The 144,179-nt window shown below is 37.6% G+C and overlaps 3 protein-coding genes across 7 annotated transcripts in view; 1 reads left to right on the forward strand and 2 right to left on the reverse strand.

Moving 5' to 3' along the window:
• Window positions 1–31,681: 31,681 nt before the first annotated feature.
• Window positions 31,682–59,276, forward strand: Pfdn1 (prefoldin subunit 1). Of its 2 annotated transcripts, none has more exons than XM_083131835.1 (4): window positions 31,682–31,758; window positions 42,734–42,856; window positions 52,209–52,337; window positions 58,891–59,276. In XM_083131835.1, exons 1-4 carry the CDS (start codon window positions 31,723–31,725, stop codon window positions 58,993–58,995), a joined length of 393 nt encoding a protein of 130 aa, XP_082987961.1. In that variant the 5' UTR covers window positions 31,682–31,722; the 3' UTR covers window positions 58,996–59,276. The 2 variants fall into 2 exon arrangements, with proteins under 2 accessions (XP_082987961.1, XP_082987959.1); XM_083131833.1 differs by lacking the exon at window positions 31,682–31,758 and adding an exon at window positions 31,966–32,005.
• Window positions 59,277–62,882: 3,606 nt separating this feature from the next.
• Window positions 62,883–107,948, reverse strand: LOC145994810 (uncharacterized). 3 transcript variants are annotated; one of them, XM_083131122.1, is made up of 10 exons: window positions 107,668–107,947; window positions 105,843–106,052; window positions 100,259–100,460; window positions 94,392–97,742; window positions 92,526–92,617; window positions 87,184–87,254; window positions 77,566–77,642; window positions 75,840–75,938; window positions 71,771–72,007; window positions 62,883–63,545 (listed from the first exon to the last, which is right to left on the reverse strand). In XM_083131122.1, the coding sequence occupies exons 1-10, from the start codon at window positions 107,680–107,682 to the stop codon at window positions 63,418–63,420; spliced, it is 4,482 nt and encodes a 1,493-aa protein (XP_082987248.1). In that variant the 5' UTR covers window positions 107,683–107,947; the 3' UTR covers window positions 62,883–63,417. The 3 variants fall into 3 exon arrangements, with proteins under 3 accessions (XP_082987248.1, XP_082987249.1, XP_082987247.1); XM_083131123.1 differs by having other exon boundaries at window positions 63,418–63,545; window positions 71,760–72,007; window positions 107,668–107,946; XM_083131121.1 differs by lacking the exon at window positions 62,883–63,545 and having other exon boundaries at window positions 67,188–72,007; window positions 107,668–107,948.
• Window positions 107,949–112,730: 4,782 nt separating this feature from the next.
• The window catches only part of tok (tolloid-like protein 1 tolkin), a 173,163-nt gene continuing 141,714 nt past the window's right edge, over window positions 112,731–144,179 (reverse strand). For both annotated transcript variants that reach the window (XM_083131125.1, XM_083131124.1), the window contains exons 5-17: window positions 144,006–144,112; window positions 141,919–142,042; window positions 141,155–141,379; window positions 139,524–139,646; window positions 134,699–134,844; window positions 129,748–129,943; window positions 128,723–128,845; window positions 124,386–124,546; window positions 123,808–123,994; window positions 121,681–121,934; window positions 120,758–120,971; window positions 117,447–117,697; window positions 112,731–114,285 (exon numbers count right to left, since the gene is read on the reverse strand). In XM_083131125.1, the coding sequence (XP_082987251.1) occupies window positions 114,136–114,285; window positions 117,447–117,697; window positions 120,758–120,971; window positions 121,681–121,934; window positions 123,808–123,994; window positions 124,386–124,546; window positions 128,723–128,845; window positions 129,748–129,943; window positions 134,699–134,844; window positions 139,524–139,646; window positions 141,155–141,379; window positions 141,919–142,042; window positions 144,006–144,112 (2,261 nt within the window). In that variant the 3' untranslated portion in view covers window positions 112,731–114,135. The remainder of the gene's footprint in view (window positions 114,286–117,446; window positions 117,698–120,757; window positions 120,972–121,680; window positions 121,935–123,807; window positions 123,995–124,385; window positions 124,547–128,722; window positions 128,846–129,747; window positions 129,944–134,698; window positions 134,845–139,523; window positions 139,647–141,154; window positions 141,380–141,918; window positions 142,043–144,005; window positions 144,113–144,179) is intronic.

Here is a 144,179-nt window from a genome sequence, read left to right on the forward strand (position 1 = left end):
AAAATCTGCTATCCATCTATATGTATTACCCACAACCATAAATTGTTCCTTGCACCAATCATTCCATTGATTCGTGAGTTTGTTTTTCACTCATGGTAATAAATCTGTATAAAACTCTGCTCACATTAATATTATTTGCTTTAACGTAATAAATTTACAAGCAAATTGAACATGTTCAATTACTAGAATATTGAATATAGACTGATGGCATAATTTAGGATAGGATGTAGATAAAGCTTGTATCTGCGTCTTTCTAACGAGAAAATGGGGTTTGCAACAAAACACCAAGCAGCAAGTAGTGCGTAACGTCGGTCTGAACGCTTCCATATACCGTGCGTTCATTTCGATCTTCAGCCGAGAGATCGGGAGAAGCGTGGCGGGCAGCGCTGACGGAGATGCCGACATTTGCGGCCTCTAATGCCCGCTTATTTTATGGACATATGCAGACATTTATATAAATATTGCAAAACGAGCACTAACCTGTGTTATAAGAGTACGGTTTTAATTTTAGTAGCTTAGTGGCTGTATGTGACGATGATTTTGACATACCCATCTCCTGTGAAACACGGCGTAGAGGTTTGTTTGTAGAACGTTCTAACGCTGCACCAATTTCATCGAGTTTTGCTTCGGTTAGAATCCGTCGTTTTTGCTTAGGTGTTTTAAAATTTAACGATCCAGTTTCTCGTAATTTAAGGACAAGATGTCTAACCGTATCTCTATGTGGAAGTGAAACGCCTGGGAATTTCTGTACAAATTGGCTACACACGTCTCGACACGAGTCTGTTTTCACGTAAGTGTCATACATAAGAATTCTTTGTTCTAACGTGAACCTTGCGACTGGCATTCCAATCGTCTCGCTGACACAACACACACACACACTGCAATAACCCAAAAAAGTAACGGCAAGTAACCAAGAATATCACTCTTACGCACAGTACGAAATTAACACGCTATGGTTTACATCTGCTCCCACTATATTCACAGCTCTTGTCTTCATCTAGTCGCCAAGGAACAAAAAACTCGAGCTCGGAGATTTCGCATTGCAAGGGAGCTCACGAAAACCATTGACTTTTAACGGTTTCGTCTGCAGCGTTATCTTGATACTGATACAGTGTTGCACATTCGAAACCTCCAAACGATCCCTATCGACACAAAACTCTTTCAAGGATATAAAGCAGGACGTTACTGGTCAAAACTATGATTAAAATGTTTTATTATCTGTGGCTCTTAACATCGTTTCTAAAGCGTATTTATTTGTGTATATAAGAGCATAACTTTGACGAATTACAGAATAACTTTTGCGTGTTATAACACAGGTTAGTGCTCGTTTTTTGCAATATTTATATAAATGTCTGCATATGTCCATAAAAATAAGCGGGCATTACAGGCCGCAAATGTCGGCATCTCCGTCAGCGCCGCCCGCCACGCTTCTCCCGATCTCTCGGCTGAAGATCGAAATGAACGCACGGTATTAACATTCAATGTTGGAAGTACTGTAAATAGGGAGTAAACACGGAATTTCACAGATAATAGGCCTATACCAAGACTCATCATCCCTTGCCTTCTTTCTTTCGTTCTGGATGCGCAAGGCGAGGATGGCCTACAACATCCAGCAAATCCTTCAAAGATCAGGGACCAAAGAAAAATACAAAAAAGCGTGAAGGGACGGAGAGAGAAAAGAAGTTGTTTCCCGGAAATGGAATTCCAGAGATCCCGGAAACAGGTATTCCCAACACCACCTCCGATCTCAAGCTGCTGCAAAGCATCCACCACTTTGTATGATGCTTTCAGTCCTTTCTTGTTCTCCAAGATGAAAAACAAGTAAGCCAAAGCCTCGCAGATCTCTGTTGTCTGGATCCAATTTCTGTCCTTTCCTGTTTTGTTCTTTCTGTCTGTTTTTCGAAGGAACGAGCGCGTATTAAAGCCGTCCTTTCACGGATTCAAGGATAGCGAGAATTTTGTTCTGCATGGATCGCTCTATCAAAATGTCCACGAGTTGATCGCCACCATTCAAAGAAACGAGACTTTCTTTTGTATATTTTATCCTGAAGTTTCCAATGTGTCCTCTACTACAATACTTGAGTACATGCATGTACATTGTACAGTCCGTCACAAAAAAATAGCACCATTGCCTTTCGGCTCCGCTGTGATCTTTCGGAAACTGGACGATATAGAAAACAATTTCTTTTGTTCCGAGGAGTGAACCGTACAAGAGCAAGGGTGGAGCCATAGTCGCATACAGGGTGGATAAAAATCATGATTTTTATTAAATCACGCTAAACATTCAATATTTAAGAGTGGTGCTATATTTTTGTGACGGACTGTATATATAGGTGTGAGATTGGGGAAGAAGTGAATGTGCAATGGAGACAGCTGCAGCATAGTAATGAAAAAATATTACAAATTTGCAACAAATAAATCTGTGTGTTGCATGAATATTAAGTCTTCAACTCTGAATGTAATTCATAATTCACTTATCTATCTTTCTTTTCGTTTAAACTAAAATATACTTGTGCTTTTGACTATACACCTCAACAAAGAAAAGTAGTGGTGATGTCACATCCCTTGGAATTAAGAAAGTATTAGCACCTCATATCTTCTATAAACTAAGGAATGATGAATCGCATTCCCAGGCATGAAAATTAATGCATTTTTTTATAAGGCAGCATCAGTTTGTAGAAGAGACACAAACATACTTTCCGGTGACCTTTCATTTTTTCTAAACAATCTGTAGATAAAATGCCACTCACATCCATCCACTCTCAGACTCATAACACGCACACACCTCTTCGCGTCGCAGGTAATTTGCATAGAAATGGATTCGCTCGCCCACCCCGCCAGGAACAGACAAATGAGCATCATCCTTCAGAGATTCTCGCCGCGATACATTCGTAAAGGCCTCCTGGGGAACGTTTCATTATAGTATTTCGCAAGGTAGGTTACGCTACGGGCCACAATATAGAGATAGGTATATGAATTATGATTCAAATGTTGTCTGCGTATCGGATGGTACATTTCCACGTAAAGTGGTACAATGAATGTTGTAAAACTTGACTTCTTCCATTTTTAGTAACAACAGTAGCATTAACAGGAGCGTCGGATTTGTTCACTCATCTGAAACAAACATCACCAGCATGAGTGTTCTCAGTTTTCCTCTCCGTCGTTCGATGTAGAGTACCAGCCTTGAGACACCTACCCAAGAGAGATCTGCTGGAAATCGTACACATTAATATCCCTAGAATCTTGTAGGCACTCTATCCCCGAAATCTGTGGAGCAGGTCGCGCATAGCTGCAGAGAATAGGGAGGAAATCGAGTGGGCAGAGCGAAGCAGTACACGCTGCTGCTATGGCTTCTAACAGCGGTCGCTTTCTGCCCTCTCCGCAATCCCGTTCCCTCTCACGTGTTTATTGGTGGAACCGTCTCGCGTCACTACTTGCACGGAGACGTGTTTTCTTCGCTTGCTCCAGACATACCAGGGACGGAGTATAGTATATACGATCATGTGGCTAGAAGTCAAGAAGAGAACTTCCCAAAGGTGATCAGATTAATCTCATGAAAGGGCACCAACAAACGAACATCTTTATCAAGATCGCATGTCGACGCTTTTAACACGCCAATTCCTGGTCAATGTTTGCTTTATGTCCATTTTGTGCTCAGATAGGCTAATCGGGACTGAACCTACTATTTAAAGTGGGATACGAACCACGGTGCAATGTGTGTACCATGCGGCGCCACTGTTACCACACTGGATTTGTAGTAGAACCACAGGTCTGTCGTAGGTTCGATTCCCACCATCGGCAAAAAGAAGTGTATTCACCTCTATACGAGTGAACATGTAGTATTATAGGTTAAAAGCACTAGACGCTGGATAATGTCCAATTAACATGGCATGTTACTGGTCCTACAGTTGAAAGTGACATCTGAATCACTATTCAATGTGATTGTTACCACTAAAAGTAGTTTATAAGTTGTACAATAGCCAAACGTTTCAAATAGTCGATTTTCTGATATATTGAAAAATAAGTGTGGTGCAGTGGAGGTGATTAAGTAGGTTAGGTTAGGTTATGTCACTTTTGTCCCCGTATTATGCTACATCTTATCTACCAAGCGAAAATATACTGTCCTTACCCCGAGTTTTGGAACCCAATCACCGCCAGTATGTGTGGGTGTAAAATATGTATGGGTGCCATTTGATTGGTTCCTTCCTCCCATTATGAACTTGGAGCGACGAATCAGAGAAGTTCATTTTTTACCACGTGCTCGCGGTGTTGTGATTGGTGGCCGGAATGAGATGGATTCAGACTATAAAGGAGTGGAAATTTGTTTACTTTCGGGTTTGCTGAAGTCTGTCGCTTTTTAAAACCACACTGTACAGTCACCGACAATAAAAATGCAACACATAGATCCTGAAATACTACGTAGCTACCGTGCTAGACGTTATACTATGTATTGCCTAACTCTACGGTGATAAGTGGATTTTAATAGCAAATGGAAAGCAGGTATCTCAGGATCTGTCACATTTCTATTGCTGGTGAGTGTACACATCGGTTGTAATTTCAAGTACAATGTAGCGAGATTCTAATGCATGCCCTTTAACAAGTGTGGAAATGCGCAGTAAAGGAAATTCTCTAGGTTTTTATCTGCTTTCAACGGTATAATTCGCATACGGATGTGTGGACAAATTTCGTAGCAAACACAAGGCGAAAAAAAAATGGTATTCCCCAAGCATGAAAACTCCCTTTGCAATGCTCGAAATTAAATAGCTCTCAAGAGATCCGAAGAGCTCTCTTCCTAAACAATACTCTTCTCCAACTCTTTCGCTCCCTTGGGCCTTTCCTCTGCGGCCTGAACGCGGCTAACTTACTTTGTTCCGCTTCCCGAAAGGGATGACCTTCTGTATTTTAATGTTTTCGCAATATTTCCTTTCCGCGACGCTAGATGTCTCCAGAGTGGACCATCCATCATGTGCCACGTCATCTGTTTTCTCCGTATCGGGCGTTGAAAAGTTCTCCCCAGAGAAGGTCACGTCCCGTGCAGACGTTGGGTAATTTACGCACACATGCGGAATTCTACGAAGGGGAGGTTAAAAGAGCAGTTCGTATTTCGTAAAAGTCTACGGAAGGGGCTATGAAAGGTGTAAATCAAGTGTTTTGTGTTTGGTAAACATTCGGGAATCCCATTTTCGTGATTCATTTGTCACGATTGCAACTTAGCGGTGAAGACTAGTAAAAAAAAACAGATGTCTACATTTCAAAGCTAGTACTTCCGGTAATAATTTTTATTCTACTTCTGCGTTAACCGTAGAAAAAGGATCCAATAGCCGGATTTGTCAATATCTAATCAAAGCATATAAATATATTCACCGTAAGGAGGCTACAAGGTGCTCTCACCCTCCGCCCGTGCTTCAGGTGGCTGCAGAGAAGTTCATTGACAAAATATTTATAGTGTGATTTCAACATGTTGGAGCCGGAAGAGAAGTTCTGTGGATATCCTAGAGATGGTTTTTGCAACCTAAAATATATCGGAGACCGCTGAATTTAAAAGACGTGTACATTCCAAATAGTTCCTGATGATAAATACTCACATGAAGCTTTTCGAGGAGGATTCTATTCAATTTGACTCCATCTCATTCTGAGCAAGCTCAGAAATTGGTGAGAATAAGGTAAGGATGCCACGTTTTCTTTTTAAAATAAGCGAGTAACGAAGGGAGTGATTGATTGTTTATATATACGAGGAAGTGTCAAATGAAAAACCTTAATTTGTTATTTATCTAGTAGATTTCTGTGTGTAAAGTTGCACAAGTTTACTGCATTTTAGCATAGAGCCATTGCTGATCAATATATATTTCAAAGTCTGAGTTAGTGCCTGTATATCTCAAGAAGAAGAATATTTGGAATCTATATGCAGTCACTTATGGGCCATCGCGAAGGTCTTTTCACCTATCTGCCTGAGAACAGTGTCGAACTTCCTCCTCTATTTGTAAACTTGCTGGCATGGTAAGCATGCATAGAGACATTGAATTCTCATTTGCCGTAGAATGTCTATTCGTTTTAGACTTCCAGAGGGCAAGAAACCACTACTCTTCGCTGGTGCACGTGTATGTAGAAGGTGCCATCTTCAAAATGACAAAAATGGTGTTGTGAAGCTCACTTGATCAGTGTTGCAGCCTTGAGGTCGTTTTGTAAGTAACAGTGGATACCTCACGTAAGTTTGAGCTGTTAACAGTCTGCCTGTCCATTTTGCCGGACTTTTAAGGTTTTTATTTGACTCTCCCTCGTAAATGTATGTAATATCAATAAAGGAATAATGCTCTGCGTTGAACAATGAGACTCACTGAAGCACAGAGACTCCTCTCAGGTGCGGGGATAGTTTTAGTCACGAGCAATATTTAACCCACTCCTTTGGTATACTGGAATAAAGTTAGCCTTAAGTTCCCTTTATGCCCAGATAGGCTAATAAAAACTGGGCGTACAGTTTAAAGTGAAATCCGAACCTCTGTGTTCCTCTACTGGGTATCGAACCCGGCACCCCTTTCTCGTTGCCACTATGCCATCAGGGAAACTCCTTGCCGTAAAGTCGTATTTGGGGAAATGTGGAGATAATGGCCTCACAGATTACGTGATAGGATACCCTGCCTTCAGAGTGACAAATTAAGATCCGCTCCCACCCCGGAAATCGAACCTGGCCCTCCCTCATGGAAGTCAGACACCTTACCAACTGGACAACCGTGGCTCTAATGATAAAATATGCTGTGGATAAAGAATTAATAAGTAAATAGGAATGTATTCACCAGAATCACATCTTTCGTGTTATTTTGCAAGGGGAGGGGGGCGGAATATTTAAGTCTCAAAAAAATATTAGTAATGCATAGATGCGCAAGAACGCGAAAGTTGGGAGCCCTCATTGTTGATTCGATTTTCTTTTTTTAAATACCCCGCATGTGTCATTGTCTCAGGTCCCACACTCGTATAGATCCCGGTCTGTTTTTATTTCTAATCGCACTAAGAACAATAAATGGGCATTAGAAGCTTCTGTCGTCCAAGAACTATTTTAGCGTGATCTCCCCAAGTAGTCTGAGATACTCCGATTGTCTCTGCCACCGATACGCAAGGAATCCCTCTCTCCGGGAAGTTCCAGAAAATCCCGACGCTAATAGTGGGGAGGGCCCCGATTTATGGACAGGAGCTTTAAGCGAAAGGGAGTCGTTCTGGGATCCCAAACTTGGGTTTCAAAACCCCTTCCTGTCTATTTTGTGGCCTGAGTGCTTCCGCTGGGAGGGTCTGTGATACCTTGATCGGTACTTTTTTTGTTTACAAAAGTTGGCCGCGGAGTTGGGCAGCAGAAGGGACTTGTTCCCGCGGCGGAAGCTTTGCGCTTCCTATGGTTTACTGTCGGTCTTCTTGAGTAGCGTAATAAAGGAATGCTGTGGGACTGGTGTTTCAAATAATTTGAGTTTAAATATAGAATTTAAGACAACGATATTTTTAGACCGTCACCCATCATTGAATCTGCTGACTTTAACAACATGATAATTATTTGTGTTTCGGTTCTTTACAATGCCTTTCTGCTTCTTGAGATTACTCTCAATTATGAAGATGAATGGTGATTAGAAGATATTGGTGAAGATACAACAATGCGAAACATCACTCGAATCACGACTATTCTACATCCGCTGCAAGAGAAGAACAAAGTTAATGTAAGCACAATCACGTGACTTCACATAAATAACACGTTCTCTGTATATTAGATCTGGTGATAATTTTGCTCATGAATATATTGGTCGAAGCTGTACAGCATATAAGGTTCCACAGCTAGAATGTAACATCCGCCTTCAGTGGTATGACTTTATCACATGAATTGTATCCTTACGCGCGAAGCTGCCTTCGAACAATCAATAGGATTTCTCTAAAACCACGTGTGTTTGTTTACATTAACTTTATTCTTACAACAGATAGAGAATATGTAGAGAAATTTGGGAGTAGAACACGCAATATATTCCGCCAACGAGGATGCAATGCTTTCAACAATGATAACAATGACAATTACATAAAACTAGAGGGACTTCCACGATGCCGCAGTGGTAACGTCGTCGCCTTTTATTCAAAGGGTCTCAGCTTCGACACCTGGTGGAGGCACACTTTAAACTGTAGGTCCAGTCCAAATTAGCCTTTCTGTGCATAAAGTGGACTTAAAAGACAAACTCAAACTACAGCTCTTCCTACATTGGAATATACCTCCAAATTGCGGTGTGTGTCAGGAAACTTTGTGTACCTTTTCAAAAACCTCGTGTGTAATGAAGAGTGCCCGGATGCGAGTCAACCGAAGCTTTGGAAACCAGATCCAGTAACTTACCTACCAAGCCACAATGCAATATGGTGCCGGTCGCTGCAGGCAAATTGGTTAATAAACGGAGAGGAAAGCTTCCCTTCGTCGTCGTACCCACGTCAAATTCTGCTAGTTTATACCTAAAGGGCTTTCTTCATCATCCCATTACCCTACATCCTTGCTTTCTGCCTGAAAGTCCTCGAGGAAATACCGTTCCGTCCACACCACACGCATTCCCTAGTAAAGGTTGAATAGTTACTTTATAATTACTACAAGACGCTGTATTTCAATTGTTCTTCACGAACTCTATTAACAGATGTACCATGCCTCACTTTCCTCCGCTCTAGCCTTACATCTTACGGTATTCACATTAACAGTACTTGTCATTGTAGACCTCTCTCTCTCTCTGTTACTTTTTCGCTTTTAAACTCATCCTCTCCTCTCTCTATCATTCTATTCTTCCTATCTCTCTTTATCTCTGTACATATTTTTTCTTCCCTCTCCTTCTATCTCTACCAACTCGCTTTAATTCTGTTTCTCCCTATTAATTTATTTCCATCTCTCCCTATGTGCTTCCTTCCTACCCTCTTCTCTTCTTTCTCTCCTTTAGTCTTTTAATTTTTGCTTTTTCACTCTTCCTCTCTTCTCGCGCTTTTCTCTCTCTATCTATCTATCTCACTTCAATTCGCGACCTTACTTTTTCTCACTTTCTTTTCTCCCCTAACATTCGCCATCTGTTCACCTATAATTGTATTCCATCTTTTTCTCCCTCTCTTGCTCCATTTACTTTTTTCGCCTTATTTATTTACTTTTCTTTCTCTCTATCTCCCTTTCGCCCTCTCTCCCTCACTACTTTATTTCTTCTCTCTTCTGTTCTTTCTCTCTTCTCTTGTTTTTACATTCTCGCTTTTTCAATCATCTTTCCTCTTTTTCTATCTCGTTTCAGTACTCACTATTTCTTTTTCTTCTCTTTTTATTCTCTCCTATTTTTCTCCATCTGTCTGCCTTTTTATTCCATCTTTTACTTCCTCTCTTGCTCTATTTAAGAAGTTTCTCCCTATTCAATTACTTCGTTTCCTCTCTCTCATCTCACGCTTTCTCCGTATCCCTTTACTCCTCTTTATCTTTATCATACTTTCGTTACATCTCTTCCTCTCTCTCTCTCTCTCTCTCTCTCTCTCTCTCTCTCTCTCTCTCTCTCTCTCTCTCTCTCTTTTCTTTCTCCTTGCGCCTTCCCTTTCCCTCTGTGAGAATACGTCTGCTTCTCTCTCCCTCAAATAAAACCAGTTCTAATTCTCGGTGTATCAAAATTCTATATGACGTTTCTATAGAGATTAGATAAATGGGAAAGAGAATGAACGATTATGACTGAAACTCGCTTCGTGGAAAAAATAAATAAGCCACTCAAACTGGCCCCGGATGTCTGCCTGCGACTTCCCGCGTGAATGGAGTCGTGAAATGGAATCACTGCGCGTGACAGCCGTGGAATAAGCTCTCGCGAATCAAATGAAGCACATAATTCCCCGCCGTCAGAGGTTCCAAAGGAACTGCTTCTTGGATCGCCCAACCGGAGCGTGAAGGAGTTGGCGGATTTAGACCATCTTCAAAGTCCACGCGCGGTATCTGGGTTTTAGAGGGTTGAAACTGAATAAGAATGATAATGATAATTCTACTTTAGACGGGGGGAAATTCTATATTTTACCATCTCGTCTCGAGATTCAAAGCATTCTGCTTTGAAAAAGACTGTGCCACTGTTGGGTGATCAGGTTTTCTTGCTTGCAAATTTCAATGTATTTATTTCATTTCGAAAGGGATTATATCCTTTTGTACGGTTCCCGGTAAACTCTGAGGGGAAAGTATGCATGCTGTTTCGAAATGGAGGACACAAGCCATTCGCAGTAAATAATACACATTACCAGAACATGTTAGCAAATAATGTAAAACTTACACATTTTCAGTACAAAAAGTAATAATCTTTAAAATAATTTCGTGAGCAGAAAATTCCCAAACTTATAATTAGTACAAAACAATATACTTCTTAATACCAGTGCTCGAAGGGGAAGGAACGGAGGGATACTTTTCCCTCAGTTAAGAAACTTTCTTCAAGGCATCCCCACAGCCAAGATAATTTGCGTAAGCATCCCCCCTCCACCTGCTTCATTGTCTCCATGTTAAAGCATCCCCCCCACCTATCGCAAAACTCGACCAAGCACCCTTCTGATAGCAATTTGCACTTGGAGCACTGCTTGCAACGTGTTTCAATCGTACTTCTTAAGGGAGACATTTTTTTCTTCAAAATTTCAATGTTTGGTCAAAATATACTTGTGAAACTCTGAACAATGAAACTCATTGAAAATATACTGAACCTTTTACAGACTATAAGAACTGTATTTCTCCCATTAGTCCATTGTGCTGACATTAATGAAAATATTCTCTCAACATTTGAACCATAACCTGGAATGGCAAACAAATATTCAGAAATTTTCAAAACTTCTGACGGCACTCTCAGTATTTATAGCTATTAAAGAAACCGCACACTTAGTAGAGCTTAGTGTGTTGCCTTCATCTTTTTATGGGCTTCTGGTTTTCGTTTTTACCTTCCATTATTTTAGAGTATCTACTGATTACTCAGATTAGACTATGGATGCGTCAAGAAACAGGAAACGGATCTGGAAGGCAACCGGAAGTAACAGGTTTCGATTATCAGCATCTAAAATCGATATATCAATATCGATATGGTTCCCTATTAGTTTTGTGGAGCAGAGGGTTATTTATGCTAAAAGCAGGTCTGGTCACCTTATTCAGATCCCAATTTAAACTGCAGGCTCAATCCCAATTAGGCTATCTGGGCATAAAGTAAATTTAAACAAACTGTCGAAAGAGATCGAGTCTCGGACACTAAGTCTCGATTTTACATAGTATTGTCTCGTTCTGTCTCGAAGGATCTGCTCTCGTCCTCGTCTCGATTTTTAAAAAGTTGTCCCAGTACCATCTCTGTGTTCTGGTATTCCAGAAACCTATTTCAGCCACAACCGGCCTACTTTCCTCCGCATTAAAATAACGATCCACTCTAAATGGACTCGAGCCATGAAGTTCGTGTGTTCTTTGGTCTCAAAGGCAACGTTTTTTCTTCTTAATTCTGGAAAAGCCATGATGAAACATTACGCCTACAAACAAACAAAAATAAATAAACGCAACTTGTAAATGGTAAGTTAAAATAAACACAACTCATACGTGATCTGTTCGTATATGTATTTAACTTAGACCTTAGCAACTCGCTTGTGGAAGACAGTGAACTTCCCACCTGCATACTACACGAACGCGACAGATGAAGCCTCCTGCCTCGCTCACTCCCTCCTTACAACGCTGCACACGAGAGAGCTCTTCAACAATTACATGAAGTTTGCCAGGCCTGATTTCACTTGTTATATCATTCTCTCACGTACTTTTTTCCTCGGTGACAATGTTCTTCGCCAAGGTGTAACCGGATACAGGCACAAACACATGCGATATTCAATGAAATCTTACCGGATTTGTTTTACCTCGGAACAGCGAGTAGGAGGTAATTGTCGAAAACTCACACGTGGACAGGCAAAATACCAGTCAAGTCACAAGAAACAACAGTTAGTTTTATAGAATAATGATGTATTAATGTACTAAACACATATATAAATAACAGCCAACTTACACAGAAGATCGCACATTCCAGATAACTATTTATCATGAAAGTCCGCGACACTAAAAACTTGAGACAACCGTTTCTGATCTGTCTTCCATTGGAACTCTCTAGTGTTGCCAGATCCTAATCCAAGTTATTTTCTCTCGTTACAACTACGATATTACTAAAACAAAAAGTAGTATAACCTATCTGGTTATAATGGCTAATCGAGACGCGTCAAAAGTTTTGAAACTTTTAAAGCAGTGGCCCACCACGACCTCATGGAGCTAAAGATCCTCATAATTATTGTAAAACAAGCTGTATGAGACATATGTCTGAAACTGCGAATGGGAGATTTATTTATTTATTTATTTATTTTATTAACAGAAAATAACAACAAAAATAATAGTATAAAATATGAAAAATAATAACATGAACTAAACTTACATTTGGTTAAGGGACTTGCATACTTCTAGTCAACAGTCTTCTAAAATGTGCCAGATTATCAAATATGTCTATTTGGCTTGTCAGATTATTATATTGGTTGGGCAGGAGGCACAATCTCAGCTTCTGAGAAGCAAAAATTTGAGTGTTTCTTGTTGAGCGGGGCGGTACTCGAAAGGAAATTTCCTGAAGAAGGCGGTCACTTCTGATGGTATCATTCAGTATTTTATGCAGGAATATGTGGTCGGCCAGTCTATGTCTCTTGTGAGAAATTTCGATATTTAAGATCTTCAGAAGATCGGGCTTTTGCAAGTGTTTGGTGGATGGAATTCGGTGACGAACAATGGCCAGGAAGAAATTTAGGACGGAATTAAGTCTATCTAAATTTGAAGGGCATGCCATAGACCATATCGGAGAGCAGTATTCAATTTTTGTTGAAACAAAACATTTGTAAAAAGTGCGGAGAGCAGTCAGGTTGTTTATTTCGGTGAAACGATAGAGTAGACCCAGCATACCCTTAGTGACTGCAGAGATGTGGTCAGAAAAGAAGGGTTTCTCGTCAAATATAACGCCCATGTCCTTCTGTGCGGCAACTCTTTGAACACAATTATTTTTTTATGAAATATTGAGTATTTAATGTGTTTTTCTTTCAGGAGAAGGTCATCATGGTATATTTTTGAGGGTTCAGTTTTAAGTTCCATAATTCACACCACTTTATTTGAGACTCCAAATTATTTTGCAGAAGTGCCATGCCACTGAAATTTGAGATTTTACTATATATTTTGCAACCGTCAGCGAACAAGAGAAGGTTTTTACATGAGTTGGAAAGATATTCTGGAAGGTCATCAAGGTACAGGATGAAGAGAAGAGGTCCAAGAACACTGCCTTGGGGTACACCAGAAGATACAGCTTGATAGGAAGAGGAGATTCCAGAAAGAACAACTTTTTGTTGTCTATTTTGGAGGTAGTGTTTGATCAGAGAGTGAAATTTTCCATGAATGTTGAATCGATGAGATAATTTAGCAGGTAATTGTGGTTTATTGAGTCAAAAGCTTTCGAAATATCTAGATATATTACATCCAGTTGGGAGTTTCCAGATATGGAGTGGATAGCGGCAAATAGTAAAATGCTCAAGTTAGTTAAGCAGGAGCTGCATGGTAAGAAGCCGTGCTGTGCTGTATTTACGTATGTATGGAGAGGTAAATTTGTAGAGTCGGTCCTTTATTATCTTTTCGCATGCGATGGAAAGCGGTGAAAGAAGGAAAATTGGTCTCCACGTTAGCCTTTTTCCATGAATCTGGGAATGTACCCTCATTGAAACATCTGTTTAATAAAATAGAGAAGGGGAGAGTGAGAGAAGCTGAATTTTTAAGGAAACGAGAAGGAATTTCATCAGGACCATTTGCACGATTATCAGGCATTGAAGATAGGATATATTGCACTTCTTCTGGAGACGTGTAGAGAGATGTTAGAGAGTGACAGCAAACTGTAACATTAATTTTGTAATAAAAATGCAACGCATACGTTATATACAGACGTGCCCAAGGGTTGTTGGTGGGAGTCAACGGGGGGAACTGAAGTACAATACCACCTAAATTATTCGATCCAAATTGTCCGCCTTCCCCTCCCCCTTCCCTTAAAATAATTTGGCAGAGACAAGAAATGCTGTTGAAACAATCTCAACTTAGCTAACACTAAAAGTTTCTTTTGTCTCTATCGAAAAGAAATCAAACCACGGAAACACATTGGTACTAGTTAGTGCACTAGATCTGTGCCTTCGGAACGCTTCTATAAACTGTTTAAAATTAGTGCAAAACGATGGAATAAGATATAATTAATTTTTTAAAGTCAAACGTCAAGCTGATGTCACTTTGAGTACGGGGGTACGTATTTCTAAAGCAGTAACCAATCAGAAGTTAATATAAATCTTCATCAGATCAGAAGGGTATACAATTTGCCTTCAATTTCAAATGTATCAAATGAACATTTCAAAATCCGAATACATCCACTATAGCTAAATCAGTGGCGGCGATTAGGTTCCAAAACTAGGGGGCAAGATGGCAAAACTGTGCCCCCCAAAAATCATATCATTCGCGCCCTCAAACCATATCATAATCCCCTCAAAGTATTTAATTACGACAGCATGTATAACACTATACTTGATCTGCCCCATCTCCCTAAACAGGGGTGCCCATCACTCAACACCGCCCCTAAAATCGTTCATCGTAATCCCCCCAAAATACGTAGTTTGGATGAATACGTAATAATTGATGCCTATTTGAATGAAATGCCATGTTAAACTGTCCATATTTTTTTATTTGTTCGATTTTCGAAAAACAAAGCTAGCACATTGATTGGTTAAATGTACGCGTAGTATATTAAATTAAGTAAATATGTATATAAATATGCTTGTGAGTGGGTTTATAAAACTCACAATTTGAGTATTTAACACAAATTGTTACACAACTTAAGATAAAGATAGAAAATTCAACCTTGGCAAACCAAATAACATGCTCCAGCCCATAGGCGTGCGCAGACCCTCTGATTAGGGGGGGACAAAAGCCTTGATGAAAGGTCAGTCGGGAAAGAAAAACCTCATTTTTTCTCACTCTTTTAGTTTCATTGCATCGATGGGTGTATGTACATACATTATATATATATGATCTAATGCAGCAACATAGAGGCACCATAACGAATAAATCAATTGTCTCTGAAATGTACTGCGCTCCTTTTCTTTCCTTTCCTTTGCCACCAGAGGCGTGGCGTGCATGTAGCCGCTGTTACCGCAGGTAACACCAAAAATATAAAGAATTGAAGAACCCGTCTTAAAATATTATTACGTACATAAACTGGTAATATTGTCGTAAAGTAAACATTGCAGACTGACATTTTTTCTGACACCGGCAAAAGCGAAGAGGAGGACTGATCCGGTACCCTCCACAGGCAACATGAGGAAAGGGCCCTGAGCCCACCCAAGGAAGACTTTCCGTCGCAGCAAAGACTGTTTCGGCGGGAGGAGGAGGCGGGTTAATGACATGACTGTTTAGCCGCCGCAGTTGCCGGTGATCCTTACCGGAAACAGATCAGTGTTGCCATATTCAATTGACAGAAAAGAGCTAAGTCGCCTAATCGGGTCTATCTTACTCTGAAGGTGTCCAGTCACACTGGGGAACGATGGCACAGTGGTAGCGTCGCCGCCTTATAATCAAGGGATTCCGGGTTCGATACCCGGTGGTTCGGATCCAACTTTAAACTGTCCCGATTAGCATTACTGTTCATGAACTGGACTTAAATCGCCAAATCAAAATTTAAAAAAATCAAATCACACTGGGGCAAAAGCAAACTACCAAGTGATATTTTGTATTTACACTAAATATCAGCGATTATGAAAGTCCTCTTTGTCCTTCTTCGACATCATGGGCGAGAAGGAGAGGAGAGGGATGGGTATGGATGGTCAAGGGGTCCGCTGTCCTTCTAAAAATGTCAACCTAAAATTCTATATTTCACATATATAATATTATCTCGGTTACAGGAATTTGTGATAATTGTTGATAATACTGATTTAGATTGACATACGTTGTCCCAGGAATGCAATAATTTCGGATTGAAGCAATGTTTTTGAGGTGGTAGAACTGTTTTTGGGTGAAAACAATACTTACAAGCATAATTTCCCGATTGTTATCTTAGCACGCTCTGAAGTGTCAGGTGTCGCAGGTTCGAATCCTCAGCAAGAAATGGTTATTTCAATGTTCGTTGTTATTATTTTACTTACATAATTATAAAAATTAATAATTACATACACAAAGAAATAATAATTTTATTTCAATAATTCACCATGCATCCTCATCGTCACGATTATCCTATGAAGCGAAAGCCTTAAAGGTAGAAAAGGACGTAAAATATACGAAATAGTAGTGGTGTCAGAAATGAGATTTCAGTGGATTTAGCGAAACATGGGAGTGGGAGTAGTTAGGAAACAGATGAAGACTACATCTACTCTACATACGTCTTATTTGAAACGAAAAGTTTCGCGATTTGGGCAAATCTGGTTTCAAAAGAACTAAGATGGCAACATTAGTAGAACTGGACTTCTTGCAGGTTCCGAAGGAAATACTGGGGAAGGGCCGATGCTGAGAGGGGAGGGGGCAAGGAGGATGCTTCACGTGTTACAAAAGTAAACAACGGTTTGTGGGAGGGACTGTGCAGTGGGAGTTTTGTGAGTGGTGTCTTTCGTCTTTATGTTGTTTTCGGGCATTGTCAATTAATTAATGAAGCTTGCTCCGAGTTCCGAGGTGGCGGTTTCATCCTATCTTGACAGTGTGTGTAATCGTGCGATAGAAGATATTTTGAAGCAATCTTTCGGTTCGTTATTTTGCAGAAAAAAATCGAAATTGTGGCGAAAGGGAGGCCAAAGCCTATTTTGAACGATTTAAAAACAAAGTTGTCTGCTAAATATGACCGACATGAAGACACAGTATGGCACCTACACCTTCGTACATCATCGTGTGTCGTGCTTGTGTTTTGTCGATGCAGTGTTTCCAACCTTCGTAACCCAATAAATACTCATGAAGTGATTTTTTTTTTAACCCTAGAACACTACCGTACGTAAAATTTACGTATGCTTCGCGCTCAATTCCCTCCCCTACCTCCCACATCGCACACACCTACCCCTCCGCCTATGGTATTCCTCGGGCATTCTGTCAGGCGCATGGCAGCACTGTGGTAAGGATGGCAGAAGCAGTGAACGTCTTTAGTTTGTGCGTTATGTGGGACTCTGTACGTCAAAAATACGTAGCGATAGTAACAGAAGAAAAATCTTGCACGTAATTTTGACATGCATGTAGTAAAAACGCCATTTGTATTCACGTAAGATTTGCGTGAATTTTTCTAAAATATCTCATTTTTCTATAATATGAGCAACATTGCAGCGATCAATGGATACATTATTCACACTCACAACTTCTACAACAATCAGGGCAACTCAGAAAAGAGACTATTCTCACGAATTCAGTTCATGCTTCACCTCCATGAGAACTTGACCAAGATCTGGCAGTAGCCAAAATCCGAATACATCCACTATAGCTAAATCAGTGGCGGCGATTGGGTTCCAAAACTAGGAGGCAAGATGGCAAAACTGTGCCCCCCCCCCTAAATCATATCATTCGCGCCCTCAAACCATATCATAATCCCCTCAAAGTATTTAATTACGACAGCATGTACCGAAAGTAACTTATAACACTATACTTGATCTGCCCCTCCTCCCTAAACAGGGGTGCCCATCACTCAACACCGCCCCTAAAATCGTTCATCGTAATCCCTCAAAATAGTTTGGATGAATACGTAATAATTGATGTCTATTTGAATGAAATACCATGTTAAACTGTCCATATTTTTTTTATTTGTTCGATTTTCGAAAAACAAAGCTAGCACATTGATTGGTTAAATGTACGCGTAGTACGTATATTAAATTAAGTAAATATGTATATAAATATGCTTGTGAGTGGGTTTATAAAACTCACAATTTGAGTATTTAACACAAATTGTTACACAACTTAAGATAAAGATAAAAAATTCAACCTTGGCAAACCAAATAACATGCTCCAGCCCATAGGCGTGCGCAGACCCTCTGATTAGGGGGGACAAAAGCCTTGATGAAAGGTCAGTCGGGAAAGAAAAACCTCATTTTTTCTCACTCTTTTAGTTTCATTGGATCGATGGGTGTATGTACATACATTATATATATATATGATCTAATGCAGCAACATAGAGGCACCATAACGAATAAATCAATTGTCTCTGAAATGTACTGCGCTCCTTTCCTTTCCCTCCAGCCAATTGTGTTCATGCATTTAAGACAAAACTGTTTAGCAGCAAGACTATGAAGTACTTGATAGTTATAATTTCTCTGTCTGATAATTTTCAATGTATTACAAAAAACAACAAAATTGCGAGCGAAACGAGCAAGAATATTTTTAGATCCATTTCTTTGCAGGCTTTCAAGAATATTATTTTAATGGGGTGTCAATACTTTCTTAGGATCCCAAGATAATTAGTATTTTCCAGCTTCTCTTTTGGCTCGTTCGGGGTCGAAAACGTGTGGACACCATATTGCTAAATTTAGTATCCAAAATGTAATGTTCGAACTCTCTCTCCACTACAGAAATCCCTTGACAATCTAAGATTTAACACTTTATCAAGAGCTTCCCATCACAGATAACGTGTTCCTATCCTACTTTGCAACGCCCCCTCGTGTTCGCTCCTCACACACACACACAACGTTGCAACGTTGCAGTTTCTCAGAATAGTACTTGACTGCAACGTACCGGGTTCGACGTTGTGACGGGGAACATTATTCAGTTTTACCCATGATGTTAGCTCTTTTCTAGCCGGAGATATGATGTTCTTATACACTCAGGGTTCGGGTATATATAATGAAAGTTAGCGTTGACGTAACTAGTTTATTACACTCGGGTGAAATTAGATATCCGCACAAAACAAAGTCACAATATCTCCTGATAAGATTTCACTGCACTTTTGTCGCTCTTGAAGTCCAGGTTCGAATCTCCTCTGCAGATGTCTTGGAGAGGGAGGACAAGGACCATTCAATTTTTCTCCAGTGGGGAATAAAGGACCTTATTTTTCTTGTATGGCATTGGGTCGCCTCTGTGCTGACTTGGGGACAATAGGGCATTAATTAAACGACTCAAGGAACATTTAAATCTGCTATCCTAGTAAAGAGTAATATCAACAAAGCAACGGAAATTTACTGTAAGCTTACAAAGGATAATGCTTAGTTAAACTTTATTTACTTTAATTAATTTCTTGAATAATGCTAAGCTGAAGGCAGTAATAAAACACTGCTCGTTTTTCCCTTAATGAAAAATTAACTAACGATGAACATCACCCTTCGTATTTTCTACCTGGTAGGCCAAGAAATATTGCTATCGCTCGTATAATCTACCACAGTAGGCCAAAAGATGACGTCATTTCTGCATCGACTGTTGTGAAATGTATAATCTACTAGTAGGCCAAAGAATACGGATACCCTTCGTATAATCTACTAGTAGGCCGTCTCCCAACAGTAAATATGTCCACGAGCTAAACCGTAACCCAATACAATGCGTATAATCTACCTGTAGGCCGCACAAGGAGTACGTTTCTGTTCTACAGGCAGGCCACACTGTAGGAGGTTGAGCTTGAAACAATGCGTATATTCTACCCGGTAGGCCGAGAAATATTGCTACCTCTCGTATAATCTACCAGAGTAGGCCACACTGTAAGAAGCCCTCTTGTATCCCTAAGCACCCGTGTGCTTGCAATGCTGGGCTATTTGCGGGAGCAGAGCTCGACCATGAGTCGTCGAAGAGTCAACACAGAACTCCACTGACGGGGCAGTGTCGCTGCTTATATACAATTCCGAGCGCAGCGCCAGCGCCTCTAGTGGATTCTCGTGAACTACGAGAGCGCTGCTTAACATGAGGTGCCATCTATACAGTTTAATAATGAACTATTATAACAATAACGCTCCCTAGTGAGATATGGTAGAACTACGTTCTCTACCAAGCATAGCAGTGAATTCCTATGCAGAAGCGATAACACAATAGATAAGATTATACAATGCTATTCAACAATGACAATAAAAAGAACAAATGCGTAACTTGTGGCGATCTCGCAGGATCGTTGCAATTGCCCCTCTCTTGGGGAAAAATTTTGAGAGTTCGACTAAATTTTAAATTTACAAGAGAATCTTGAAAAAATTTTCAAAACAATATTTCACCATAGTACACTAAATATTACACTTACTTTTCTTTTATATATTCACCAATACACTTAAGAGTCCTTTAGGTATAGATATTAGAATATGTTAGCAAATTTCCTTTAAAACAATATTAAAAGTCCACTAAATAATATCATCTTTATATAAGTTCACAGTCCTGTAAATAAGGAAAGTCCACTAAATAATACAAATCCACTAGTGTAAGTGTACTAGTCCTTATATACTTCGTATCAGCCCATTGTTACATCAGTACTATTAGGAAAGTTGCGAATATTCTGTTTCATTCTTTCTTTCTTTTAAACAAACATCCGAGAATCCCAGTGTAGCTTTAGTTTCCATTCTCATTTCTGAAAAGCTCTAGAAGCCTTTTCAAGAAGCAGCAAAAATGGCTAGATATATGCACTGCTTAGTTAAAATAGGCACTCCTATAAATGCGTTCAGCTATTATTAAGACAATATTATTCCAGCTTTCTGAGACATGTTTCTCATTACAGTTGGACTTGGGTTGAGGGCATGGGCGCAATAACTAAAAATAAGCACAATAAAGTTCCCTGCGAGTCTTCTCTCTTCCGTGGGAGTCTTCCTTCTCGACCACTATTTAGCTATGACTCTGGAAACTACTTTTAATCTGGGCCTCTTTCTAGCTCCATTCCTTCCATTATTTAATAACTTCAAGTAGGCACCCTTAATACATGCTTCAATTCAACCTTTCATATATCATTTATCTTCTTCTTCTTCAACTGTATATGTCTACATTTCTTCATTTTACTGGAGTCATACCTCCTTTCATTATGCTGAACAGCTGGTGTTCTTCCCACTTTTTAGTATATATGAAGTGCTTCATTTATTTAATTATTTAGCTCCACAATTGTATGAGTCCTCCAGACACAATCAGGACTACCATCACTAGACTGGAATGAGAAAATTTACTTTGTTTGTTTGTCTTTTAAGTACTTCTTTTTTTTTCTCGGCCCTTGTAGACTTCACAAGAAAGCATAGCATCTCTACATATCCTAATAACCGAAGAATGCCAGTCTTGTCTCTTCCATCTGCTTCGGTGGAATAGATGCTTCACCCCCTTCCTCTGTAAAGCCTTCTTCTTCTTCTTCTTCTTCTTCTTCTTCTTTTTCTCCTTCTTCAAGAGATGGCTAGAGTAGAAGAGCCTCTTTATCCTCCTTTTCTTCTTTCGCTTCCAATATTCTTCTTTACAAGGAAACATCTCGGGTAGGCGGAAAGTCACACTTGGCTGTAAGGGCATTACAGGGTGCATTTCTGGCTGCATCTCTGTTACAGGCTGAATCTCTGGCTGCATTTTCGTTACAGGCTGCGTTTCTGGCTGCATTTCTGTCACAGTCTGCATTTCTGGTTGCATTTTCGTCTCTCCATCGAGAGGCAACGACTCGAGAGTATCATGGAGTGGTTCTGAAGCAACAACTATGCTGGAAATTAACGTTTCCTGTTCTGGAGGAGACAGAAGAGAACATTCCTTATTTAACTCTTCTACTTCTTCAACTCTGGATTCCCCCATTAAATCATTAGTCAACTTTGCTAATTCTTCCTTCTCCTGTTTTTTCTCTTCTTCATATTGCAGCAATAGATCACTGTATTCTTTGTTGTAGCTCTCCAGCTTCTGTAGACTTTCTTCATATTCCCTTGTTTTACTTTCTACACTTTCCCTTCTCCGAAGGATAACTTTATCGCTGTACTCTTTTTCAATTGCTTCTCTAACATCTGTTTCTGCACGGAGGATGTTTCTTTCAATAATTTTTATTATATCTTCTCTACTTTCTATTCGCCTTTTAACAGAATCTAACATGTACTCATGATGGACTTCTCCGAGTCGAATTCTTGATTTCAGACAGGCTATTTCATCCTTCAATTTTCTTTTCTTTCTTCTTTCTTCTTCCGCTTTCTTTTCATCTTCCTCTTTCTTGAGTCTATCTTCCCTATCTTTCATCAACCATTCCAATAACCCATGGTCTGATGGAGGATTGGTCAGCGGACTTGGTTCTTGTATTGCGGTCTCCGCTACTTGAGTCTGCGGAGCAGATTCACACGTCTGGCATTTAACTACAGCAGGGGAGGTAGCCACATCCTTTACATCACAGCTCCAGTCAATTTGGCGCTGGCACTGGCAACACTGGAAATGTGCTGCCTCTTCTCCCAGTTCTTCACAGCAACCATATCCAGACTCTGAATCCATGGTCTTCCTCCCTCTACTTCTCAGGTTCATACTAGTAAATTCTTGATCCATGTTTAATACAGTCCACTCTTTCACTTTCACTGGACAGTCCTTTTAATGCACGGTTCGGTTGGCTTCACTTAATTGCACAGTTCTGTCGGGCCATAAACAGTAAGTTTCACCAATAACTGATCGGGCACAGACTCACTCTTCGGGCCATCAAGCTACTCGGGCAATGACACTAAGTTTCACCATTCTGTGAACATCAGGTACGGACACCAAGTTCCACATGTTCTAAGTCTTTCGTACACAACGAGCACCAACAATCTTCGGGCCATAAACACTAAGTTTCACTGTTCGGTGTTCATCGGACACAGGCACAGTCTGTTCCAACAAGCTTCTCGGGCAATGACACTAACTTTCACCGTTCTGTGTAATATCAGGTACGCACACCAAGCTTCTCGGGCAATGACACTAACTTTCACCGTTCTGTGTACATCAGGTACGCACACCAAGCTTCTCGGGCAATGACACTAACTTTCACCGTTCTGTGTACATCAGGTACGCACACCAAGCTTCTCGAGCCCCACGTGATGGTCACCAAATAACTGCAATGGTGCACACAGTACTTTCACAATCTGGCGTCCTCTTTGCTTTGCACAATCGGGCCCCACGTTATGGTCGCCAAATAACTGCAACGACCCCTCGTGTTCGCTCCTCACACACACACACAACGTTGCAACGTTGCAGTTTCTCAGAATAGTACTTGACTGCAACGTACCGGGTTCGACGTTGTGACGGGGAACATTATTCAGTTTTACCCATGATGTTAGCTCTTTTCTAGCCGGAGATATGATGTTCTTATACACTCAGGGTTCGGGTATATATAATGAAAGTTAGCGTTGACGTAACTAGTTTATTACACTCGGGTGAAATTAGATATCCGCACAAAACAAAGTCACAATATCTCCTGATAAGATTTCACTGCACTTTTGTCGCTCTTGAAGTCCAGGTTCGAATCTCCTCTGCAGATGTCTTGGAGAGGGAGGACAAGGACCATTCAATTTTTCTCCAGTGGGGAATAAAGGACCTTATTTTTCTTGTATGGCATTGGGTCGCCTCTGTGCTGACTTGGGGACAATAGGGCATTAATTAAACGACTCAAGGAACATTTAAATCTGCTATCCTAGTAAAGAGTAATATCAACAAAGCAACGGAAATTTACTGTAAGCTTACAAAGGATAATGCTTAGTTAAACTTTATTTACTTTAATTAATTTCTTGAATAATGCTAAGCTGAAGGCAGTAATAAAACACTGCTCGTTTTTCCCTTAATGAAAAATTAACTAACGATGAACATCACCCTTCGTATTTTCTACCTGGTAGGCCAAGAAATATTGCTATCGCTCGTATAATCTACCACAGTAGGCCAAAAGATGACGTCATTTCTGCATCGACTGTTGTGAAATGTATAATCTACTAGTAGGCCAAAGAATACGGATACCCTTCGTATAATCTACTAGTAGGCCGTCTCCCAACAGTAAATATGTCCACGAGCTAAACCGTAACCCAATACAATGCGTATAATCTACCTGTAGGCCGCACAAGGAGTACGTTTCTGTTCTACAGGCAGGCCACACTGTAGGAGGTTGAGCTTGAAACAATGCGTATATTCTACCCGGTAGGCCGAGAAATATTGCTACCTCTCGTATAATCTACCAGAGTAGGCCACACTGTAAGAAGCCCTCTTGTATCCCTAAGCACCCGTGTGCTTGCAATGCTGGGCTATTTGCGGGAGCAGAGCTCGACCATGAGTCGTCGAAGAGTCAACACAGAACTCCACTGACGGGGCAGTGTCGCTGCTTATATACAATTCCGAGCGCAGCGCCAGCGCCTCTAGTGGATTCTCGTGAACTACGAGAGCGCTGCTTAACATGAGGTGCCATCTATACAGTTTAATAATGAACTATTATAACAATAACGCTCCCTAGTGAGATATGGTAGAACTACGTTCTCTACCAAGCATAGCAGTGAATTCCTATGCAGAAGCGATAACACAATAGATAAGATTATACAATGCTATTCAACAATGACAATAAAAAGAACAAATGCGTAACTTGTGGCGATCTCGCAGGATCGTTGCAATTGCCCCTCTCTTGGGGAAAAATTTTGAGAGTTCGACTAAATTTTAAATTTACAAGAGAATCTTGAAAAAATTTTCAAAACAATATTTCACCATAGTACACTAAATATTACACTTACTTTTCTTTTATATATTCACCAATACACTTAAGAGTCCTTTAGGTATAGATATTAGAATATGTTAGCAAATTTCCTTTAAAACAATATTAAAAGTCCACTAAATAATATCATCTTTATATAAGTTCACAGTCCTGTAAATAAGGAAAGTCCACTAAATAATACAAATCCACTAGTGTAAGTGTACTAGTCCTTATATACTTCGTATCAGCCCATTGTTACATCAGTACTATTAGGAAAGTTGCGAATATTCTGTTTCATTCTTTCTTTCTTTTAAACAAACATCCGAGAATCCCAGTGTAGCTTTAGTTTCCATTCTCATTTCTGAAAAGCTCTAGAAGCCTTTTCAAGAAGCAGCAAAAATGGCTAGATATATGCACTGCTTAGTTAAAATAGGCACTCCTATAAATGCGTTCAGCTATTATTAAGACAATATTATTCCAGCTTTCTGAGACATGTTTCTCATTACAGTTGGACTTGGGTTGAGGGCATGGGCGCAATAACTAAAAATAAGCACAATAAAGTTCCCTGCGAGTCTTCTCTCTTCCGTGGGAGTCTTCCTTCTCGACCACTATTTAGCTATGACTCTGGAAACTACTTTTAATCTGGGCCTCTTTCTAGCTCCATTCCTTCCATTATTTAATAACTTCAAGTAGGCACCCTTAATACATGCTTCAATTCAACCTTTCATATATCATTTATCTTCTTCTTCTTCAACTGTATATGTCTACATTTCTTCATTTTACTGGAGTCATACCTCCTTTCATTATGCTGAACAGCTGGTGTTCTTCCCACTTTTTAGTATATATGAAGTGCTTCATTTATTTAATTATTTAGCTCCACAATTGTATGAGTCCTCCAGACACAATCAGGACTACCATCACTAGACTGGAATGAGAAAATTTACTTTGTTTGTTTGTCTTTTAAGTACTTCTTTTTTTTTCTCGGCCCTTGTAGACTTCACAAGAAAGCATAGCATCTCTACATATCCTAATAACCGAAGAATGCCAGTCTTGTCTCTTCCATCTGCTTCGGTGGAATAGATGCTTCACCCCCTTCCTCTGTAAAGCCTTCTTCTTCTTCTTCTTCTTCTTCTTCTTCTTTTTCTCCTTCTTCAAGAGATGGCTAGAGTAGAAGAGCCTCTTTATCCTCCTTTTCTTCTTTCGCTTCCAATATTCTTCTTTACAAGGAAACATCTCGGGTAGGCGGAAAGTCACACTTGGCTGTAAGGGCATTACAGGGTGCATTTCTGGCTGCATCTCTGTTACAGGCTGAATCTCTGGCTGCATTTTCGTTACAGGCTGCGTTTCTGGCTGCATTTCTGTCACAGTCTGCATTTCTGGTTGCATTTTCGTCTCTCCATCGAGAGGCAACGACTCGAGAGTATCATGGAGTGGTTCTGAAGCAACAACTATGCTGGAAATTAACGTTTCCTGTTCTGGAGGAGACAGAAGAGAACATTCCTTATTTAACTCTTCTACTTCTTCAACTCTGGATTCCCCCATTAAATCATTAGTCAACTTTGCTAATTCTTCCTTCTCCTGTTTTTTCTCTTCTTCATATTGCAGCAATAGATCACTGTATTCTTTGTTGTAGCTCTCCAGCTTCTGTAGACTTTCTTCATATTCCCTTGTTTTACTTTCTACACTTTCCCTTCTCCGAAGGATAACTTTATCGCTGTACTCTTTTTCAATTGCTTCTCTAACATCTGTTTCTGCACGGAGGATGTTTCTTTCAATAATTTTTATTATATCTTCTCTACTTTCTATTCGCCTTTTAACAGAATCTAACATGTACTCATGATGGACTTCTCCGAGTCGAATTCTTGATTTCAGACAGGCTATTTCATCCTTCAATTTTCTTTTCTTTCTTCTTTCTTCTTCCGCTTTCTTTTCATCTTCCTCTTTCTTGAGTCTATCTTCCCTATCTTTCATCAACCATTCCAATAACCCATGGTCTGATGGAGGATTGGTCAGCGGACTTGGTTCTTGTATTGCGGTCTCCGCTACTTGAGTCTGCGGAGCAGATTCACACGTCTGGCATTTAACTACAGCAGGGGAGGTAGCCACATCCTTTACATCACAGCTCCAGTCAATTTGGCGCTGGCACTGGCAACACTGGAAATGTGCTGCCTCTTCTCCCAGTTCTTCACAGCAACCATATCCAGACTCTGAATCCATGGTCTTCCTCCCTCTACTTCTCAGGTTCATACTAGTAAATTCTTGATCCATGTTTAATACAGTCCACTCTTTCACTTTCACTGGACAGTCCTTTTAATGCACGGTTCGGTTGGCTTCACTTAATTGCACAGTTCTGTCGGGCCATAAACAGTAAGTTTCACCAATAACTGATCGGGCACAGACTCACTCTTCGGGCCATCAAGCTACTCGGGCAATGACACTAAGTTTCACCATTCTGTGAACATCAGGTACGGACACCAAGTTCCACATGTTCTAAGTCTTTCGTACACAACGAGCACCAACAATCTTCGGGCCATAAACACTAAGTTTCACTGTTCGGTGTTCATCGGACACAGGCACAGTCTGTTCCAACAAGCTTCTCGGGCAATGACACTAACTTTCACCGTTCTGTGTAATATCAGGTACGCACACCAAGCTTCTCGGGCAATGACACTAACTTTCACCGTTCTGTGTACATCAGGTACGCACACCAAGCTTCTCGGGCAATGACACTAACTTTCACCGTTCTGTGTACATCAGGTACGCACACCAAGCTTCTCGAGCCCCACGTGATGGTCACCAAATAACTGCAATGGTGCACACAGTACTTTCACAATCTGGCGTCCTCTTTGCTTTGCACAATCGGGCCCCACGTTATGGTCGCCAAATAACTGCAACGACCCCTCGTGTTCGCTCCTCACACACACACACAACGTTGCAACGTTGCAGTTTCTCAGAATAGTACTTGACTGCAACGTACCGGGTTCGACGTTGTGACGGGGAACATTATTCAGTTTTACCCATGATGTTAGCTCTTTTCTAGCCGGAGATATGATGTTCTTATACACTCAGGGTTCGGGTATATATAATGAAAGTTAGCGTTGACGTAACTAGTTTATTACACTCGGGTGAAATTAGATATCCGCACAAAACAAAGTCACAATATCTCCTGATAAGATTTCACTGCACTTTTGTCGCTCTTGAAGTCCAGGTTCGAATCTCCTCTGCAGATGTCTTGGAGAGGGAGGACAAGGACCATTCAATTTTTCTCCAGTGGGGAATAAAGGACCTTATTTTTCTTGTATGGCATTGGGTCGCCTCTGTGCTGACTTGGGGACAATAGGGCATTAATTAAACGACTCAAGGAACATTTAAATCTGCTATCCTAGTAAAGAGTAATATCAACAAAGCAACGGAAATTTACTGTAAGCTTACAAAGGATAATGCTTAGTTAAACTTTATTTACTTTAATTAATTTCTTGAATAATGCTAAGCTGAAGGCAGTAATAAAACACTGCTCGTTTTTCCCTTAATGAAAAATTAACTAACGATGAACATCACCCTTCGTATTTTCTACCTGGTAGGCCAAGAAATATTGCTATCGCTCGTATAATCTACCACAGTAGGCCAAAAGATGACGTCATTTCTGCATCGACTGTTGTGAAATGTATAATCTACTAGTAGGCCAAAGAATACGGATACCCTTCGTATAATCTACTAGTAGGCCGTCTCCCAACAGTAAATATGTCCACGAGCTAAACCGTAACCCAATACAATGCGTATAATCTACCTGTAGGCCGCACAAGGAGTACGTTTCTGTTCTACAGGCAGGCCACACTGTAGGAGGTTGAGCTTGAAACAATGCGTATATTCTACCCGGTAGGCCGAGAAATATTGCTACCTCTCGTATAATCTACCAGAGTAGGCCACACTGTATCCCTAAGCACCCGTGTGCTTGCAATGCTGGGCTATTTGCGGGAGCAGAGCTCGACCATGAGTCGTCGAAGAGTCAACACAGAACTCCACTGACGGGGCAGTGTCGCTGCTTATATACAATTCCGAGCGCAGCGCCAGCGCCTCTAGTGGATTCTCGTGAACTACGAGAGCGCTGCTTAACATGAGGTGCCATCTATACAGTTTAATAATGAACTATTATAACAATAACGCTCCCTAGTGAGATATGGTAGAACTACGTTCTCTACCAAGCATAGCAGTGAATTCCTATGCAGAAGCGATAACACAATAGATAAGATTATACAATGCTATTCAACAATGACAATAAAAAGAACAAATGCGTAACTTGTGGCGATCTCGCAGGATCGTTGCAACTTCCTATCGCCCCCTTTAAATGTAGTACTCATTCCTACCACCAAAATTTACGTGCCAATTTTAGACTCACTGTTGATATTGAAGATATTGATATTGATTTTAAAATTTTGGGTGCGTCAGCACTAAGGCTATTTTGCACCCGTCACACTATACGGGGTCCAGCCCCTTACCGTTTCACATAACAACTCTAACGTTGCTTAATTAAAATCATAAAATATTAAAACGTTCTGACTTTCGTTAAAAGCCGAGGCTGCAAAGAACACTCAGCACAAATAAGGACAAAACACAGGACAACACAAACAAAATTATACTGGCCATGGGGCCAGTTACCAGAGCCTCGTTAGTCTTCAGTCCAGGGTGCACTAACGTGGAAGTGAGGTTGACATTTGGGTGTACTACGTGGAAGGTCACCCCTTACACCCCTTGATATTGAAGAGTGTGGATATTGCCTCCTCCAAAAAATTAATTCTCAGTCTCCACACCAGAATTTCTGCAACAAGCTAAGACAATAGTAATACACAAGAATTTGATACCCCCTTCAATTTAATGCTTAATCCCCCTCTAACTAAAATACCCGCCATTATCTAAGACCAGAGTTGGATTCTGCAACCTCCCCCGTTTAATTCAGAATCCCCCCAGAACCCACGTGTCAATTAAGGCCTAATATGTAAGAGTTGGATATTTTTCCCCTCCCCCCCTTTTGATAATACCCTTAAACACTTTCTTTTCTTCATCTTATGGATTAAATATGGTGTATTTAACCTTTTGAAATCAAAGCCCAATTTTGCCATGTAGCTCCTCCGGTACCGGGCCATTTTTTAGCAAAATGCAGAGTTTCATTTAGATGACTGTAGATGGGAGGCTAATTGCCCTAGACGGATGAATCAAGTACCGTTATACGCAGAATGAACCATTGATTCGGGCTATATACAATTTTTGCACATTGAGTGTATATATGCATGGGGGAGGAACCGGAAAATTCCAAAATTTCTGAAGGAAAATGTCCCTCTCCCTCCGCCCTTGGACAACAAAGTACAGGACATTGTCAAAATACACATGGAAATGATCGCTGGCATGTCTGGAACAAGAAAGTAATTCCACTATTATGGTATGAACAATACAATACGACTTGTACCGCCAAAACGATATGTCTGTATGCCACTGAGCCATTCAGGAAAATGCGCAGTTACTTTGAAACTACTGTACGTCCGAAGCTAATTACCCTAGACGGACGAATCAAGTACCGTTATACACGGAATAAACCATAAAATCGGACTATATAAAATTTATGCACATTGAGTGTATATATGGATCCGGGGGGAGGAGAGGAACCGGAAAATTCCAAAATTTCTGAGAAAAATGTACCTTCCCCCTCCGCCCCCTCCCCCTTCCTTCACCCCTTACTTCCCCCACCCCCTTTTGCCGAACTTGGAAGCACTTTGCAACCTTCTGCTACCTGCTACCGACCAGCACACTTTTCCCATATCAACGTTCAGCTGCATTATTTTAGTGGAACAAAAATTCCGGCCTTTGTTGGTCGCAATGCTTTTCTTTTCAGAGGAATTCGCCACGAAGAAAGCCGCCATTTTCCCGCCTTTTTATGGAAGAACAAGACGTGAAAGAGTCCTTACGGTGCAATATATGTGTTAACAATAAATTTAGGGATGGGACCGATTAATCGGTACTCTATCGGTATCGGCCGTTATAGGCATATCAGTGTCGGTTTATCGGTAAAATTACCGATTATTTTATCGGTCCGATATATCAATCAATATCTTAGTGCAAAATTCTGCCATTTTGTTGTAATTTTTATGGATATTCTACGTGCCCTACTTTCTAATTGACTAAATATTCAACTTCTTTTGCACTGCAGTCACCTCGAAACACACATTTGTTAAGGAGATCAATGAACATTTCAAGTTCTTCAAATACCATATCTAATTTTAATCGAATCGGTAGAATATCGGTATCGGTATCGGTACTTTATCGATATCGGCCAAAATTTCATATCGGCCCATCACTAAATAATATAAAAGAAGAAAATCGCAAATTCCAGCGAAAAATAGCTACATTATGACGTAAAAACTACGAACATGACAACATATCTTTTTATAGATATGTGGTACCCCAGGGGTTACGGGAATACAAGAAGTTAAGGTAGGGCTTCCCCCATGGCGCACTGGTGGCGTCATTGCCTTGTAATCGAGGGGTCCCGGGTTCGATACCCGGTGGAGGCACAAGTGGTTCGGATCCCACTTTAAATTGTAGTTCCAGTCCCGATTAGCCTTACTGTGCATAAAGTGGACTTAAAACAGCAACTCAAACAAAGAGGTTAAGGTGTAAATTTTTTACATATATTTTAGAAAAATATATAAATGTTGAATTTTATATTATTTGAAGGGAAAAATCTCTATGCGCCATAATCCCTCCCTGTGGGCACCCCTGGGTCCAGCCTCGATTAGACCATCTGTGCACAAAAGTGGACTTGAAACTCAAACTCGAAACATAACAAATTTTCAACGTACTTCTGTTATATCTAAAGTCTAAAGGTTGGCCCCTCCTCCAGAATTATTTTAAACCAGTAGTTCGTGCAAGAAAAATGCATCTATCAGAATGACAATTAATAATAATTATTATTATTATTACTAATATAATAATATTATTTGGTGCCCTGTGTGCCTTTAAAAAAAGCATTCCATACTAGTTCCCGAGAATGCCGCGTGCAGCTAGAGGGGCAGCACCACATGACGAAATTGACAAAAACGAATCGGAAAAGTAGGAGAGCATTATGGCGAAGCAACCAGTGGATTTAGAACTGAAAAAGGTAATTTGTAAATTTATTATGCACTATCTGATTGTTATTTGAAAAACTTTCTTGAATGTCGTAACCAACTTACTAATGTAGATAATATTATTTATTCTTTTATTTCTGATATCACAATGTCAGATTATCAGACACTCGTCTGTGATAGATTAGATGTTTTCGATTAGATTAGATTTATGTAGTATTCTTTCCACCTTTGTAGACGAGCATGGATATGCCACAGAATTTCACTTTTACATATGCACAGGTACAAAATTAACCTGGCCTCCGCGATAGTGTAGTGGTTTCACCCTCCCCTTATGATCAAGGAGTCCTGAATTCGATTCCCGGTTGATGATTGCACAGTGGTTCGGTCTTCTCTCTTATAGTGTAGTTTAGTTTATTTGCGTCGAAGGACTACCGTGTGTACAAATGATAGTGCATGGTAATATAGGACATGTCAATACATTACAATACAATATTAATAGATCTTACACATACAAATATTAAAGTACATTACCAAAAATTGTAAAAATTGGGCATTATTCGGGTCTTGTATCAAAATCACAAACAAAAGGGTAAAAATTTACTATTCCACAAACACATGTAACTTCTTCGTTTCGTCACTTTTAACATTCGTCCTTACCTATCTGCTTCGCGGAACATTCTTGAAGGTGTATTCACGTTTTTTTGATTGAAGTAATTTATTTTTTTCACATTACGAGTACTTCTTTATTTGCGTTGTTTCTCTTCCATAAGACACAGTATGGCACCTACACCTTCATACATCATTGAGTGTCGTGCTTGTGTTTTGTCGATGCAGTGTTTCCAACCTTCGTAACCCAATAAATACTCATGAAGTGATTTTTTTTTAACCCTAGAACACTACCGTACATAAAATTTACGTATGCTTCGCGCTCAATTCCCTCCCCTACCTCCCACATCGCACACACCTACCCCTCCGCCTATGGTATTCCTCGGGCATTCTGTCAGGCGCATGGCAGCACTGTGGTAAGGATGGCAGAAGCAGTGAATGTCTTTAGTTTGTGCGTTATGTGGGACTCTGTACGTCAAAAATATGTAGCGATAGTAACAGAAGAAAAATCTTGCACGTAATTTTGACATGCATGTAGTAAAAACGCCATTTGTATTCACGTAAGATTTGCGTGAATTTTTCTAAAATATCTCATTTTTCTATAATATGAGCAACATTGCAGCGATCAATGGATACATTATTCACACTCACAACTTCTACAACAATCAGGGCAACTCAGAAAAGAGACTATTCTCACAAATTCAGTTCATGCTTCACCTCCATGAGAACTTGACAAAGATCTGGCAGTAGCAAAGGCTAATAAATCCGGGACAGTCACAGGAGTTAAGAGAGTCAATTTTGAAGGTACTGGGGAAGGAAGGGACACGTGCAGTAGCAGCCACGTCACAAGTGAACAGAAAGTATTGCAGTTTCTGCAACTACAAGAAAAGGAGATGACAACTACGTACTGCTCCTGTGGGAAGTCAATTTGTGGAATACTACCGTACGTAAAATTTACGTATGCTTTGCACTCAAATCCCTCCCCTACCTCCCACCTCGCACCCACTTATTCCTCTGCCCAGCAGTGCCTCAAGTTGTCTGTCGGATATAAGGCAGCACTGTGGTAAGGAGGGTGCAAGCGCTGATTGTCGTGATTTGGTTTGTTATGTTTTGCATTGTACGTCAATTTTACGTAGCTGTGTAAAACGAGAAATATCTTTCACATAATTTTGACATTTGTAAATTCGATTTGGATACTTAGATTTTGAAAACGAAAGTTTAGAAGCCTGCATTATTTTCTTGTAAGACATTAAAATTACATTTGTTCCTTATTTACAGCATTATGAATATTATTATTGTTTGCTTCTCATTGTTCGAACTTTTCGCCTTCATTCTTAATGTACGAACGGGCTTGTCAAGCATGACCTTCTCTTAAAATATTCTAAGTTTAATAAAACCATGTTTATACATTTTAAAATGAAGAATACAATTCCAGTATAAGGAAAATAAACAAAATAATGTTCACAATGAATAGAAATTTGTTTTCATGATGTAGAGGTTGTTTTAAAGATAGATTCCTTCATGTACGTAAAATTTACGTAGCAGTAGTTACACTGTAATATTGGAACACGGTAGTGTTCTAGGGTTAAGCTGCTTCGCATTATTTCACGAACAAAATTTTAACTATGCTTGCCTAACCTAACCTAACCTTGCCAGAAATGGTTCTTGGGGCTATGCGTGAATGGTTTTTCTGGATATCCGTCAATGGTTTGTGGGGCTACCATTTTTCAAGTACCCAATTACAAAATCCACTGGATCTTCCACACCTGGTACGAATTTCACCATGCATCCACGACACGTCATCTTTTCGGAAAACAGTGGCGTGGTTGGAAACTCTGCAATCGACAAAACACAAGCACGACACACGATAATCTACGAAGGTGTACGTGCCAAAGGCTATTGTGCATCGGAGAATTAATTTTCAACAAAAATAATGAATTTCCACTATGATACATTCCCACATGACAGAAAACACCTTCCAGATGTTAGACAATTTACTTCTACATTAATTCACACTAATTAATTCACACTAGTCTATGGTACTTAGTTGCTTGTCAATGAAAAATGCATTGTCCATGGGAAGTGTGTATGATTGCATAGGTAATTTGTAGGTTGTTTTTTCATCATAAATAACTTTTTCAAAATCCAACGTAAATCGAAATCGAATCATGTAAAAATTGAATTAGTAGCATGATGAAATTGCAATAAAACAAAAGGAACTTGTGCCTTTTCTACAATCCAAATAGAAACCAAATAAGCCTCAATCTAATATCTGAGAATACACAACTAGAGCTTCAAAAAAATGCAAAATTTCTGGGTATTCTACTGAATGAACGTCTTAGCAATATACAGAATACACAAACATGCTAGTTTTATAGGGCCGTTAACTATTGACATGTTAGAGGCGTTTTGCTTTGATTCCTTGCTATTCTCTTACCTTGACACAACAAATGCAACATTTTGATTGTTTGTGACATGGCTAATGAACAGAAGACTGTGCCTAAGCACGAAATGAAGTCCCAGCAACAATAAATAAAGCAACATCTAAAATATAAATATATGTTTATGAAATGAATGTTAGTTGGATATTTACATCCACATGCTGATAATGTTATGTGTTAACAGTTACATTGTAATTGTGTAAGTTTGATTTAAATGCATGCCGATTGTGATACAACCGCCATGTAAACAAAACTACGGTTCTAGGCTAAGGTAGTGCATTTGAAGCTTGCAAAGGTACTGGTAAGTTATATTAAAATGAACTTGTGATCTCTTACAATGTCTGCTTTACATTATGTTTGGTTATTCATTTTGTGATGAGATGGCAGCCATTTAGAAAATGTACCGTGTACATGGATGGGCTTATTACTGATCCCCCCCCCCCCAAATTTTATCGTGCTCTTCCAGTTTGTCCTGAATACGATTTAATTTAGGATACATAATTTTTTTAACGTTATATTAAGTAACATATTTTATTGTACAGTACTTAAGTAAAGCCACAGAGTAAATAGTATGTGGTATAACTATGACTAAATAATTAGGTTAGCAGGTTTTCTTTATTTATTCTATTGAATGCACACTTGAGTAGGTTAGGCAGGTCAGATTTGTTGCTTTTAGCATTTATTTCCAGGTTGCTACTGCTGTTGCTAGCTGCTCTTGGTTGCGCACACTGTTATTCAGAATATAGCGTATCGTACCCAAGGTATTGGGTAGGATGTATAAATTCTTAGCATAGTAGGAAACAGAGATAGGAATGCTGAATAAGTAATCAGGCAAAGGTCGGGTGATTGACTTGGAAGTCGTATGTGGCATGAGTGTTGGAATTGTCAGGAGGTGTGATCAGTTGGCGAGAATACGAGAGAGAGTAAGGACTACGGATTGTGAGAGAGGAGCAAAGTGGGGAACGACTATTGGACGATGGTGTGTGACAAGAGACAAGTGATAGCTGCAGAGGACAAGCTAGGAACAATCTCCATATATTTGTAAGGCAAGTAATATCCTTTCTTTAACCAATCCATATCGGTTCAGTCATGGAGAGTATAAAACCCATATCCAATCTAAGCTAATTTCTATCGCCATTCCTGTAAAAGGTAACCTCTTGCATTTATCACATTTAGGCCAAGCGAGTGATAACCATCTGAGAGATGAATGAGGAATAGCTACATCACCCAATTAAATCTAGAGGTTCTTGGTTCGATCCCAAACGCAGCATGGGAGTTGCGTTACGTGGTGGAGTCTGCTTAGGGCTTCTCATCCATTTTTTTGCAAATGTGATGAGAAAACACTGCAGTACGTGAAATACTGCGATTTTCATCTATTTCATCCAGAAATATGATGAAAATAATAGAGCCTTCTAGCTTTTCAAATTACGTACGTGCGATATGGCGCCGGAATTTTCACTTGTTAGCGCTTCACGTTGTGTTAATTATCAATTGTTACCAAAGATCAAGAAAAGAAAGCAAAAGGTAGGCCTAGCAATATGCTACGCGGTAAGGCGCAAATAAATAAGAGTAGAGTTTTAACTAGGTTATTCGGCGATTGGCTTGTGAAAAGATGAGAATTAACATTAGGATGTTGCATAAAGGTTGGTTAAATATTTTAAAGATGTGTTCGGTACTGTCGTCACTCTGTTACGCGATTGTTGAACCTAAATTATCAAATTTCCGGGAGAGTAAACAATTGAATTGCTGATAATGTCCTGTCAAAGCCACGGGGGGATGAGAAATGAAAACAAGCAACTTAGTGCTAATTTTAAGCTAATGAAGCATTTTTCCTGCGCATAGGCTAATCATAGAATCATGGCGCAATCTAGATTTATCCACCCCGACATTCTCGAAACTATCCAGTTTCAAGGTAACATTCACGAGGATGTATTAAAATTCATCGACAAATTTGAAAGTTTAGCTATTCTTAATGAGTGGAATGACTTAAAGAAAAGGCAAATGCTACCGGCATTTTTGAGTGATTCAGCATTGGAATGGTTCAATACTTGGAGTCGAACTCAGGAAGCACCAAATCGTTTAACATGGATCTCCTTCATTCTATTCTAATTAATTCCTACTGAAGTCAAGTAGTAGTGAGACCTGACATTCAACGCTGATAATACATACATCGATTTGAAGCAATATTTACATACAACTCAATACTTCACATTCACAATTCGACGATATGCAGTTCTCAACTGTACGTTTTTCATCAATGACAATATTTGTACCTACAAAGTTAATGCATCAAAGTGAAAAACATTTTTCACGGCCACAAGGAACTAATATATACATATATACGTGGTTTGGTTCAAGAAGAAACTTCATTGCTATACGCAAAGACTATTAAGTGATGATAACAAGAGTAAAATTATGGTATTTTACTTGAACTCTTAGTGAGAATCAGAATCACTCAAGCATTAATTTTATGGACAAATGTTAGTGCTGTGATTTTGTCTATCGAACACTATTATATTCTTATTTTCAAATACATAAATTCATGTACATATATTATTATTCAAGGACAGTTATTAATACAGTGTATATATTTTGATTAACTTCAAATTTTCTAATTAAATATTTATTGTGATAGTTGACATATATTATAAATAAAAACGACAGCGATATTTAAATGATACAATAAAGTAAGAGACGGTGAAATTTACATCGATAATGACATATGTGTGCAAGTGTAACTCGGATGAGTATCACAAACGTTGCTGATTTTCTAAATATTAACTTCCAAATACACAACAGTGTTGTACAGTGTCAGTGCTTGCAGGATCGATTACACTACTTCGCTAGTGTGTCATTGAGACATATATTTTGACAAGATCCATTCTTGTGGAACAATGCTTTTATAATTTTCTCACGTGGTGTCAGAGTGTTGCATGCTTATGCACGGACTTCGCTACGTCATCATGTAGTATTGGAACTCATATGTGTAGCGTAAGCCTCTCAATGAATACGCGCACGAGCAGATTGTCAAGTTAGCATAACAAACTCACATGTCAGTGTTTACCTTTCATATGCTGACAAGTTTTGTTTATTTATTTTGTTTGTTTATTGGTTATTTTTCTCCATTCCTTTTTTTTCTCTTTTTAAAGAACTATATTAATCAAATTACATATTTTTGGTTATGGTATGTTAATCCAATAATTTTGGGACTATATTTTATAATAATAAAAAAAATCTCTCCATAGAAAGGATCGATATGGAATACAACTTTAAATCTTTCATCTTTAGGTGAAAATCAAAGGATTTTCTTTAGGGGGTAGAGGAGCGTATCGTACCCAAGGTATTGGGTAGGATGTATAAATTCTTAGCATAGTAGGAAACAGAGATAGGAATGCTGAATAAGTAATCAGGCAAAGGTCGGGTGATTGACTTGGAAGTCGTATGTGGCATGAGTGTTGGAATTGTCAGGAGGTGTGATCAGTTGGCGAGAATACGAGAGAGAGTAAGGACTACGGATTGTGAGAGAGGAGCAAAGTGGGGAACGACTATTGGACGATGGTGTGTGACAAGAGACAAGTGATAGCTGCAGAGGACAAGCTAGGAACAATCTCCATATATTTGTAAGGCAAGTAATATCCTTTCTTTAACCAATCCATATCGGTTCAGTCATGGAGAGTATAAAACCCATATCCAATCTAAGCTAATTTCTATCGCCATTCCTGTAAAAGGTAACCTCTTGCATTTATCACATTTAGGCCAAGCGAGTGATAACCATCTGAGAGATGAATGAGGAATAGCTACATCACCCAATTAAATCTAGAGGTTCTTGGTTCGATCCCAAACGCAGCATGGGAGTTGCGTTACGATAGAATGATGAAAGTTTGTGTCGAGCATTCTCTTCACTGCAAAATGAATATTTTTTTCCATTATGTTAATTGAGTAGGTGGATAGTGATTTGAAAAGTTCGTTGTAAAAATTCCCTACTACTTTGAAAGATTGCATGCTAGGCTATATTGTCTAATGTCACAGATATCTTTTACATTAAATGAGAGTACAAGACGTGCATTATCTATTTCCAGATCAGTTGCATCATTTTATTTAAATCAATATTTAGTTTTCTGACATGCTTTCAGTTAAAAAAAACAACTTATAATTGGAATGGATGTCATGAGCAGACATAAACACAATCAAACTACGACTTTCTCCAGTTTCTATGATGCACTGGAAAATGGCATGGACCACGACCCCGAATATTTTGGTGAATAAGTTTACCTGCATAAATATGTAAAAGAAGGTTGTAAAAAAAGTCATGCAATATTTTGTGTTTTTAGTGGATCGAAAGTGGAAGCCTAACATGCTCTCTTTTATTTTAGAAAATCAAGCTACCTGTTCATGTAATATGAGCAAAAGGTTTTGTCCTGACAGGTAACATTAATAAAATTTGAATAACATGTGATCACGATGCCATTATTGACAAAACTTTAAAAAGTACATTGAGTAGATTTATCATTTAACTTACATTATGATTTGCATGAAATTTAAGTTGAAAATGAATAGGAAAAAACATTTTTGCTATAGAAATAAATCAAAGTTGTGCACATTTTGCAAATGCAAATTATGTGTTCAAATCGGTTTGGTATAACCTTTCAACACAACAGCTGGCATACGAAATTCCGCCATTTAATTTCCGACACAACATAACACGTTATTAAGTATTTTAATGAAGCCAAGGAGTGCCTTTAGATTTAATAATGACATTAGAGATCTGTTAGCCTTAACGAAAGTTGGAGAAATTGCTTGATGTGCTAATGCTGCATTAAGTTGATTTAATGCTTCCTTAAAATTTAATGAACATTGGCCGAACTGGCCATAAGTCTAACATCTCTAACCAAATAAAATAGGTCATATCTAAGAGAAAACCCAGTCAAGAAATATTTATACATACCTTGAAAACTTAATTTTCCATCATGTTGAAGGATGAAAAGTGTCAAGTGGCATACGAATGACATATCGGGTATCCACAATTTATCTTTACAACTTCAAATCTAAATAACTAAATAATGGAACAAGGTATTTCAGTTCTGTTGCCTTCATTTAAAAGACAAACTCTCAAAGATTTTTTTACCACCGTGCATCTCTATCTTTTTGCCCGTAGGATATCAATGTGATCTCGTTACTTCCAGTATTAAGTAAAGTCTACATGAGCATACTGTACTGGAAAATTAAAAAATGGACTGACATATTCGACAAAATAACGCCATTACACCTTAAGCATGGAAGAACATTTTTGAGAGCTGGAAGTTACTCTGGGCAAGCACTCCTCAGTGTACCACTTCACGGTGACGATACTCTATTTCCTGCGATGTCCGCTTTAGTACCTCCTCAGTAACTGTTGCGATGGCTGCAGTAAACTTGCGGAGGACTTGAATATTGGCAACTGGCGTTAGGTACATAATATCCTTAACATAACCCCATAAAAAGAAATCCAAAATCCACTAGTCGCCGCTGTTTCAAGGGTACCACAACAAATTTTGACAAAATTAATCAACACCACCCACTGTCTGCTAACTTATGAATAATTATTCTTATTAGGATGACACATTCAGTGTCACACCTTCAAACCATCAGGAAATTTCGTTTGCTCTGTTCCTTCCCCTTTTCTTCGCCAGCAGTTTCAAAAAGTATAAATGTCTGTACACATGCAACAAAAAATCACTTCAAAGTCTATCGTTAAACTTGCAATTCCTTTTCTGTGCCATAATGAACTAAGCTGCTATGTCGAAAGTTTGTTTGAAACCTACAGACTGAACAGATAGGCACTCAAACACTGGCCGTTTACAATAAGCAGCTTACTTTACAGTGGAAGAGAATCTGAACTGAAATTCAGTTCTGCAAGATGATGGAAATAAAAGTATCATTATTACTAATTGTTGTCACCAAGTGCATGGAGCAACACCAGCACTTTCTTGTAACTCGATAACTCTTGTATTATCAAGAGGGAATGGTTCAACAGTTAGATTGTTTTGTAAAATGAGCATTTTAAAATCACATTCACACATTTAAATAGAGAAATAATATTCATGGAAGTATTACCTTAATCATTTCTTCTGGAGCATTTGGGTATCCCGAAGAAACTACTCAGGACACTGGAACAAATGGTGGCCCTATCTAGTTCGCTGCACTTTTTGACACTCAGTGTAGTGCAGGTGTACTCCGGTGTCAGGCTGGTGCCAGGAAATGACGTTCAACCAAGTAGAAGAATAGTGGTGTTCAAGTTCAGAAGATTCAACAAATGCCTGTCTTTAGTTGTTAGCATGCACCGTTTAACCAAATAAAGGGGCTGATACCATTCGGGACTGTCCCAGACAATCCTCGATGTACAGCAACCACAACTTAGACACCCATGACTCTCCATAACTTTACTAATGTTATTTCATTGTTGCCAACTCCATATGATAATACACTATTTGAAATGATTTATTATGCATTGTGTTTGGTCATGACTTAGGAAAGAATGCCAATTGTAGCTATTGAAAAGGAAGTTGCATGTAGTTAGGTCATGTTCATAGTTAACATTTTGTACTTATATCAGGAGTTTTAGTGGTTTACAAATGGCAATACTGGTTTGACGAGTGAACAGTGTAGACAATGTCTTATAGTACAAATCACATGGTACTTGTTTGTGCTTTGTGTGTGCTGTCCTGAAGTGTGCAATATTGCTTCTTAATTTGTGATGAAAAGGAAATTATCTGAGAATACAGAAATTTGATTTTTTCAGTCAGAGCCTGTAGTATACAAATTTTGAATTTCAGAAAGCATACCCTGCACATAGTGTGAGTTTAATATGTCACTAGATATATTTTAGGTACCCTTGAACCTCTGCACCCTCTCGAGAAAGTGAAATATTTTGTAAGGTTTATGAAGAATGTTGTTTATAATAGTTTTCAGTTTTTTAGCTCACAGAAATGTGTTATGTTACCGTAGCGTATTACCTTACCATGAAGCAGAACAGCTCGAAGGCTTTGCACAAGTGAATATAGCAACCAACACAACATTCCACAACAGCAGCTATAATTTTACATCATTAGATTTGGAGTTGATTGCAATTTCCAACGTGTTCTGTTGCTATTTTAGTGTGCATGCAAATGTTTTTTCCTAATAAAAAGTATTGAGATGTCACATTTTTACTTATGCAGGCCATGCTTTGGAATCAAATAACTCCATTATTTTAGTTTTCCGCATGCTGGAACCAATTATGTATTCTGTAGAACCTCAAAATCTGTCGATGTGATTATTCATTTTGATACTAGTAACATTTGCTCATGTTTTTCTTAACTTAGTGTGTGTGTAGTCAATGCGATTTTGATGAATGAAATCAGTGAAAGTTGCCTGAGACAGGAGAGCCTCCCAGATGGTGCAGTGGTAGCGTCATCGCCTTTCAATCAAGGGGTCCCGAATTCGATACCCAGTGGAGGCACATAGTGGTTCGGATCCCACTTTAACTGTAGGTCCAGTCCCGATTAGCCTTACTGTGCATAAAGTGGACTTAAAACACCAACTCAATCAATGCCTGGGCCAGAAGGATTTTAATTTACATGGTCCATACTTGGGATCAAAAATCTTAGTAATTTATGGTTTCTAAACTAAAATAAATTGTATGTTATATGAAACATCAAAATATGTGTATTAAAAAATATTCTTAACAGGGTACAGTTGGTCAACATCATCGAATTCCACTTGTATTTAAATATGTCAACAGCTGCTTAATGCAAATGCACAGACAACTGAATGTGTAGTCATTTACATTTAGTTTTGTCTGAACAGTTTCATTGCTAAGAATATTGGCCATGTGAGCTTTTTCCACAGAATATTCAGCTTCAGTCTGTCCTCTCTCAACCTGAAGGTTGTAGTTCATATGTAAAAAGAAATGCATTTTTTATAATACATATTTTGTTTTCAGGCATTTACCGAGCTTCAGCTAAAAATGCTGGAGACTACCCAGAAACTGAAAATTGCAGATGCTCAGATAGATGGATTGAAGAGGAATATCCAGTATGCACAACTAACAGAAAAGGAAATTGCAGTATGTATAACTGTTTTGAAATTCTAACTTTTCAAGATGGATATTAGTTTAATGGTGTTTGTCGATTAGTTGTTTGTTTTTTAATTTATTAAAATCATTTAAAAATGTAATAATTTTTATTTATAATTGATGACAAATTATATTTGATGAAACCAAACCTTTTTGTTATTGGTTTTTCATATTTTCAGCTGGCTAGCAAAGATTGCTTTTTCTCTATACATTAATTCCTCTCAAACATATGCTTTAATTTTCTAATATCTTTGCATGATTATAAAAACCTATAACTTTTAAAATAATAGGTTTTTTACAACGAAATATTGTTTGTTACATAGAGGAAACTGTAAAACTAATGTTTGAAGTGATTTGGTTCATGGCCATTTCTTCTGCTGGGCACCATTCACATCCAAACACTCTTGCAATTTTCATTTGAATCCAAGAAGTGCATTCTGATGGTGCTCGTCCAGAATGTTGGGAATCACATCACATATCTTGAACTTCAGGTCCTCAAGATCTGTCAGTTTCTGTGCATACACCTGTGTCATGACATGTCCCCAGCCAGAAATCGCAAGGCGTAAGGTCTGGTGACCTTGCAGGCTAAGATATGGGTCCTTTGCAGCCAATCCACCTCTTCCCAAATTGACCATCAAGAAACTCACGAACTTCAAGGGCAAAGTGTGTGTGTGTGTAGGGGGCGCCATCTTGCTGGAACTAAAAAAAAGTAAAGTAACGTGCTCCCCTGTGCATAGCACCATGCCATGAAGGTTTATAGAGGGTGTGGGGGTAACGCCCCACACTTTCTTGATCCGGTCATGAGTGGGGGTGATGTGATCAGATCATGCCCCTGACCACCTTTACCCCCCAGGGTTTCCGCCAGGTACCCATGTTTATTCGACGCTGGGTGGGCGCCGGGGTCGCTTCCATCGTTAGAAAAGTTCCCAGATTTGAACCGGCCGGGGATCGAACCCGGGACCTTTATCATGGTAGTCAGATGCGTTACCGACTGAGCCACCGTGGCCGATTGCTGGAACTGCAGCTCATTAATGATGTCCAACCTCTGAAGTTCTAGGACAAGCCATGTCTGTAACACTTTCAGGTGCTGTTCACTGCGTCGTCCTCGAAGAATGTACCAATGGAGTGATCCATGGAAACTGCACCACACATTGACCTTGATGCCATCCCACTTATGTGTCTCAAACTCATGTGGATTCTCAACCCTCCAAATTCTGCAATTTTGTCTTCACTTTTTTCCGAAACATTAAATGTAGCCTCATTAGAGAAAAGAATGAAGACTGAAGGGTTAACATTAATTCATAAAATTCCTTCCTCGTTTCACAATACTCTTCCATCAGATCATCTGGCTTTGACTTTTTGCGTAAGATACTGTGTAACATAGACCTCGCCACTCCCAGTTCCAAGGATCTTCATTTAAGAGATTTCTTTGGACTCCGTTGCATGCTCTCCTGCACTGAATCCAAAACGTTGTTACTCGTTCTTCCTCCCACTACGTTGCAAATCTGCTATGCTTCCCGTAGCCTTAAACTGTTCGTACCATCTCTGAATTCTTCTATCTCCTGGAGGTGTTCTTTCAAACGTTGTTTTGAACCTTCTCTGCACTAAAACACAAGATTTTAAATCAGCAAACTGTAACACGCACTGAGCTTTTTCCTACATCGATGCCATCTTGGAATCACATGATCACACATCATTCAGCAGTGGGGGTAGAACAAAATTTTAAATATTCCTATGTAAAAAAAAAACATTGTAATAAACCTATTACTTTTTTAACCTTTAGTATACGACTGGTTGAAATTTCTACCCCCACATGCGACCCCCTTGAGGATGAATGGTCAATATTTCGACCAGAAGCGCGTGGCAGGAATTAATGCACCATTTCTTGAAAACTATACATGATATTTCAGTTCTGTCTTTTTTATCTTTAGTATGCATAAGAAGATATGACATACTCGAATTACAAAATAATATATCCATTGTTAGTACTATTAACAAGCAAAGATTGAAAAAGTCCTTTGTTTGCCTTCGTTACCATTATATTATTGTAGAATAGAGTTTTAAAAGTTGATATTTTACATCTAAACTACTGCATATTTTTGAAAAAATTAAATTCTACAAGCAAGAATGAGTAAAAAGCAACATTTTAAGCAATGTCCGACAAATAAGAAATCAGGGGGCACGTGGTGGCAAAGACCCATTGTCAAAATTTGCCCCGACCATGTGTTATCACACTGCAGCAATACACTGTGTTTCAGTTCTCTTTTTTGTTCATTAGTATACATTTACAGGTATTATATATTGGAATTACAAAACAATACGGCCATAGTTACTATTATTAACAAGCGCCCTTTGAAAAAGCCATTTGTTTCCCTTTTGTTACTATGGGATAAATAGAAGATAAAAGGATGTTACTCCTCAACCACTACATCTTTTTGAACAATGTAACTTTTCTAAGGGTCATTCCACGCGAAATCACCCACAGTAGGTTGCTTCATAGTCATGGATTTCTTTCATTTTTTTAATACTGATAGATACTTGGTCTAATATGACAAATATATAATATTAGATTTGTCCAACAAATATTATGAAAGTTACAAATTTTTGAAGATTTTCAGAAATTGGTTTAATGAAGGAACGCACCTTGTTACACAAAACATGTCATATCTCAGAAACTATGTGGAGTATGTTGATGATTTAGGAATGAATGGAGAGGAGAAGGACTGTCCTAACAGAAAATAACTATACGAGGGGTGACTGAAAAGTTCTCGGCCTACCCATGATGCATTTATCGTAGCTGAATGTTACTTTAGCTAATCATAATATATGCCTTTGCAAAGCCCCATACCAAATTTCATAGTACTATCTTCTTTTGTTTTTCATATTTTGATGTTTGAAGTGAAGATGGTGAGCATTTTCTGAAAAATGGATAAAGTGAGCATTCGTGCGGTTATACAATACCTCCTGAAAAAAGGCATGAGTGGACAGGACATTATGGAAACATTGGGGGAGGATGCCCCATCGTATTCTACTGTGAAAAAGTGGGTGGCGGAATTCAAGAGGGGGAGCACCTCTGTCCAAGATGCACCTCGCAGTGGAAGGCTGCCAACGGCCTGTACTGAAGAAAACATCACAGCAATACAGTATCTTGTTATGGCAGAACGTTACAGAGTGTCAGAACGTTACATCGCAGAGAAAGTGGGGATGTCCCAGGAACGCGTTGGACACATACTAACAGTTGTGCTGGACATGCACAAGGTGTCATGTCGATGGGTCCCGAAAATGTTGAGTGCTGAGAAGAAACGTCAGGGACACTTCTTGTCTGCAGCAAACTTGACCCTCCTTCAGGCTGATCCTAAGACATTTCTCCAACATTTTGTAACCATGGACGAAGCATGGGTCCACCACTTTCAGCCAGAGTCCAAAGTGCATTCAAAACAGTGGAAACACCCCCCTCCCCCACCCCCAAAAAGTTCAAGTCAGTGAAATCAGCTCGCAAGGTGATGGTCTCTGTTTTTTGGGATGCGAGGGGTGTCATCCTGGCTGAGTATCTAAAAAAAGGTGAAACGGTGAACGGTGCATATTATGCTGCTCAACTGAAACGTTTGAGGGAGGCCATCAAGGTGAAACGTCGTGGAATGTTGAAGAAGGGCGTCCTTTTCCTCCAAGACAATGCACCCGCGCACACGTCCACCATTGCAATGTCCGCCATCGAGTCCTGCAGCTTCGAACTGCTTCGACACCCTACCTATTTGCCAGAACTGGCTCCCTCAGACTTTCATCTGTTCCCTAAACTCAAGAAACATCTCGGTGGAATCCATTTTCCATCAGATGATGACATCATGGCTGCGGTGGAGGACTTTTTTGCAGTGCAGGATGAAACGTTCTAGAAGGAAGGTATCATGGGCCTACAGCACCGGTGGTAAAAGTGTGTGGCGCTGAAAGGGGACTGTGTTGAAAAATAGTCATGAACGATTGAGCCCCTGGCAACCCTTCATGGGTAAGCCGAGAACTTTTCAGTCACCCCTCGTATTACCACTCTTACCTACTCAGAAAGTAGAAAAATCTTTAACTAAACTAAAATGTTGTGATGAAAAAAAATTCCACTTTATTTGATAGGGCGTCTCAGGTTTTACAACAATGAAAATTGATACACAGCATAATCAATACATGTCAAACATAATATTAAAAAATCAGAAAGGTAATATTTTTCACAGTAAAATTGTCACAGGTTTCAATATAGGGTGTATGAACCAATTTTCCACTGGCATACAGCTATATTTTTGACAAATGGTCCTAAAACACTCACTAATATGAGTACACATAATATTGTTAGACATGTTGAATAAGTGGGAGAAACATTACTGTGATGTTCATCCACTTTTAGTTCATAGAAATCGTACTAAGACGAGAATTTATGTCCAGAATGCATATGGGTCAGTCCATACCGAAGGTTCCAGCACTGTTTGCTTGACCACTTTTAAAATTTTCAATATTTTTGTTGTTTTAACATGCATGCAGGGGTAGTTCAAAGCATTGTCTTTCTAAAACTTGACTTTGTTTAAAAATGTTAGCTTTTTTTTTTTTACTTCGGGTATTTTTGGCCTTCCAGACAGTTGCGATAATTATGATAGCTCAGCTAAGAAAAATTATAGAAAGCTGTGGTAAACAACATTGTTTTCAGTACATTTCAAGCATTATTTTGTGTTCTGTGTGGTTTTGCACCATCTCTAATGGAAATGGCTGTAATTTAACACCTTTATATTATATTCAATTTTGAACAAAAGTCAAAGTTTAGGATTTTTTTTAGTAGGGAAGTATAGGGAAGTAATATAAAAGCTATATTTTTTTTAGATACAACATATGCATCCAAAGTTGTGGCAGAAAATATTTGAGTTCTGCTACTTGTTTCTTCTTCTCGTTAAAGCTCTTTGAAAATGCTCGATTTTCATTTTATTTTTTTAATCCAGTCCCTATATCTCTGATGGAACTAAAAAAAATATATTTGCAGCGTAAGTGTACTCTGAGAAGTACCTGTAAAGAAAAATCGAAATGGATATACCATGAATAAAGAAAAAAGGTAACTTAAGTCATTGGTTACAAATAAATATTTGCCTTTAATGAACTACAATGAAAATTATTGTACATATTTATTAATTACATCATGCAAATGGCATAATAAGTCCATTAGTAGCTATTATGAAGGAAGAGATGTGTAAACAGAGGTTTGTCTGAGGAGGTTGACTTGTATGCATACTACCATTAGTGCTTCATTTCCTTCCTCTTTTGCTAGCATCCTTTCTCTCTTATAATTTTTTTCCTTACATTAGAAAAGTCAAATTTAAAAATATATTGAATTAGTTTGTTTTTTTTTTCAATGATTTTCTTATAAAATGATTCCATGAAGTGTTAAAACAAGCAATTTGTACAATTGGAGAGAGAATCCCTTTCTTTCACAACTAAAAACATCACACAGATGTAGGTGTGTTGCATATTTTCCAAGCTGCATGGCATCAACATTTTGAATGATGATGCAAATGAAGTGGCGTGGCTAAAGAATTATATTTGGAGTTCGGGTAATGACTGTAAAGGATTTATTAATTCTCTTGACATTAAATGTTATTTGTATTTTTTAAGGATAGATGTTTTTTCACACAATCACAAAGATATCTTGTGAAAAGTCAGGTAGTACATTTCGCATTTTCCCTGAACCCTAACATCTTTTTTGTTAGAATAAAGTTAATTGTGGTATATAATTAAATCGGAACACTTTTTAAATGTTTTTTTCATTTCTCAAAATATAGTATATGTGCAGATCTTTGTCACGTTCTGTTTGCGTTCCAATATCATGTACAGAGATAGTGCCTGCTCCATCCCTCCACTCCAGCCTCGTGGAAGCTTCAGTGCATTGATTGAATGTAATGGGTTGCTTGTCTACGTGGGGGGACCCAAAATAAACCAGAATCGTTCTCTGGTGGGCAGGCCCATTGTATTACATGCTTTCACTGCTAGATGTTTTTTGCAGGGACCCTTCTGCATCAGTCTGCTGAGTGAAGTATTGGTGCCACGTAGTGAATTTTTTTGTTAATCACATCTTGCTTGTTCATCAATTTTTGAGATGGCTGAAAAATTTGAAAAACATGAGGCTGTGAAATTCTGTTTTCTGTTAGGGAAAATGGCAGGGGATACAGTTGTAATGTTGTAATTCTTAAGTCACTTTCAAATCTCTGCCTGAATTACATTTTTGGAGATTGAGAAAAAATACAAATATTTTAGGGCACCACTTGAGCTATAGTGTGACAATTTTTTAAACAATGTATTGCATGTTTGGGGAGAGTTTGAACCCAAATTGGGGTCACTAATGTTTTGAAAATGGGAACTGCCATTTTCATAGCAGCAAGATATTTTGGAGGATGGATACGGTATTCCATTTTGACTAAATCAGCCAAGACAATTTTATGTGGCAAACTTATAATTTTGGTATGCAGGGGATATTTAAGCTTGAAACATAAGAAAAATAATGGGAAAACACAACTGTGATATAGTGTGAACAAACTATATTGAAGCAGATTTAAAAGTCAGCTGCCTTACCATACCTTTCAGAAATTAAATAAATGAGACAAAAAAATGTGTTTGTAGCTGTAGCCTAATTCATTCCAACATAGGCACAACATTGCATTCGCAAAATAATTTGTTTCATAAATTAAAGTACAGAACGAAATATTCACTATGTGGTGCTTCATCTTGGTAAAATTAACTTTATATTATCACAGCTTGGAAAAAATAAACTTTATATTATCACAGGTAAGGTCTATACTTCACAAATGACAGGTTCCCTGTTAAGTGAAGAACCAACTGATCATGAGAGAACATGCTTAAATTTGAATATTGTTGCAGGGAGACGAGTGTAGCAAACCTGATTGATAAAATTTAAAGTCTCACCACTGTTTTTTTTTTTTCCAGGGAAGAAAGGTTCTGGTACTACTCAAGTTGATTTGTTATATTACTGTGTTGTTTTGTTATTGTGCTCATCATAAGAACTACTCAAAGTTGTCTTATGTTCGTAAACAACATACACACACACAATTTATATATACTATATATATGCATGCATGTATACATACATTTCTCTTGTTAAAATAAAATATCAATTTTTTTCTCACCTATAATAAGGTCCTAGAGTACTGTTGCGTACCACCAGAAAAAGAAAAAAAAAACACTAAGTATACTGAAATCTCTATTTTACGTTTTTCAGGGGACCCAAGCCGAGAAAACTTAATATGCAGCAAAATGTGAAATATGGGGATAATTTTATAGCATTTTGCTCTATTGGGACCATGAATATTGAATGTATAATACGGGGAAATATAAAACTTGGGAATGTAAAATCGGGGTTCCACTGTATAACACATTTTGAGCTCCCTCTGTATGAATGCAAACTGGGTTCGAATCCTGGGTAGATTAAATTCAATTTTTCTTTTTGAAGGGCGAGGTTCAGGCTGCGACTGTGTAATATGTAATGGATACATACTACATTCTAAAGAGACATAAAAAGGAACGAAACCTACACACAAGAAGGAAAAACAGAAAATTGAGAACAAAAACCTGCTTATATACACACAAAAAAAATGCTACATGTATGTCTGACCCGTTGTGTACTTCATCTCATCATTAATTTCAATGTTGTGATTAACCTAGAGATGTAGAAAAGTGCCATAATACAAGGAAATAACTAGGTCCATAATATTGGTTTATGGGTTAAAAAATTGTGGACATATTTTAAATTTCAGTATATCCTTCTCTCCCACCTACTCAGCAGTTAGGGAGGCTAGTGGAACTGTGCATACAGTTTAAAAGTTGGATATGCCAAAATATGTGCCTCCTCAGGGAATAGAACCCTGGAAACTCATCACGAAGCAAGAGCATCAACTGTTAACCCATCCAGGAAGAGTAGAATTAAACTGTTGGTCAAATCTTTCAGAACAGAAAATCTTACTTAATTTAGTTTAATCATGATAATTTAGTTTAATCATTTTAAAGGTGTGGAGACCTTCAGTGTGAATTCTTAACTATGTTAATAGAAAATATTAAATAGTCTTTGATTCAGTCAACTAAAACAATACAGTGCTGTGCAAAGTGTATCAACATCGCATTTTTCTGTGATAACTTATTTCAAACTTCGTACATTCAAGTGATTATTTTTATATGTTGCGCAGCAAGGTAGGTGCATCTTTGATTCAGTCAACTAAAACAATACAGTGCTGTGCAAAGTGTATCAACATCGCATTTTTCTGTGATAACTTATTTCAAACTTCGTACATTCAAGTGATTATTTTTATATGTTGCACAGCAAGGTAGGTGCATCTGCACCAACAGGTGGTAGACCAGTTTGAACCATTTACAAAATTATTAAAAATATATATATTTTTTCAACGTGGCAAAATATGACACTTTTATTCTTATCACCATAATGATGTTGAATAATTTTCTCTCTGGATATTGGATATTTTGATATCTAGATATCCAAATTATCCAGATATTCAGATTATCCAAAATATGTAGAATACCCGAATGTGTGCAATATCTGGCCAGTTTTATCGTTTATCCAATGTACTGGTCCTCCACATATTATTTTATTCTTCATGTTCCTATTTCTACTGTATGGATTCTCTGCATATTTTTTTTAATGTTTTGCCTCATTTGTTTTCCCAAAACAAATTCTGCATTACTAAATTCAGTATAAGTGCACAAAGTTTTCCGCCATAACAAAAGAATGTAAAAGAGAGACAGTTTAAAACATTTTTAGTTTGTTGTCCCGATCCTTTATTTGGTAATTATTTCCTTAATTTCAGACACCATTCTTACCAGAATAACTTACTGAACGTTAAAAAGTAAGTAGCAATCTGAATACACAGATTATCTGAATACATTTTTTTCATTCACTTTGGTCACAGTGTGTACCAGAATTTTTGTGTAAAATTTTTATTTTCTTCTTCAACTTTCGTTATTGGAAGATAAAATGTATAAATTTCACCTCCTCAAAAAGACGTGTCATTGAAAAAGTGGGTAGGGGGGGGGGGGGGTCATCTCTGTAGGAAAATTAGTTCTATGTACTATGTATTGCTATTTTTTTGAACATCATGTCAAGTTGAACAAGCGAGTGCAGGAAAAGCTTCCATCGGAAGAGGCTCTCATGCACTAAAGGTTAATCACACACACAAAATGATAAGCTAATATTTATTCTCATTTGCAAAAGAACAAAGAAACATATTTTATATACCTTTATTATTCTTGGTAGCTTTTTATGTGTAATATTGAATTATGAAATTTTTCCTCCCAACAGGTTTTACCTTCAGAAACAAAGACATATGAGAGTGTTGGAAGAATGTTTCTGATGGCAGATATAACCGAAGTTAGAAGCAGTCTCGCTAGCCGCGTCAAGACTTATGAAGAAAAGATAAAGACGTTAGAGGTAAGTTTTGTAGTTGTATTTTTACACGCTTAATTTGGTCCCAGGAACAGTATTCACATCATTTCTCTAAAACAACTGTAGACATTTTATTCTAGTTTTCCTTTATGTACATATTCATTCATTCATTGTTTTCTGCCCGGGGGCAGGTTTTACCTTGCAACGTTCATGCTGTTCAATCTTAAGTCCTTCGCTGCATAGCAGCATAGGGCCAATTTATTGTGATGTCAATCATTTGGTATCTTCTTTCCCTTGACTATCCCTTCAATAGCATCCCTTAGGATAGTTTCTCTCATCCAGTGGCCCAACCAATTTATTTTTCTCTAATGATTATCTCCAGCATTGATCTCCTTTCCCCAACTCTTTCTAGCAGTTTCATTTCTTACTTTTTCTGTCCATTTCACCTGTTCCATTCTTGTCCATAGCCACATTTCTAGAGCTTCCAGTCACTTTTTCTCACTTGTTCTAAGTGTCCATGTTTCCGCACCATATAGAGGTACACTCCATACAAAGCGTTTCATTAGTCTTTTCCTCAGTTCTTTTTTTGTAAATCCACAGAAAATATTTGTCTTTCTATTGGAGGCTTCCTTCGCCATTGCTATTCTCGCTTTTATTTCTTGACTGCATTTTGTATCACTGCTTATGATGCATCCAAGATATTTAAAGCTGTCTACTTGTTCAATTCTCTTACCTCTGATACTCACTTGTGCCACTTGTGCCTTTTTCAGTTTTCGTCCGATGACCATTGCTTTAGTCTTCACATTTATGGTCCTTTCATTTTCTGCCGACAGGGCCATGTTATCTGCAAGCTATTTTTCTTCCTCCTACTGCTGCTACTACCTTGCCATGGAAACACTTTTTAACTATTTCTTGTGAATAGGTGTTGAATAATGTAGGGGAAAGGCAGCAGCCTTGTTGTACCCCTCTTCCAATTTCACTTCCTTGGCTCATTTCTTCTCCTATTCTCACTTTTTACATGTTGTTTCACATATAGGTTGCAAGTAAGCCTCCTTTCCTTCCAATCTACACCAATATCCTTTAGTATCCCTGAGAGCTTGGTCCAATTCACTCTATCAAAGGTTTTCTCCAAATCAACAAAGGCTACAAACATTTCTTTACCTTTTTTTTCATGTATCTTCCTCCAATTGTTCTCAGTAGTCCTATGTCTTCTCTCATACCTCTTCCCTTTCTAAAACCAAACTGTTCTTCCTCTATCTCTGTTTATTTTACAATATAGGCATCTATTTACAATTCTCAAAAGAAGTTTTGCTGATTGTGATATCAAACTGATTGTCCTATATTCAGAACATTTCTTGGCTTTACTTCTCTTCTGTAGAGGTACTAAGATTGTTTCCACAAAATCCTTCTGGCCGTACACCTTTTTCATATATTTAATTGCATAAGTGTAGCATTTCTTTCTTCCCTTCACCCAGATTTTTCCTGAATTTTACAGGAATTTGGTCACTTCCTGTTGCTTTTCCGTTCTTCATTTTTTTGAGTGCCGGTTCAAATTCTTCCATCATGATTGGTAGCCCTTTTTCGTCCTCAGGTACCTCCTCCTCTTTTTTTTATGCATAAAGTATCTGGTCGGCTCTCTTTCCCATATAGATCTATTACATACTCTTCCCATGTTTTCAATATTTCCTGTTTGTACTTTCATTTCTATTCTCATATTCTATCATCCACATTGCTTCCCTGCTTCTTTTTTGTAAAGTCCAGGCATTGAATTTCACAGTACATCAGGTCATATTTCCCTCTCTTTTCTATTTTTTAATTTTTTTTTTCCAGATCATGTCACTGTTTATAAACATTCTTTTCGCTTCAACTACTTTTTCTTTAAATTCTGTTTCAAACATTTTTGTTTGTGTTTCATCCTTTAGTTTCTCAGGGTGGCTACTCATCGGGAATTCCAGGAATTCTGCGTGAATTATTGACTACGGGAATTATGCCGGGATTCTGCTTGAATTTTTCTCCGTAGACGTGAAATATTGCAACTTTTATTAATCCAAATCCTATTGAATTTATACATATTGATAAATGCCCTGAGGCGAGATTTTCACAGTTAAGTTTTTATTTTTATCGAGGAAGGAAAATAATGTTGTGTGAAAAATAAAACAGAATTCTCTCGAACTGTTTACTTTGTTACTGTCCTTTGTAGAGCAATCTGACAGATGGAAGATTGTTGCCAGATATGGTGATTAGGTAGATTTCAGTTTGAAATTCTTACACAATTAAGAATTTTCGCAGCTTAGAATATATACCATAACATTTGTGTGACTTGTGTTTATAGATGTATTTCGAGTCTTGAGTATGTGAAATGGCAAATGTAAAGCAAGAACCTCAAATTAAATGTTTTAAATATACCGTTTAATTAAATTAAATTAGAATTTTTGGATACATCAGAATGACACAGACACTTCATATTGTTACCATATTTGTGTGTGCATATCAGTGGCGCAACCCCACAAGGGAAGGGGGGCAAACATTGATGACCAAGGTCACCTGCAGGTCACGTACATTTCATAAAATTTTCTAGCTCGCAATGCCTGCTTTCCTTATTCTCGTCAAGTTCAGAACCGTAGCTAGGGAGCGGCGGGAGTCAGCCCTGACCACAGAACAATCTAAATGATAAAAGTTGTAGAAGAGAGAATGCCGTGGCACCTCGTGAAATTATTTGCACCCTGTTAAATCAAGATTGTTTTTGTTTGCAAAGAAATGGATTAAAATTTTTCTTGTTCACTTCACTCGCAATATGATTGTTTTCTGTAATGCACTGTAAATTACCAGACAGAGAAATAAGACCTCTCTCAATGGATTTTGTCTTAAATGCATGAACAACTGTTGGAGGAAAAGGAGCGTGCACATTTGAGAGACAATTTATATAATTTTTGTTGTTGGTTTGTTATGAGGTGGATGAATTGATTATGTAGTGAATAATAGACCTACATGCTGTATATATATATAAAGTGAAAGAGGAGAGAGGAAACACTCACCGGACACAGAAAAAATTCAAATATTCGTGATGGTATGTCACATCTTCAGGAGTAGAGAGACGTTATAGAACTTGGTGACAAGAAGGAAGAGTAAGCATGACCTGCAGTGTTGCTAGGTTCCGAAAAAAGAAACAAAAAAAAAAGTGTGACAGTGTCACAAAAAATATATAGATGGTTCTTTCACCAGACTTGTCGAAAACTGTGAGTGGTTTGGGGGGGGGGGGGGGGGGTTGGTTGGGGAAAGGTGGTGGTGAGAGTGAGGATAGGGGATGAGGGGCGTTACTGGGTGGCCTTGTTCAGGCCTGGGAGTGTGGTTGCATTCATGGTCGATATGTAGGCTCTCTCCCATCTTCTACGTATTGAGGTGTTGGTGTATTGGGGCAAGGAGTGGACGATCGCTACCTGGAAGCAGTCATTAAAAGGAATATTGTGTTGATTGGTGTGAATGGCAACAGCAAAGTCCAGGTTTTGGATAGAGGAGCGGTGGTTGTTGATGCGGAGGTTCAGGGCTGTGGATGTTTCCCCCAGGTAGAAGCTCCCACAGATGTTGCTGTGTGTGTGTTAATGAAAGTTTGAATACGTACACAATTTAGTGTTGCCATGTATGTAAAACATATGTTGTACATGAAAGTTATACATATTATGTGTACAAAAACAATAATATTCAGAATGCATTTGTCATGCATTTTCTGCCATTCAAAAATAGTTTGTGTACTGGTTTTTCATTGTTAATGAATGTGAAATTGAACGTTTTTTTTTAAAAAAAAATGTTTAAAATCGTTTGTTCCAACACAAATGCTTTAACACAGACATCTACCCCCTTTTTGTGTAATCAAGAAGGATGATGTCTTTGACACTACCTTTATTCTGGTACCCCCTCCATACAAAAGTTCGTGGTTGGCGTCTCTGGTGCATGTGTGTGGGTGTTGAGGGGCGGTAATACGCAAGGTTGAAATAGGGAAACCATCAGCATGTGGCCTTGAATTTTTTTTAAAAATTTGCCGTGAAAACCGGGAATTATACTTGAATTTTATCATGGTCCTAGAGTAGCCACCGTGTTTCTCGATGTTAGGTTTCTTATTTTCTGTCCTCTTTTCCTATGCTCGTCTCGTTTTTTTTCCCCCTAATCCATATATTCCTACTGGTTTTCCCTCCTGGCCTTCTCCTACTACTGCATTCCAATCCCCCATTACAATAATGTATGCTCTCTTCCTTTCTTTTTCCATTATGTCTTCTATCTTGTTGTATGTTTCTTCTACATTCTTATCTGGCAAACCACTATGTGGCATGTAGCCTTGTATAAGCACAAAGTCTTTCTTCTTTACCTTCAGTCGTATCATGATTATCCTTGTCATTCACATAACGTACTGATAGTATTTTATCTTTTACGCGTGGCCCAAGTACAATGCCAACGCCATGAATTCCTTGTGATTCTCCTCCAGAGTGAAACATTCTGAATTCATCACTCACAAGTTCTTCACTTCCTTCCCATCTGAGTTCCGGTATTCCAACATGTCTATTTTATTTCTTCTCAATTTTGTCTTCAAGTTTTCTAATTTTGAATGCACATGACATACTTGAATTATGAGTACCGGCCCCCATGGTGGAGTGGTTAGCACAGTGCTATTTGTGAGCGTCCCTTCACCAATTTAATCATATTATCACTCATCCTCACCTTCACGATTAGCCACAAGTGGCAGAATAGCGAAGTAAAATAATCAATCAATTGAATTATGAGTGTTGTAGGATTTCAAGAAGTTTATTGTTAAAAGAATCAATTAAATATTTTAAAGCATTTACTTTTCAAATGCACATATGTGCAGAATACAATAGATAATTGAGGTTAGTTTTGTTTTGGAGGGGAAGGTGTAGGCTTTTCCAGAAAGTGCAATTTTAGCCTAGACCAAAGTGAATAGCAACATTCTATTTGTATCTCTGCTTTGACACTTCAGTCATGTTTGAAATTGTTTAATAGTTCATCCTGAATAAAAGTTAAGAAATCTTACACTGTTCTAGGTACTTGACCACAAAAGACTATGTCGCAACTTTGTTAAATAAATATAAATAGAAGAATCTCCAGAAAATCACATTATGGGCAGAAATTTCAAATCCCCCCCCCCCCTGCCTCTGTTCAGTCCCTATTTGGCACAAGACTAGGAAAATTGTTCCGTCTTTAGTGAATTGTATATGCACACACACCTACAAGCAACAATGTTTGCCGTTCAATGTCATCAGGTGATTGAAGGTTGTAAAAGATCCCTGTGGCACATTCACATGCACGGTGAGTGTTTTGCTTTAGACTGAAGGACCCATGTCACTTCGGTCTGAAAGCTCCTTTTGATGTGGATTCAGACAATCATGGCCTGCTTTCCTCCGCCATACTTTTAATCTTCCCAGCTGTTTGTCATACCTGTTGGGAGATGAGAACAGTGTTTTATCGTGTGTGTTTTTAGCTTTCTGAGAAGTGGTCTCTTCCACTGTCTGCGAGGCAGGCAGCCCCCCCCCCCCCCCCCGGCACTGCCTTCAGCCCCCTTGACATTAGGCAAAACTATTTTGTGTAATTTGTTTGCAGTGAAGAGTGAGAATGTAGAGACAGCAGATATTATTTTGCTCACAACTTTGGTGAAGGATAAATTCCCATTTTAAACTTTGGGCCTTTGCCCTCGCTTCCCTGGACCATTAATTGTCGAATGTTAATTAAAATATTGGATTTTACTCATTCTTACATTTAGAATGTAAATTGTTCAAAAACATGCAGTGAATGAGAGGTTGTAGCCTTTTATCTTCATTTTCTCCCATAGTAACAAAAGGGAAACAAAGGGCTTTTTCAAATGGCACTTCTAAATAGTAGTAACAATGACTGTATTGTTTTGTAATTCGAGTATATAATACCTGTAGATGTATACTAATGAACAAAAAAGACAGAAGTGAAATATAATGTATAGTTTTCAAGAAATGACACGTTAATTGCTGCTGTGTGATACCACGTGGTCTGGGCAAATTTCAACAATTGGGCTTTTGGTCCCACATTCTCCCTAGATCCTTAATTGTCTGACATTGTTAAAAATGTTGCTTTTTACTCATTCTTGCTTGTATAATTTATTTTTTTCGAATAGATGCAGTAGTTTAGAAGTTTATAAACCTATCTCTTAACAATATGGGGGTAAGGAAGGGAAAATAAAGACTTTTTCAAACTTCACTTGTTAGTAATAGTAACAATGGATGTATTGTTTTGTAATTCGAGTATGTCATTCCTTCATATGTATTGTATTAATGAATTAAAAAGAACTGAAATATCGTGTTTAGTTTTCAAGAAATGGCACGTTAATTGCTGCCGTAAGCTGCTGGTCGATTTCCTCATTGGAAATACAGGCATGGTCGAAATATTGACTATCTGGCGGAAGAAGGTTCAAGTGCTATAATGCTACTGTCATTAATCAAATGTGATAAGTTATGACTCAGTAACTTTAAAAGAGGAATTTTACAAGTATTGGTATCGGCTCAACCCTACTATAAATAGGTTTTATCTGTAATGTGCTATGTTTATAATTTAATTTTTACAGGGCAATAAAAATTACTTGGAGAGAAGTTTAAAAGATAGTGAAAACAATCTCCGGGAAATGGTGCAGCAGAGAAAAGAAATGGCCACTAGTAATGAGTCTACGTGATCCTAGTGGATGTTTTATTCTGAACAGGTATATATTTGTATTGTGTACATTATTGTACGAATTATGTGATCAGAAATGATGTGGAGCAGAATGTTTGTTCAGTGGGGGGAAAAATTGCTGTATATTCACTATTATTTTTATAAACTAATTTTGTTTTAGAATTTTCAATGTTCCTTCGCAATTGTTTTTTCATTATGGAATTTACTTGTAAAAATCATAATTGTTCGCTTTTACCATGCAAGTTGGAATGACATGTATGTAATAAAAATGGCTAAATTATACATATTTGATGTTTTAGTATGTCTTAAGAACTGATAATGTTGAAATTTATAGGCCATGTACCTAAAAGTGAAAGTGACTCTTTCTGTGGAGAATTATTGATTCATACGTGTATTCTTTCTGGGGTGAAAATGAAGTTCCTTTAGTAGCCAGTGAGAGTCAGAAATACATGGGATGGATAACCCATAAGCCAGAATGTCATGACGACTTTTACCTGCAATTTTCTTGGTTTCATACTTTTGCAGGTTATCAAGTTTAACTCCTGAGCTGCTCAATTTATATCAGAGGTAGGTGGCCAGTGATTAGACCTCATTATACAGATGTGAGGTGTCATAGCCACTTGTCTACATGGCATTCACAGATCCAGCACACAAAATATGGACATTCCCTCATGTTCCTCACAAGCATCAAGTGCGGCAGAGAACTAGCAATATGGATTCACTTTCAGGCAGGACAGATGCCAGTCCCTCTCATCCTTAATTTATGCACACGTGTGTATGTTTTAGAAATAGATTGATATTTACATGCACAGTTTTCATATTCCTTATCTAAAGTCGTTTTCACGTTCAGAAGACACAATGGGCTCTTATGGACAATGCTTTTCTTATGGGAAAATACGAGTGCGCTGTTGTGAAATTTCTGGATTTACAAATTTAGCTTAAGTAAAATCGGTACCTGCAGTTTTGCAGGAAATTTTCCAGAGAATACGATGGTGAACACAAAAAACTGGTAACTTGCTTACATATTTTTAGATAAATTAAAAACGCAAATTTTCTGTGAAAACAAAATTTTTACATTGTTTTTATTCCTAACGTTGAAACATGCCGTAAAATTGAAGCATTCATTATTAAAAAAATTGACACTGTTTTTTAATTGTCATAGGTGATGGTGGTGCTCAGAATTTATCAATACTTTAAAGCATATTTGCATTAAAAAATATTCAAAGTATGTGGAGATTTTTTATATTCGTGCAGTAGAAAATGTCGTCGCTGGCCATTCTTTGTTCTGTAATTCCAAGTAAAAACTTCCAGCGACAAAGTTGTGGAGAAAATAATGAAATTATTTTTTATAAGCACTCAAAGGTTCCCAGAAATATTACTTCCATGCATTTGGAGTTTCTTTTTAACCCGAACCGCACGCGAAGTAAGGAGACGTCTGGCCATCTTGAGCTGACTCACAGCAGCATTCCGGCTAATCACCACCAAGTTTACGAGTTGTTATTTTATTTCCATTCAGTAAAAATATTAACTTCATGCAGTTTGTTATAATAGAATTGCAATTACTTAAATTTAATAATTGACAATTATTTCCAATGCTGTTGTTGTGAGCAACATTAGTGCTGTTGCAAATGCAGTTGTTTTTGTTTAATTACTGTCAACATAATTATTACTGAAATGAAGATCACCTTTCAGTTTCCAACTACACATAAATTCATAGACACAATATTAACCTTGAAAGGCTTTCCAACACGTGAAAAAATATGGGGCTTCAAGGTGGAAATATGACATGCCTTTCTTGAGTCATTGAGGTCTTATCAGTTCACGTGGGCCATAACTCATTTGTTTGTTTGGGTTGCAACTTGAATCCAACCCAGAAGTGAGATCTGCTTTGGTCTGTTTAGACTTTTTTTCCTCTCTCTCAAAAAAGTGTTTTCAGTTGTGTGAGGGCTCGGTGATTTTTACTTTTTTGATTTCTGAAGTGTCATATTCCTGCATTACACTGGCGCGTGTAGTGATCGCAATGGATCATAGTAAAAAGGGTAACCGCAATGGATCATAGTAAAAAGGGTAACTGTAACGTTCATAGTATAATATTAATAATTACATATAATTATCATTATATTTACAAAATATGTAACACCTTCATTGTGAAGGAAGGTCATCATTTCCCGACGACATGAGCTAGCGCTGTATTGGCAACACTGTGCGGTTTCTTTATAAGCGCCGTTGTGTCTTCTGAACGTGAAAACGACTTTAGTCACGTAAGACTGAAGACTTTTGCAAGATACACAAAATGCTGTATCTCATTGTTTGGGATGTTGGGGCATGCCAGAAGACCTGGTCAATCACATGTAGTTTGAACTGTTACGAGGGACGTTCATTAAAGATTTCCCCTGAACCAGTTCCCATGGACGGAGATAAACGAAAATTGGTACAGACATTAGTCCTTCTCTACATAGGAACCACCAATGGCCGCACACTTTTCCCATCGCTTTATGTACCCGTGGAGACCTTGTTTGTAGAAGTCTGCAGGTTGCTCCAGAAGTCATGACTTGACCTCAGAAATCAACGTTTCATCTTTGTGGAAGTGCGTCCCCTTCAGAAATGACTTCATGGTTGGGAAGGGTGGAAGTCTGATGGTGCGAGGTCTGGAGAGTACGGGGGATGAAGAAGGATTTCATATTCGCAGGACCGTGCTTCTGTCTGGGCAACATTCGAGTTGTGAACTGGAGCGTTGTCTTGCAGGATGTGGATGCCTTTGGTCAGCATGCACGCCTCTTTGTTTTGATGGCCTTCCGCAATTTCTACAGCAGTGAAGCGTAGTACGTCCTGGTATTTGTGGTACCCTTCGCCAGGAAATCCATCATAACTACTCCATGCTGGTCCCAAAAAACCATGAGCATCCCTTTGCCCGCCGAGGGTTGGACACGGGCCTTCTTTGGTGGTGGTGAGTCAGGATGCTTCCATTGCTTTGACTGGACCTTGGTCTCTGAGTCATAGTGATGGATCCACGTTTTACCCTGGGTGATTAGTCTGTCAAAAAATTCCTCCTGGTTTTCGTGGCACATGGTCAAATTAGCCTGGGAGCATGAGACTCGTTCCTGCATTTGGAAAGGTGTGAGTAGCCGAGGAACCCATCGGGCAGACACCTTCCGCATGTGCAAATGATCATGGATGATTTTTCCCACAGACCTCACACTGATCTTGACATCTTCAGCTAGTTGGTGAACGGTTATGCGGCGATCCTCCAAGATGGCGGCTTTCACTTGCCCAATGGCATCTTCGTCAATGGCTGACTGGGGTTGCCCGGGAATGGGGTTGTTTCTACTGAAGTCCGCCCACGCTTGAACTGACAATGCCAGTGCTTCACTACGTCATACAATGGGGCATCCTCTCCATAGGTCACTTTCATCTCATCAAACATTTCCTTTGGTGTGCGGCCTCTCAAGTAAAGAAACTTGATAACTGCTTGGTATTCCACTGGCTCCATCACTACACCTTGTCTCAATTCAGTACTTGTAAGAGAAAAACTAAGTGGAGTTCAGAATTGCAAATTACCTCATGACCTATGCACATATGTATCATTACACATATACAATTTCAGTATTCCACATTAACTAGAACTGGGTCAGGGGAAATCTTTAATGAACGTCCCTCGTATTTTAAGTCCACTTTATGCACAAAGGCTGATCAAGACTGGACCTACAGTTAAAAGTGGGATCTGAACCAGTGTGTGCCTGCACCACGTATCAAACCCAGGATTCCTTGATTACAAGGTAACAACGTTACCATTACATAAGGGAGCCTTTTTTTTTTTGGGCCTAAATTTCTAGATACACTAATGTGGAAATATGAATAAGAACAGTTGTTTGTTTTAAAAATATATATTTACATATTTTTATATACACACAAAATAGACATACATTTTAAAAACCATTTTGTAATTATATGTACCTTACATATACAAGCAAATGAAAATTAAGGTACTCCTATATAAACATACCGGCTTTCCCTTAAATAACTTGAGATCACTTGCACGATGCATCAAAACTTTATTTTAATAAAACTCCAAGTTTAAGCTGTCAACTGTACACAGGAATGGATCAAGGCAGTATAGATAATGAAATGGCAAGACTGAAAAATATACACCAAGGGGGATGAATATATTGAAGTAATTCAATTACAGAAACACAACATGACTAGTAATTACATTATGATAAAACATATACAATGGCAACATATAGCATCTGATAACACTTTACAGACTTACAATTATTTACAGTATCCCAATACTCGTTTTCTTCACACAAAGGTCCGCGAAATAACATCTTCGCATCAAAGTTTATTCTGTTTCGTTATGATGTATTGAAAGAGTACAAAAAATAATATTTTACATCAGTCTTTCATATTTATATTTTTTTTGTCACTTTTTCAGTTTATTTTTTTTGTAGACTTCACTTTCAAGAAAGTCTTCTTCATTTTTTCCTTTTTTTTTATTGTGTTTCAAGTGTGAATTCTCCATTTGGTTGTTTTCAGTATCCAAGTTTACACCTAGATTGTTTAAATAAAACATCCAACATTAACAAAATGTAATGAAAAAATATCACAAAATGTTGTACAGAAGAGACCTATTGATAAAAATATTGATTAAGTATGCAGTTTAAGGCAAAACACAGCCAGCAAAAATATTCTAAAATTTTTTTTAAGAAAAATCTTTGGTTCATTAAACAACAAGCATGCACAATGAATTAATTATGTACTACAATTTTCATAACATTACACAGCAATACATTTCTTACAATACTGTGCAAAACTAAATTACCTTTGGCAAATGTCCAGGCCTGAGGTAACAACTAAACAATCTTATTAATAATAGTCTTCAAAAGCATACAGCTACAATGTGATATGGAAAACATTTTACACTACAAATTTACATTCATAGCTACAAATACATTTTCCTTTGACAATTAAGTTTCCGTTCTTATAAAAATATCTACATTTCCTTTTTTAATAAACAAATAAATATTGAAATTAGAAGATCTTTTTTTTTCTCTCCTCCGACTTGGAATACAATTCAGATCGCACAAATGACTCCTAAATTTATTTGCAAACTGCAGTTTCTGCATGTTATGAGCTATACTGTAAGAAGGGAAAAAATGTCTTCTTCATACTACACACACACACACACATTTCATAATGTAAAGCATATATTTATAAGAACACAATCACTAACATGTTAAAATTCACTGTTCAAAATCATCATTATGTCTCTTGCCATATAAAGAGTAATCGAACAACTACACACACCTTCAAAACCACACATGTCTAATATGTGCAAAACAGAAGTCTAAAAATTAGGAACAAACAGGTTGACCTTCAAAGCACAATTGGTTGTGGGGAAACATCCTGTCAAGGCTGAACACCAAGCCTGCGAGGTAAATTCATCATCGAATTAAAGACCAGGTCATCTAAGTGACGCAGTGGTTTGTGATTCAACTTCTCACTTGGCTAGTAAATTACCCCTTCAAGGATCAAGCTTGCCATCTTCCCTATTGAACTCCTTATCATGGTCCCTGGCAATATAAGATCCTTCCCAGACATTTAGGGTGTGGTGACCTTGAATGTACTTTACCACTTTTCTGTAATGTTACGTTTCGAGGCCCTCTAAAAACTAGGAACACGCATGCTTGCCTCGGGAGCACAACTGGATGCAGGAAAACGTCTCTAGGCTGAATGCCAAGCTTAAGCATAAACGTCAATGCTTGTTTCTTGTTTTTAGACCAGTTTTGTGCATATTGGTAATTTCATGTGGTTTTTAATATGTTTGTAGTGGTTATTTTACTCTTCAATGATGATTTTTAACAGTGAATTCTTTGTCCCAGTGACAGTGATTCCAGTTGTTGGTTCCTTTTGACTTTTTCCATGAAGTGGGAGGAAAACAACTTTACAAAGACGACACGTGATCTTCAAAAAGTTGTTTTTCTGCAACTAGGGTCACCAACATAAGTGAAACTGATAAAGTACTGATATGTACCTGTTGCATGAATCCTTAATTTATAACTGTTGTCAACACAATTAATTTGTGTTCCAAAAAACTTACTGACAAATTATGTGAACATTGTGATTGCAAAGGATCTAACCTGGGTTTTTGACATTCTGTGCCACTGAACTACCACACCAATATGGTCTCTCAACTTGCAGAACTTGATCTTGATGTAACTTTAAAATGTCCATTGCAGGTGTACTGTAACTTCCCACTGCTTTTGGGGACACTCTTGCGAATGGGAACACTATGTTATCTTCCCACAATTGGGAGAACTAATTTAACTGAACTAGCTATATGAAATATCTTATAGCACATAGTGGTAGAGCATTGGCACAGAATACTGAAGATCCAAGTTTGGTCCCTGATTGAGCCACAACTTCCAAAAAACTTTTCAGCTAGTTATAATTAGGGAACAGATTTTAAGGTGCAGTACCTTTACAAAAATATAGCTGTTTTCACACCGGTCATTTGAGATGTATTTTAGGACATGAAACCAAGTAAAATGAACACACTTTGTTGCACCTTTTCAAGAGATTAGCACATTTATCCCTTTTTTATCCCCTATTTGATGTTTCAGCACCTTTTTCCTTCCTTTTCTTTCATGTTTTGTTAAAAACTAGGACAGAAAAAAGTCACTCTTCTTGGGCAGTTACGTAAAACCTATAAGTCTTATTTTGTAAAGCAGATTGAGAGCTATAAAATGGTGTAATATAATCATTGTAACCCCAAGATAATGTAGCAAAACCCACGAGAAAAAATGCAAACTTCAACAAAACCTGTTCGGCAGAATCACAGTTCTTATGTGGTCTGCATGCATTATATACAGAAGGTGCAGAAAAAAAAGACCGTTGAATCGAGGCATTTTATCAGAACCTTCTTTTTTCCCTTTCCCAACCATAATTTTTGCACCTTAAAATCCTCACCCTAAATATATCCGCTGCGTGTGACAAGTGATTACATGTAGCAACCTTAATCTTTCTCCAAAATTCAACTAGTGTTAATTTTATAAGCTGGAATCAGTAAAAGTTTGGGTATGCATACAAATTGTGTGTCAATCTTAATTTTGTTGCTTCCTTCCCGTGGGAGCACACGTTCTGTACAACTAAATTAAATTCTATTACAGGCGATACTACTTGCCAAGATAAACATTATTCCTTTTGCTGATGACAGTTAAACCAATTTAAAAATCTTATTATGAGTATAAATACAGCCCCAATGGTTAATCTAACATTTACTCTTTTCTGCACAACATGTTTTGTTTTCAGAGAAATAAGAATCTTAAATGTAACACCATCAGGACCTGGACATAATATACTTACTTACACAGCCAGTTTTAAGGAAACAGAAATGAACATAGCTCTGAATTAAGATTAACAGAGGTAATGCTTTAAACACATTGTCCTTGTCCCAGCCCACTTATGAATAAGTGCAAGAATATACTACTGTACTTCTTGTACATCCATGAGAGATAACATATCTCCTTCCTTCAAACAATGCAAATATTCAAGCAACAAGTGTTCCTACATTAATGTGGAGAATTGAAGGTAGAGCAAAAAAAATGCAAACAAACACAGTTTCCAATCAATTACTACAACTAAGTATAACTCCATTGATAGTACCCAACCCCTCCATTCAATATATTTTGGAAGTAAACCGTTTTTTTCTAAGAACCTTAACAGGATTATTGTACATGTTTGTGCATATATATGTATATATATATATACATAAATAAACTCAAATGCAAGTAAAGTATCATAAATTCATGTGACTTGATTTGTTAAAATGTCATATTATGGACATTTCCAAACGTCATTGCAGCACTCAAAAAGAAGGGAAGTTTTCTTGAGAGCTGAGGGTAGCTGAGGTGATACTTAGGGAATGTGATACCAAGTAGATCGAAAAGTAACACCCAGAGGAGGATCGTAGCTTACATTAAGCATGGATGGATACAGATGGAAAACATGTTTGGAATGTGTAATGCAAATAATCACTAATATCCAGGACTATGAATCTTGTAATCTCAGGATTTTAGAACGGTATAATGAAAGTGGGATCCCAGGACTCCATTCCCTAGTAATGCTCCTAAGGTTTAACATCATGACAATTAGACACGTGTAAGGGGAAGGCTTGCAAACACCCCCCCCCCCCCCCCACCCCAATGGACATTAATTAATTTATTAATCTTCCACTTCTGAATAAGGCAACTAAAATACTGAATACTCTTTTGGGGTATTCCACGAAACTCCATGTACATAACCAAATGAATTAATTTGAAAATTATTATTGTTTTGTTTTTAATTGCATTAAGTTTAAATGTCTGTGAATACATGTAATTTGCACATATCAACAAAACTATTCAGCATCTGTAGCCTATATGCTTCACAGATAAATGAAGTCAAATTATGCTTAATTTTTTAAGCGTCACATACAAAACACATTTCCGTAAATACTTTTTCATGCATTCAGGCTATGCTGTCATACTAGATTTTTTTTTCAGTTGTTGGTAGATACCACAAAGTACTTCATAATTCTACAAATTCCAATCTCATGCCTATATCCATGTCACACATAATGCTGGGATGCTCCTGTTTAAGCCTTTCTAGGGCTCGACTGGACCTTTGCAGCCATAAGGGTGATTTTTTTCAAATTTTCCTCTTCATTCGAAAAACCACCGAGATATTCCAAAATATGAAAAATTGCATAAGCTTAAAATTCCTTCTAGAGAATTAATGTGAATTTTTGTGTAGTTTGCTTTTGCTCTTATGTAGATATTTTCAATAGATTCGCGATTACATACGTCTATTAAACTATTGATAATATCTAGATAACAGTGAAAGCAAACTACATGAAAATTCACGTTAACGCTCTAGAAGGAATTCTAAGCATATGTAATTTTTCATATTTTGGAATATCACAGTGGTTTTTGGAATGGAGAGGAAAATTTGAAAATATTCGCCCTTACGGCTGCCAAAGAGACAATCGAGCCTTAACCTACAACAAAGAGATAAGGAAATAAACACACAACATTTGGCCTTACTCAGGATTCAAGCTTAGAACTTCGGACTGTAATTTTACAAAAACCGCTAAGCAGTAAAGGATGAGTTTAATTATCTAGTGTTATATATATAGCTGCAAGGTACATTCGCAATTGCAGGGAAAAGTAAAACTTTGTTCATTACTTCACTTGCAGATGAGTAGATTTTTATACTGTACTAAAACATGAACATTTCATTATTACACAACAGATGATGCTGAAAAAATTACACACATACATAGGAAAATGTACTTGCTAATAATCCCAATAAAATCTAATGTATAAATAATTATAGAGCACTAGTATCACATATCATCAGGTAGAGCTGAAAATGGAACTTTGAACTCAAAACACCAGAATAACAAATATTTTTTCATTTAGAACAAATATGGTAAATGCTTGAAAGAAAATCTGCACTTATGATCTATCAGTTATCTTGAGTTCCATATTCATTAGCATGCTTATACAAAATCTTCAACGTTTAATTACTAACACTCCACTTCCACGCACACACTCATTCAAACACACACAAATGCAAAGAATGCACATCTAATAGAACAATGTGTAGTTCAAAATCTCAACAATTCAAACAAGGAACATTAAGGTCAACCGCTATTTGCATTTATGTATTCCAGTCCCTCCCAATGACTTTTGGAATAACCTTCAATATTTTTACAGACAGAAATATGGATTCAAAATATGGGAGCTCGTATGAATTCATGGCTGGGGGAACAAATCATAAAGAGTTGAGATTCTAGTAGCGAAATTGACTTTGATATGTGAATAATCTTAATTCTTTAGCAAGATAACTAATTGGAATATACTGCCTGTTCATACTCAGTGATACCTATTCTGACTTTGGACATTCATAAATATAGAAAAGAATTTTTTCACTGCATAATCGTCACAGATTCAACATCATGTGAAGCTTTTTTTTCTAATTGTGTCCGTATTACCAGTACTTTTAAAAATCATTTATTACTGTGATGCAACATTAGGATGCACTTAATTTCTTTGTCACAATTTAGTGAACATTTTTCCAGTCTGAAAAAGTTAACACATTAGTTGTTATTGATTTACACATTAGTCAAAATATTACACTTGAGAAAACTTACTAAAGTGTTGTAAAGTATGGACCTACAAAATTGAATCTTCTGTGTGTGAAGATTCTGCACTGCTATAATTGGTTTTCTTATCTGATGTGCCAATGCAACAATTGCATGATGAAAGGTTATAAACCAATTTTTGGACTGAAAAAACAGGGTACGGCGATTATGCGGTGAAATATGGTAAAGATCACAGATATGTAAATTTTGCTGATACCAAAAGGGTGCTGATAAAACAGTTTGCAAATATATTATCACAACCAACAATGATATATGAAATATCAGGGTGGCTACACTATGAACATAGTAAAATTCAAGTATAATTCTCGGTTTTCAAGGCGAACTTTTTAAAAATTCAAGGATACAAACAACATGGCTAAAAACGGTTGCATGTTCATTGTTTTTACTTACAGATGGCTAAACAAAATTTCACAGGTCTGCCATTTAATCAAAATTTTTGTGGTTTTATGTGAGATTATTCAAGTCCCTACTAATGAAGGAAAAACCAGACACCGGTTACATGGAGTCACATGAGTTAAGCTTCCTACCCCTTACTAAATTAATTTTTGTGCATTGTGCATTTTGTCCTTTTATATTTGGGCCTGTTCAAGGTTAGTACCAGACGATGGCATATATATCAAAACAATTAGTGAAACGTGTCCCTGTCATAACTTTGGATGGTGAGAGTGCACTGCAATATGTTGATTCTTAAATCGCAGTGTACATTTATATCCACTTTGTTTATCATAATTACAGTTGTGCTTTTTAAAAAAGTTAAAGTATGAGAAACACTTATTTTTGAGCTATGTGAGTTACTCCCAAACCCTAATCACTAGCACAACTTTCAAAACATCTACAAAATAGACTAAAGTTAGTAAAAAAAATTCTTATATATATATACATCCTAACACTCCTATATATCTTTACAAAATATATCACATAATGAGAATAAACTATTCAATGATTCTTAATATATAGCCGAAGGCATTCTCAATATAACACTAATACTGGGTATTAAACATCACAGCCACAAATGCTGCTAAGCACATGTCCATAAGTCCAAAATCAGTAGAAATAAAATGTAAGAACAAGAATGATGGACAAGGGAGAGAGATTGAACAGTGATAAGAGGATAGCTAGTTGGAGGTATCAACCATGATGCAAACCTATAGCAATTTCTTCCCAGAGCAAATACCACAGGTTCTGCTAATAAGGTCTCGGTAAACCCAGTGAGATAGAAAAACTCGAATTTCCTATTTAAATGTGTTAAATTACCCCACAATTATGATCTCCTTGAATTTTTCACACACACATTGCTACAAATGAAACAAATGTAGCAAGCAACTTGCTAGTTGATTTAGAGAATTGTACCTAATACACTGTTGTATTTAATTTATCAATTTCTCAGTCTCATAATGCATGAAAAAGTAAGACTACAATAATAATATAATGATATACAAATTCAGGATATTCAGATTCATATGGAAATGCTGATGAATTCTACTTAGAAAGCATGAAAAACAATTTTTAAAGAATATAAAATATCAGAAAATTTCAAACCATGCTTTCTTAATATTAATAATGTGCCTTTCAATAATAAAATTTTTAACTAATACACAACGAGAGAAAAAATATTTTAGGCATTACATGAATTCATGGCAGAAAAAATTACAACTTTCTCTAAATTTCAATAATTTGTTGAATTATATCTATTTCATAGGAAGGTTTCCAAGTTCTTGGAAATGTAGAAATAAACATTAATGTCAATATTTTTTTGTCAGGCTAGGAAATTCTATAAGCATAAGAAAATATTTCTCATTATTTGCACAAAATGTATAAAGTAAGCAAACAACATTTTAAAGACACTGTCAAACTTAACAACAATAACAAGTAGCAACAAGAACAACAACTTTTAAATTCTCAAAACAATATTTTTGCTTTTTTTTAAAGAATATTTAACATGCAAAGAAAAATTAGTACAAACCCTATCAAGTCAAACTAAAGACACACTGTAACATGGTTGCATTAAATGCAACTAATTGTAAATGAAGTTTGCAATCACACACATACCCACATGCATACTCACTCACATACTTCATAATAATATATTGCTCATTCAGTGTCCTTCCACATTTTCCAAATAATACATTCATTATTATTCACACACAAATAAATCATCATTACATTTCATAAATTGGATAAAATATATCCTTCATTACTACACAACATTCTGCAACTTCATTGCTGGAATATCTGTCATGACAGGTGCATGCCCTATTATTTACATCACTATAGGGTCTAGTTAAGATGAAATTAATTTCAATAATAAAAAAAATCCTCTTTGAGTAAAGTACAACTATAAAATTGCGATCGTGTCAAATTAAGTTAACTAAATTTTGAAATTACTACGAGCCATTTCATGGGATTGCTACAGAATTGAAATTCACAAAAAATTGATACTTGCCTGTGCATTGACATACAAGCTGAACAGAAAGCTTTAGATTATCAAGTGACTTCTTAGCAATTAACTGAAAGAACTTTTGAATTGTTATCAATACAAAGAAAAAGATCAATATTACCTGTTGCTTACCAGCATGACCGCTTTCCTTCGATTGCTTTTCTGAGCCGTGTCTCTTCAGCTTTACTTTCTTCCATTTTTGGCTTTCTTCTTTCTGGTCGGACCCTTTCTCTTGATCCCACTCTCTCGACCTAGACCTGCGGGATCTCGATTTCCTTGGCGAGTCGATCTCTAAGGCATACGACTTAAGTGGCAATCCCAGTCTCATGTGAATAGGCATTTTTGGTGAAGATGATTCTGACTTCACATCTACAGGAGAAAGTGTTGTGTAATTTATTTGTCAAAATTGCTCATGTCTTCATTACGTCTCAACTCATTCCGCTTTGTATTAGTATCAATTCCTAATACTATCAATATATGAACAAGAATTTAAATAATTGTTCATAATAGTTACTTATATTAAATAGAGTTATCCCACTACAACTATGCCAGATCAACCTACCAGTTTTACTTAAAATTTTCTTGGATTCACTAACGAGTAACGACTCATATGATACAGTCCTAATAATTAGGAATGAGCCAAAAACCGTTTGATCTGATATCAATACCATTACCAATATTCTTACCTATTCCCACCGATAGTAATAATTTAAACTCATATTATAGCTATTCAAAGATGTTACAAGTTTTCCATTGGAACTGTATCATAGCAATCTATCACAGCTCTGGTTTAAAATATCCATCCATATATTCACATGACAAACATATGTTGCAACCAAATATGAACATTATGCATTTTGATTAATTTCCAGAAAATTTGGGCTCTGCAAAAGTGTCGCATGGCATTTTTAAGGACTCTGCAAGACATCCAGAGCCAGAAAAAGTATCAGCTGGTATCGGTGTTTAAATTCCACAGAATGTCTACAATTTCATTAAAACAAAATTCCTTAATTTTTCAGGTCTTCCAGACTAAGACTAAGAACAGTAATTTTCCAGATTAAGCCATTAGGGCAATTCATACATTTACACATTTGTTTAAGGGCACTACATTTTAGCAAAACACAGCACTTACAAACCTACTAAACAAAGTTAAAAGTAGCAATGATAAGGAAAACTGAACAGATATTGACTAGGGGTGAGCTTTTATGTAATACTTACTATGTATTGACTAACGATAAAGAATATTTTTTATAAAATATCATAACAATTATAGCATAAATAATACGTAATTGTAGTAAATCTTAAAAATATATCTATTGCCTCTAATATAAACCAAGCACAACCTAAAAATTGCAACAAGAAAATGGTAAATGCCAATTTCCACTTTCTGTAGTAATTTCTACTTGAAAATACTTTAAAACATAACCCCGTTTCATAGAGTATTTAATATGCAATAATACTGTCCGTAATGTCAGTATATCAAAGTATGGTATAGTTTTGTACACAACAAATTTAAAATTTCTTGCTTGTCCTTTTCTCCTTCGTTCAAAAACCTATTTTTAGTGCCACTTCCACAAAAATATTGATTTTTCAAGAAACACTTAAATTCTTTAACATTTCCACAACTTTTCCAGATTTGTAGACACCCTGTTCCAACCCTAATAATAAAATAGGTTACTTATCAAAGAAATATGCCTGTCATTAAAGAAAATTTTGCATAATTTGTATGAGGATCATTCAAATATGAATGACAATTTTGTTCTCAGGACCCTTTCCCCATCAGGATTACTTTTTTTTTTTTTGTGCTCCAAACTGCTATTCTGTGTGAGGACAACTCAGGAGCTACTTCAAATACGAGAGAGTAGGCTTTCGTCATGAAAGCCAGAAACCAATTTAAATTTACTTGACGATCCTTGGTCCCTCCAAGGCTTGTGACATGCAGTTTAGTTTATTAATTTACTCACTTGAAAGTTTCAGATACAGTACTGAATGGCCATTTTATACTATAAATAACTGTGACAGCATGAAAACAACAAAAACATACAAAATGACACAAAAAAAAATAAAAGCTACATGTACGTTGTAAACGGCTGTGTTCTGGCAAGAAAATGTCAAAAATAAGCAGGTTATTATATAAGCGGGAAAGGGTATAGAAAAGAGATTGTTGTAGTGGGATTGTGAAAGAGATTTACATTGTAGGTTGCCTATGTTGGTACTCATAGATTACATTGATTGTCATTTGATTCCCCTGATACCAATAATTGAAACTCACATTGTACTTGAATGTACATGTACATTTGAAGATGTTACAAGTTTACAAGGGTAACTAGTTCAATGAAAACATTATAGCATCAATTTTCAGGTATATGTCAATGTACTTCAGTCAAATAATGTTGGACAATGAGAGACAAAAGAAAGATGCAGGCAGGGGAAATTATATTTTTAAGGAGTATATTGGGGAAGACTTGAAGGGATAGAATAAGGAATAAGATCTGACAGACCATGGGGGTGGTGGAGCTTCATGACAGAATAGATCAGGCACAGATGAGATGGTTTGGACACATGAAGAGGATGGATGCTGAAAGACTACCAGTAAGAGCTTACAACGCACAAGGAGTGGGAATAATGCCAAGGGGGAGACCAAGATGTCAGAGGAAAAAGCAGATAGCGGAGACTTAGGAGAAGAGGACGAAGATTGGAACACCGTGGAAAGAGAGGAGTGGTGGAAGACCAGGAAAAATGGAGGGTTTTGACTTATATGCTGACCCAGCCAGAGGCAGGAAACAGCGAAGGATGATGATGAAAAATAGCATCAAGGATTATTTGCTAAATAACTGTTACATATACAAAGATTACTCTTTTGTACACGTAATTTGCTCCTCACATCCCAGGAAGTTAACGAAAGCTCCCTAACTTGTAAAATGTTAATAAACCAGAAAAATGCAGGAGGGGTGGCAAGTAACCCCCCTTCCCCCATAAAGTTACACCTACGGAATTAAGTATATGGTATTTTATATTTCACTTGTGCGAAAACTCTCAGGAAAGTAAATCATAAAGCACAATGGAACCTTGATTTTGCATTCATGGATTTTATATTTTCCCTGCATTATTCACTCAAATTGTTTTGCTAAAGCCTGATATTATAAAATGTTTCCAGATGTTACGAGGTTGAATCAAATATGAACGAGCCTTGATTGGCTAAGCGTCGGAATGGTCGGAATGGGTAGCAGGGTGTGATTGGGCATGTGCGGCCGGTAGGTGGGGCTGTTGTGAGTCAGGAACCAGAACAGCCAGCGTGTCGCATGCTTCATTTAGTAGCTCTCACGATGAGTGAGCAGAGTGTGCCAGTATCTGTTGCGCAACGCATAATCATCAAGTTCCTCACCCAGGAAAGGAAGCATTTTTGCATCGCATCGTTACCTGTGACGAGACATGGATGCATCATTACACCCCAGAATCCAAGCGTGCCAGCATAGAGTGGAGGAGGAAAGGCGAAGGAAACCCCGTGAAGGCCAAAGTTCGGTTGTCTGCGGGGAAGGTGTTGGCCACAGTGTTTTGGGACTGGAGGGGGATCCTACTGGTGGATTTCTTACACGAAAGTCGGACCATCAACGCACCCTACTACTGCAGCCTCCTGGTTCAAGTTGAGGTGTAGTATCAACGCAAACGACAAGGCTGTCCCATCCGCCAGGTCTTGTTCCTCCACGACAACGCCAGACTCCATACAGCAGGTGTTACGTGGCAGAAACTGGTGGAAATGCACTTCGAACCGCTTCCGCATCCACCGTACAGCCCAGACCTTTCACCATGTGATTTTCACCTGTCAGACCCCTCAAAGAAGCACTTGGGGGCGAGCGATTTGCGACCAACGATCAGGTGATTTGTGCGCAACTGATTGGCTACCCACCCAGCTTCATTCTACGAGAACGTCATCAAGAACCTACCACAACGTGGGGAAAAATGTATCACTAAGGGCGGAGACTATGTAGAAAAATAGGATGTGGCAATGTCTGTTTCCTTCAATAAATTTTGTTTTTCCGCACAAGGCTCGTTCATATTTGATTCACCCTCGTACTTTTCCTCCATTTTTTTTTTTTTTATATATATCCCCTCAAAAATATAAAATTGAGGTTCCAATGTGTACATTTAGCACCTTAAAACTCAATCTAGTTTCAATTCGAAGTTGCATTTGCATATCTACCTTTAGGAATTGTAACACTGATTGAAGGACTTTGCTGCTTAGTGGAATCATCTGCAGATGAACGTTTCAACACAAGGACACGACGACCATCAGCTTTTCCTGTAAACGAAAAGGAAATTGTTTTAATTTAAATTGAAAAGAAAGGTACAACTTATTACATAAAATGGATTATATTAAACCAAATTATAATTAGAAATATTATTTTGCCAAAATTCTCTGCAAATTACGAATATAACAAACGATGCACTTTTGTAATGCAAAAGACAAATTATAATTCAATATCGAATATAGGTACAAGTGCTGTATCAATTGGTGTATCATACATAAATGGATTCCATTAGTGACAATCAGATGGACAAATGAATGAAACTGCGCACAGATGGTTCCAGGTTCCACATCATTGGACATCAGTGTCAATTCATCAATTTCATTTAATCTTCAATCCTCCTCCTCATTGTGATTAGTCAAATTGGCATAAAATACATATACAAAATTAATTATATTGCACAAGGTTATTCATTTTCCTTTCAACCACTTTCAATTGATGCCTTTTTATTTATCTTCTTAATTGTTGGCATACCTACTAGTTTTTAAAACCGAAATTAATCAGTATAAAATTTCAAGCATTGTTTACTATTGACGGCAATATGTGAAAATCTAAAACATTGCTTAGCATTTTAGTTTTAAAAACAAGTAATATTTGGTTGATTTCTCAGAGTTCCCAATCAATCTGTCAAAACAAGTTCTCAAACTCTTCCAGGTAGTTTTAAATGAATTAGCAAACCATTCCATTCAGGGTTAACCAACCCTAACCTACCCTACAGTATATTTTTAAAGTTGAAACATTTTAACAGCTGATTCTAGTACCAAAAAATATAATTTAAGTGTTTCATGTTTTACTAGAGACAATTTCCAATATGGAGAGAATCCACATTTACTACATCTACAACAACCATATTTAATTAATGCATATTGTAATACTTTAATAGGTTTAAATTGCCTAACGACCAGGGGTTCACAAATCTTTCATTTTACTGCACCCTTAGTGTTTGAAGATTTTTCCACGGTGCCCAAGTCAGAACACTAGGCCAGAGAAAGTTTGATATGTAGAACAAACTCGAGCAATCCACACGGCCACATGACAAACAACTAACTGCCTTTCATACTGCAGAGACTTGATTAGCAGAATTCAGAATTCAAAAGATCCAACGCCATATCGAAAAGCTAAATACTGATTTCTACAGTGTCCGTTAGGTGTCCTTCCAAACATGGAATAAACAGATTGATGCGGTGGTCCGATTCTAAAACCATGTGTAGACTAACAAGAAAGTGTCATTTCAGAAAAATATTGGAACATTTCGTGGCAGCATCCTAGGGTGTTGCGGTGCACACTTTTGGAACCACTGATCTAGATAATGGCAAGAGGAAACCACACAAAGTTTCATGTCAATGCTCTACATATAATTATGTAATAATACACAATGTTTTATTTTTTTACCATGGTGGTTTTTTGAAATGAGAGGAAATTTCGAAAATGGGTTTGCTGGGATTAGCCAAAGGTGCAGCCGAGCCTTAGGATCATGGTTGGCAAAATCCTTAGAAAGAACATAGAACACTTTTATCTTCCTATCTTAATCTCTACTCAATTACATGTATTTGTTAAGTTCTTTTATCTATTACAATATCATGTAAAGAATAAAGCAGACAGCTGGATATTTACACTAACCTTTCTTCAACTCAACTCTACTTGTAAGCCTTCCACTTGATTTATCTTCTTCCTTATCTTTCTTCTTCAGGTATGATCTAAAGAATAAACAAAAAGATGATGATAGCAAGTTGCACATTTATACTTTGTATATACACTGACAGCTCTACATTTTTTTAAAATATATACAATAGGCTCTTGACTCCGGATATAACGACCCTTTTCCCAGGAACCGTGAAAAATTTGGAAAAAAGTTGAAAAATTGAAGGAAATCAGGTGAAAAAAATACGTTTTTTGCACTCGTTTTATTCGCACTCAATCCCTTCACAAGTGCTCTACCGCTCACAAGTGGGTCTGATCTAAAAATAGACACCACACTTGAGTGATATCCAATAGCAATTGACCTCTGCCCTCCCATCCCCCAAGCGCACCAATGTTACCCCGCAGCCGATGGCCACTACCCAACATGCCAGGCTTGTTTTGCCATTGTGATTTCACTTGCTCTTGGATACATGAGAAGAGATCAAATATGCTTGGATGTTATTTTAAATCGACCTTGACTTGTTTCCTTGTCCTAAGAGCTGCTGACAATTCACGAGGGGGGGGGAGGGAGGGGGAGCAGCCCGAAATTACTGCTGGACTTGCAGTCTTTGTTAATGTGTATGGCAGGTCAAGCTCTTTCATCGATAAATACACCACCATGAGAAATGAGAGATAAGATCGCAGAAATGTTCCACAATACAGATGCGTGGCGCCTGGAAGTCTGGCCCATCTGTCCAGCTCTGACCGAGAGGTCAGCAGGTTCCCGTGAGTGACAAACTCTTGGCCTTGTAGCCGACAATTTCCGGTAACCGCTTTCATTCAAATTGTGTTCTTTGTTCCCTGTAACACTTCATAAAAAAGCGAAACTGTTAGAGATAATCAAAGCCACATAGGTCATCCAGGTTTCCGGAAAAGTTTACTTCGATCTTACGTGCATCAAAACTCCCGTTTCCTTACTTCATACGTTTTCATAACTGTGCCGATATCTTAATATTTGCCAAAAAAGTCTTCTGTTTGCTGAGTGACTTCTCCCTCTTTTCCTCTCAGCAAACGTGGGGGGGGGGGGGGGGCAATGCCGATTGTTTTCTTGCTCGTGTGTGCACACAGGCTGATTACAGGCGAGGGTGGAAGTGGACCCCTCTTCCTTTCCTTTGACGTCTAAAATGGGCAGCCAGTTCTGGATACATTCTTGAAATTGAACAAAACCATAGGACAAGTAAAAATAAAAGCCCCCCCAGCTCATTCTCCGCCACTGGTGTGCACAGCAATGTGATAATTGCAGAATGAGGCTGCTAAAGAATTTCGTTCCTCATGTGGTTGCCCTAAGCTTTACATTGGAGAGCGATAGGATGGCTATTCAAACGTTATTTTCAACGAAGGTAAGGATTTCTCTTGTAGATCGATAACAAAAATGTGTTTAGCAAACCTTTAACCTTTTGATTACCGAGCCCATTTTGCCATGTAAGCCCCCGGGACCGGGCCAATTTTTTAGATGACTGTAGATCGGAGGCTAATTGCCCTAGACAGATGAATGATATATCGTTATATGCGAAATGAACCATAGATGCAGACTATATACAATTTATGCACATTAAGTATATACAGGGTGGTGCAAAATTCCGTTTACAATGCTGAGGAGGTGAATCGCCAAGTGAAATGAAGACGAAAATGTAAATGGAATTTTGTCGAATGACGCACCGTGTCAGAGCTAGAGGATGCCAAAATCATGTGAAAATGGACTTCACACCTCCATATGCCGACAAATAGTACTCATAATGAAGATGCGGCACGATATCCCCAAAGAAAACACACCTGGGCTAGCGAATGATGCACAAACCACGTGTCGAAAATGAATGCGGCAGGGATTCCCCACAAGAGGTGAGGGATTCCTGGGAATATGTCCAACATGGAATGCAGGTATCGAATAGGGGTACAAAGGGAAATGACGGAGGTCACAGCACATGAACATTTCGCCAGGAAGTGGATGCAGAAGGGGATTCCCCAGAGAAGATGAGAGACAGACAATATGTGCAAGAGGTGTATGATGACACACACATACACAAGTAGTATTCTTTATTGGCTGTGGAAATGACATACGATACATATTACAGACGTTGTTGAAAATGTCCGCCAGCCACATCTACACACAGACGGCATCGGCGTAGCAGGGACGCTCTGGTATGCTCAAATACGTTGGGCATGTCAGTGATCATCCCAGCAGCGACGGTAACTCGAGCAAGGAGGTCCTGGGTTTCGTAGACGAGCCTCTTCATTTCGCCCCACAAAAAGAAATCTAGCATTGTGAGGTTGGGTGACCGAGGTAGCCACAGAACAGGTCCACGCCTACCAATCCATCTATCACCGTATGTATTGTTGAGTACAGCTCTGGCTCGGCGGTCAAAATGTGCAGGGGCACCGTCATGTTGATATCATACATCTTGCCTAATTGCAAGGGGTACATTTTCCAACAGGTCAGGTAGAACTTCCCGTAGGAACACACAATAGTTCCCACAGGACAAAGTATTGGGCAACACGTACGGACCTATCAGGTTGTCCCCGACAATGCCACACCACACATTCACTGCGAACCGTCGCTGAAAATGACGATCAATGATTGCATGCGAGTTTTGCACATCCCACACGTGACTATTATGGGTATTGAAGATGCCTTCTCTGGTGAATAGTGCCTCGTCGGTCCACAACACTGCATTTGGAAAATTGGGGTTTGCAAGGGTTTGTTGCAAATACCACTGACAAAAATCAAGGCATAGGGGAAAGTCCGTGGGCTGCAGGTGTTGCACCCTCTGCACTTTGTATGGGTGCATACCCTCATCGTGCAGCATGCGTAACACATTGGTATGGTGCGTGTGTCGCACATGGGCAAAGGCACGGGTGCTGGTGCCTGGCGTATCCCGTATCCTGTCCAACACTTCCTCCTCAAATTGGACACTGTGCACACTGCGCGGTCTGCCACGACACCACACCCTAGGTTGTACAGATCCAGTTTCACGTGAACGAGCATCCACCTGTTGAAACAGGACATGTGATGGTAGGCGTCGATTTGGAAATCGTTCGCGATACACACGCCTTGCCTGATGGCTGTTTTGGTGTCTCTCACCGTAAACGAGATGCATATCGGCAAGCTTGTTGGTGGTGTATGTCGCCATTGTCAGCCTCACAAAGGAACACACGAATACGTACGAAACTAACTTTTGATGTACCGTTCACGACTACAGCACTGAACACACCACACAGGTGTCCACCCTTTACAGACAACACAGATGGTACGGACTACGTACTTCCTAACCGTCACTTTAGCAATGTGCTCAACTTTACCACATGCCTCAGGATGAACACCTTGCGACAACACGCATAACTGACAGGAAGATCGCTAGTCATGTACACTGACGCGTTGTTTTTTTACGTACGTATACCAGCGATAGCGGGCCGTGACAGGTAGCATCCTGCTGAGTGCCTCTAGCGGAGCTTTATGTACTACCATGTCTTCAGTCGTAGTATTTGGAGCCGATATCAGTACGTGCTGGTCGTTCTCTCACGTGTACGTACATATTTCATTTCTACGTACAGCCTTGGATACTACTTGTGTACGTGTGTGTCATCATAGTGCACCTTTTGCACATGTTGTCTGTCCCCCTTCTTCTCTGGGGAATTCCCTTCTGCAGCCTGCTTTTTGGACACTTCCTGGCGAAATGTTCTTCATGTGCTGTGACCTCCGTCATTTCCCTTTGTACCCCCATTCGATATCTGCGTTCCATGTCGGACATATTCCCGGGAACCCCTCACTTCTTGTGGGGAATCCCTGCCGCATTCATTTTCAACACGCGATTTGTGCTTCATTCGCTAGCACAGGTGTGTTTTCTTTGGGGATATCGTGCCGCACTTCTTTATGAGTACTATTTGTCGGCATATGCAGGTGTGAAGTCCATTTTCACACGATTTCGGCATCCTCTAGCTTTGACACGGTGCGTCATTCGACAAAATTCCATTTACATTTTCGTCTTCATTTCACTTGGCGATTCACCTCCTCAGCGTTGTAAACGGAATTTTGCACCACCCTGTATATATGGAGGGGGGGGCAAGGAACCGGAAAATTCCAATATTATGAAGAAAAATGGCCCCCCACCCTCCCTGTACAACAAAGTACAGGACATTGTCAAAATACACATGTAAATGATCGCAGGCATGTTTGGAACAAGAAAATAATTGCACTATTAACATATGAGCAATAGAACTTGACTTGTACCCCCCCAAAAAAAAACATGTCTGTGCGCCACTGACTCAAGCCTCGGATTGCACAGTTACCTTGAAACGAGTCCATATTGGAGGCTAATTGCCCTAGACGGATGAATCAAGTACAGTTACAAGCGGAATGAACCATAGATTCAGACTACATACAATTTATGCACATTGAGTGTATATATGGTAAGGGGGAGGGGAGAAACCGGAAAATTTCAATATGAAGAAAAATTGGATTCCCCCCCCCCCCCCTCTCCCTGGACAACAAAGTGTAGGACATTGTCAAAATACACATGGAAATGATCCCAGGCATGTTTGGAACAAGAAAATAATTGCACTATTATCAGATGAGCAATAGAACACAACTTTTACCCCCCAAACGACATATCTGACGTAAACAAGAGGTTAAGAATATTAAATATTTAAAAAATATATTTAAAAATACCAAAATATAGTTTACTTACTGTTTGTGAGTATATACATTATGCCAAACTACGTTTCGGGAGTCAACTGCTCCCTTCCTCAGGTTAATACCTTGGCTAGCGAAAATGCTTCATAGCCGCCTCAAATAGAAGTAAAACAGGAGACTCGTGACTTTGAGTATGAAATGACGTAATGCAGGGGGAGATGGGGGGTGGAGTTTGGAACAGGGAAACTTCCTGCATTCTGCAAGTAGGCAAACCTGATACATCGCGGGCGAACGTGTAGTCGTGTGTGTGTTTTTTAATGTTTCAAGTTTTAAAGGTTTTATCTGATTTTTCACGCATTTGGTAGCTTGACAAAGAAAGGAATGTGGGTATGGGAGTTTTATCAGGAATGGGCAAGTTGTTAGGAAACCTTTTTTACCATAGTTAACACATATCACCTTACTCCTTGTTTTACTTCTATTTGACGTGGCTATGAAGCAATTTCGCTAGCCAAGGTATTAACCTGAGGAAGGGAGCAGTTGACTGCCGAAACGTAGTTTGGCATAATGTACATACTCACAAACCGTAAGTAAACCATATTTTGGTATTTTTAAATACTTAATATTCTACTGAGTGAGTAATTCGCACAAGCGCAAGATATGAGAAAAAGAGGTTAAGATTATGTAGCAAGTTATAAGTTTCCGAAAATTACATTCTCCTGAACCTAAGAATTAATATATTAAAGCGAAATGGCAGGGTAGCTCAGACAGGCTAAATATAGTATGTTTATGCATAAAGAGCACTAAACTTCGATGTAATTTTGGTCGTACCTAGCTGCCATGGGTCTATAATAAAAAAATTTAAGATTTTTACACTACTTTTTTATTAAGATTTTTACACTACGTTTTTATGTTTCCCCTTGTTGCGACTATGTGTAATTCAACGGTGGGAGTAAGAATCGGAGAAACTCACCATATTACAAAGACAAAAATGTATTAAGTGAGTAAGCACACGACATTTATTATTATACACTATGCCCTTTCCGATATGCTTTGTTTGTATTAAGCAGACATTTTCCCCTTGTATTTTTGTCCTCTTTTGTTTTGGATTACAACATTTTTAAAATTATAATTCCTGTAAATAAGAAAGCCCTAGAGGTTGCGAGACATGAAACAGAATATAAAATATTTTTTTGCAATAACTACTCTTCTCGAAAAATGTGTATGTATAAAAGAGAGAGCCATATTTACTAGCTATGAGGAAAAGTACGATATCACGTAAAAAAAGGAGTCTGTTGTTAATAACAACTATAAAAATAAAAATTAATACAGTTGCGTAGAATTATTATGTATTATTCTTTACCAGATTATGAAAATTGCAATTGACGTAAACAAGTGATGTGAAAATTTTAAGGATTTTTTTTGAGTTCCGATATCTATTTTGTTGTTGATGATAAGTCTTATTAAAGTTCTTAGTTTCACAACACTGATTATTCATCTACCATGTTCAGGCATAATTTCTCAGGTTAAGATGAAATTACACTTGTAATTTAATGTAATAGCAGCATGTTCAGCATCAAATTCTCCATGTATTTAAATGGGAGAGCAATTGCTTATCAAAAGCATGGAGACACAACAGGGGTGTTGCCACCTACAATAGTTTGCTTTGACCAGGCCCATTCAGGTCCTCTTTTTTTTTTTATTTTAATGTTGTTGTCTGCATAGGAAATATTGCCCATATTATTGTCTGTTGCATGGTAAAACATAAAAAAAGGGTCATTTCTTGCTTCTTCACACAGCTGATAAAAGTTCAGTCTTCGACATTTGTGTTATTTTTGAAATATGGAGGATTTTTTCTTCGACCACCTGTTGCTCGAACTTCCAGCCAGTCGCCTTGTTTTTATGCTGCACTTGGTGCCAGTATTTTGTCTAGCGTCTGCAAAGCTGTTGCTTGCGATAACAGCAATGGCAAAAGTCATTGTTTTGAATCTCGCAAAGCTGTTTTGATTTGAAGATAGCAAAATTCGATCTCCAAATTCAACTCCAGAAAGAAAAACAAGAGTTAAAACAACTTCATGTTCTGCACCTTCTGATAAACAACACTGTAAATTTTATTTTGCATCTCACACAAGAATAAACTTCCTGAACACTCAGAGCAGTGTTGGAAGGAAATGCAACACTTTTCTTCAGAACCATTCATGTGGGGGGAAGGAGTGCTCAATGTATAAGCTGCGACCGTTTAAAAAAAAATTAAAGGGGAAAACTATTGGAGAAGTGGGTGTTTGAAATCGAGAATACTACTAAATCCAACATTAAATCGTCGATTAACGTGAGTAAATAACAATATCCCATTTTGATATCTGAAACTGCGCAGGTTTCATAAAGCTTCTTCTGAGTTAATTTTATGCTTTTGGGCTAATCGGGACTAAATATACAGTCTCACTTTAGTGAAATCCAATTCCAAACCCAAATGATTATAGAGTGCGATGCTGTTCAATGTGTCCTAGAATACGCATTGGGTGCGAACAGATCGCAAGTTGCATGTTTCCTTTTTCACGCTGGATTACAATGCAAGTCTAGGAAGAGTTTGGACTGCTCCCTGGAATGGGGGAGGGGGGGGGGTGAATTAAAAGTTGGTTGAAGCAAAGAAAACTTTACTTTTTACGATGTATTTTACACAACCGAACCAAAACAAAATTTATAGTCCCACTATTTTTCATTTTTTTCATCGGGTGCCAAGAAAGGTTGTGTTGTGTCTCCCGAGAGATCTTATTTTACCAGTTAATCTTGTAACAGACAATGCTCTAGTAGACCCATATAAAATCCAACATTCATTCTGCCCGATTATGTCCAGACTTTTGCTGGCGCCAGTGTGACAGTGTCAAGATTATTCAAGTTTCGCTTGCAATAAGCGAGAGATTGTTTTCCTTTCCATAAGTCTCAGTGCAAACGGGTTTCTCATGAACTAGAATTGTAAGGATTTTGTGGAAGAGCAACGACTGCACAATTAAAAGAAAGTAACATTATTTTACAGCCTTTTTTGTGAAAACGTTTTCATGTTCTATTTTCCTTTTCACAACACGCGTCATGTGCATAACAGGTTGCATAACTACCAGGATAAATGGTGTTACCGTCTCCTAGGCATCTTTGTGTCAGTTTGAGTTCCATTTAAGCTGAAAATTGGTGCAAATTCCAATAACGACCCCTTCAAAATAACGACCCTTTTCCCGGGAACTGTGAAAGGTCGTTGTATCGAGAGTTGACTGTAGGAGGAATAAACTACTATATTATATTCTGTCAGTTTTACAAAACATGCTATTTGATACAATTTGTATGTAATAGATCACATTCATGAGTTTTGTCTTAGAAAAAAATAAGTACAGGGTGATTCCCTCGCTAGAGGCCCCAAACTTAAAACTATAAAACTGCCATTTACTTAAAAGTTTGTATTGAAAATTTGTATGCACATACATTTAACAATGTAAAACAGGATCTGCTCATATCCGATGCTGAAAATGGTCCCTTCACATGCAAGCACTCTTGTATATGTGTCTCTAAATTCTGGAATACTTTATGTGGCATCGGTAATGGCTTCAATCTCTTTACCTATAGCTTCTTTCAGGGCTACAATTGTGCGGGGTTTATTTCTGTATACTTTTCCCTTCAATAAGCCCCAAAGAAAGAAGTCTGGTAGGGTGAGATCGGGAGATCTTGGTGGCCAAAGACTTTTTGAGATAATTCGTTCTCCAAAAAAAAGGTTTAATTTCTCTCATACTGGCATTTGAAGTGTGACATGTCTTGTTGGAAATATCCATCAGTTATTTCATCATCTGTTAACTGATTGACAAATTCAGTTAACATTCCCAGGTAGACCTCCATGTTAACCATTTGTTAAAAAAAAAAGGGCCTATAATTTGCCTACGAGACACTCCGCACCACACTCCAATTTTCTGAGAACGCAAAGGGTGTTCATGTATTGCCAGAGGATTTTCCTCTGCCCATATATGCGTGATTTGAGATTTTATATAGCCACTCGGATGAAACCATGCTTCATCTGTAAACCTCCCAGGATTCTGAGTAAGAAAATTTTGAAACCATAAACAAAAGCACACATATTTTTCATGGTCTGTCGGTTGCAATTCATGAAGACATGACACACGGTAACCGTGTAGTTTTGATTATTTTGCACCTTTTTGACACCTGGAATATGGGAGATTAGTTTCTTGGGAAAGTCTTCGCAATGATTTTGATGGTGATGCCAGTAATCGCTCCTTTACATCCCGTTTTCTCTTTTCAGACATTTTCCGGCCTCCTGCATTCTGTGAGACAAGACTTCCCGTTGTCGCTTTCTTACCAATTTCTGGATACAACAAGTCTCACACGAAATTCAGTCTGAAATGCCCTTTGACATGCTTTAAATTAACCAGTTTGCCAGTATTTATGAACGAGGAACACACACTCTTCCATTGTGTACATTGTAATCCCTATACATTCGAGCCAACACACCGAGATGCATTGTCGTGGAACAAAACAAATGAAGAGTCCAAACCTATTGTGAGGGGTTAGATCCTGTTTTACATTGTTGAACGTATGTGCATACAAAATTTCAAGACAAACTTTAAGTAAATGGCAGTTTTATAGATAAAAGTTTAGGGCCTCTAGCGAGGGAATCACCCGATATTACAAAATCATTTTATAATACACTGTATCTACATGATTTTCCTTTTCACACTGATAAAAACAATAACAGGATTGATAAAAAAAGTTACACACTATTTTACACCACATCACAAAAATTAATGATAAGACATTAATATTCAATTCCATACCTAGCATAGGGCAATTTCACATGCTCGCACATATCAACAATTTCAGAATTCTGTAAAGTGCAAAGCACCATGTGACTCAAATTGCAATTCCTTTTAGCAACTTACCTGCCGACAGCCCCATGGAGTGCAGACTGTACAAGTCTTTCTGGGTGACTATTCTTATGAAACACATTAGCCTGAAAAGAAAAACAAAGAATAAATCATATGCAAAATAAAATGTATCAATTCTTGTCATTTACAAATGTATCAATGTATAAAGGGCATTTAAACCTAAGCCAGACTATACTTTCATAGGTGTAAAAGGGAATGTGATTATGGTAGTGACAGGTGTCTCCTATTACTGCTAACTGCTGAGCATGGCCAACAGCAAGTTATTAATAATGGTGAAAAAACATATCAGCATGTATATGCGACAGTATACTATAAAGAAGTTTCTTATTCCAAAAAGCTTGACACCAAATCCAATCACACTATGGTTATAAGATAACCACCTGACAAGCTGATGTGATACAATCTGCTTAGTTGTTGCAGATGAGTATTCCCTCAACTACAATGAACTCTGATCAGCTACTACCAACAGATGCACACAAGAAAGAAATGGTCAAAAGAAAGAAAAGAAACTCAAAGCCAAACTGATTTTTCACCATTTTCTCATATTAGACACTCAAAAATGCAGTTATCTTCAAAATAGGTGCTTATGACTATAATAAGCAAAAACAGGCTGAATAAAACAAGGCCTGAAGTGATACTGATGCTGATGTATCTGTAAGCATCGGCTCATTTTTTTCCACTGATACCATTGTCATTGAGTCGCAAGAACCACGGCCAAGAGCAACATTTGATCATTTCAAAAGTTCTTTCACCCTTCCTTGTGTCAAGTTCCGGACAAACCCCCACCTTCCTAGGAAGGAGCAGATGATTCACATGATCCAAAGCATGGACAAAGTGAGCAACCAAACTTCTCAAAGGCATGTAAGCCAAACGTCAAGCTAAGTTTGCAGAAGGGTTTTATGTATCAATCCGCGAGAGAACTGAGCTCAGAATCTTCCGTGCCAGTCTTGCGTCAACTGTCAAGCTGCTTACATCGTAGACACTGAGAAAATCCACAGTATTGCCAACCGCACAACACATCAAAACCCGCATGCATGTCAAGCAGAATGTATTTTTGCTTCTTCTTGTCTCCTGAAACATCAAATTTTAGAAGTGCTTTCTGCGCATAGATTATGTAATAAATGTGTCATTACTTAATATAAATGTGAAATAACTTCTAAACATGAGAGCATGTGTGTATATTTCGATCACGGAAAGAAAAATAAACAAAGATAAAAGTAAACAACGATAGGCCCCTCTTGAATTTAAAGACAAATTATTGTTTTTGGTTTAGAAAGAAATACATTTATGAAAATCTTGGTAGCATCGTTTGCAATACATCCGTTACTGTAAGAGACACACACTTCAAGTTATACCAGCAAAAAAAGCATGATTTGTTATTGGCGACAATCAGGTGCATTGTCTGCTGCTATTACTCTGGTTTTAATTTATGAATCACTTCACTAAACCAGGATTCAAATCTTGGTCTGTCCATTTCTTGCTGATAATCACCCTTTCTTTGCACGGAACAGTAAATATGCACCTTCAACAAAGATTTCATTGCCGCCAGTGGGTGAAACAATAAGCCTCCCCCTTCCCCTCTTCTTTTCTCGTTGTTTTCTTCAGCCCTGGCGGTGGTTTTGTAGGGTGGTGTCCTTCAATGTTTGATTCAATGTACGCCCCCCCTGCAACCTCCCCCTTACCAAGTTAAAGCACGTCTCATTCAAATAATAAACATGTTTCTTATCTCCGCGATATCTTTTAATACAGCAGAGATTCTTTTGTGTTCAAACAACAAACAATCGTGTCCTCTTCCTAAACTTAAACCGCAAATCATTCAGCACCCTTGATACAGTTCGTGCGCACATTGACGGCAAATCACCTCACGCCCTGTTTTACTTTGATCATGTTGTCGTAAGGAGGATTATCCATTTAAAACAACTTGCTTGATTTGAAGAGCTTTTCCCTTCAGATGAAGCCCAAAATAACACTTGGGTAAAACCACACGTTGAACAGGGGACCTCGATTCAGCCATTCTCGCCGCTGTATAGCACCATTATTAATCAATCACATCACAATAAACATAGGGTTAAAATAGTGGGATGTGTAACACTGGTATCACGGATTCCACGTGCTCTGCAACGTATTCAGTCTTGCTCAACTCGCTCTTGATCTTCAGCAATTCTTCAGCGCAATACAAACTCCAGTTGGCGAATCTACTGATCCTAGTTAGTCTGCACAGTGATTGCAACCGATCAAGTACATTCCTGCTAATGGATGTACTATTTTGTCTGTATTTTACAAATTAAATAACTGTTTTCTTGCAAGTATGCAGTTGTGTCGGAATAGAACCCGTCTCAGTGGAACTATATTCTGCGCACATTTGGATCTACATATGCGAAAACCTCCTGCAAAGTTGACTTGACACTTGGCAACTACCTACTACAGGCTGTGTGGAAATAAAATAAATCATCCATCTTCTGCTCGCAAACTCGTGGGGGTAAGAAAGAAGGATAGTTTTAAAATCAGTATTACCACAGTGAGTTCGTTTTGGCTCAGGCAAAATGTCATGTGACATGGCGCCAATGCTCACATTTTCATCCTATAATGTCTTGTTCATTTACGCATGTATCTTTAGTTAAAAAAAGTGCTCCCCTATGCTTTGCATCTCACCATGAAGGTGTATACGGGGTGTCGAGTTAGGGCCCCACACTTTCTTGAAATCCACGAAGATGGGAGTGATGTCATCAGAACCATGCCCTGGCCACCTTTACCCCCCAGTTTCCTAGGTGAGTGAATTGCTGTGGAATTCGATTTGTTTTTTCTACTCAAGCGGGAAGGGAGGATTGTGAATTTAACGATTTCTTATTGTACTCTTCCCTTCTGTGTCTTGTATGTGACTGTTGGTATTGTCTGATAATTTTACATTGCTTTTCTCCCTCACCAGGTTAACCCAAATGACAATAATGAATAGTGTCTACATGAAATTAAAGAGATGCAACATTTCAAAACCCAATGTATTTGCATCCTCTGGGTCTAGAGAGAAGTTCACATGACAAAATTACCGAATATCACATGACATTTTAAAGTGTTATAATGCTACATGAGAATAATTTGGAAGTTATTTAAAGTAATTAAAGAAATGTGATGTGATGAGTTAGTATGACTTGGTAACTAGCATTTGTTATTTTAAATTGGAATTATACAAGCATCGGTGAAAGTATCGGTTCAAAGTGGTATTGGCTCAACCCTTAATAAAACTTGTGCATTCCTCTCAGAAATGGCATAAAACCGGTTTTAAACTTCAAAGCCCATATTTTCTAGCCCAGGAAGAAAAAAAAGCATTTCAGAGGAAATCTTCATTCTAGTAATAATACAATGCTGACTCGGAAGTTAATGAAAAATCTTCTTTTTTTTCTGGGTCTTGAAGACAATGCAAAACCTGATAGTAGTCAGTATCCACTCAGAACAAAAAGACATTGATTTTTTTTGCATTTTCCAACTTTTTTGGGTTTTATGTCATCTTTAGTGGGTTTTTCTTGTTATTTTTGTTGCATTCATTTTTGAGGTTTATTTTTGCTTCTTCCCTGCTTCGTGAATTTGAAATGCATTTGCTAACATAACTTACATATTTAAATTTCCTAACATGGTATTTTTAGCAAGCACACCATTAATAAAAAAATATGGTCAATGCAAAAGCAGAATATTTTTTCTAAGTTAAATATTTGGCAATGGATTAAATTATTGTGGTAAATATATTTCTCCTCCAGCAAACTTAAAATACTTTAGGTGAAGCTTACTTTGAGGTTCCTTTGCTGGGCACTAATATCGCTTTAATCTGTGATAAAAAAAATTATAGTCTGATGAACGAGAAACATAATTGTATTTTTAGATGCTGGCTGACTACTGTACTGTGCAAGGCCCACTATGAAAGGAGGTGAATGACTTGCACAGAAAAACCTTAGTACTGAATTGCTTTCTTGCTCTTGCTTGAAGCCACCAAACAACAGATTTTATCGAATTATTCAACTAATCTCTTCTTGTAATTTGTGAAAAAGTGAAGCTTTCATTTCTGGATCATTTTTCAAAACTTTTAGGCTATTTTTTGAGATTTCTTAGGTCATTAATTTCAGAGCCCTACTGATGAGTCACTCACATGATCTGGAGAGGAAAATGCTAGTGCTTTCTTGACCATCTTGACCACCTTGCCTCTTCATAAGGGACCAAAACAAATGTGTGTGTCCCTGGAGTTAAAAATCGCAAAAATTGTACACCAGTACAGTGCCGGTAGGCAGATTACTCGCTGGAAGAAAAGAAAAATCAACATATTCCATTCATGTCACAGCAATTGCTGTAGGGTGAACTTGAAAATCATCGAGGAGGTACAGAAGCATTTTTCTCTGCAGATCATGCAACTCATCAGCATGAGACTCCGGATTGCCTTAAAAAGTCTTGTAGAATTTTCTATTAGTCTTCAGTGGATGGGGAAGCAGTAAAGCTATTCAAAGCTTCACTAGCCACCTCCAAAGTGATGCTCAGTTATTTTTAAAAAATAAGACTTCATTTCCTATTCAAAACATCCTGCCTTTCCCATTCAAAAGCTTTTCCTCCTGCCACATGAAAGCCTACCCACCAGCAGTTCAAAGACACTTAGACAATTAAACTTCTACTAAAGCAAGTGGGAGAGGAAAAAAGACAAAGTTTCATGGCCAACCGGAGGATCTTCTGGCAAAGTTTATGACATTAACACAGCTTGGGAAAACAGGAGTTACAACAAGCATACGATAGATATTATTTAACATGCCTTTTGCTGGGACCAGGCTGACAATGTATTAAGCAGGAAAATGTGTTGTGTTCCATTGTGTGTGTTAAAGTTTGAAAGTACATCAACTGAACTTCTCTGAAGTGTTACAATTTTCAAGTATTGCTATTAGTGCTGGTATTGGCTCAGCTTTACACAAAATCTTTGCAGTCAAAACTTTAAATCAATTACTCTACATGTTTAAGTCAGTTTGAATTAATACTAATTTAGTGTGTAAAATAGTTAGTGAACCAATACTATTTTAAGAGGTCCATCTAAAGAAGAAAGCAATAACATTTGAATTAGTTCCTTCAATTACAAGTGAGTGGCACTAGTGTTTACAGGTATAAAATAGCAGCAAGCACCTGTAATATATATGGAATGGATAAAAACGTATGCAGGACTGTTAAGTTGCAGAAGTTGTGGTCAAGCAGTTTTCACCACCTTTGCTAGTTCGATTAATTTATTTTGGTAATATATTCTTCACATCTGCAGTTCATTCTTCATCACTTGAATTAAATCAAGTAAGTACACTCATCAAGAAGAAAGCACATACCTTACTTAATCTCTCAGCTCTCCTTCTACTTAGCTCTGCTCGCAAATCGTCTCCTTCTTCAGCTATTTTCTTTCGGTCAGTCTTCTCTGCATCTAAAATAAAATTTAGAACTTTTGCAATGAAATGGATCAATTATATCCCATTATATAAATACCAGATTTCAGAGAAATGACACCTTATATGAGTGCCAATGATCTTCCTTTCTCAAAGCATAACTAAACTGCTCACATTTTTGGCCACATTTTATGTTGTTATAGCTTTTTTTGATTAAATAAAGTAGCAAAAGATTAGAATACTATGAAATTAATTTAAGACCTCAAATTAAATGAACAAAACTAAACTGACAAGAACCTACTGCATATTTCACGAATTTCTTTTATTTGGTTCCATCAAGTATTGATGTTCATTATTATTATTATTATTTGTATGGATAGGGTTGTCACTGTATTTTAACAACGAACCAGTGGCCAAGTCCCAAAGTGTAGGCCTTACTGAGCTACTTGAGTTTGAATTGTGAAAAAAGGGTCTACAATTGACAATTCTAATTTAGATCTCCAAAATTTTGGATTGAGCCATATCTATCTGCAGGCATTGAAAATTGAAGTTCCAAAACAGAATATATGACTGGCACATGAACTTGAACAAAATATATGAACTTCATTTGTATCGGCAATATATTTTTTCCTTGGCCTTTAACCATAATTTTACTTAAATGAATGCCTTGCTTAAAAAAAAATACAATTTTAAAAAATTATGTGAATCATGAAAACTAAAATTAAAATTAGGTACATGTTGACTTACATCAAGCATAATGTTAGGATAAGGGTGTCTATAATTTTTCTAAAACAAAATTCACAGACATTTACATATTTTCCAGACCAAATTATTAGGCAATTGTGTACATGAACATGTCTGGAAGTAGGTTACTGTATTTTAAACACTTGTACTTAATCACACTAAACTAAGTTTTAATATTCTAAAACTGTCACATCTAAAGGTAATAATGTGAAGAGAAACTGAACAGTAATTGATTAATTGTTTTGGTGTTTTAGGTCCACGTTATGCACAGTAAGGCTAATCGGGACTGGACCTACAGTTTAAAGTGGGATCCAAAACACTATGTGCCTCCACCAGGATGAACAGTAAAATGTTGGTTTGGTTAAGGGAGGTTTTATGTAATACTTGAAATGTACTGACTAATGATTAACAAAGAATTCTTCTATCTATGAATCCATAACAATTCTAGTGCAAATAATACATAATTATAGTCTACCTACCAAACAACCCCCCCCCCCCACCACCAAACCCCCCACCAAAACCAACTCCAAATTGCAAAAAACAAGCATTAAACCCAACAGACACTTATTGTAGTATATTTCTATGTGATAAAGAGTTCACGCCTCATTTCCTGAAGTAATTAATAAGCAATTTCTGCTGTAATTACCAGTAATACTCAGTACATCAAACTGAAGTATAATTTCTCCACAACAAAATTAAAATTCTTGCTTTTACAGCACTACTACAAAACATTGACTCTTCCAGAAAAAGAGTGAATTTCCCTTGCATTTCCAGATATAGTAAGATTCCAAGATTTCAGGTTTTTCCAGATCTGTGGACACCTTGAAGATGATAATACTTAGTACATACAGTTGTGGATCATGAATGTTATGCACTAAATTATGAATTATTTACTTGAATACTACATATTCCTGCTACCATGCTGAAAATTCACTTGCAAAAGATTAATCCGACTCGCCCTTAAATTAAGATTAGGACGAAAAGCATTGGATGTAAATTAGCAATATTGGTAACAGAATGAGGTACACAGAATTGTGATAACTATTATATCGTGCACAAAAATATTACCTGTTTTATCAGTGCGGGTTTCTTGCTTTTCTGCAGGCTTCTTTCCTTTTTCCTCTGGCTTGTTTTCACCTTTCTTCTGTGATGAATTCTCTGGTTTCCTTTTACTTTTGTTGATACTTTCTGCCAAACTTGTAAAACGTATCGTCCCAACCCTCTCCTTATTTGGAGCTGTCGATTTAAATCGACCTTCATTTTCAGGTTCACTCTCATCTGTGGACCATAAGTACTCAACTTTAGACTTCTTTCCCGAAATGTCGGTGTCAGAATCAAAACCCATGCTACCTTCAATGGTTCCTCTGTTTCTCTTTGGTTTTGGATTCTCCGGAGCCTTGGATTGTTCAATAATTGTTCTTTCTCTATTTTCTTGGCTGGTCCTTGCTGTATGACTGCTAGCACTTGTCTTCAATCTTATTTTCTTCTCGCGTGGAACAACAGGGCAGGTAGACTCGAACTTACGCCGTCTTGCTTCAAGAACTTCATCATGTGATCCTCTCTCTACTTTACCCGACCTCATGCTCTTCCCTTTAGACTCTTCCTTTAGTTTCCCAAATATTTTGCTTTTATATTTAGAATCTCTAGAATTGTAGCTACCCTTTGAGAATCCTTTGTTGTTTTTAAAATCATGCTTTTTGTACTGGTCCTTAGATCTTTGTCGAGAATGACTTCTCTGTCTTTTCTCATTATTTCTCTGGAACTTCCTTGCACGAGTACTCTTCTCGGATCTTACTCGTAAAGGAGATTTGTGTCTTTCTTCATCAGTTACAGCATCTGGCGAAGAACTCAAACTAGGTGTTCTGGAACTTCTAGATGAGGGAGACTGGGAATTTCTTGGCGATTCTAGCTTTGTTGCTGATTGGCTAGCTGGTGAAGATGAATACGAATGATGAGCTGATTTACTAGAAATGCTAGAAGCTTCAGAATGTCTTGCAGGAGAATTACTCTCTCTGGTCACTGGCTCAGCTGCTTGTTGCACTATTTTCTCTGAAGGTTCAGCATCAGAATAATCAATGTGTTCCGAGGACTTATCAATTGTCATATTGTACTCTAGCTTGTCAGCAGTTTCATCTGTATCTGCATGACTTGCAACTGTGGAAACTTTTTGATCAGATTGCACAGATTCTCTCAATGGAAGTGGTGAATGCTGCTTGTACATGATACTGGGTGATGCCTTTTGACGTGTAGGTTGAAGAATTTCTTTTGTTTCAGCAGGAGCACCATCGAACACCCTAGTAGCACTCCCGGAAGGTGATAACGATCTCTTTTTTGGAGACCCTGACAGCCTACTGCTATAATGCACTCTCAGGTCTACATTCCGGCTTGGAGGAGACCTGTTTCTCCATGAATGATTTGGAGAACGCTGCCTTGGTGGAGGTGATGACCATTTCTTTGGCGATCTTGATGGTCGTCTAGGTGATGGACTTCTCCTTTGTCTTCTGGGAGATAACGGTCTTTGCTTTGGTGATGGCATTCTTACTGGTGGCACGTTGCTGGGCGATGGTGACTTTCTGGATATTGGTGACCTGCGAGTCTGGCCTCTTCTTTCCGGAGAGAGTGAACTCTGACGAGATGTTCTTCTTTCATGGGATGGTGACCTAGAATATCTACCTGATGGCCTTGTCCTGTGGATTGGAGAATGTCTTCTTGTGAAAGGTGAATCTGATCTTCGGCCACGTGGTGACTGCCTCTTGTCTCCAGATCTTCTCACGGGAGACTGCTTTTTCATAGGTGATTTCTCTGCTGGTGACCTGGAACGTGACAAACGTCTTCGTGGCGACAATCTTCGAGATGCTGGAATGCATCTCCTAGGTGACCGAGATGTTGATCTCCTTGGTGAATATGGCCTCTCGGTTACTGATTCTCTAGGAGAAAGAGATGATCTCCTTGGAGATGGCAAACGCCTTGTCCTTTCAGGAGAAATTCCTCTGCGAGGCGTTAAAGATCTTCTACGTCCTGGGGACTTTCTTCTTGGGGATATAGATCTGCTAGTAGATCTCCTGCGTGTGGGCGATATCCTTCTTGGAGAAGGTGATCTTCTATATGGAGGTGTTGGCCTTCTCAACGAAGGAGACCTTCTACGCAATGGAGGAGATCTCCGTGGTGATATTGACCTCCTCCGCATCGGAGAGAGTCGTCGCGGAGTGGGAGATCTTCTTGAGAATGGTGACCGCCGCCTTGGTGATGGAGATCTATAAACTGGTAACTGTCTTTTAGGTGTGAGAGATCTTCTTGGTGACCGTCTGGGTGATCTTCTTGGAGAAAATCGACTTGGTGAAGGTGACCTTCTCCTTGGAGAATGCCTCCTGGGAGATAAAGATCTTCGCCTCATGCTAGGTGATCTTCTACGAACTGGAGAAGGTGACCGTCGCCTTCTAGGAGATGGTGATCTCCGTATGGGTGAGTCCCGTCTTGGTGAAAACTTTCTGCTTCTTTCTGGTGACCACCTTCTTGGAGAGAGAGCTTTTTGGTTTCCTGGGGACCATCGTTCAGGCAAGTTCTCTGACTGGTACACATTTCTTGGAGGGAATGAAGAAACTAAAGGTCCCGCCTGGTCAATGAAGATGGGAGGCTGGTTGTAGTCTGATTGGTAATTAAGCGGTGGAGGATATGGTGGAATATGAATGGATACGGGGAATGGACTGGAAGTGGCTTCAACGAAGTGTTCTGCAGGTGGATAAACATTATTCATAACCCTGGCCGTCGCTTGGCCTGAAACTTCAACTCCTGCATTTACTGGTCTACTAACACAGTCCTGAATGTTGGGAAACTGCATCTTGATTGGGGATGAAGAGTTTACAGTTTCTATAGGTGAGACAGGTACATCACTAGCTGGAGACACTTCTGTATCTTCTCTACACTGATTTGAAAAATTACTTTGTCCTTCATTTTTAAGTGGTGATTTTTGTTCATCTTTTGGCACTTTAACTACTGCATTGTTTGAATCATCGTTACTTTTATCTGTAAAACTGTCGCTTTGCTCAATTTTGACCTTCACCTTGTCATTATCGTCGGCACTGGAAGGTTCCAGTTTCACATCACAAACACTACCCATAGCCTCGTCAGTAGGTGTTTCACTTTCCACTTTGATTTCTTTCTCAGACTTAACATTGTTCTTTTCATCATCTGATTCAAGTTCTGCTTCCATTTCTTCCATCAACTTGTCTAGACTGTCATCATCCTGCACCAGCAGAACATCATCATCTTTATTATGCGATTCAGTTTCAGGTTCATCCTTGGATGCACTTTCAGATACACACTTCTCTTCTTCCACAGAGGTATGCAAAGCATCATCACAGTCAGCTTCATCACTGTCTTCACTATTTGAATCTTCAAAGCGGCTGAATTTTGTAGAAACTAGAAAATGAAAGAAGGTTATTAAGCACACCTAAACAACATTCATCCCCTTAATAATCACATGCAACTACATACTTGGATGATTTTTCCTAAATACGTACATGAAACCATATAAATATGTCTTAAGAATAGTATATGTGAATGTAGCTTTTGTATTCATTAGGGATGGAACAGATTAATCAGTACTCTACTGGTATCGGCTGATATAGGCATATCGGTGTATCAGTAAATTACCCATTATTTTACAGATCCGATATATCAATAAATATATTATAATTTGGTGCAAAATTCTGCCCTTTTGTTATAATTCTTGTGGATAATCTCCATGCCCTACTTCTCAAAAAGTTAATGTTTAAATATGCAACTTCTATTGCACTGCAGTCACCTGGAAACAAACACTTATTAAGAAGGTCAATGAACTATTCAGGTTCTTCAAGGACCATTTGGGATCAGATTGGTAAAATATCGGTTATCGGTCAATTTTATATCGGTGCTTTATCAGTATCAGTCAAAATTTAATATCAGCCCATCCCTAATATTCATAATAAAAATTATCAAATTTGAAAAGTTGCAACCTACAAATAGTAGATTAATCAGTTTTCACATAAAAATTAAGATATTTGTGTTAAAGTTGATTCATAAAACTATGAACAAGAAGCAATTAAAAAGTATTTTGTGAACTGCAAAGGGAAGTACTTTGAGACATTTGCCAGTAGAACATTTCCTTTTGATACTGATAAGTCAAGTCAAGTTAAGTATCAAAATATAGCAAGAAAGCTGATAAATATTTACAGTCAAGTTGTTTCAAAATATAGCAAGATATGTAAATAATTACAAAGTAAGTACACCACACTTTAAGTTACAGAATTGTGTCCATGGATAGGATTTTCCCATGTGGAAATACAGAAATTTATATTTACATTTTCCCAATTATGCATTTTAAGTCACCTTGCTGTTACCTACTTTGACAATTCTTGATGTATGGGGGAAAATTAGATTAATTTAACAATATTTCTGATCATGTTATAGTTTAGTCAAAATTATATTGTATGTGGATAAACTGGTACAACACTTTTGTCATTTCCAATGAAGTCGAAACACAAGAAGACCACTTCCTCGTTTATGTAACCAGTAACAAAACATAAAAAATGTAGAAATTTGCAGCATATAAATGCTTTTCTACATGTGGAAATACTTCATTCAGTTTTATTTCATGTGCTAATAACTGGAAACTTACATCCTTACTATAAAACAAATTACATTAATATAGAATCAGCATTACAGTTTACTTCAAGTACGGACACCTGCTCATGAACTTGTCATCCTTTTTTTATAGCCATTTCAGAACAGCGGTCCTAGTGGAACAAAGGTCAAATACAGGATTTCTGAAAAGTTATGCAACATAGACTTTGAAAGTATGCAACTTTTGTACAAAAAGCGATAGTCATGAACCTTGGACTGGGTATTAACTTTGTCTATGTGGATATTTCTTAATTATTAAACGAGAAAATTATTTTCTACATGAATGTTCAGTATGAGGTAAAAAGTTAAGACAGAAAGAAAATAGTTGAAATTTATTCTATAAAAAGATAAATAATACGAGGTCTGACAATTAAGTTTGCAAACTTGCCACCGTTTAGCACTGAAGGCAGCACTATGCAAGGAGATCTGTAAGATTATGTAACCTTGGTATCTCAGTGCCTCACAGCAGTATTTGCATTCACGTGTGATGGATTTGTGCTGAGTGGCATGCATTGTTGTTTGTGCTTGTGTGTGTGCACTGTCTTGAAAATAGCTGAGCTGGAATTAGAGGAATGAACATCAAATTTCTGGTGAAACTGGACAAAAGTGGGAGTGAAATACAAGAAATGTTAGTGCAAGTGTACTGCGAGAATGCCATGAAGAAAACAGCAGTGTACAAATGGATTAAACTGTTTTCTGAGGGGAGGGAACAAGTGGCTGATGAAGAAAGGTTAGGGTGGCCAGTAGCGAACCGAACGGAAGAAAATATTGCCAAAATTCATCAAATTCGTGCGTGCAAATTGGCAACTAACCATTAAGATCTGTAACAGACCATGTGAAAATTGATTGGGAAACTCTGCGGAAAATTTTAACTGAAGTTTGCATGAAAAAGTGAGACTCAAAAAAGCAGAACTTTTCCGTACTGTACCGTATTGTACGAAAAATTTCAACTCATTTCTTTCATCTGGGAATTGATTGAATAACATGGACAGATGTCGGGCACACTTGGTACTGTCCTCAGACATAATCAATGTTGCCAGCACACCTCGTAATTCTCCAAAAAAAAAAAAGGGGGGGAAGAAATAAACACCCGATACCATCAATATACATTGAAAATTATTGCGAGACTCCATAGTTGTAATACTCACCCTGAGATGCATGCGAAGAGGCTCTATCACAATCAAGCCCAGGTCTGGCTTAAACACTACCTGCTGCCAGTTACAGTCTTACCACAAAATTACAAAACACTCAACAACAACTTATGCATTACTAACCTTGTTTAGGCTTCTCTGTAGGTTCAGATGCAGGAAATCTAGGGAAATATCTATCTTGGGGAAGGATCAACCTGGGAGTTTCCTCTTGCTTCACAATTGAGCCAACATGTGCTTCACTCTTGTCAGGTTCAGTTGAACAAGTATCTATTGGTACTATAGAAATCAGGTTTGACTTTATGACTCCATTTCTTCGAAAATTGTGCTGCAAAAATAAAAGAATACAAAAATCAGAGCATTGGTTCTGGGATGTGAAAGATACTGGAAACTCACTTGATATTTTCCAGAGTACTAAGATGAGAAAATGTAAAATCTGGAAAATTTTAGAGCATTCTGCTATATTGAGAGCTTGAAAATTAAATGCATAATGTAGGAAAATTGAAAATCCTTACACTCTAGTTAGTTACCTTAGTTATTAGAATAATCATAATTTAATAGTCACAATAGAGCACTTGCTGGCTTACTTAAACATGTGAAATCTTGGTTGTAGGGTGAGTGCACCAGTAAATGACCAGTTAAGAACATTTTACCACAACTTTATTTTTTGGTCAAAGAAAAACAAAGTGAATCCAAGTAAATTGGATGAATGAATTCATCATAATGTTGGGTTTCATTGAATATTATTTTAAAGTAAATACATATCAATATGAAAGAAATAGTTAAAGATTGGTTAATTCCAACCAAAACACTAGTGAATGACCAGCAAAATTCAGTGAATGACCAAAACCACACTTAATAATAATAATACAGTCAACTCTCGATTCTAAGACCCCGGATTTAACGATCCTCTCAAAGTAACGACCCTTTTCCCGGGAACCGTGAAGAAAAGAAAAAAAAAGTTGAAAAATTCAAGGAAATGGGCCGAAAAATACGTTTGTTGCACTCATTTTATACGCGGTGTTGCAATTCCCTTCACGAGCTCTCTGCAGGTCGCAAGTGGGCCTGATCTAAAAATAGACACCACCACACCACGCTTGAGTGATATCCAATAGCACTTGACCTCTGTCATCCCCTCCCCCAAGTGCAGCGACGGTCCCTACTTACGCGCCAGGCTTGTTTTGCCAGTGATTTCGCTTGCTCTTGCATACGCGAGAAGAGAAGATCGAATGTGCTTAGATGTTATTTTAAATCGACCTTGACTTGTTTCCTTGTCCTAAGAGCTGCTGACAACTGAATGGGGGGGGGGGGGGGCACCACCTTAAGGGTGGTGCCTGGAAGTCTGGACCGTCTGTCCAGCTCTGACCTAGATTTCAGCAGGTCCCCGTGAGTGAGCAACTCTTGGCCTTGTAGCAGACAACTTCCAGTAACCGCTTTCAATCAAAACGTGTTCTTTGTTCCCTGTAACACTTCATAAAAAAGCGAAACTATTAGAGATAATAAAAGCCACATAGGCCAACTCAAGATCGTCAACCCACTTAATGATTTGTCATCGAAGCTTATGCAAAAGTTTACTTCAATCTTACGTGCATCATAACTCGAGTTTCCCACTTCATATGCTTTCCTAACTGTGCCAATCTTGTAATATTTGCCAAAAAAGTGTTCAGTTGGCTTAGTGACTTCTCTCTTTTCCTCTCAGCAAAGGTGGAGGGGGGGGGGCAGCGATGACGATTGTTTCAGCCACAATTTTCTTGCTCGTGTGTGCACACTGGGTGATTTCAGGCGAGGGTGGAAGTGGACCGCTCTTCCTTTCCTTTGGCGTCTAAAATGGGGCAACCAGTTCTGGATAAATTCTTGAAAAAAAAAAAGTCCTCCCCCTTCCCAGCTCATTCTCCGTCACTGGTGTGTGCACGGCAATGTGATAATTGCAGAATTTAAAGAAAAGAAACATTATTCAAGTGGAAAACGTTTGGAGGAGCGGATGTTTGACATCGAGAATACTCCTAAATCCAACATTAAATAGTCGATTAACATGAGAGTAAATAACGATCTCCCACTTTGATATCTAAAAATGGTTTCATAAAGCTTGTTTTGAGTTCATTTTATGCTGATGGGCTAATCGGGACTAAATATATAGTTTAAAGTGAAATCCAATTCCAAACCCAAATGATTATCAACTGCAACGCTGTTTAATGACGTGTCCTAGAATATGTATTGGGTGAAAACAGGTCGCACGTTGCGTGTTTCCTTTTTCACGCTGGATTACAATGCAAGTCGAGGAAGGAGTTTGGACTGCTCCCTTGAATGGGGGAGGGGTGACTATGAAGTTGGTTGAAGCAAAGAAAACGTGACTTTTTTTTACGTTGTATTTTACCCAGCCGAACCAGAACAAAATTTACAGCCCGCCTTTTTTTTTTTTTTGTCAGGTGCCTAGAAAGGTTTCTCCTGAGAGATCTTATCTTACCAGTTAATCTTGTAACAGACAATGCTCCAGTAGACCCATATAAAATCCAACATTCATTCTGCCCGATTATCTCCCGACTTTTGCTGGCGCCAGTGTGACTGGTGTCAATATTCTTTGAGTTTCGCTTGCAATAAGCGAGAGATTGTTTTCCTTTCAGTAGGTTTCAGTGCAAACTGGTTTCTCATGAACTAGAATTGTAAGAATTTCCTGGAAGAGCAACGACTGTGCACAATTGAAAGAAAGTAACATTACTTTAAATCCTTTATTTGTGAAAACGTTTTCATGTTCTATTTTCCTTCTCACAACATGCATCATGTGCATAACAGGTTGTATAACTACCAGGATACAGTCTCCTAGGCATCTTTGTGTCAGTTTGAGCTCCGTTTAAGCTGAAAATTGGTGCAAATTCCAATAACGACCCTTTTCCTGGGAACTTTGAAAGGTCGTTGTATCGAGAGTTGACTGTAATGTTTTTAGAACAAACAAATTTGAAAAAGTTACAGGCTGTTTTTTTTATATATTTTAGCATTTCAGGTACTGTATAGTAAACATCATAAAAATGTTTCAGACAGAATATCTGTGGATATTCCTTGATGTCACAATGACTGATCAGCTTTGTTAGACCATTTCCATTCGTCATCTTCACTTATGCATAACTTTTATTTCAGATTCATGCTCAACTTTACGAACATTCACCATCATAACACACTATAACATAATCACCAACATTCTGCATAATGCAATTTTCACTGCATTCACTCTTGTTTTGCACAACAGCAGGTGCGTGCCGTGACCTTTCGTGATAGGCAAGCGATGGGTTAATTTCTCGTTTCGGTTAATTATAACAATTTCAAATATAATATAGGCCTACACACATCCCTACTTACAATAATGTGCATAATCGTGAAGTATCGGGCTTGAGTGTGTGAAGTGCATACATACCGTAAAATCAAATCTCCGCTGCAGATTTATAAAGAAGAAAAAAGCCTCTCTATATAAACTTGTAAATTTCAACCATGAAGAAAATAATGATTTACTTGATATTTGAGGGCAACTGTAAATTAAATTACGTTCTTTTTAACCCTAAAAATAATAAACATCCTATTAGCATAAAGTTTCGATCTTAAATAAACGGACAGGTTTCGGTTTCTTACTTGGCTAGAATTATGAATCATGATTTGTCTTCAGTTGGATGCAAGCGCAGATGTGATTCTGGGAACGTTCATGTCTTTGCACTGCATTATAAAAATTGCTCAAGTCACTGTAGCTTGTTCCTAAATTTGTATTGAATAAAACACATGGCCAACAAAATAATTTATTAAGATCGTTGCTACCACATAATATTGTTGTACTGAGATGTTTTAAACTGCCTAATGAAAACTTTCCCATCTTTCTTAGTTGGTTTGGTTGTGCACAGTTCAGGACACGGTCGCTCGACTCACAATCACAAGCTCCAACTTTACACCATATGTTCTCGAACTGAATGGTTTTGAAAGAAGGTCCCTAATCAAGGCCTTACCTGCAGCACTGCAAATTGATGGCTCTTCTGGTATGTCAACCCTGGCGGAAATTTTCAATGTACTTTTACACCAGGTACAAAAACACGACACAAAGAACAGAAAAAAACATCACAATATCACAGTAAAAAACAACATGCAACAGCAGCACCCACGCTTCTAAATTAACCTTCCTTTTCACCCTAACCTGCAGTGTTACATACCCTCCATATTTCCGAGTAACCGACCACATGACGAATATGTTCAAGTACCGGCTGTGATTTCATTTCTTATAAATAGCATACGACTTGTGATCACTGGCTAACTTCATAATGTAATTTGTTGATTACTATAGAGTATCAAACATGAAAATCGTACCGCGTTAGGTGGTGCTACGGATGCACAGAAAATTCTGGAAGTTAGCAACACTTGTGGCCGTGTGGACGAATTCTTTCCAACACCCTTGCCAAAGACAGATGCGGTCTTGGTGTTGCTTGCCCTCGGCCTTTTTTCTTCGTAAACGGGGATGGACAGTGTCCATGCTAGAACTGCATAAGTCACTCGAAAAGCGGGGAGAAAGGCGAGCAGTCTTCTAACGCGGTCAGTTGTGGCGCATCGCCCAACGTCGTCAAGGGTGTAGCCGGTTTATGTTTCAAGTCAAAAGAACAGAAAATAGAGGAAATGAAAATTCTGCAATGTAAATATCTTATAGTAAATAAATTTCATTCTAAGGTGTATAGAGGCATTGAAAAACACAAACTTTAAATATCAAAAGTGTTTTAAAAAAGAACGCAAGCGGCGCTTGCCCCACCTTTCCTTACCGCACGCTTCATGCTTCTGCACAACAGATAATGACAACTCGTGTAAATTTCTTTCAGATTCCGATGCCAAGGATATCTGTTTCACTTGTTGCGGTTTTCTCCCTCATGATATTATTTCCATTTCTTCGATGTTATTGCAAATGCTAATCTTAGTTGGTCATATGTCAGTGTTGCAAATGATTGGAACGCCTTAACAATTTCAGGTGGAACTTCCTTTCTTTTCTGAATGCAGTGGTCATTCACTAGAGATGGTGTCAAATTTGTATCTGTGTGACCTCCCCCTTCCCCTTCCAATGTCATGCACAACAGAGAATATGTAATTTTTGAATAGCCTATTATGCTGATTTGATGATGTAGCTATTAAATAAAAACAAATTTTACACAACTCGAATGTTTCTTGTACACATGACTATGATGTAATAATTCTTACCTTCTTAGCAATACCAGATTCTTGTCTCCTGTGCTGAACTCACACAAGTGCGCTCATATCCAACATCTTTAACTCCCTACCTTGTGACCTGAACAAGAGAATATGGATTGTAGAAGAATGCAAAGCCATTTATTAATGGCTCAGATTCTTCCAAGCATTATATTGCTTTGTAGTATTTGGGAATGGTCGTTCACTGGTGCCCTCACCCTATGTGGGTGTCATGTTGAAAACTTCCACAACAAAAGACAAGAAACTGTTGAAAACTTCCACAACAAAAGACAAGAAACTAACACATTTTCCCAGTGTGTGAATCATTATTTAACTCTTCCCCCAAATGTTTTCCTGTTATGTAATATGTGTGTGTGAACTTAACATTGTACCACTACAAATATCTAAAAAACTGACAACTCAATGTACTATATTATTACTTTAAACACAAATATTCCAGTGATTTTTGTGGCCAAGTCAATACATAAAAGCCTGTCTTGGCTGCACTTACAAAATTGTCATTCCGGTGATTTCTCCGGAAGTTATGCCTTCTGACAGGTGGATGTATTCTTTGTTCATAAACAAAATTCACTGGTTTCGGTTGCTTCTGCTGCATGTTGGATGGAGCCTTATTTCTTAATGTCTGAAGTGCGGCAAGACGCAAAGCTTCTAAATCTTCATCATCACTAGCATCATGCATTTCGCCTGAAGAACTCTGAACCTACAATAAACAATGTAATATAAGATTGTGCCAGTGATTAATATGCATCTTTGTAAACCTGACCCACATAAGGAAACCACGAAAGCATTTAGAGACCTTATTTGAATATTAAAGAGTGCTAAACCTGAGTCTCCTAACCATAACTAACTTTGCAGAACACACATGACCTAGATGGCAGCAGCATTCTTGTGACCAAGACAACATTTAACAAATGGTTGGTTGCAAGAGAAGAATCACATAGGAGTATATGGAAGTGAAAAACCATTCTCATGCAAGCATGCAGTAAGTAATCTCTAAAACTCCGAAGTGCGTATTAACAGACATAAATACAAATCGAACCATGAAAAAAAATGCCTGTGTGACATGATGAAATCGGAATTAAACAATTGGAGCTTGGGCCTACCTTATAAAAATCAAAACTTATTACAGAAGTATCAAAACATTTCATTAGACAAGTATTAACATTGCAGCCATCAAAGTTTGAAGAAAGAAAACAAGGACAATTTGAATATAAAATTCTGTGGTAAAGCTACAGAGCAGATTTGAAGAAGAAAAGTGGTACCTTATAATGTAGAATGCATTTAGGGACTTTATTTTAATGCTAAGAGAACCAAACTTGGCCTGTCTAACCTAACTATGAAAGTATATATTGAATAAAATCTTGAGCAATCGCTAAAAGTCCGCAGAATGTGTTAACAGAAGTAAATCGTAATCGAATCATATTAAAATTGCATTCGTAGCATGATGAAATCGCAATAAAACAAAAGGAACTTGGGCAAAAAAGTAATCAGTAAGAAAGTTCCATAGTGCATATGTGAGGCAGTTAAGTTAATTGCTCTCTAATAATAACAACAACACTGATCTTTATGTTTCCATGTTATGCTCACCACTATGGTCGGTGGTGAGACTAGTTATTTTATTATTCTTATTAGTAGTTATGTTCGTGACTAGTCTCACTACCTGGATGACCATAGTTGCGCCCATAATTTATCACAATGTACATGAAATATGATTTGTACTTTCCATATATTTCAACTAGCAAAGTTTAGCTTTAGCATACAGAATCAGTATAAAACTGAATTCCCTTCCAATATACGTAGATAGCATGAACAAAAAGTTATTAGCAACGCTTCTCTCAATTTCCAAATTTTAACTCTAAATCAAAAACACATTACATTCTACAATCTGGGTGGCAGACTTAAGCTCTCATCCCCCGAAAATTCTGGTTGGAAGAAGACGTAACAAAATATGAAATACAATATCGTACATTCCGCCGTATACAAATCATGGGAATGGTGTAAGAGAATACCACAAATATATTCATGTACCTTATCACTAACCGTGCTGTGCGGGGAAGAAGTTTAATTTTCATCATCTGTCAATTCTGAGACAATATGTCAAGAAATATAAATACTGCACAGATTACCAATCTGACGAGAACAAAATTAAGGTATCATTTCTCTTTACCCTTTATTACAACTACTGAAATTAATTTACATTTTTGAAAAACAAAAACTTTGTTTACAATCGAGTAAGATTTCAAGTAACCATAAATATAAAGCAATGGAATTTATCGTATTTCCATTCTAAATTCTAATACGTTACAAAATCTCACCTTTTCAAGCGCCATTTTACTTCCTTTTCGCGACTTCTCAGCAAGGCAAGGTTCTTGCACGACTCTGGGTCTACCTGTTCTCACAAACCTGGAACACAAAAACCAGCCCTACGTAGCAACAGTCGCAAGACGGTAATAGCTTGACCTGACTTTGATACGTCTACTAACACTCATGTAAGCACACAAAAAGATTATTCATGAAAGTACTTCATACACGAAAGAAATAAGCGAAGAAGCACAGTAGACTTGGCAGGTTTTATGGTTTCGCGAGTAAGTTTCCTTACGTCAACATGGAAAGGCGTGGATTGTGTTACAGTCTGGTGTAATCAAACAAATCAGTGATACAATTACATTTTCCCTATCGGCAGGACAGTCCTGTTCGGTATTTTCCAAAACAACAAAAATGCTGGCCTCTCCATTTATGGATTTTTTTTTTTTTGGCCGAGTCTGCTGCCACTGATTACTCGCTGGTTTTGCGCAAAAATTAAAAACAAGTGTAAACTAGGTTAAATATCTCCCGAGTAATAGGGTGGAAATTCATTTCAGGGGCGTCAAATTCTGTTCTCGCTCTGGGCGCAAAAAAATATTTACTAGGGGTGTGCGGGATCGGTAAAAAAATTCCCTTACCTATCCCAACTTTTCGGGATCACGATCAGTCGGAAAATTCCAAACGGTCATTTTTAGAAGAGGTTCTTGATGTGTTTCATTCCAGAAATACAAAAACAATCACTTAAGGGAAAAAAGCTACCTACCAGCCAATGGGAATGCTTGAAAATGTTGTAGCAGCAAAAAAGAATTCCGTCCCAACCGAAAAAATTCTGTCCCGCACACCCTTACTACACTGGAGTCACCGTATCAACCGTTGTCCATTCACAGCGCAGAACGGTTTTTCTTTACAAAATTCTGCTTCCCTTCTGACTGCTTCGGGGAGGAGGGATTTTAATGTTGCCGCTTCTTGCCGAACAAGTAGCTAGGCCAATTTGTTGTTTGACAGCAAGTTCCTTCGTAGGTAAAGGCGGCAACAGAGGGCCACTGCCATAAAGGTGGTTCCCGCGCCGCCTGAAACGACGACTACAATGTAGCTTTCCCACTCCGTTCCTCCTCTTTTCTAAAAATTATATGGGTGACGGTCCCGAATGTTTAATGATTTTTTTTTTCAAAGTTTCATAGGAGAAAGATGCAGTATTGGATAGTTGTAAAAATAATCATGAAAACATTTAGAGGCGAGAAGATACAAAATGATATGTTTAACTATGTGACTGATAAAAGCCTCATTACATGAACTATGACGAGTCAAAAGTCCTTTAACACCCCCTACAAAATAGAAAGGAGTTATTCTGGTCATGAAAGAAATATGTTAGGCACAGGGAGATCTCTAGCTGTGTGTGTCAAGCGGTCCCTCATATTGTTCACCGCCATATTGAATTCATTCAACGCAAACATTTCAAAGGAAAGTGGGTGATGTGAAATATCAAATCAGGCTAGAATTTCACGAGAAATGAAGCAGCGAAGGTTTTCCCAACTTATTTTTTGGCAGCAAAACGTTATACGCATATCTTTCACTTATGATATATGCACATTATAGTGTTGTCAATATTCCTGTGAGCACACTCGTTGACGTCTCTCACACTCACATAGAACATTTGGCAATGTAGCAGGTGCAACAACATCGCAAGCAGCAACTATGCCTTCTCTCAGATGGTCAATATCAGGGACTTTTAGTGCATGCACCATTCTCTTCAAATGTTTCTGAAGGTAAAAGTCCTCCTAAGATGTTAGATCTGGGGAATGTGCAGGCCTTTTAATAGATCCCCATCTGCCCATCAATCTACCTAGAAATTTACCATGAAGAATGTTCACATAGGGTGGTTACATACTGTCTTGTTTCAAAACTCTGGAAAAGTGCCATACCCCGTAAGGAAGGATGAAAAACCTTTTCACTTAACATAACACATCCAAGAAGCCCTCACCATTTAAGGTTCCGTTGTTGAATATGGACCAACCATTCCAGTTCTCCATACACTATACCACATCATTAGCTTACCAGCAATATCCATTCGGCTGGGATCTGTCTACTGTAGACTATCAAATCACAGGTATTGCGTATAATTTTTATTAACTTTACCAGGAACATAAAAATTAGCATAGTCACTGAAGAATTTTTCATTCCAAAGGAAGTGTCACGTAATTGTTTGAGATACTTTTCCCAATATTCTCCACTATTCAAGTATTTGGTGAATGTTGCTGATTAAAATCATATGCAATGGTGCGTATACTTCTTTTTGTCCCAAGATGTCAGCATGATCTCGCCGAGTTCCTGACACGTTAGGAGCATTCTTAATACTTTGTTTTTAACACCTCGAAAAGGAGAAAATGATTACAAGCATGCAGTAATATTTTTTTGCTGGTTAAATATACTTTGGAAAAACCTTCGCCGCTTCATTTCTCGTGGAATTCTAACCTGATTTGATATTTCACATCACCCACTTTCCTTTGAAATGTTTGCGTTGAATTCAATATGGCGGTCAACAATATGCCACCCCTGCGCTTGACACACACAGCTAGAGATCTCCCTGTGCCTAACATATTTCTTTCATGACCAGGATAACTCCTTTACATTTTGTAGGGGGTGTTAAAGGACTTTTGACTCGTCATAGTTCATGTAATGAGGCTTTTATCAGTCACATAGTTAAACATATTATTTTGTATCTTCTGATCCCATTGCAGTCCCAGAATGATTTTTTGATATGTTTTAGAGTATGGCATGAGGGACAAAATATATTTTTTTCACGATTTTTGGTGGTGACATGTTTTGAGATATTCAAGGTCAAAAGTCAAGGTCATGTGGCAAAATTACATTTTTATCGATAGGTGGGCTTGTTAAATATCATTGGAAAGCTTGTTCAATTCCCTGTACAATAAGCTTTATTTGAGCTTCCTAGGTGAAATAGTGGCGGAGGTACAGCACATTTAGTATAGCTAAGCGGGCTCAAAAGGGGCAGTTTATGCGAACTTTGACCTTGAATAATTTAACAATTACAAGACGCATGAGACTAAAAATTTTCATATTTACTGAGTTCCATGCATAGTTTCAACTCCCCAAATTTCATGAAAATCGGAGATGGTCAGGTCAAAGGCTGTGTTGATTTCGCATGGAATGACTCAGAGCATCAAACTTAAGGTTAGGTTAAAGGTTTAAGGTTATGTGTTCACAAATTGTCCAACAAAATATTCATTAATTTTGTTGTAAGCAATGTAAGTTTAAAAACATTAAACAAAGCTGACATTAAAGCAGACAATAAGTTCCCCTGGAAGCTCATAGGATGTAAAATGAAGGTAAAGAAAATGGTAATGAGCAATTTGCACATATCTTTAAATTTAACTGTACCAAACAAAAGCAAATGCCACCGAGTAGGGCCACGGTTCTACTTATCAAATGAAAAATAAAATAAACATAGAAAATATAACATAAATAATGGAAGCACAGCTTTTACAGTTTAATGTTTTCTGCCCTATTTGGTTTCCATTGCACTCAATTTATGAAAATGTGTGGTTGCAGATTCCTTCAGCAGCTCTGTTGCAAGCACCAGCTCTACTTTTAACTGATATAGGGGAAAGGAAACCAATACACTTGAGACATTGCATAGCCAGTGCTCAAAGTGAGGGGTTACAGAGGAAGGTATTTCCCCAGCTTGCAAAATTTTCCCAATAGTCGCATATTAAACCGTAAAGCCAAGGCTAGACCAAATATCCTCCCAGCTAACATTTTCCACTTCAAGTACTGTACATAACAGAGTCTGAATTCTGTGTAAAAATAGGGTCTCAAACATTTGAGTGCTTGAAAAGCACAGTCCAAGATAAATTTTAAGCCAGAAAGTTTATCCTGGTGCAGCTCTATCCAAGAAATGATCTGTCATCTCTGGACCATTGTTGCTAAATAAATGTTTTATGCAAACATGGTGACTGGCCATGCTGTTGTACGAGTCTTTTGAAAGAGCAAGTAAATAATATCAATGAGCTATTCAAGCACTTCGAGGTCAAATTCTTTTTCTCCTCCATCTGAAAAATCTACTCTCTGTGTGTTGCCCCTTCTGCCCCTTAACCTCCCCTCCCACTGTTAATGTGGCGACCAGGCAGGGTGCAAAATCCCCCTCCCACACTAACGATTGTGTCCTGAAATCCCCCCACCAAATTTTTTCAGAGGGGATAGTTTTTCTTCTAATAACAAACAATTAGTTTGGGAGTCGAATATACTTTACTGGAATAATATTGAAAACATACACAAAGAATGGACAACAAAGACCCTCATCTATAAGGACACTGAACTCGGCAATCCCCAGAACACAAAAATTAGTCCATCTTGTTATTTCTTAATTCATCATCACCTTTCGTCACCTACCGCAAAGTACATGAATATATTAATAAAGTATGTAATAACATTTAGATGTGAATTCTATGTAGAGAACTATTATCTTCTTAATGTCCTAATTTTGCCCCTCCCCCCTTAGTCACACAAATCATTGTTCATGTTCATAGCATTAGTAGTATATTAAAATCTTCAATTTGCAATTGAATTTGAAATGAAAAACTGTCTATATAATACATTGTATTTAATATAATTTGAATTGTTGTTGATTTAAGTCCATTTTATGCACAGAAAGGCTAATCGGGACTGGACCTATAGCTTAAAGTGGAATCCGAACCACTGTGCCATGTGCCTCTACAGGGTACCGAACCCGGGACCCCTTGATTACAAGGCGATGATGTTACCTCTATGCCATCGGGGAGGCCTAATATAATTTGATTATTTAATAATTGACACATATTTAATGAGTATACCTGCCTGTTCCGTCTCCTCCACCAATCTGCAGTGATTTCGCACCCTGCAACCAGGTGTTCAACTTCCTCGCACAAAGGGAATGGTGAGTTCTGGCTGGCAGAGAATAAAGCATGTGTTCTCTCCAGCAGGTGGAAGCTGCTGTCCTTTACACTCTCAAATTCATTTTATTAATAATGACAGGTTTGAACATTAAAGATATAAAAAATTACAAACACAAAAAGTTTCACAATTTATTTACTATTTCTTTTGGTTAGAGACATTACCACACAATTTAAAAATCTCGAAAATAAGGAATGAAATTTTTTTGCATGCACAATTTTTTTCTTCAGTTTTCAACAGTCATTACAGAATGATTTACATCAATTGCCTTTTAAATGTCACAACAATGTAGTAAAAACTTCTACTGTAATAACTACATACAAAGTTTATACTTAGCACAATTATTGAACTGATATACTCATCCATCATAATTGTAGTCGTCTAGTAATTAAAAATTTATTTCACCATAGTAACAAGATTCCAAATTAAATTATACATTCACTTTGTTCTGGCCGTTCAGTTACAGGACCATTTCCTTATTTCACATATCTGCAAATCTACTAAAATGCATGCAAGCTACTAGACACAACAAATGTTCTCCCACCTTACTGCTGTGGGAATCATCCAACAAACTTTAAAAGTTGCAACATTACTTTAAAAAAAAATAATAAACTTACATCACACAAAATGGCATACTGCAACTATGAACATTTTGTACATGAAAATACAATTTCGAAAGAGAAATTCAATTACATATTTCATTATGGGTAGAATGAAGGTACAATTGTTTTGTAACACAACATTGTGTCATTTTGCTCAAGTTATCCTCATTTCAATCTTACATATACTCTTGACTCTACAGTAAATATCATTCAGACATTTACATTTTCATCTTCATCTTCATTCTAGTAAACACTTAACAATATTTTATTACTTCAATGGAAGAATTATCAGTAGCAGAAATTACTGGGTGTGTCATTTCTGATTTATCTACGAAAATGCACCACAAAAAAGTTTATGCTGTTACTAGCATTTGAACTTGTATGTTCACTAAAAGTATCCAAAAAGAGAAAGAGTGACAATCACTTATATTTCAGTCTATTTATCATTAAGTGCATGATAAAACATCACACACCTCTGTAATTATCACATTAAGCCAATAATAATCTCACTTATTGAATATGAGATCACAAACCCAATACACAAGAGCTAAAAAATTCACAGGCGATGACTTCATTAAATAATAGACATTTAGTGGTGGATTTTGTCTTACATTCTCAAAGTATACATTCCATTCATTCAAATATATTTACAAGGCCATGTCTGGTGGCCATACTTTAGGCTGAGAGGCAAACGAAAGCACTAAGGAGTTGGCATATCAGCGTTAACGAACATAAATAAAACAAAATGTAGCTAATAGTACTTCATACACAGCAAGAGCTACATGGCACTTATTTTCTTTGCCAGAAAGCAATAATATTGTGGAAACACTCTTCCTGCGGTAAGTACAGTTTGGTTCCTGATCCAAAGCAGTCTCTTGTCTGCAAATGTCTTCAGAAATGGCAGTGACCAAGCTGGCGCAACGACACTCATTCATTCCCTGTTTTCCCAGACATCTCCTCAGTGTCTAATGGGTCAATGGCTACATAAGATGCAGAGAAACCTTTGCTCACAATTGTGTCATCAGATCGGAACCTCACAAGCAATGCTTCATTCACTGATATTATTTCCGGAGGAATCTGGAAAAAGGTAATATTGCAATATTAATATCTATGAATAAATGAAAGGAGGGCCAAAAGGGCTAAATAAAAAGCAACGGAAAAAGGAAACACCCACCAGACAGTAGAAATAGTCAAATTTTCGCAGACACGAGCTGCATCTTCAGTGGAAGAAGAAAAGACAGAACTGGAAATTAGAGACCTGCAGAGTTGCCAGGTCTTGATCGAAGAAGTTTCCATTTTTCCATACTTCTACTTCTTCGATCAAGACCTGGCAACTCTGCAGGTCTCTAACTTCCAGTTCTGTCTTTTCTTCTTCCACTGAGTATACAGCTAGTGTCTGCGAAAATTTGACTATTTCTACTGTCAGGTGAGTGTTTCCTTTCTCCTTCAATATTAATATCTATTCATATGTAGTCAGCAGTGAATTGTTCGACCACATGTTGGACGAAATTTAGCGAGACAGTGTTTCTACGACTCTGCAATTGGAACTAATGTACTAACAGCCAATTCAAGGTCCTGCTACTCGGAAGGTTCACTGGAAGGGTACTGAGAAGGTGGCCTCAGACACTCAACTGACGTGATCAGGAAGATTATTTTAAAATCGGCTGGGTAAATTTACCCATACTTTCATCCTTGCAGGTTAAAAAGCACTTACAGTGTTTCCACAGAAACGTCCATATGATGGGCCAGCAGCATCCAAGCCAGAAAACACTTGCACAAAATCGTATCACAATTTAAAAAAATAAACAAAATGAATAATCATACTGTGTCACCACGACCGTAAGGTTGGAAATTGTAGGCACCTCCTACCATGTTTAACAAAAACTGTGAGTTGTTCTCATATCTGCCAGTTTTCATATTATAGGATTTGTGGAAAAGTATGTTGAACTGTTACACTGTGGATAATGTACAGTATGACTGAATTGATACCGGTGCCCAAGTGTTGGTATTCATATCAGAAAGTATTGGTTGAATTTATTTACCAATACCGGCTGATACTTTTCCAACATTTTGGTCTTTTAGACATACCTCAAAAATGCCATGGAGTCTAATTATCCTGAAAATTATGCAAAATTTAAAATTTCCATTTATTTTGCACAACTATTGCATGAAAACCTGGATTTTGTGATTACATAACTTGCACTTCAATATTCTGGTGTAATTCTTGAATATTTTAAAACAAAACTGTTGATATATTGATAGATTCCAGTGGAGTGGAATGTCAAGCTGTGTTCTCAGCACTCTGCCTATTAATCAGTCATACTCTGTAATATTTTTGAAGAATGTAAATTGTAGAAAAACGATTTCAAAATATTTTCAACATTTGCTTTTACTTATTTTGTTCAGGAGGGCTTCATAATCCTCCTTCCTTAACCCAGCAGAATGCATGCTCTCTGCTAGGATGTATGCTGGGTAAAAAAATACCCACAATCAAAATTGCTTCTTAAGTCTGAATTTTTACTGTTTTAAAGCATGTATGTCATAACACCTTCATTGATAAAGCTTAATTTTATTAAGTTTGAATGTTTCTATTTGAATGTTTCTATTTCATTACACAAAGTTGTGAAAAAATGATGCACACTGAGTAAAAAAATACCCAGAAGAAAAATTACTTAAGTCCAATTTTAATTCCTTTTAACCCTTAAGTAGGCACGTAGAGTAAATTTGACCCCCAGGCAGGAATTTTTTTATACCCACACACTTGTTGGTTGACCACACTGCTAGTTTTTCTAGTACCTTCCTAAAACAGTCTGATTCAAACGTCAACGCCATTTCTTTCACTGTGTGAATAACTACAGCAAGGTGAAGCTGATCCAAAGTTGCTGAGGGTCAAATAACTCCCAGGTGCCTGGTAATATATGTGATTTTTTATTGTTAATTTTTTTAAATGTTTGGCTTAGTGTGCTTTCTGAGTGAAATATTTTAGCAGCTTTTACTTGCTCAGGGGTGTGTAGATTTTAAAGTGGACATTTCTATTCTTTTAAGAAATCGTTCAAAAACATGTAGTATGAAGACAGCATAAGCATTCTGGAGGATGTTGCATTCGAGAGCGACATTAGTTCATCTGAAATATTCCACGATGAAGAATTGACTCAAGAAGCAGATCTTGATGATAATGTGAGTCATAACGTGAACTAATTCTGAGACAAGTGAAGATGAAGAGAATAATATCTCAGAAGAAGATGGAAATTATTTCCTGGAAAAGATGAGGTAATTTGATAGAAGAAAGTTGCCCGCTCATGTCCAAATGTTCGCACAAGAAGTATGAATATTTTTTATGCCTTCCTAGGCAATGCTCCAAACAAATGCTAAACCTGCTATCGAGATGTTTATAGATAACACTACTGTGAGAATAATTGTGGAAATTATCAATAGGTACATAGAAATAATACTGAGAGAATTTGTAAGGGAAGGAGATGTCAAATTGACCGATGAAGCACAAGTTAAAAAAAAAAAGTTTGTGTGACATAATATATGGAGGAGGAAATAATACAATTGTCACATTTAGCTGAATCATGTAAAACAAAAGAAATTTTGAAAATTTATATGCATTCGAACTGCATTTTTTCAATTGAAAAGGTTCTTAAAAAAAGTTTATTTTTTAAAAAATTGGACACATTGCTAAATTTACACAATTATTTAAAGTCTATACTCAACAAAAATAATCATTTTTGTATTTCTTATTCCATACTTTCCTTATAATTATCATTTTATTTCACTAGTGCAAGGAAAGATTATGTAATGGTGAAAATACAATGTCTCTCTCTATATCAATTTTTGACCCCCACGTGCCTACTTAAGGTGACAAAAGAGGCACGCCTAAGGGTTCAGCATGTAAATTGTAAAACCTTCATTGATTAATCTAATTTTGTGAAATTTGAATATTTGCATTGAATCAAACAATTGATAAAAGTGAGAAAAAATAACATGTTGAAATACCAAACTGAAATGTATGACCACATGTTGGACGAAATTTAGCGAGACAGTGTTTCTACGACTCTGCAATTGGAACTAATGTACTAACAGCCAATTCAAGGTCCTGCTACTCGGAAGGTTCACTGGAAGGGTACTGAGAAGGTGGCCTCAGACACTCAACTGACGTGATCAGGAAGATTATTTTAAAATCGGCTGGGTAAATTTACCCATACTTTCATCCTTGCAGGTTAAAAAGCACTTACAGTGTTTCCACAGAAACGTCCATATGATGGGCCAGCAGCATCCAAGCCAGAAAACACTTGCACAAAATCGTATCCACAGTCCTGCTCGTCTTCCACCTCAAATGTAAGGAAAGTCAGGTGCACATTACGACCCGGAGGAGCTTCTATTGCCCAGTCACAGTCTACTTTGTTCTCATAGTTATGGTCCCCATATTTTGAATGTGAATACAGATGCTTCACTCTGTTTGTAGCTTGAAGATGACCGCCACACACTGTAAAACAAAAGAAAAGACACATGTGAATTTTTAACAATGTTTCTGTTGCAAAAGTTTGTATTGTATAATTTCTAACGCTTACTCAGACCAATTATTTTGATATCCTAAGATTAGGTTAAAACTAACTAAGGCCACAAAAAATATTAACAATGGTCTATTAGTTTTCATCAGATTATGTGTGTTCAGTAAATTAAATTTCTGACCAATTTTACTTACTTTTTTACCCACTGGAGTCTGTTGCTATGAGGGCCACTATTTATATTTTGAGCCTTGGCAACACTGATTGAAGTTAGGCGTGATTTGACGTTTGCACGGAATCGTCTGGCATTATTGACCATAACGTACTTCAAATGTTTTGTCAATAGCTTCATTTGTGTTGTTTATGTTGCCTTGGAGATTGCGCGACAACAATAAAATGGAATTAACTCGTGAACATTTTCGTGCAATGATTTTTTACGATTTTCGACGTGGATTATCAAGACAAGAGTGCATCGATCAACTTACTTCCACATTTGGCGATGAAGCCCCATCCTTTGCCACTGTGAAACGCTGGTATAACGAATTTAATCATGGCCGCCATTCGCTCACTGACGAGATTCGCGAAGGTCGTCCAAAATCAGTTGTTGTTCAAGAAAACATTGATGCTGTGCAAAACCTAATACTGCAAGATCATCTTGTGACATACTGTGAGATTGAGGCAACCATAGGCATTAGTTCCACCAGCATATATAAAATATTACATGATCATATAGCTGTGAGAAAGGTATGTTCTCGTTGGATCCCACACAATTTGACAAAAACTTAAAAAGACACTCGCGTCAATTGGTGCAAACAAATGCTCAATAAATACAATCGTGGTGCTTCAAAAGACGTATATAAGATTGTAACAGGTGACGAATCATGGATATATGCATATGAGCCGGAACGTTTGGTTTGGTTTGATTTGGTGTTTTAAGTCCACTTTGTGCACAGTAAGGCTAATCGGGACTGGACCTACAGTTTAAAGTGGGATCCGAACCATTATGTGCCTCCACCGGGTATCGAACCCGGGACCCCTTGATTACAAGGCAACGATGCTACCACTGCGCCATCAGGGAGGCATAAGCCGGAACGTAAACAGCAGTCGACTGTATGGGTGTTTCAAGATGAACCCAATCCAACAAAAGTTGTTCGCGCTCGAAGCACATCGAAACAAATGGTCGCCTGTTTTTTCGGGAAAACTGGTCATGTGGCAACTGTGCCTTTAGAGGAACGTAGAATGGTCAACTCTGAATGGTACACAACAATTTGTTTGCCAGAGGTCTTCGGTCAAATACGGAAAACAAACAAATGCCGTCGGATCATTCTTCATCAAGACAATGCCAGCTGTCACACATCTCGTCTAACAACCGACTTTATGAACAGTCAAAAAATCGAATTGATGGGTCATCCACCGTACAGTCCTGATTTGGCACCCAATGACTTCTTCTTGTTCCCGAATGTCAAGAATAAATTGCGTGGACAACAATTTTCGTTGGCGGAAGACGCCCTTGATGCTTTCAAAAACCATATTATGGAGGTGTCTCAAGAAGATTGGAAAAACTGCTTTGACAAATGGCTCGAACGAATGCAAAAGTGTATTGACCATAAAGGAGAATACTTCGAAAAACAATAAAGCAGTTTTCAATGCCAAATTCCTGTTTTTTCATTGTTAGGCTCAAAATATAAATAGTGACCCTCGTACATCTTATTCTAGTATTCTTCCCAGTGCTTCAATGTAATTTAATGTCATGCACTGAAAAATATATAGTGTTACCTGAATGAACACAAGCTAGAAATACGCAAAACCATTGCATGTACCTTATAATTTGGACAGTACTTCAGACAGTATTTGTATTTTGTTTTACACTGCTTAACTTCCTCGTTTTACTGATCAGAATCATCATGATGAATAATAATTAGATGAAGCAGATGCAGCAAACGAACATTCATGTTGGTAGGAATCCAGAACTTTCAGTATGGAAATCGTAAGACTACCCTCAACAACACTTGGCCATAGAGAGCTGGTGATCCCTGATAGCACACAAGCAAGACATCTCATGCTTTTTTTCAATTCTGATATTCCTGTGGTTGCTTTATTAAGTTAATGCTATATTCTCACTTGTTCTAGTGTTGATTCAGCTGGCTAACTTGAGTGCATTTTAAATGCTCTTCTCACAATCTCACTTCCAAATGTTCTAAGTTTGAGCCCCAGCCAAGAAAAGAGTGTGTTGTTTTGTTTGCCCTTTTGTCATTGCATAACCTAAATATATAGAAAAGGTATATTCAAGAACCAAAGCACAAGTACATAATGCTGTATGAAGATTAAAAATGGATTTTGACCAGAAAATAAACGGAAAAGTTGGTTTTGACCAGAAAACAAACTGAAAAGTTGTTCTGTGGTTTGGTTGATTTTTAAATGAAAGCTTAATGCCACTTAATTATTTCTAGCTAAGTTATGACAGTGATGTTGAGAGCTGATAAGATGAAGTGGATAAGAGAGCACACAATCCATACCTTGGACAGCTTTCAAAACAGAACCTTTAGAGTTAATTTTGTATTTGTGATTACCTGTGACATAACAGCCCATGAGAGTCGGTGCTTACCTACCAACTGCCAGCCTCACTCCAACCAGAGATGGGAGATCATCCAACAAGTTACGAGGTGGTGTGTGGTAGGCACAACGAGCTGCCAGTCATTCTTGTAGGTTTTTTATGACCATCTTACACTATTCATTTGTAGCTCCCCAATTTCCTCATGATGGTGGGTGGCCAACGGTCCCATACACAGGCTGAAATCTCAGGAGAAAAGTTGGTATGCTTCCCTCAGGAGACTCAAATCTGAGAGCACTTTAACCACACAGCCACAGTGCGGGACAATTATTATTATTATTTTCTGGCCTTTTGGAATCAAGATTGCAAGTAGAACACTCAATATACTTGGCCACCGAGGATGATAAATATACTTCTGAAGTTTGAACTACGATTGTTCCAGTAGCAGTAGTGGTAAACTCTAGAAATTAATACAATATCTGCTTACCTGTTGTATGACTAGCCAGGAAACCCTTTCTCTGCACAGAAGCATCAGACTTGAAAACCATGTACATCTGGTTACTTGTGGCAACTATAGGATGAGGTATCTTTGAGCCACAGAATCGACCTAACGTGTGATCCTCTGTGCTGTCACCATCGTACAGAACAATATGATCATATGCACATTCCTGATGAGGTTCCATTTCAAACTGGTTGAATATCTAGAAGTAAACACAAAGTACAGTATTAAGAACAGATTCCAAATCCATGACATGTGGTGACCTTCACACTTAGGGTAGCAAATTATTATAGCTAAATCTTTCAATTCGTGACACCTCGCTGCTGCTCCAGTATTGGCACAATTTCTTCCCTAGAAATGCACAGAATGTAAAGCAAGCTTGGCACTTTAGAAAAGTAAAATTGAAAAGTTTTGAAAATTGTGTCAAATTTTGTGCTAAGTGCAAGCAGATAGGCTAAGTGGGACTGGACCTACCACATAAAGTAGAACCCAAATCAATGTGCAATGTGTCTCCACCAGGAACTGAAATTGGGTTGTTACCACTAAGCATCAGAGAAGCCCTTGAAAATTGTTCTTCCACTAGAATCTAAGCCTGGGATCCTAATATTCTATTCCAACACCATTTTCCATTATTTTGTGTACCATAAGGTATATCTAAAATTTGGTTAGATTTTTCAACAGGTAATTAAAAATTATTTTTTGTGAATTGGAAAGCTTCTGCATCCAAAATAACCATGACAACTCCTACCAAAATATTTTTTTAAAAAAAATATGCATGAATGCAGAGAGTATTGCTTCGATTTTATAAGAAAAAAATCCGTGCTGTAGCTTAAACAAAATACAAAGGCTACACATTGTCAGTAATCTTATACCTCACTTGATGCAATGCACCATATCTATAATCAACATACCAGTTTTATGCGATGTCCTGGAGTTGTAGTAAAATGCCAGACACAATCCTTGCGGCTAGGATAGTAATCAGGATAATTGGGACTAGAAATTTCTCCACTTGGAGCCGTTATCTCGTACTTGCATCCTCCTTCTTTGCAGTCATGCCCATTCTCATGAAGCGTAAAGCCATTGTGACATGAACACAAGTACGATCCAATCGTATTCTTACACTCATGTTGGCATCCTCCATTGTTTGTTGCACATTCATCCATATCTACAACAAAGAGAGCACCATTATTCTATGTTAAAAACGTCTGTTGAAGTAACTTTGGAAATTAACAGGACATATTTGGAAAGCAAGATGGAAGTATTCTTTCTCTCCCTCAAGACTTTTTTTTATTAATAATGATATTATCTTCTAGTTTGAATAGAAATATTCAAATTTTATTTTATTTGCGGATCACCATAAAAAGTACAACATATTTCTCACTTTCAAATAGGCCTCATTATGCATTCAAACTGGTTGATTAAATCCTAACAAAACAACCCTCAATTAAAATAAATAAGAAAAACATACTTTTTGTGCAATTTTTAGCATGATAAAAGTAAAAATGTTGTAAAAAAAATCCGATTTTGCATCAATTAAAAATATCTGTAAATATATTACACTGGTGCCAGGCCCATACCCAATATTTTTTTTTTTGAGGGAGGGGGGCCAAGCCCGAAATCTTGGTTATATATATATATATATGTGTGTGTGTGTGTGTGTGTGTGTGTGTGTGTGTGTGTGTGTCAATATTTGTCAATTATTAAATAAATAATTAATATCATTCAATAATTAAATGATTTACTTATATATATTTATATTTATAAACATATACTATAAACAAATTAATTTGCTACATTTATAAACTAGCAAATTAATTCCTTTAACGACTGGTTCAAAATGTCAAGAAATTAGAAGATAGGTGAAATGTTTTTAATAAGTGTTAGATATTATTTAATTTTTGCTTTTTTATTAAAAGTGATAATTAAATTTTCATACATTTATTGTGTTATGTTTTTATAATGGTGTAAATCTATTAATGCTCTCTCGAAAGGAAATGTTTCCTTATCAGAGTTGTAGCTAGAGATGTCAGCGCCCAGGACAAGAATGGTTTTCGTACCCCCTGCACCGAATTTGCACCCTCTACCTAGATGTAGTTGGCATACTTAAGACATTGTAGAAATTTTATGTACATACTCTTTTCCGTTGAATCGGATGAAAAGAAAATTTAGCATTCAAGAAATGTGGCTAATAAAAGAACAGTTGGTTGTGCATCCCACACCAGCAGTGTGTGTTATTGTTCACATTTGCAAAATCGATTGCAAATTAAAAATAACTTTAAGAAGACATTAGTTTCCTATTAAATTAACATGCAGGAGTAAATGCTATGTTCTATTCCCAACGAAAGGAGGTGAGAAATGGAGGAGAAATGACAGGCAGTCTAATTTCTATGTTCCAGGGGCCTAGGGAGACAATGACAACCACCTTCACAGCTACGGCTCCAACTTTTACTAGTCCAATTTGATATAATTTTAAAATCTTATCTATGACTGTAGAAGTACATTCTTGCCCCATGCTATTATCAGCCCTGAGAGAGAGAGAGAGATGTATGCAACATTCACACAAAGGCTGACAGGGCCTCCCCCATGGCGCAGTGGTACTGTCGTCGCCTTGTAATCAAGGGGTCCCGGGTTCGATATCCAGTGGAGGCACATAGTGGTTCGGATCCCACTTTAAACTGTAGGTCCAGTCCCGATTAGCCTTACAGTGCATAAGTGGACTTAAAAGCACCAAATCAATCAATCAATCAACACACAGGCTGAAATCATCTTTGTTATTCCTCCTTTGTGTGTGTTTATGATGTTGTTCTTAGTAAAGTATGTTTGAAGTCCAAACTAATTGCTTATCTTTGTTGTTATAACACAAAGTCTTACCCTTGGACAATTTTAATGTGGAAAAAAATTTAATAGAACAAGATCGTTGGTGTGAAGGTGGGAGATCCCCTTCTGACATGGGAATTCGTCCATTGACTTTAGTGTAGTCTAGTTTTGTGTGGTGTGGTAGTAAAGAACAGAAAAATATTGCTTGTTTCAAAACTCACCTGTGAAGAAAACAGCTGCAAATCCAGATTTTTGAACAGAATTGTCAGACGTGAATTGAATGCGGAGACTGTTACCCTCGGAAGTTATCACCTGTGGTAGTCGTGATCCACAGAAAACGCCATGTTTTCTCATCTCATTTTCACCCATCTTGGAATGTATCTCAATGCTGTCATATTCACATTCTTGCTAGATATAAAAACACAAAAGCTACTAATACATGAAAAATATAAATTACAATCATTTAATATTTCCAAACATAACACAATAAACACACCAATGCATCACTACAGAATGAAGATATTCTACTTATACCATGCAACAATGATGTTTTTAAAATTTAAAAGATGTGAAAATTTCATATTTAACATTCTAATGTTGAGAATCCTGAATATTAATCATTACATGTGAAGAGACCATTAAAGCACCTCCACACAAACTAATTCAATTAATTCTGCAATGGAACCTACTATCCAGTGCCATAGCTAGAAATGTCTATGCTCGAGGCGAGTCTAGAGGTTCGTCACTGATTCATAAACTATGAATATTTAAGATTTTATTAAAAATGTATTTTACTTACATTGTTTCCTTCCAGATCAAAGTGTGTGAAGTTAAGTGTTATTCTGTATTGTGGACGAGCTCTAATTTCCCAAATACAGTTTTTGTTGCTAGGATACATGTCAGGAAATGATGGACTTGTGATTGTACCATTTGACGCTTCAAAAATTCCACCACAGGCATCTGTCATCAGGAGAGAAAAAATGAAATTAATAACCTTTGAAATACCAGAATCTGTGTTTCAAGTCCTCATGTGCACATTTTCAATAAAGGAAGTATGCAATAAAAGATTAATAATTAGTTAAAGTGTGTATACAAATAGTACAAGCTAAAGCATAAAGTAGTATGAAGTCTACCATGCCAAGCATCGTCTCTCTTCTGCTGTACTTTTCGAAAATCGTAAGAGAATATTGTAAAAGGTTAATAACTTAAGTTTTATGAAAGGCATATTCATACTTAACTTGAATCGAAATATTCTGATTGCATACTCCTGATCATTTCTCCAAAATGATAAGAAAGTTCCCTCATTTATTTACTAATAAATGATAACTAATGTATAATTCTGTGCATCTGATTAGTATTACAACATCTTTTTCTTCATATTTCACCCTAAATTATGTGAATAGTATTTACTGTAATTTCAATTCAATAAACACTTAATCACTTACTTTTCTATTTCATTCAGGAAAAATAACAATGCTATAAACCAGCCCGGGTCCATATTGATGGTAACGGTTGAAGTTTTTGTGTGCGATGACGTGTTACCGGTCAAATGAATGTATCACTTCAATGTGAAGTCACGTGAAGTGCAGAACAACAGTGTTCCAATATGCAGATATTAATCACCAGATCAAGAACAATGTCTATATTAGGATGCGTACTGTAGGCTGTGGAAAAGCTAATGTGCAAGTCACTAGAGTCATCAAACAGTTGGACTGCAACTGTTAAGTTACAAGACTGTGGACAAGTAACAGGCGATTAGTCCGTCACAAACATGAAACTTATAAAATGATTTACTAAACTTCACAAAATTAAATGTAGAGTATTACAACAAAAAAATCTTATTGCTCGTTTTTAACATTGGGAAATTAGTTTGTATTTCATGTTATGTGTAATATATACCTGTCGGTATTCAATTTATCTGAAGCCAAAAATTGTAAATAAGTTTCCGAAATATTACAAGCTTCACATCACACAACACAATGTAAAAGCGTAAAATTTAGCTTTCTGACCTAATCGTCTTTTCTTTCTTTTTCTTATTAAATCAGAATGTTGACTTCACCTCCAAAAACATTTGAAAATATGTAAATGACATTGATAAACGTTAAATCTAAACTTTACAGTTCTGCATTATCTATATTTATTTTTCAAATTAGTTAAAACTGTATAAAACATTTGAATCTTTCCCTAATTCCTTGAAAAATTCTCAGCGTTCATATATAGTTAATTGCTATCGAGTTCCGTATTTAAGATAATTTTTGAACATTTAACGTACAGGAGGATTGGGAAAGAGAAAGATTGGTATTGTTTTAAATAAACTTGCAAACTTTGAAAACTCAATTCTCGTTTGTAATGTGCAGAAATTTATAATTTTCGATAAACATGGTAAACATTTGGCTGCACAAGTTACCGTGGTCATAGGTTGGAGATTTTTAAAAGCATTTTTCTCATTACAGTTTTTGCAAAATCCCCCCACTAACAATCTTGGCCTCAAAAATCCCCCCCACCAAGAATTTCCAGGGGGGAGATTTTTTTAACAACAAACAAAGGATAATCAAGTACTTTTAATTTCAGATATACTTCGCTAAGAATAATAATGAAAACACACACAAATTAGTGTGGTTGCGAGTGTTGAATGATTTTTCTCTTCAAGAGATCATTAACAAATCTACATCAATATGCACAATAAAAGTAAAACAAGACTGCAAGACAATAATAACTATAAAATCTGATTTATATTAACATAAAGCAAAAACTAAATAAAACCTTATTCATCATAGAAACACTTCAACCATTTCATAATTTATTAACATCTTTAACTAATTAGTAGGGAGACAAATTTATGGTAAATAAAAACTGAGGAGAGCGGTAAATAAAATGTTAGATCAGCGGTATATACCAGCGGTGGGAAAAAAAAGAAAATTGGCACACACTTTTTCATCATGAGAGGAAACAACATAAAAAAGAGCTATAAATTGATAAACGACTTGCATATCTCAAGTGATTTTTTCATTGTATGTATTTAAAGGATATTCTTGCTGTCCAACAAATAAAATAATCACTACTGCACATACACAAACACATATTGAAAATCACATGATGATAAACAAAATTCATTCATGACTGAACACAAATGACAGCATTGTTTCCCTTGATGTGCGGGAACAGACTAATCTTATCGCTGCTACAGCTAGCAAGTTCAATGAAACTGGAAGTTGAGTAGACATTCGGGGGAAGAAAGAAATGCAGCTTGACAGGGAGCGAAGTTTTCGAACTGAGATTATGTGCATGGGAAATCCCATTTGCAGCGTCTTCCTGATGTGATCGAAGATAAAACGTTCTTCAGCTGCAAGTGGTAGGAAACTTTAGGCAAACGTTTCGTTACAAATCGACAGTTTGCACGCACAACCTTGATTGCCCGTTTGTGCATGTTTTCTACTTAATTTGATGATATTTCACGGTTATTTTGCGAAAAAGTGTTAATTTCGTGCAAAAACACATATTTCGCATTACTTCGCGAATGAAACTCATGCATATTTTATCATTGGGGGTGTAGTTACGTGCAGAATGTTCAAAATTGCATCATTTTTTCACATTTCGCGATTTCGCACATCACGAAAATTCAATGTCCCTACAAATCAGTAAAGGAATTAGTTTGCTCTTTATAATATCTGAAATGTATAAAAGTAACACATTAATTTCTTTATATGTAATTAAAAATAATAATATATTTTAGTGAATTATTTTCACTAAATATGTATATCGCATAATTTATTTATTTATTTATTTATTTATATATATATATATATATAAATTTATATATATATATATATATAAATTATATCTTATATATAAATCAAAGAAGGTAAAAGGAAACACTCACCGGACAGTAGAAAAATTCACCTTCAGATATTCTTCTTCGATGGGGACCTGGCAACTCTGCAGGGCCCTAACTTCTGGTTCCGTCTCTTTCTCCTCACACTGATGATGCTACGAAGTTAGCGAAAATTTTGAATTTTTCTACTGTCCGGTGAGTGTTTCCCTTTACCTTCTTTGATTTTTACTTAGCCCTTTTGGCCCTCCTTGCTTTATCAATATATATGTATATGTTTGTGGGTGGAGGGGGGGTTGTAGATTAAGATCTTTCTCCCCCCACCAGTTTTAATGATTTCGCACCCTCGTGCACACACACGTTCAGGCAAAGAGTGAGTGTGTACAAATATGCAATGAACTTACTAGTCTACCCTAACCTACTTGAAATGCCTGGATGCAAAGAATACCAAATTTAAATGACCTAACCCACTAATTCAAGCCTATGGAAAGGGATTTACAATCACACAGAAAATGAAACTGGTTGAGAATATTAATTAAAGCAACTTATTTCAATAAATTCAAAGCAAGAACACAGGAGGCCTCATGTACGCACTGTACAACCAGGAGAAGATTGTGATTGTTAAGGCATTTCTTGTTCTAAAATCCTTTAATATTCCTTTTCGGTAGGTAAGCCACGTAATGGTAAAAATCAAGACAATTCTTGATGCAAGTTGTTTTTCAGTACAAGACATAAGTTTTAAGAATATCAGCCAGTGTTTCATTAATTCCTAAGAATGATAATTTACTTCCAACTGACATAGACGTGTTCCGAAATTATGTCGGGTAAAATAGATGTATGTATAATGAAAATATAATCACACTGTAATCTAAACTTGGACAAAATTTCGAATTCGAGAGTAGTAATTAATCCATTGAGGAATTTTATATTCTTTGTTGTTTCAAGTCCACTTTACCCACATATGAGCTGACCGGGACTGGATCTAGAATTTAAAGTGGGATCCGAACCACTTGTTACATTTTGAACAGGTTAGGATAAAATGTCTCACTTTATAACTCTTCCATGCAGAGCATTAATGAAAAAAACAAACAAACAAATAGCTTACACGAAATACAATGACTAATTGTGCAGAGGTATGAATATTCTTTAAGTAAATTTTCACTTTAATACCTTGTTTACAGATTTTCTTTCTTCAATGCAGTTCTCAATCCTTTTTCGAAAAAAAAAAAATGAGTAACATAGGCAAAAAGTTCTATCAGATACCCAGTGGAAGCACATAGTAACACCAAATGAACCAACCAACTTACCCTCACAGTGCTTCTTGTCAGAATGAAGTTCAAATCCTATTTTGCAGGAACACTCATAACCTCCAAGTGTATTGATACAGATATGTTGGCAGCCATGATTGATTAGAGCACATTCGTCAAATTCTGGAAGAAAAAAACGAGTTAGTGACATTTGCTTGCATGCATGAGGAATTTCTGAAATCAGTTGCTACATTTGAATTTGTGCACAGAATGATATCTACAGTTTTACATGAATCTGAACTGTGAACTTTGTGAATCCTCTGCCCACTCAATAAAGGCGATTCTATTATATTCTATTCTAAGGAAGATTTCATAACAAACTGACATGTGACATATGTCAGCTGTGAATGAACCAATCAACAACAACGTTTCACACTGTTCAAGCTTACATTGAAGGTAAAAGACAATCTAGAGTACCCTGTCATTTGCTTTATGCTCCATCTCCGGCTGTCAACTGACTGTCTTGTCAAGTTTTAATCTCTTTTATCCAAACTTACCTTTTAAACATTCACAATCTTGCATCAACTACTGAGGAAGCTACATTATGTTGCGAAACCTTGAGTAATAAAAACAAAACTACATATTTACACTTGACTTTGGCTATTTAATGAAATAATGGCATGTGGTGTAACTTAAGTCTTACCTCTAACTTTGCTGTGAGGTCTTATCTTCAATGTAAGTATATTATATGAAATATGATGTATTTCATTCCATTGACCATTATATAGTGGCTGATCTTCCATGCATGGTATGGAACATGCCAGTACAATGCACTACAATTTTTAGTTACCTCCAAATATTCTACAAGCATACATGAATGAAAACCATATATATGACATTTAATTGTACAGATTGTATGTACAATATGCAATATGACCTGCAACCAATCAGTCCTACATCAAGAAGTTTTGGCAACCATGAAATAATATAAAAATGAATACAACTTCAATTTTTACCCAAAAAGATATTTTAATACTAAAGATTTACAAAAATGAAGTGTGGATACAAATCTTAATAGAGCCTACCTTTCATAAATGTTGCTGAAAACCCTGCCTTCTGTACAGAACCGTCTGACACAAATTTAACAAGAAGTTTATTTCCTGTAGACCTAATATCATTTGGAATTTTGTAGCCACAGAAGATTCCTAGCAATTGACTGTTAGCATCATGTCCATCTCTAATCTCAAGGTAGTCATATACACAGTTGTCGTGATTTTCAATCTGCAAAAATTAAACAAAAATTACATTTTTCTGCTAATCAGCCATAAAACAAATATATATAAGGAGTGAATCGAAAAGTAGTTAACAACGTTTCAGGTGTTCTGGTGCATGCTCTAGGCCACATCCGCGACCATGCACAAAGGCAGCTGGTCAGTTGATGTTTCACAACGCTGGCTGCTGTGTGTTTCCTGTTGTGGTGAGTACTGAATGGGGCATGTTGCGAGTGAAACCGGACGTGAAACGGGACATTGTGCACAGTTGGTGTACTGAAAAGGGCATTACATACAATCAGCTAGGCAAACAGTATGGAGTTCATCATGCAACTGTGAAATCTATAATTGAAAAATTTGGTGAACATTATACGTTTGCAGACATGCCGCGAGCAGGGCGGAAAAGGGGGGCCAGTAACCCGATATGGACCGCAAAGTGGTGAAGTTGATCGCAGCAAATCCATCGATGTTTGTTCGCGATTTGGCAAAAAAAAGCTGCGACGACGATCAGAATGATCCAACGTGTCAAAACCAGACACAATTTGAAAACCTATAAAAAGCAAAAAGTGCCCAAACAAACGCCGGAGCAGAAGACGGGAGCCAAAACAAGGGCTCGCAAGCTGTATGACCGCATTGTGAAGACGACAGAGCAATGCATTTTGATGGACGATGAAACCTACGTCAAAGAGGACTCGAAAACCCTGCCAGGGCCGCAGTATTATACAACAGGCAGTGCTGTGACTGTGGGTGACTCCGACAAGTATGTGGAAGTGGACAAATTCGGACATAAGGTGCTGGTGGGGCAAGCTATTTGTTCTTGTGGCTTGCATTCTCCTACGTTTTATACAAAAGGAACCATTAATGCGGAAACGTACAGAAAGGAATGTCTGCAGAAACGCATGCTTCCCTTGTATAAAAGGCATGTTCTCCCCCCACTGTTTTGGCCAGATTTGGCATCTGCCCACTATGCTCGATCCACAGTACAGTGGCTCACTGAACGGAACATCAATCTTGTTGGCAAACACATCAACCCACCCAACTGCCCACAGCTCCTTCCAATTGAATGATATTGGGGAATTGTGAAACGAATCTTCCATCAGAAAGATCAACCTATTCGCAACATGGCTGAATTCAAGAAATACTGGTCTGCTGCATGTCGACACTGCACTGCCGATACTGTGCGGAAATTGATGGGTGGGGTCAAACGAAAACTGCGTTCATATGTCCGTAATGAATGATAACTCTATTTGCTTCTGTACGTTGTACTCAACACGAGGTGTAGTTTCAGAAATATTACTTTCTCTCATTGTTGTCTTCTTTTTTTTGAGTGTGTTTGCCATCTCTCTGTTGATAACTACTTTTCGATACACTCCTTATAAAAAAATATGGATTTCTGTAAGAACATTGCAACATGTGTTTTTATGTGAAATAAAATTTTTGCACAGTTTCTTCATAATACTGTAGTAGGTAGTGTCAACCAGCCACCACCATTGCCAAAGCTCGCCATACCTTGTCTTCTTGTCATTAGACTCTGCAAGGTACGGCTGTGTGGCACAAAATAGAATATGTGTGCAACTGTAAGGTTTCTTTGTAGCTGTGTTTGTTGTGTTAGGAGGCATGGAAGAGCTTTATGTCCATTGCCAGGGACATGGTGGTGAATGTGTAAAAGGAAATAGAAGAAGCACCATCCAAAGAACTCTTGCAATGTGTAAAGCAGGGCAGGGTTGATAAAGGACCAGGAATTGTACAAAAAACCAATTTCCATCTGGGAGAGAAAATCAGCAAGTGTGAATGGGTTCTAGACTCTAAAGAACCTTTTTATATTAAAGGTATTTCAATTCGGTTCGGAAACCTTTTTTATGGATCAATTTAAATATGGTCCAGGAACCTTTTTTCCGGATCAAATTAAATATGGTCCAGGAACTTCTTTATTCTTTTTCTTTCCAGATGATTTTAAATACGGTCCAAGAACCTTTTTTCCGAATCAATTTCAATACGGTTCAGGCAGTGGCGCAACCACAGGGGGGAGGGGGCTGGGGGGCATTCCTCCCCAACCTTGGACTGAAATGAGTTCTAGGAGGGCAAGGGGGGCAAACATTGACGGCAAAGTGTACCTTCAGGGGGCAATTACCACCCACAACTTCAAATTTTATGCAAATAATAATACTTTTCGTAAAATTTTCTTTCTTGCTTCGCTCACAATACCTACTTTTCTTGGTCTTATCAAGTTCAGAACCGTAGATAGAGGGCGGCGGGAGTCGGCCCTGGGTGCCGAATGGTCTAAACGAAAATAAGTTCCAAGATTGATTGATTGATTTTTTGTTTTAAGTCCACTTTACGCACAGGAAGGCTAATTGGCACTAGACCTACAGTTTAAAGTGGGATCCGAACCACTGTGTCATGTGCCTCCGCTGGGTATCTAACCCGGGACCCCTTGATCACAAGGCGACAATGTTACCACTACACCATCGGGAGGCACAAAAGTTGTAAAAGAGAGAATGCATTGGCGTCCCGTGAAATTGTTTGTGCCCTATTAAATCAATATTGATTACAGCCTGCAAACAAATTGGACCCAAAAATTTTCTTGCTTGCTTCGCTCGCAATGTGGCATTCTTCTCTGTAATGCATTGTAAATTACGAGACAGAGAAATAAGACTTGTCTTAATTGATTTTTGTCTTAAATGCATGAACAATTGTTTTGACGGAAAGGGTGCGTGCACATTTGACAGACAATTTATGTAATTTTTGATGTTGGTTTATTGTGAGATGGATGAATTGGATTTATTTAAATAATATATTTCACATATATACACTCATATGTATTAAAGAAACTTTGAATACGTACACAATTTAGTGTCCACGTCGCTCCATGCTGCATATATGTGAAACACATATCATGCATGAAAGTTATACATGTTAATGTAAAAATAATTATATTTGAAATGCATTTATCAAGCATTTTCTGTCTTTCAAAAATAGTTTGCGTGCTTGTTTTCCATTGTTAATGTGAAATTGAACATGTTGAAAAAATAATTCAAATCGTTTGTTCAAACACAAATGCTTTAGCATCAACTTCTACCCCCTTTTTGCATGATTTACGAGGGTAATAACGTTTGATACTACTACTACTACTAATAATAATAATAATGATGATGTTGGTCCCAGGTTCAAATCACAGCTTGGACATGGATGTTTGTGAGTGTCCATTCATCAATTTCATCATATCATCACCCATCCCCATCTTCGCAAATTAGCCAAAAGTGGCACAAGAAGTGGAGTAAAATAAAGCAAATTAATAATAATATTATTATTATTATTATTAAAATTATTATTATTAAAATTATTATCATTATGATTATTGGTATGTTTATCTTGGTACTTGCCCCCCCCCCCCACACACACACACCAGACAAAAATTCGTGGTTGCGCCTCTGGGTTCAGGAACCTTTTTTCAATGAAACAATACACAAGTTGCACAAATTTAAATTGTGCAAGTAAAAAGGTTCTGGTTCTATTGTGGAAATCAAGAAAACCTATTAGAATTTATGGGTTCCACCTTTAACAACCTTGGTGTAAAGTACTTCTGCAGTGAAATACAAGACATGTGTGTATCGACAACAGAGTCCACGTGATTCAGCATGGAGTGATAGTCATATTTTTTTGTTTTATAGGTAGGCAGGGCATCACCAGTGGGTGGGCTCTGGCCCATCCATCTTCACATGCAAGTAGTGAACTTGGGACATTCATAATCATTTACCACACAGAAACAACAAAAGAGAGAGAAAGAATAAGAGAGGAAGATAGATCAACATAGAAAGAATGAGAGAGAGATATATAAATAAAGGAAGAAAGAAAGATAGATAGGAACACACAATAAATGAGAAACAGGATGATACAAATAGAGGTAGAAAGGCAGAATGAGGAGAAAAGGAGGAGGTGGAGAGGAAAAAAGAGATAATTCAGCCACCCTTGATCAGCAACCCCACTAATAATAAGTCAAAGAGGAAGAACAAAGTTATAGTCCATGGTAGCAAATTTACATTATGCATATCTTGATATTGTCGATCAAATTTACTACCAAGAATCTCATCTCAAAAGTCACTATCTATGTCTGACACATCAGACTTTTTTTAAATGCTATACTGGCATTAAGATATACATATATCTTAAGTGTAAATTTGTTTATTTGCAAAACAGATCCATTTTGGACCCAGATCACTGATGATGAATGTGGAAGAAATCAATAAATCAAAAAAATCATATTCAGTGATGAAGAGATATTCCACACATTTGAAAAGGGTAATCGAAATTGTGGAGCTATGAGTGAGTAGTAAGCTAGTCTCGGAAATCTCCTGTAATGGCTGGGGGTTCGACGTGTTAACCCCATGTCACTCCATTACCGGTAGGATTGTGGGAGGGAGACTGGCAGTCGGGAGATCGGCCTAGGCCCTTCAAGGGCTGTCGAGTTATTATTTATTATTATTATAACTGAAATAAACTAAAGAAAAATTTTGAATGGGAACGACACACACCAAACATAAATGTTGAGCCTTTCACTTTATGCTCTGTAGAGACACTGATGGTTGTCATGTGGAGCACTAATTCTTTCTGGCAAATACTTTGAAATATATTTTGCATGTCATATTTTTTTCATATTTCCATTTTTTTTTCAAAATAGATAGTAACTTTTGAGACACCCTGTATATTAGCCATTCTTTATCAGAGTTGAAAAGTTATTATGATTACTACATGAATGTTCAATTACCTCAAAAGATTGGAATTTCAAAGCAACTTGATAGTCCTGCGGAACAGTGATCTTCCACACACATTCCTTGTTCGGTTGATAGTCCTCAGGATAGTTAGGCGATTCCAAGTGTCCATTTTCCATTTCTAGTTCCCCTCCACACACAGCTAAGTAGGGCGAAATTAAATATACGATTATTACATTAATAAGTTCAAAATTTCATTATATTTCTATTACATGCATGTATGCACATACACACAAACCTAGCTTCTTGCAAACTCAGTAACAAATCTACACAATGCATTTAATTTCATGGACAATAGGATAATCAAAAAACTAGAATTTCCAAAAGTACTGCAGGAATTTTCCAATAAATGATTATGAATCATTATTGAAATCATAGGCATGTACAGGGGTGCCTGTCACCTTTTCACGTGTCCTCAAAAATTAAATGTATAAATTACCATTAGAATAATGAAAATAATATCTGTGTTATAAAAGTAAAAAATTTTGTTCCATTTTAAGATGCCCTGTTCTCTCTCTCACTCTGTCTCTCCAAAACAATGTGTTTTATTATAATAATCAGAGCTCACCAGTAGCGTACGCAGGATTTCATCAAGGGGGGGCTTATTTCTAAAACTTTCTCCAAATTCACATTACCATTGTTTTATTATACTTTAAGTAAATAATAATACTCATAATTAATTAATAATATTTATAATTAACTAATTAGTTCATTTACTACTAATAATACTACTAATACCACTACTACTATTAAGTAGTAGAGATCTACATAAATATAGTATTTATGAAAGCAATAGACCGAAATTAGTTCCTAGTAATTTGATTTTTAACAAATTCTAGATATCTAAGGTCTAAATCACAAACCCTGACACCTTCTGTAAACAAACGGTCTCACGTGTTTCTTTGTTTCGGCTAAAAAACTGGTTTAGGGGGCAAAACCCCCCTCAAATGTTAAGATGAGGAAAAACTGAAGTGGAGATCTGACCCCTGTGTCCTCATCCGATTCCCATGAAACTTGGTAGGTGTATAGAGGGGCCCAAAGGAGGAAATACGTGTTTTTTTGTTTCGGCTAAAAAACGGGTTTAGGGGGGGGGAACCCCTCACCCTCAAATATCAAGATGAGGACAAATTGAAGTGGGGATCTGACCCCTGTGTCCCCCTCAGATTTCCATGAAACTTGGCAGGTGTATAGAGGGGGCCCAAAGGAAGAAATACGTGTTTTTTTGTTTCGGCTAAGAAACGGTTTTAGGGGGCAAATCCCCCCCTCAAATGTCAAGATGAGGACAAATTGAAGTGGGGATCTGACAGTTTTTTTAGCTGAAACAAAAAAACACGTATTTCTTCCTATTACCCCCTCTATACACCTGCCAAGTTTCATAGAAATCGGAGGGGGACACAGATGATCTCCCTTGTAAGTATATAATTATGAGTATTGTTAACAAAATTTTACTAAAGAGTTTCAAAAGACGATGTGCATGAACTAGGGGAGTGGATGGGGCGTTCGGGCTACAAATGTCTCTCACATGACATTCAGAACGAGATCGTTGATATATTAGGGAGATCTGTTTTGCGCTCCGTGGTAGCAGATATTAAAAGTCGGGAATGTGAACAATTGACATTCTGATTTCGAACTGTGAATGAAAATTTTGATATTTTTGAGGAATTCATGGACTTTTACGAGATTCCCAACACTGAGACCAAAACTTTAAAAAAGGGAGGGAGTGAGTCATTCATTAATTTATTTCAGTGATCAGAGCCCTCCCCCCCCCCCCGGCGCCCCTGGATCAGGTACAATATTATATTTTATGAAGTAATGCACATTAGAATACGTGAAAAAACTGAACCTACAGATTTATTTAATGAGAGGGATTCAGCTGATATTTCCTGTGAATATACAGCCTTGTATCGTATTGCATTTGTTAGAGTTGGTTTTTCTGAACCAATATTAATTTTCAATTTTCTGCTTTCATTATCAGAGACTGTAATGTTAAAATTTCATTTTCATATACCTAATCGTTTCTGTGATAAAGGAACATGAAATTACGACAATTAGGCTAATATTGTTCACATAGGCAATTGAAAACTCCCCTTAAGGCACATTGAAATATTTATACAATAACTCTCTTTCTCTCTCTATGCTCAACAGCCCTCTAAGGGCCAAGGTCTCCCAGAGCGGCTTTATTTCTTGGGCGACGCATGGTCAGCGCATCGAGTTCCATCACCATTCTTTGGAGACCGAAGCGTGCTTTTCAGGTAGCGCCAGGGGTCCCGGGTTCGAATCCTGGCCTGAGCATGGGTGTTTGTGAGTGTCCATTCATCATATCATCACTCATCCTCATCTTCGCAAATTAGCCAAAAGTGGCACAAGAAGCGAAGTAAAATAAAGCAAATCAATCTCAATCTATACTGAGAAATTCATCTTCAGAGGATCTACCCCCACACCCCTCCCCAATGTTTCGTCTTTAGATAGCTAAGGGCCTGTTTCACGGAACGTTTTATCATCATCATTATCATCATCAGAGGCGTGCCCAAGGGGGGGCGGGGTTGATGGGGCCATAACCGTCCTCCCCAGGCCCAGTATTCCTAAAAAAAAGAACGTCAAAGGCAGAAAAAGATAGCAATAAAAGTATACGTAACACCTCCCTTTCAAAATCCTGGGCACGTCACTATATTATTATTATTATTAGTCTATGGCAGTCTGGAAAATAATACTAATGCACGATTGTATATAATGCTGCTTCAATTTTTTCTTCATTTTTCATATAGGCTACGTAGTCTCTTAGGGTCACGGGTTTCCCTTCCTCCGTAAATCCGCCAATGAAAAATAGCAAGAGCTCAATGACAGCAATACTCACGAAGTTTTCCAGATATATCAAACCGGGGCACAGCTGGTTTAGACACGGTCGGCTCCAACACAGCCTGTTCAGGCATGGCAAGCTTGAACACAATATGTTTATATGCAGCCGGATCGGACACAGTCTGTTCAGACACTGCCTGCTCGGACACAGTCTGTTCAGACGCGGCCGGCTCGGACACAGTCTGTTCAGACGCGGCTGGCTCGGACACAGTCTGTTCAGACGCGGCCGGCTCGGACACCCTATAATCAGACATGGAAGGCTCGGACACAGTCTGATCAGACGCGGCCGGCTCGGACACACTCTGTTCAGACGCGGCCGACTCGGACACACTATAATCAGACATGGCAGGCTCGGACACACTATGTTCAGACATGGCAGGCTCGGACACACTCTGTTCAGACTTGATCGGCTCAGTCACATAAGATTCAGAAGCAACCAGCTCGGGCAGGTCCTGTTCAGACACGGTCGGCTCGGACACAGCAGATTCAGAAACAACCGGCTCAGGCATATCCTGTTCAGACAAGGCCAGATCGGACACATCCTGTTTAGAGTCTTTAGACACAGCCTGTTCAGACTTGGACACAGCCCATTTGGACACAGTAGATTCGGACACAGCACGCTCAAATACGACGGTTTTGGATACATCGGATTCCAATTTCTTGATAAGTAAAACACCCCACACAGCAGAGTATAATAACCACAACACAAGAGCCGACAAAAGTAACAAGAAGGCAGGCACGATACAAAGCTTCATGTTAATTGACAAATTCTCAGGAAGTGAACCCTTAGAAGTGCTATCACCATGTGAGAGAACATGGCAGATGCACTTGGTTGGATATCAGCAAAATGTAAAGACTTCCTGCCGCTATTTCTCACAGAGTCAGCACTAAGGCTTGGTAATGGGAAGAAAAAAAAAGCGCAAACAAATATGCGAACAAAGAATACAGTGTTATTAAACACTGGTTCATCAACATCTGTCGTGATATACGAGTGTCGCTACATGGGAAGGATTTTAAAGGGCAACAATGTATATACGAACCCTCTCAAACATATATCTTGTGAAAATATTCCACCCAAATGGTTTGATGTAACACATTATTATTAGAATATGCAGAGATTATGAATACAGTACTTGCAACGTCTCCGATTGGAGCCTATACAGTAGACGATCGATAAAAATTAGTTAATAACCTACATTACTGGAAGAAAGTGTCTACAATTCCTGGAAATTAGCACAATTAACAGGTCAAACATAAAAATGACAACGAAACAAGGGTTATCGAAATTTAACAATGAAGTAACTCAAAGTAGAACAACGGTTGTCCAGTCGGGCCATGAGGGAAGACCCGGGCTTGGTCTCAGGTGGCGATTTTTCCGACAATGGGGCTCACCCAGCCACTGGCGTATGCAGGGGGGAACTGATGAAGCTACAGTCCCTCCAGAAACTTTGAGAAAAATGAATATTTTCAAATGAAGGAAGTAAAAAAACTCGGGGGGGGGGGGCAAGTTTAAAATACAACCCCCCTCCCCACCTTAAAATTAACCTTAACTGCCATTTTTGTTTTCAAACAACTTTTAAAACAGTTAGAAATTGTAATTTCGACGTATTTTATAGTGTATCGCGCCCCCCAGAACGCAGCTATATAAACCCAGCCTATATATATATATATATATATATATATATATATATATATATATATATATATATATATATATATATATATATATATATATATATACATGTATAATCAATTGGTGCCAGGGAGCAACTCTGGAGAATAAAGATGGTCAGAGAGTCGTGTTGATCACATCACCTCTAGTATGACCGAGGTCGAGAACCATTCGGAGCTTACCAAATCTCAAAGTCAAACGTCAAGACAACGTGACTCAATTCTAAAAGAATAAGTAAAATGTTCCCTTGAAACACAAGTAAAAATATTTAAAATTCAGGTTGAAGCATTTACCTTCATAATTTGCAGTGAATCCTCGGTGTCCATTCTGTTTGTTTGATGTGATATAAGTGATAATCATCCTGCTTCCTGTCGATATGATTGGATCATAGATTCGTCCACTACCACAAAAACGACCTAAAAGATTAAGAAACAATGATTCAAATACACAAATGTCCAATATTCCCATGTAAATGCTGTTAAAAATTGAATGTTGAATTACATTTTTGTTCGGTATACATATATGCATACAAGAACACAAAGACGCCCGGAGATTTTTTTCCGGGGAGGGGGGAGCAGAGTAAAATTTTACAGCTTACCCTTCAGTCATAGAAACTTCTATTTTACATTTTATCATTATTATTATCATTCAAATCATAAAAATGAAATTGAATTGAAAATACTTTGGTGTTGTTGACAAGTTTGGATTGAGCCCACTATTTAAATAGAAACTGGATTCGCCTTCATCTATAAATTGTTTATGAATGGTACTTTGTCTTTTTGTACTTTTTCACAACGCACAGATATCAGACAGATACCACTTAATCGGATCTCCTTCATGGTATCTCTGATGCCTGTTTTTAAGCGCAGACGGGAAAGTAAGTTCAAAGTGACGGCGCGTAAATTGTCAAGGTTAGGTCCAGACTTCGGGAATAGATTTCCCAACTTTTGGGGATCCAGAACAATCGAGGAATTACAAGGATCATATTTTAAAGTGCTTCATTCTTGATATTTTCTGCGCTATTAGTGTCTGAAATTTCTTGAAATTAACAGTTTCTATTCCAGAAGTGCAAAAGAATAACTTGATGGGAAAATAGTGTGTAGAATTCGAGATTTACACAGTATCCTGAAATTTAAAAAATTTCCAACCTAGCCGGGAAATAATTCTTTTTCAGTTCTGGACGGGATTATAAACTTTCCCTTCCCAATCCCATCCCGACCAAAAATTTTCCTTCCCACACACACCTAGTTACGGCAGTCAACACGATTCTTATGTCTCTGGTGAAAACGCTCTCTCTTTAATTGCTATAACTTACAGCCTGTAAATTAGAAACATTAATATTTGTAATAAAGTATCGCTACAATTTCACAATTCGAATTACATGTGCTTTTCCCAGGTGCCCCCCCCCCCCTTAGGAGCGCCCTTCATAGAACAGATTTTAATTCATAATCTAACACCAACATTTTTGATCAAATATAAGTTAAATTATAATTACTGTTCAATATTAATACCACATGAATATTTCGGGTGTATACTTGAGAAGAATGAAGAATCAGTTCAAACTATCTTCTCTTTTTCTGGGTTGATTTTGTAATTAAAGGTACTCTATTTTCAAAATTTATTTATTCTATTGGTTAGTCTATGAACATTTTAATGCAAAACTTGACACGTCATATTTGCAAAGTAATACTGCGCCACAGTTTTTCTCTTCATGGTAGAGCGGAATTCTGAACAATTCAACCTTTACAAGAAATGGTATTTGCAGAAACTTACATCGATATTGGTTCAAAATTATGTCAGATATTGATATTTAAGGTAAAAGAGAATATTGTACAGAAAAATATATTCTGAAGAAAAGCAGATTTAGAAAAAATCTTGCATTTCCTCCCAACTTAATATACACATAATATTACGGAAATCATACCAAGCAGTGACGATTTGTACCAGTAGCCATCACGTATCTCTAGAAAATCGCTTTTGCAGCTTTCGGACTTGTAGATATCCATTTCGGTAATGTTAAGCACAATGCGCTCCCCGTGAGTCGCTGTGATCCGCCACTCGCAGCGCTCTCCTTCGTTTGGAGGATTGGAATTTGGATAACTTGGCGAAGAAAATGTTGCAGAATTCTCCTGGTAGGTTCTGCCACATTCTAGAATGCAAAGAATAATGGTGTAGCAAGTTTAAGAATACAAAATTATTTCTATCAAGAATAAAACTGCAATTGACTAACTAATAGTTTGGATTCCTCAGAGGAAAACCTAAAATATTTCCAATCTTTGCACTCGGTTGCATATTCAAACAACTTTGCAAATCTAAGACAAAATACTTTATAATCCCTGTAATTAAGTGTCAGGTATCTTGATTGTAATTAATATTTGCTTCAAATTACTCTGGTTTGTGTTCCACATGCACAAACACAGACTTGTAATTTGAAACTGGATTACAACTGCGTTTTACAAATGAAATGGCATGATTAAGTTTTAAGACATGCTAGTAATATTGTTATAATTAATTCCCTCTCAATGACATATTGTATGTAACTTTTGATTAATCCCATGATAATATACATCAATAGTTAAATAGATTCATTTTATAAATGCATAAATCTTATCCCTCCAATACCAATTCTAACTACACTTTGTTCCATTCTAATTTCGAAGTATGAACAATTAATATTTTAATACTTACTTGAGCATTTATAAAGAAGATTCGTTTGTGCGATGTCCCCTTCACTTAGCCGTATTCTTTGTCCAATTTCTGGTCTTTTCTTGGAGTTATTTTCCAATGGCAAGATTGTGTCGAGGTACGTTCCCTAAAAATGGCACTTGAAAAGTAACGTATTGGCTGGAACATCTTCAAATTCAGTGTTGTAGTCAACAATGTAAAAATATGAATAATACAGATTTTATTATACGAAGGCTGGGGCATGGCAACTATACGGTGGTGCCACAATACGATCGTATGTCCTGGAGAACATGGCACCCGTAGTATGTGGACACATCACTAGATGACGGAGTGATGAACGGTTATTGTACAGATGCAGTAGTAATTCATTGTTGAATCAACCGTCGTGCCTCGACGTGAAAAGCGTTCGTGTATCAAAATAGTCGTTTTTCGGGGAAGAAATGCCAGAGAATCCCACAGCTTAGTGGAAACTGTGGGGAATAATATCTTACCGTCAGGCACGTAACCAGGGGAAAGGCTTAGGGGGCTGAAGCCCCCTCCCCCGAAATCCTACAAATATCTAATTTATATAGTGTTTGACTTCCTTAGTAAGATTAAACATTAGATCAAAAAAGTTTAGTGTATAATAGAGGAACCAGGTTATGAATTCTTAGAGCATTTTGGAACGTGTAGATCCATTTATTTTTAGATACCACTATACACTATTCGAATTAGATATTGAAGTATTCTTTGTGAGAGGTCAAACAATATAAACTTTATGAGTAAATTTTGGCCCTAACTGATAACTATGAATTTCAGTAATTTCACTAATTCCACAAAATGTAAGAAAATAATGGACAGCAGTTGTGTTGGATATTCACTAATACGGTGGATCGAGTAGCAAAGTCTCTCCATTTAGATAATAATAATAATAACAATACGTTTGGATTAAAATTTGTTTATTTTTTAATAACTTACAATAGTTATTATTGTAAAATAACAATTATAACCGTGGTAATAATTATTATTGCCATTATTATTTCTACTAATCAAGTTTTATCAGTTGCCTGTCCGCCTCTACAAATATTTCTGGCAACGCCTGTGCTCATAAGGGAAATAAAATCCTGGCTACGGGCCAGCTTACCGTAGTATGCGTCTCTTTACTGTAATGCTAATGCATGCTTTCTGAGTTGTAAACACATGTGAAACGATGCTATGTTTAAGGATGTTTTGCTTGCTTCCCTAACCTACACCTGGCACACATAATCTGCATTGTTCATGCATTCCTCAATACCATACGTTGCCCCCTTCCATTTCTATATTTCGGATTTTCATTCTGGTCCGCCAAATAGTTGCCATGACTTATGCCCCAAGCCTCGTATATGAGACCTACTCTAAAATCATAAGACTGATATTCTAGCGAGTTCTATATTTAAAACTAGGTAGTTTCGCAACAAGACATTATTGACACAAATGCTATTTAACAGTTCTTTATGAAGAAGTAAAGAATCACCTTATCTGCTTAAAATATCAATTTGCAGGTCAATGTTAACAAACGCAGTTACGCAGATAAAGGGGGATTATATCCTAGGAATATAAGAAATAGATTTACTCGTTTCCAGGCTAATTCTTAAACGTAGAAAAGAACGTCATTTGCTAAGACAGCAAAATGCTTTTAATAATTTGGTTTAACCAATTAAAATTGGTTACCAATGTTTTTTTCTATAAATGTTGCTGTTTAATAATTATTAACCTAAGAAGTGAATCTTGCAAAAGATGAAAGAAAGAGACAGAACATAAACTGTATCTTGTTTAGTATACAGTCAGGATAAATTCAGCGTTTAGGTGAAATTATTCACAAGGCACACTAAAATCCCTACGATTTGCAGGCTACCCCTAGCAAGCAAGCAACCCAAATAACGGTAGAAACTGAGTTAAATCAATTATATTAAACAGAATATGTTACCAGAAGCATTTATAGCAAAACATTAATAATCACTCCATTACAAGCAAATATAATTTGCTCACACTGCAAATACAACTGTTTTAAAATAAAATATTCATTACAAATCAACTTAAATGAATCCTATTAGAACTGCTGTTATCCTTACCTTTGAAAATGTGTTCCGAGCATAGTGCATAATAGAATCATAGTCATACGGAAGCCCTAGAGAATTCACTTCTTCCTCCGTAAGTTTGTTGAAATTGTAGTCCTGGCCTTGCGGAGAGAGAGAAAAGAAAGAAAAAATATCACACCATTACATTCATGTATAAGGAAAACAACA

The sequence above is a fragment of the Lepisma saccharinum genome, chromosome 11 (assembly GCF_977018435.1).
Source record: "Lepisma saccharinum chromosome 11, izLepSacc3.1, whole genome shotgun sequence".
NCBI classification, from domain to species: Eukaryota; Metazoa; Arthropoda; class Insecta; order Zygentoma; family Lepismatidae; genus Lepisma; species Lepisma saccharinum.

Excerpts from the sequence above, each read along its gene's own strand:
- Pfdn1 (XM_083131833.1), top strand. The coding sequence starts at position 31,967 with ATGGATATGCCACAGAATTTCACTTTTACATATGCACAG. Across the intron at positions 32,006-42,733 it reads TCACTTTTACATATGCACAG|GCATTTACCGAGCTTCAGCT; the intron begins GTACAAAATTAA and ends TTTTGTTTTCAG. Across the intron at positions 42,857-52,208 it reads TAACAGAAAAGGAAATTGCA|GTTTTACCTTCAGAAACAAA; the intron begins GTATGTATAACT and ends TCCTCCCAACAG.
- LOC145994810 (XM_083131121.1), bottom strand. Across the intron at positions 77,643-87,183 it reads CTCCATGGGGCTGTCGGCAG|ATCATACCTGAAGAAGAAAG; the intron begins GTAAGTTGCTAA and ends TTTATTCTTTAG. Across the intron at positions 72,008-75,839 it reads CAGTGTTACAATTCCTAAAG|ATGTGAAGTCAGAATCATCT; the intron begins GTAGATATGCAA and ends TTTCTCCTGTAG.